Here is a 123,952-nt window from a genome sequence, read left to right on the forward strand (position 1 = left end):
TTATTCCTTTCCACACAAAGCATCTGTAACAAAGCAAAAGGAGGATTTCAAATGACAGTTTCACCGTGGGGAGTGGCGGGTCTTTCCAGAACATTTAGCTTTTATGGACAAAACCCACTGAAGGTAAAACACATAAGGGCTTAGATACATAAAGTTGCCAGCATGAAGAAAAAGGCGCAGGCTCATATTATCTGTGCTCATTTGCGGTATTACGTAATTTATTGTACTTTTCATAAATATGCCGGCCTTGTGAACTGTCTTCATTTCACTATAGAAACTATATTGAGTCATCTGCTATCTTGGTGCAGGATTTTCTTTTCTCTTTTCATATTTATAAATTTGTCCTCCTGGAAAATATCAAGGTCAATTTCTGCCATTTGTTGCAAAATGTAGAAGATTTAACTGAAGGTGATGTTGACTATGCATGCATTCAAAGGTAGATCTGGGTCTTAAATATTTATTTAAAAACTGAAAACACTTAGATGGGAACACATACAAAGGGACAAAGTAAACAAAACAAAAAAATGGAAAATGAAATCTGAAATATGTTTTCTTAACCCTCAGTGCCATGCTGTCTCAGGCGGAAGGATCTAATCTCTGCAAACACAGGTTTTTGGTTAATAATAACAGTCTAGGGCTTCTCTGGTGGCGCAATGGTTGAGAGTCCACCTGCCGATGCAGGGGACACGGGTTCGTGTCCCGGTCAGGGAAGATCCCACATGCCGCGGAGCGGCTGGGCCCATGAGCCATGGCCGCTGAGTCTGCACATCCGGAGCCTGTGCTCCGCAACGGAAGAGGCCACAACAGTGAGAGGCCCACGTACCGCAAATAATAATAATAATAATAACAGTCTAAGATGAAAATTATGAAGGTAGCATAATAGCTAACAAGTTAAGTTTTCAAACAAATAGAGGTTTTTATTTAGTTGCTGTTTTGTTCTTCTGGGGATCTACGTTTTAAAAAAATTCTAAAGACCAGAAATAGCAAATCCAACTCCAAGGCTATTCTGAAATGAAACAAAAAGTCAGGGAAAGTTAAGACTATGGACAATTTACAAAGCCGCTTTTTATACAGTTGGGTTATAGCTCTGGAGTCCCAACGATTTCCTGGGCACAGCAGGGAGCAAAGGATTGAACCCAGGAGGTAAACATGGGAAGAAAACATCAGTGAACAGTATTCACCAATTGTCTTGTTCATTTTACAAAAACATGTAGCGGGACACAGTCTTCAAGTCAGAAATCAGATTCACTAAAACCTACAAGATAGAGATGATGGACAGAGGTTGAGGCATAAGGACAAAGGGGTGATGGAACAACTAAGAAAGAACTGCCTTGAAGGCTAGAAGTAAATGGAGAAGTTCTGAGGAAAACCGAACCACAATTTAGCTAAGGGCAAAAATAAAGACATTCTGGAACACACGAGGATCCAGAAGATTAAATACCCATGCATCCTTTCATAGAGAATATTATCCACCTAAACAAGGGAATAAATCAAGAAATAGATTAAGGAAGCAGTGGCCCCAACAATAGAGCTGGGCAGGGAAATCCCTGGATGACCACTGAGTCTCCGGAGATCATTAATGCATCCACATTAGAGAAAAGAAAGGAGGCCCCCAGGAGCAAGTTTTCCAGGAAAAAAATCAAATTTGATGGGTCATCTGATCTAATAAAGCTATTTCTTTTTAAGATTTGACTCTTTTCTGGCATTATTAATTTTTGTGGTAAAATATACATAACAAATTGTACCATTTTAGCCATTTTTAAGTGTACACTTCTGTTGCAATAAGTACATTCACATTATTGTGCAACCATCAATCACCGTCCATCTCCAAAACTTCATCTTCTCCAACTGAAACTTTCTACCCATTAATCACTAACTCACCATTGACTCTTCCCTCAGACCAGAGTAACCACCATTCTACTTTCTGTCCCTAAGAGTTTGACTACTCTAGGTACCACACAAAAGTGGAATCATATACAAATTCGTCCTTTTGTGTCTGGCTTATTTCACGTAGCAAAATGTCTTCAAGATTCATCCATGTTGTAGCATGCGTCAAAATTTCCTTCCTTTTTAAGGCTGAAAAATATTCCATTGCATGCATATACCACATTTTGTTCATCCATTCATCCATTGAAAGACACGTGTTGTTTCCACTTTTTGGTTATTGTGAATAGTGCTGCTATGAACATCTGTTCGAGTCCCTGATTTCATTTCTTTTTCATATATATCAGAAATGGAATTACTGGACCATATGGTAATTCTATGTTTAATTTTTTGAGGAATCACCATACTGTTTTCCATGACAGATCCACTCTTAACATTCCCACCAGCAATGCACAAGGGTTCCAACTACTCCAAAAGCTTGTCAACACTTGTTATTTTCTGTTTTCTCAATAACAGCCAACCTAATGGGTATTAAGTGGTATCTCATTGTGGTTCTGATTTGCATTTGCCTAATGATTAGTGATGCTGACCATCTTTTCATGTGCTTATTGGCCATTTGCATATATCTTCTTTGGAGTGATGTCTATTTAAGTCCTGTGCCCATTTTTTAATTGGGTTGTTTTTTGTTGTTATTGTTGAGTTGTAAGAATTCTTTGTATATTCTCTGTAAAAATCCTTTATCAGATATTTGATTTGCAAATATTTTCTCCCATTCTGTGGGTTACCTTTCATTCTGTTGGTGTACAAAAGTTTTAATTTTGAAGTCCACTTAATTATTTTTTCTTTTATTCTCTGTTTCTTTAGTGTGATATCCAAGAACTCATTGCCAAATCAAAAGACACAAAGATTTTCCTCCATGTTTTCTTCTAAGAGTTTTATATCTTATGTTTAGGTTCTAACCTATTTTGAGTTCATTTTCATATAAGGTAAGGGTCTAATTTCTTTCTTCTGTATGGGGGTATACGGTTTTCCTAACACCATATGTTGAAAAGACTGTCTTTTCTGTTTTTCTATTCCTTATTTTATTTATCTCTGATTTAATCTTTATGATTTCCTTCCTTCTACTAGCTTTGGAATTAGTTTGGTTTTTTCTAGTTCCTTAAGGTATAGTGTTAGGTTACTGATTTGAGGCTTTTCTTCTTTTCATGTATTTATAACTATAGATTTCCCTCTTAGAACTGCTTTTGCTGCATCCATTAAGTTGGTATGCTGTTTTTCTCATTTTCATTTGTCTCAAGATATTTTCTTTGTAATTTCTTCCTTAATCCATTGGTTGCTTAAGAGTATTTTATTTCCACGTTTGTCAATTTTCTAGTTTTCCTTCTGCTGTTAAATTCTAGTTTCATTCTACTGTGATCAGAAAAGACACTTTGTATGATTTCAATCTTGTAAAATTTATTAAGACTTGTTTTTTGGCCTAAAATATTGTCTATCCTGGTTAATGATCTATGTGCAATTGAGAAAAATGTCTATTCTGTTGTCACTGGATACAGTATTCTGTAACATTTTTATTAGGTCCAGTTGGTCTATAGTGTTGTTCAAGTTCCTGTATTTCCTTTATAGATCTTCTGTCTGGTTGTTGTATGCATTATTGCAAGTGTGATATTGAAGATTCCTACTATTATTGTAGAGTTGTCTGTTTCTCTCTTCAATTCTATCAATTTTGCTTCATATAGTTTGAAACTCCAATGTTTGGTATATAAATGTTTATTAATATATTCTGGTGAATTGACCTGTTTGTCATTATATAATGTCCTTCTTTGTGTCATAAGTTTTTTATTTAGTGTGTTTTATCTAATATTTGTATAGCCACCCTGCTCTCTTTTCATTACTATCTGCATGGAATATCTTTCTCCGTGCTTTCACTTTAAACTTATGCATGCCCTTACATCTACAGTGTAGACAGCATAGAGTTGAATCTCATTTTTTTATTCCAATCTATGTCTTTTGATTGGGAAATCTAATTTCTTTACATTTAAAGTGATTATTGATAATGAAGGACTTACTTTTGCCATTTTGGTTTTTGTTGTTGTATTTTCTTTTTTTTTATTTTCTTTTTAATACAGCAGGTTCTTGTTATCTAATTTACACATATTAGTGTATATATGTCAATCCCAATCTCCCAATTCATCCCACCATTTTGTTATTTGTTTTCTGCACATATTATAGCATTTTCCCCACATTTCCTCCATTTCTGCATTTCTCTGTGTTTAATTTTTTGTAGTGACACACTTTAATTCCCTTCTCATTTCCTTCTGTGTGTATTCTACAGATATTTTCTTTGTGGTTACCATCAGGATTACATACAACATCCTAAATTTATAATAATCAACTTTAAGTTGATACCAACTTAACTTCAATCACATACAAAAACTATTCATTTATAGCTCCACTCTCACTTTATGTTATTGATGTCACAATTACATCTTTATAATAATATTATATACTCATTAACATAGATTTATAATTATTTATTATGCATTTGTCTTTTAAATTCTGTAAAAAAATTAAAAGTGGAGTTATAAGCCAAAATTACAATAATACTGTATTTTTGATATTTATTCATGTATTTACTTTTACTGGAAAACTTTATATTTTTGTATAGCTTCAAGTTTCTGTCTAGTGGCCTTTTATTTCAGCTTAAAGGACTGCCTTTAGCATCTCCTGTTGGGCAGGTCTAGTGGTAATGAACTCTCTTACTTTTTGTTTGTCTGGGAATCTCTTAATTTTCCCTCATTTTTTAAAAGACAGTTTGCCATATATGGAATTCTTGGTTGACAGGCTTTGTTTTTCACCACTTTAACTATATCATCTCACTGCCTCTGGCCTTCAAGGTTTCTGCTGAGAAATCTGCTAGAAATCTTACTGAGGCTCCCTTGTGCATGATGTCACTTTTCTCCTGCTACTTCCAAGACTCTATGTCCTTGGTTTTTGACAGTTTAACTATAATGTGTCTGCATGTGGATCTCTTTGGATTTATCCTACTTAGATTTCAATGAGCTTCTTGAATTAGTATAACCATGTCTTTCCTCTAATTTTGGAAGTTATCATCCATTAATTCTTCAAATAATCTCTCTGTTCTCTTCTCTCTCTTCTTCTTCTTCTGGAGTTCTCATAATGCATATATTGCTTTTTTATGGTATCCCATAAGTCCCTTAGGGTCTATTCAATTTTTTTATTCTTTTTTCTTTTTGCTTCTCAGACTCAGTAATTTCAAATGACCTATCTTCATATTTGCTGACTCATTTTTCTGCCTGTTTGAGTTTGTCTTTGAATCTCTCTAGTACATTTTCCAATTCAGTTATTGTATCTTTCAGCTCCAGAATTTGTTTTTTAAATAATTCCTATCTTCTTGTAGATGCTCTCACTTCATTCAAATATTGTTTTCCTCATTTCCCTTAGTTCTTTGAGCATACTTGAGATAGTTTTTTTTTTTTTTTCTTTTGCGTTATGCGGGCCTCTCACTGTCGCGGCCTCTCCTGTTGCGGAGCACAGGCTCCGGACGTGCCGGCCCAGTGGCCATGGCCCACGGGCCCAGCCGCTCTGCGGCATGTGGGATCCTCCCGGACCGGGGCACGAACCCGCGTCCCCTGCATCGGCAGGCAGACTCTCAACCACTGCGCCACCAGGGAAGCCCGAGATAGTTGTTTTAAAGTAAGTCTGAAGCATATGCTTTTTCAGGGACTGTTTCCAGATATCTATTTTGTCTTTTTGAATGAGTCAGATTTCCTTGTTTCTTTGCATGCCTGTGATCTTTTGTTGAAATTGGCATTTGAAAAAACAGTTACCTTCTCCAGTCTTTGCAGACTGGCATGGAAGATCTTCACCAATTTGCAGGCCCCTGAGCCTTGAGATCAGTCTAGAATGAGAGCTTAAGGTCTGCCACGTAAGGACACAGTGAAAAGGAGGCCATGGCCAAGCCAGGAAGGGAATCCTCACCAGAAGGTGACCATGCCGGTACCCCGACCTTGGACTTCCAGCTTCCAGAAACCATGAGAAAATAAATTTCTGTTGTCTAAGCCACTAAGTCTATGGTATTTTGTTATGGTAGCTTGAGCCAACTAAGATAGTGTTTACTGAGCACTTTCTATGTGCCCAGTACTGGGTTAAACCATGAGCGTGAAAGAAAAATAAAACATAGTCCTTGATCTTAGAAACCGTGGAGTCCAGCTTGGGAAACAGACATATAAACCAATCATTTCAACATAAAATGATCAATACTTCTGTAGGCACAAAACATAGAGCACCATGGGAGCACTGAGGAGGAAAGCTTTAAATCTGCTTATCATTGAATGGATCTATTTCATGTTTGGAGAGGTTCTTTTTTTTTTAAAGAATTGTGTCTTATTCTTTTTTTTTAATTTATTTATTTAATTTATTTATTTTTGGCTGCGTTGGGTTTTCGTTGCTGCACATGAGCTTTCTCTAGTTGCAGTGAGCGGGGGCTACTCTTCGTTGTGGTGCGTGGGCTTCTTGTTGCAGTGGCTTCTCTTGTTGCAGAGCACGGGCTCTAGGCGCATGGGCTACAGTAGTTGTGGCACTTGGGCTCTAGAGCGCAGACTCAGTAGTTGTGGTGCACGGGCTTAGTTGATCTGCAGCATGTGGGATCTTCCTGGACCAGGGCTCAAACCTGAGTCCCCTGCATTGGCAGGCGGATTCTTAACCACTGCGCCACCAGGGAAGCCCTGGAGATGTTCTTAAGCCCTTTACATTTATAAAATCCCAAGGTCCTATGTAACAGTGAGTTTCCATGTTGTGAGTTTGGGGCTGTCTTCCTGTCCTTTAATGGGAGGCGCATCAGTGCATGAGTCAGCTGCTCTGCATTTTCCTGTCACTTTGGCATTTGATTTAACTCTGGGACACAGTCAAACCTCTCCAACTTTTTGTTTCTCAGTTTCTCCATCTATAAATTGAGATGCTGATACTTGTCATGAACGTCTATATACGAGTAAATTCAATAAAGGCATAATGCTAGAAGTGAAAGGGAAAAACAAATGTGTGTTCTATGACAGATGAGAAAAATGATGTGGGACTGTTACTAACAAGTATAATCAATAAGGCTAATTCTCTAAGTCAGCGCTTCTTGGATTATAATGGTCACAAAAATTATATGGGGATCTTGTCAAAATGAAGGTTTTGATTCAGAAAGACCCCAAGATTCTGCATTTCAAACAAGCTCCTGGAAATGTTATTGCTCCTGCTACATGGATTACACTTTGAGGAGCAAGAACTTTAATGATTTTAGGCCCTGCTGTGAGTGCAGATGTAAGTTTCACAATTTCTAAACATGTATTTACTAACCAAAGCCACCAAAGCATCACTTAAGGTAGCAGTTCTCAAACTTTTGGTCTCAGAACCTCTTTTATCATCTTAAAAATTATTGTGAAACCAAAAAATCATACCCATCTGTATTCACAATATTTGAAACGAAATCTGAGAACATTTTAAAACACAAGAATACATCAGCATATATTCTATTATCTGTCAGAATGATAATGTCATTTTACAATCTCGAAGTCTCAGGAAAACTCCACTATCCATTCATGAGAGAATGGGAATAAAAAATCAAATGTCTTTTTACTTGACAAGAACTGCTCATTTAAGACACTGATTTTTTTTTTTTTTTTTTTTTTTGGCGTACACAGCTGTACTACAAACCCTACTAAATAAATCAGATAATAATTTAGTCTCTAATTCATTTAAAGATGTACTTATTGGGGACCTAATATACGTAAATCAGCATGTTAGGTGCCAAGGTTGTGTTTCTCAACCTTGGGAACTTTTAAAAAATACCAGTCGGAGCTGCATTCAAACAGATTAAATTAGTATCTTCGGAAATTAATACTGTTTAAAAAGTTCAACAGGTCATTCTAACGTGCAGCCAGGATTGAAAACCATTGGGTTTGGAAGGCAGGGTATAAATAACAGAAGCCCAAAGTAGAGGAAGTGTGCACACAGGGTAGGCATTGCTTAGTGGGGTCACACGGGCCAGGTTAGACTGTTGGTACTCACGCTAACTAGCTTACAATGTGCTTATCCTCCCTCATCATCAATTTCCTTAAATCGGAGATCTAATTTCCATAAATTGGGTTGGTAATGGTTCCATCTTAATAGAGTTGTTCTGAGGATCAAATGAGGTAAGGCATGGAAAGCACAGCTCCTGGCACACGGTAAATGCTCATTAAATGTAAGCATTAGTAACTGCCCTGCAGAATCTTACCAGATAAGATGTGAATTAAGCCAGTCTTGCAGGGTGGCAACATTTCATAAGAGCACTGGAGGAAGATAGAATCAATCTGAATGCAATCAGAACTCTCATTCTCGCCTCAAAGAAATGGGCTTAACACAGCTCAGGGGTGTGATTCAGTAGGGTGTTTTTGTTTTTGTTTCTTTAATCCTTGATGGAGGAAAGGACCCAAACTAGTACATGTGGCTGGATGGAAAGGGTTTTTGGCTACTGTTGATGGGTTCTGAAAGAGTTTATTAATCTCTAACACTAGAGCTTTCATGTCCTGAGAAAAGGGCTCCCCTGAAACCATGACAGGCCAGTCTGGCTATACTGCATAAACAGCCCAGTTTACTGTTAGTATATAAACAGTGCTTTGGCATTAACAGAGAAAATCTGAATCAGAGTGTCCTATTCATAGATAAAATATCTGGATAAGAAGTGAAGCCACCACAGAGTTAATTTTTCTGTAAAGTAAAGAAGAAACAAGAGGAAGAAATAGAAGAGCTGGTGTCGGCATCAGGTAATACTTTGCATATACGGCAATTACTTGGTTAATGTAGTCAGTGCAGAAAAATTGAAGAACGCCTCCAAACTGGCTATCCACACAGACTGAAGTATTCAAACAATGAACAAATCTCTACTTTGTGTTCAGTAGATGGGTAATGTTCAAAATATGTAACAAAATAGTATGGTACAGAAACTAAAAATCAGAACAGATACTTGCCCAACCTGATTCAATGTCATCTGTAAATATGTGGTTCATCTGTACCTATGTGTACTCACTGACTATCAGCTCTGCGGTAATTACCCTCTCTTGTCTCTTTTTCCTTACCACTCCTCCATGAAAATTGACTCTTCAAGATGTTTCACCTAAAATTTTGATGATCCCAGCTGCCTCTCCACACCCATCAGTTTAACCACTTCACATCAACAAAAATTTCTCCATTTTTTTGTTGCAGAGATATCTGAGAGAGGAAGAAAGGATTTTTAAAATTATTAATGTTAATGCTCTGGGCCCTTTCAAAATAGGCCACTTAGAATAACACTGGAATTATAGAAAAAGTGCAGAGGAAAACAACAAGGAGCAGAAATAGAAATGCACACTCCATTGATGGCAAACAAGGAGGTATAGTAATCCTGAAATACAGTATGTAAGATAAGCTGGCGTAAGATACGCTGACAAATACAGTACGTAAGATAAGCTGACAAAAGCAATAAAGATCAAGTACCGAGCTGGAAGGTTCACAGCTGCAGTTGTCAGAGAATCAACAGAGTACAATTCTAGGAGGTTTGTCCCTTAGAGGTACAAAACCAGCCATCTCTTGTTTGAAACAAGAAGCACAGATACTCTTGGTAGCTTCAGGAAGCATGGAAGGTAAGATTAAATGAGGAATCGCAGAGACAAGCCACCTTCCAGGAAACAGTCTATGAGACAAGGAGGCAGAGTACTGAGTTTCTGAGTAGTTAGAGAGACACAAGGTTTCAACCTTTATTCACTCACATACACACACAACCCTGAGGATTAGGAAGACTTTCCGCTAGCCTGAAACACAGAAGTCACGCATCTTCCACATAAAACGATTACAAATAGCTGGCCCAGAAAGAATTCATCTCCTTCAAAGATATCACAGAGGGGGGCAGATGGATTAAACATAAACTTAAAATATACAGAAAGCACTTACACCAGAAAAAAAAAGTTGCATTTAACAAATGAAAATGTAAACCAAAGATATCGCTGAAACAATTTTAACTCATGAAGAAGAAAACACATCTCTAAATCAAAGGCATAAAGCAGAAATGTAAGAGCTCAGAGAAGTCATGGTTGGACAACAGAAGGAGGTGACACATGAGCTGACATAACTCATAAAAAAGGGAAATCAGGAAAAAGAGAAATTAAAAACTAAAATTCTCCCATAAACAAAGCCTAAATTGAAGCAAACAAATGAGAAATACAGCAAGGATTATAGAGAGGAGAATTGAGAAAAGCAACTTTATATCCATAGAGATATAAAATTGAGGAGGGTCAAAAGGTATAACTGATGTCCTTAAAGAAGGGAAAACCTAATGGAAGTGGAGAATATTTATTGAATGTTAAATTTTTTTAACGTTCAGGAATTACGTAAAGATTTGATTCTACAATTAAGGTGACATAGAATGCCCCAGGGAAAACTGACATAGCAGAATTGATTTTGAGACAGTAAAGTTACTGATTTTAAAGATAAAATATCAAATCACTTATAGTGGAGGAAAAACACACCGTTCTCAAACTATTTTATTGTTATGTTCACAGCTAAAGGTCAGCAAGGCCTACAAAGTCTTCAATGAATGAAAGTGACCTAAGAATTCTATTCTTAAGTAAGGTGACCAACCTGCCCTAGTTTATTCAGGGCAGTCCCAGCTTTTGCACTGTTAAGTCTTACGTCCCGGGTACTCTTTCGGTCCCAGGCAAACTCTGGTCTCAAGTGTCCATGCAACACTCACTACAATGTCATGTATTAGGCCACAATGAGAAAATCCATTAATTCTAACATGTAGAAATAATACAAATAACATTCTCTGATTACATGAAAAAATAAATCTAGAAATTAATATAAAAACTAAAAAGTAGGAAAAAACCTCTACCACCTGCCAATCTAAAAAAGAGAAATTTAAAATGTGAATTGCAGAATATTTCAGAACATAAGGATATAAAAACACCATATAGGGAACTTCTTACTAACAGGTAAAGTAATGCTTGGTAAAAAAGATTTGTGACCTTAAATACAAATAACAAAAAAGGAGAAGATTAAAAATAATCATTTAACATTCCTCAAACACAGATCCAAAAAGTTTTAATAAAATATTAGCAAATAGAGCTCAGTAACATATACAAGAATGATACATCAAAACTAAGTAGAGTTTACCTCAGGATTGTAAAATTGGTTTAAGATTTAAAAATCAATCAATATATGATCATTTTTAAAATGCAAAGAAAAGCACTGAACAAAACTCAACACCCATTCAGCATTAAACAAACAAAACAAAAACAAACAAAATACCTCTCAGCAAACTAAGACCTCAGAAGATAACTCCCTGAATCCCTCATTTTGACAAAGGACATATGCCAAAAGCCAATAGTTAACATCACACCTAATGGGAAATTTCAAAACTTTTTCTCCCCATAATATTGAGAACAAGGCAAGGATGCCTACTCTCACCATTCTGATTCAACTTTGTATTAGGGGTCCGAAACTTTACAATACAACAAATAAACAAGCAGAGGCATAGTGTCAGAAAGGAAGAAGGAAACCTGACTGCATTTTCAGGTAGCACTGTTTGTATAGAAAATGCTTTAAAATCTATAAAACTGTTACTAAAAAGTAACAAGATTAAAAATTATTTTACCAGAAAATAAGAAGAAATAAAATTCTATTTATCTTAACACCAAAAACAAAACCCCATAAAATACTTAGAAATAAATTTAACAAAAGTCATGCAAGGTCTCAATAATATAAACTACAAAAAATCGCTAACAAAGTAAAAATGCACAAAAGACTTGAGCATACACTTTACCAAAAAAGATACATAACTAATCATTAAGCACATGAAAAAGTCATTAACATCATTAGTCACCAGGGGGTGCAAATTAAAACAATGAGATAACATTACTCTTCACCAGAACGACCAAAATTAGAGATTAAAAATACCACAGCAAACATTGGTAAGGATGTAGAACTGGAATTCTCATATACTGTTGATGGGAATATGGTAAAACCACTTTGGAAAAAGTTCTGGCGGTGTCTTGTAAAACCTCAACTCCTAAGTTTTGACCTAAGAAAAATGAAAAATATATTCACAGACAACATTGTTCACTGTAGCTTTATTCATAAGAGTCACACTCAGGGAAAAGCTCGGTGTCTGTTAATAATAGGATACCAGGGAATACTACTAAGCAATAACAAGAAACAACTACTGATACGGGCACCAACATGGATAAATCTCAAAAACAGGTTGAGTAAAAGAAACTTACGCAACAGAGTACATTCTGTATGAGTACATTTTATGAGTTTCCGAAACAGGCAAAACTAATCTATCTTGAGAAAAGATCAAAATAATGATAGTCTCTGGAAGGGATGTGAGGCAGTGATTGAGTTGGAGGGGCAGGAGGAAAATTCGGGGGTTATGTTCATATTCTATATCTTGATAGGGTCTTAGGGTCTTAGCTACACATATGTATATATCTGTCAAAACCCAGCAAATGTATATTTAAGATTTGTGTTTTTCATTGTATGTAACTCTTACACCAAAAGGAAAAATTGTAGCAAATGTTTAACCATTTTATGATATGTATGTGAAACGGAGGAAGTGAACTGATTTCTGTAATTTACTTTGAAATGAGTCAACAAAGTAAGATGGATTGCTGGATGGATAGACAGATATGGCATAAAATGAGCATAGAAAAATGTTCTTGGTAGACTCTATGAGGTGAGGAAATCTGTGCATTCCCTGTAAAATTATTTCAACTGTGTTCTATGTTTAAAGTTTACCACAGTAAAATTTTGGAGAAAAATTTATCTCAAGAAGCTAGAAAGTAAATGACAAAAGTAGAGCAATAGGAAAGATTTGATAAGCATGAAAATTGAAATTAATCAATTCAAAAAATAACAGTTAATAAATTCAAGGATTACATATTTAAAAGAAATAAAGTGAATAAACAATTACCTAATTTAATAAAGAAAATAAGTATTAAGTAGAACTAATAAAAAATGATCACAGATACAAAGACTTCAACGGAATCATAGGAAAGTACTTCAACTCTCCGCAAATAAATTTGGGAACCAAAATGTAATGCGTGATTGTTTATTAAAATAAAACTTTCCAAAACTGACACCAGAAGAGATTTTAAAAAGCCTAATTAATTAAAAAAATATGTTTCCATTATTTTAGTCAACATTTTTACGTGCTCTGTAATGAGAAGTTATTTTCAGATATGTAACACACCATTTTTCTTTTTTTAAGTTTTTTGGCCACTCTACACAGCACACAGGATCTTAGTTCCTGGAGCAGGGATCGAACCCGTGCCCCCTACAGTGGAAGCGTGGAGTCTTAACCACTGGACTGCCAGGGAAGTCCCACACCATATTTTCATAAGTAGAAGTCTGTAAAAATTTCTTGCAAAGCTAAATTACAAAAATTCCACAAAGATGACATACAAAAAAAGGAAACCTACAGACCATGCTCACTTATGAATACTGATGCAAAACCCTAAATAAAAGGTCAGCAAACAGACTCCTCCAGTAATGCCCAGATCATTAAATATTAGGAGATCTATTACTATATTAATATAGATCATCATATTAATTGGTTAAAAGAGAAAACTCATACTATCATCTCCATAGATGCTTAAAGACCTTTAATATAATATCCATTTTATTTATTTTTTTTTATTTTTATTTTTTTTAATATCCATTTTAGATAAAAAATGTTAAATACTAAAAATAGCTACTTAACATGAATTACACACACATAGACATATCTATATCTAATGTCTATTTAGATATAGATATAGTATGTATCTAGATGCAGAGATAGAGAAAAAGGGAGAGGAAGGATGTGTGTATGAATGTATTTATGTACGTATGTATGTATGTATACCAGCCTCTTGCTAAAGCATTATCTTTAAACTCTGCAACAAGAAAACATGTCCTTTGTCTGCAATATCGTTTATTTTGTTCCATAGCTACCAGTCACTGCAATTAGACCATAGGAAAAAAAAGAGGTATAAAATTTAAGGAGGCAGAATCATTCTTGCAGGTGATGTGATTGTATTTTGGGAAACAACTGTTTTCTCTGGAAAACCTAAGGGAATCAGCTAAAAAGATATACCATAAAAAGTAAGAGAATTCTTCTGGGGGAGAGACTTTGATGACTAAGGTTCTGGGTGAGGGGGAGACTACATTTTCACTCTATATCCTTGCATACCTTGGGAATTTTTTGCAGTATACATGTTATTACCTACTAATAAATAATAAAATTTAAAACAACAACTACAAGTGAGGATATTTTAATCATCCCCTGCATAATACTATCTCTGCCAACTGAAGTAAGTAACTTTTGTGACAACACAAAAGGGAATTGTGATGTTTAAGAGAAAAAGGAAGGAGTGATAGGGAAAAAAGGTTGTTCAATAAATGGATCTCTAGGGCTTAATTTTCTTCAGTTCATTCTATCTTTTAATAATCTATGAAAATTAAAATCATTTAGAGAACATACATTTAAGACAAGAATATCAATAATAATAATAACTAATGTTTAATTAGTGCTAACAGTTTGTCAGACACTATGTTCAGTGCTTTTCGTATGTTTATTTGTTTAATGCTCGCAGCAATCCTACATGCTATATCCTACGTGCTGTATGTGCATATTATTGTCTGTCTCAGTAAATCTGAGTTTCCATTTGGTTCATTCCCATCCAATGGAGTACAGTGTAGACAAAGGCTGATGACAAAACCATCTGGCCACGTTTCTACAAGCCAGGCCACCAAGCAGAGTTTTCCAAGACCTCATCACCTCCCACACCTGGAACGGTTCCAGAGGCATAAGGTCCTGCACAGGTCACAAGATGACGATGATGGTCCCTGGGGTGGCCTGACCTTGAGCAAGTGTCAACATTCAAAGACAATGTTGCTGACAGTGCAATTTCCTTCATGGAATGCTCCACATTCCTGAGCACTCACAGTGATGGCTGATGGAACGACTCACCCAGGACCATGTACTGAGTGCCATGTGAGGGTGGACCTCACATGTGGACCTCACATGTGAGGACCATGTGAGGGTGGTGAAGATGGAGAGGGCAACCGGGCGCTCTGCTTACAGTAGTTATTGCGTCGCGGTGACAGCTGTCACGCAGGGGAAGCTGTAAGCATGGCACTTTGAGAAAATCCCACTCCATAATATCTTTTCTCCACACCTCTGTCCTGAGTGCCTGAAATTCCAGAAGGAAGCATTGTTGTCTGCCAACTCCACTATTTAAGTAAAAATAAAATTATATACGTGTGGCTAATGCTAAATAAAATAGTGAATTATTTTAAAAGTGCAAAAGCATAGAAGTCTGTGTCAGATGTTTGTTCTAGATCTTACTATGCCTTTCATAACTCTGTGCCACCAGGCAAGTTCACTTAATCTGAGTTTGTCTCCTCATCTGTAAAATCAGACTACTAGTTCTCATTTCATAGGGTTGTTGTGAGAATTAAATATAGACTCACACACTCCATCTGATACAGAATCCAGTTAAATGCTAAAGCATCCAGTTAAATGTTCCACTAACATCAGTTTCCTCCTCCGTTTTCCTACCTAATTAGCCCCATCTTCTTGGCAGGCAGTGCAAAAGCCCTTTGTTGAAACCAAACTTGACCCCCTTGCCAGGAGCTGGTCCTTTGTGCAGGGACCACCACGCCCTTTTGTTCACTCCACTCCCCTGACCCTTGACCCAGTCTACTCACTTCAGTTCATAGAGTGGTGAGCCAATCTCACAGTGAAAAGAGACATTTCCTACCTTTGAAAAAAAAAATGGGCAGAGAACCAGCAGACTTGTGGTGCCTTCCATTTCCCATCTGTAAATTTCTCAAAATACTTTCCAGTAAGCAATCTCCAGGGGCTCATAATGTGATTAATAATATTGTGTCTCAGTTGCTTCTAGTATTTCAGATGAAACAGTGTCTTAAGAAGGTACAGTTGCTGAATTGTGAGCGGGAGGCTATGTGATCTGTCTTCTTTCTATTCACATCTATGCTAGACTCTCAGAGGGGTGAGTGGGAATCGACTGGTCATTCAACACGTTAAAAGTTTGCTTGAATCTACCAATGAATTAAGAGTGCTGCTGTGGGTAAAACCCGATGTCACCTCCGGAATCTGCAGACCTCAACTCAGCGGGGCTAAAGAGAACGGGCATCACAGAGCGGCTCTTCCTGGGGGCGCTTTAACACATGATTCTCAGTTTCACGTTTGTCTGAAATTCTATTGCCGGAAAGTTGAGTCTCGCAAGTGCAAGCATGAGTACGGTTTTCTCTCTGCAAAGCCTGTTTCAGTATCACTGACGGCAGAGGGATGGTCGTTTTCCGGAGATGTGATTCCTAAACCTTCCAGTCCGAACACCCGCGCCTCTCGCCTCCCCTCCCCCCCCTCCCCCCGCGTCGTCAGAGCCACATGCCCTTTTCCGGGCTTCCACTATTCTTCACTCCGTGTCAGATGAACGGGAACAGGCAGAGCCAGCGTTCCAGCCACCCTCTTTATCTGCCTTCACACTTCTTCCTCTGCCTATTCATGCCGCTGCGGAGGTCTGGACCAGCTTCCTGTAATCTTGGAGGGGAAAACTTCTCCCTTTAGCACAGTCTGTGAGCCTAGTTGTTTTGGGTAGCAGGTTTCCTCCTCTCTTCTCCCGTGAGTTCATATAGCTTCCTCTGCTCAGCCTGCTAGCCCTCCTCCAAGGGTGAGGACTCTCCTCTAAGCCCTAGGGTTTCAGCGAAGAGCGCAGGATTTCCTGAGCCGGGGATGTATACACAGAGGCGGCACTGCTGGGCTCTACCGTGACCGCACCTCGCAGGGCTCATCCCACTCTCTGTACAACACGTCGTATTTATATCCCAGGGCACTGAGGCCGGTCCTGGCTTTGATATACCATTTCCTTCATTCCCCAAAGCTGAGCAAAGCAGAAAATCCTTCATCCTCCAAGTACGCTAGCCCCCTACTCTCTTCCCGCTTTGCCTTGCTACTTCTGCTTCAATCCCTAAGCTGGAGGAATTCGTTAAAATTATAGTCGAGTTAATAGCTAGAAAATCAAAATGTTGCATGAGATATAATCTTCCAGCTGAAATCTCTTCTGAGTACCCTAAATATTTAAAACATCAAATAATTTGAAAATAAAAGGGTTGGTAGATATACTTGAATTAGGGTAAGTTCTCTGATCCTTTTTGATTCAGATGGTGAAGTTTAGGTAGACACACCAATTTAAAATATGGATGGCATATATGCAAAAAAACTCCTGAATAGTAACTAGAAAATGATCATAGAGATAAGTCCACTTTAAATCTGGAAAGATAACATTTACCAGTGGAGACCCATAATAAAATACTGCATTTCTCACATGGTCCTATAGCAGGAAGTCCAGTCTCATTACTTCCAGCCATCCTACATCCTGTCCCCTCATCTCCCTACCATATACCCTGATACAGCCCAGAGTTCCCAGGTGTTACTACTAGCAGTTCCTGGCTTTCCAGCCTCACGACTAGAGCAGGGACTCAGATGCATCCCTCAAGGTCACCTTCAGTGCCATTGCAAGATAACCACGCTGCCACTGGACAGTCCAAAGAGGTCTTCTGTTGGCCATGCAGTGGCCATGAGGCTGAAACATACTGCAGTTGGTCCTGACCAAAGCTGTGGGCCTGAAACGGGGCCTCTGCTCCAATTCCTGCCCAATCCACGGCAGGTCATGAAGCTCGACTCTGAAGCACCACCTCCTCCTGCAACAGCCAGCTCAGAAATGACTCTCTTTCTACCCTCTTGGGGAATTTATCTGGAAGGACTCACTGTTCTCTCCTGGCCCTGGGCCTTGGTTAAGACGTCGTCTTTATCCACATAGGTTTCCTTAACTTTGAATCTAAGAAAAAAGGAGTTGGAAGTCTTACAGGCATATGGACAACTGCTATATCAATCATCCACTTTCTCACAGTAAACTTAAAACTCTGGTAATTTACAGTTTCAACTGATTCCAACTCTGTGGAGAGCCTGCTGTGTTCTAGATTGTGAACTCCCTGAAGGCAGTCTTCTTGACTTCCGGATCCAGTGCTTATAGCCCCTAGAGCAGAATGTATGTTCAGCCAATACTGGATGCTTAGATCTGGTGCCCAGGGGCTACCTGCTCCTTCCGGGTGGCTGTGGTCTCCTCCAACTCTCTGCTGGAGTCTCCCAACTAATCTAAGCCTCTACTTCTCCTGGATTTGACCACTCACTTCTCACAGCTATTATCAGCTGCACCATTGCCTTTGAGGTATGCTTGCCTGAAAGGTCCTGCATCTGAGCCCTTCTTTGCTGGTGAGGTCAGATGGGCTGTACTCTGACCTAGGCAGACTGGTGCTTACAGGTATCTCCTAAGAGCTCCATGAATATAAGCTCCCAGCTCACCACGAAGGTAATGGCAACTCTTCCAGGCACAGCCTTCTCATTACCCTTCCTTGACGCTAGATGTCCTGCCTGGAACGGACCAGACTGCGCCAGCTCTAAGTCAAGCCACATGGCAACCACCTTGCTTCTCTGTCGACCACACTTCCAGTCCCCAGGCTCCATGCTGTTTGGGAACACCTCCAGCCCAGCTTCTGCTTTTTCTAGGCTAGTATGAAAAATAATCTCACCTGGCTTGGGGTTACTTTTATTTCCAAAGATCTTCAACAATATAAGCATGAAAAATTCCTCTCTCTAAACTCAGAAGTTGCACTTGTATGTGAAAATTGTATTACTCTGTGTATGGCTACTCCTAACTTGAGGGGGATCCAGGTCAACAGATAAACCATGTCCAGATGTCCTGGGATTTAACTGAGATAGATTCTAGGTAATTTGCTGGTGTGGAGTCAGAATCCAAACTGGAGACTGTATTGCATAATACGGAATATCTGGTTACTTTGGATTGGTCTCTAGTCTAAGAAGCCCTCTAGGAAGTATCGTCCTTTTCAATCTCACAAGCACATGAGTAACCCTGCTAACTGTAGCATCATTTTGAAACAGAAAAGACACAGTTCCTGACTTTAAGAATTTAACATGAAACACAGAAGAGAGTAAAACAATTCTAAAATACGATATTGTGTTCACTTGTAACATTAGGAATGAAAAAAAGAAAACTAAAGAAAAAAACCCAAACGAATATTAAATAAATAAATATTAGTCATGCAGTAATTGAAAAAGCCAGGCTTTTGTGTTGCCGATCATCAGTAAATTTCTAAATAATCCCATCCCACTAGCCCCATGGCCACCATGCTCTTGTTAGTGAGACTATTTATTTCTGTTTGAGAAGTAAAAGTTTCCTAACAAAGAGCACAGGATAGAATAATATAGCTTTGTCTCCACCTGCAGGAATGAAGAGACTGAATTCTTTTGTTGCTGTCCTTATCTGAAAATATGTAAGGCCTTTAGGATCGCCATTAAAAATATGAGGTAGAATCAGTACTCAGGCTTTACTTCACATTCTTCTATAATAAAGTAATAATTGGATCAAAACAGGGTCAGTTAAAAGACGTACATAATTAACGTGAACGACTGTGCTTATTTCTATAACTTCTTTTTTTTTTAACAAATTTTATTTATTTGGCCATGCCACTCAGCTTTCAGGATCTCAGTTCCCCGACCAGGGATTGAACTCGGGCCGTGACAGTGAAAGTACCAAATTCTAACCACTAGACCACCAGGGAACTCCCTCTATAACTTCTTAATGAACTTAAACACAGAGAAAAATTCACCATGACCAGTGTACACCTTGATGAACTATTTCAAAGTGAACACACTGGTCACTATCAATCAGAACAAAAAACAGGTCATCGCCAGCACCCCAGAAGCCCCCTTACAAACTGCACTTTTTTTTTTAATAATTCTTTTTTTTTTTGAAGTATAGTTTATTTACAATGCTGTGCCAATCTCTGCTGTACAGCAAAGTGACTCAGTTATACATGTAGAGACATTCTCTTTTTATATTATTTTCCATTATGGTTTATCACAGGATATTGAATATAGTTCCTTGTGCTATAGATAATGTAATAATTCTTGAATTCATCTTATTTTTTTAAATCTTTTTCTTTAACTCATATTTTTTAATTTATTTTTAACATCTTTATTGGAGTATAATTGCTTTACAATGGTGCGTTAGCTTCTGCTGTATAACAAACTGAATCAGCTATACATATACATACATCCCCATATCCCCTCCCTCTTGCTTCTCCCTCCCACCCTTCCTATCCCACCCCTCTAGGTGGTCACAAAGCACCGAGCTGATCTCCCTGACTGCACTTATTTTTAAAGCCAGATTTGAAAACCTTAGCCTTTAAGCTAGTCATCCTAAGAAAGAGAGGAAGCCACAAGCCACAGACAGACTCCTGCTTCCCAAGCAGCCTGGTCCAGGAGCTGCCCCTGAGAGGCCCATCGCCAGCCCTGCTGTGACGGTGAGAAGGCAGCAGCTCCTGTCTTTCACCGGGGCTCCAAACCCGATCAGCTCATGGTCATGTCCAAGGATAGGTCTGCCCTCATCTTCATTAAGCTAAGGCCCTATGAAAATGAAGCAGATCGAGGTTTGTCCTCAGAAAACCCCTTCCATGTATACTCCTTGCAGAATATTGGTGTGTAGTACTTGGGGAAGACTCCTCTCTGATTTGGACAAGAGTGGAGGTGCCCACTGGTCACTACAATCAGCATGGGCAGCATTCTACACCCATGCCAAGTAAGAAATTAAACTCTTTTATTTATGACCCAAACTACAACTTCTAACTAAGATAAATCTCCTGTGATTTAAATTACTCTAAGATGTCCATGGCCCAGTGTCTCGAAACTATTATTTCCTATAGTTGTTTTGGATTTGGAGTTGTTTCAGACAGGAGGGTACATCCAGTCCCTATTACTCCATCTTGGCTGGAAGCAGAAATCTGAAACGTTACTCTCTGACAGTCCTCCAGCCTTTTGAGAAGAATAGGTTTTTAGAAATACAAGGCATGTGATTATTCTTATGCTTTGCTATATAATAGGTACTGAGTTTTTTTCCCTTTACCACATATGTGTGGTTGCTCGTTTTGTGACCACAAAGTCTGTAGATATTGTCAGGATTAGATTTAAAAGCAATGAACCATCCCACCGATTCAGCCGGGGAAGAACAAATTCACATCTTCGTGTTAAGGACCTAAGGGAAAGGGACACCAGAGCCAGGCACAGTGGAAGGGAAATTATAAAACTGAACAAACCATGACAGGATCGATTTTCTTTTTAGGTTTTCATGGGTTTGTTAGTCTGTTTCTAATATTTGTTAAAATCATTGTAACATATATTTGGACATCTGTCACTCAAAGAGTTAAGCCAGACTCCACCGCGGGGCTCTGGAGGCTGGTGACCCCGCCAGGTGCTTTTAGTAAAAGGGAGGTAACAATGTGTCTAGTACATACATATTGTGGGCACACTTCGACTATTCAAACCCAGACAGAGGAAACGGGGGAATGGAGGTGGGGAAGGGGGAGGGCTCAGAAAAGGAATAAAAAGAGAAAATGGCCCAAAACTCTCTGCTGTGGCTCTTCATGTGATGAAAGCCTGCATTGTGTGAAGCTGTGAGTCAAAAGAAGAAGGTTATTCAGCTATTGCAGACTGCATCTAAAATATGAAATAGTTCTCTTCCAGCCTCTTTGCTTCTCATGCTACAAAAAAAGTCCTTCTCATTAGCTACCACTTTTCTTCTACGGCACAAAGTCATTTCACATTTTCAGGGAAAAGAATTTAACTTTTTAAAACCTCTCTTCTCTAACCTGTCAACCAAATTTGCACGTTCCAGTGAACTGGGGTGAAGGCTTGGTCCTAATTTGATGTTTGCCAAAAGCGTCCTCCGACCCTAATAAGCAACCATGGATTCTGTGGGGAGCGGTCCTCACGGCCCCCTCTTCTCTAAAGCAGCTCCCCTCAGCGTCCCCGGCCCCCAGGTCCTTCACCACCATCTATTTCCCTTGGATGAGAGCCTCCCAGTGAATAGGAGACATTTTTAAGGGGGGGGTGGGGTGTTGTGAAAGAGATTTAGAGGCCAAATGGGGCCTTCGGAGGAAAAAGAATTCGGCATCGCTGGTATAACTCAATGGCATTCACTGTTGCAGAAAGTAACGAACTTTTTACTTAGTTAGCAGCAGTTCACCTCGCGTGCTCGTCTAATTGGAGAACATTTTCCGAGAAGAAAAGAGGGGTCGTGGTTCACAGCCACGCATCTGTGCGTGGTGCTGAGGGGCCCCCCGCCTTTTCTTGGGTAGACTTTTGTGCAGGGAAAAGACTCTTCTCTTTGTGTCTCTGCCTGGTTCCTTGTGTGGCATCCTTTCATGGGAATAAACACCAGGGGAAATTATGTCATGTATAATCCATTTTCAAGAAGGTCAATTTTGCCTGAAAATTCTGTGCTAGCACTTGATCATAATATTCTATGTCCAAATAGCTTCAGAACTCCCTAAGTAATATCTGAGTGTATGTAAATTTTCCAAATATTCATCCTGAAGCTGAGTTTTCTATTAAATTAGCTGAAAGCGTAATACCTTGAGAAACTACATTAATATGAATACCCGACCAGAAATAGCAATGTTCATTTGTTGTATTAAAATATATAAATTACTTCACCCTGATACCACGTTGAATAGAAGGGACATTTCTTTCAGGAGAGGGTCAGCCCCAGGGCATGCATGCCTGAGGGTGACTTTTCTGCTTCCTGGGGGTCTCACCTTCCATGGAAACAAGTCATTATGTTGCTTTATATATTAAAAGTTCTGAACTTTTAACTTTAATTTGGTTAGTTAGCAGACTTGGGAGGCTTGTACACCCTATCAAATTTCTTCTTCTCTCTTTTTGAAGGCAAGCTTGCTGGTGTGAGGGCTGCTCCCGTGACGAGTAGGTAGTGATTTGGGTTTCTAGTTTGAACAGTGTGTTTGTAAGTAAAAAATTCAAAACTCTCTCCTTATTTAACTTCCTGACACATGGTCTTGGAATATCACTGTGAATTTGACTGTGGCAGACAGCAAATTAATCTTTCTAAGATCCGACATGGGTTAAAATGCTAATCATTCTTTGGCCTTCAGAAAGTTTCTTCCAGTTTAGGCAACACTGTGACTTACTCATGCTAGATACCTAATAAATACTTATTAATTTGATTTAATCTAGGATAATACCTCTAAGGACTATTTGGAAGCCGGATTATTGAACAAACCCGCAATGTTTTTTCCTGATAGCTCAGTTCTCAGGAACCGAGGTGGGTAATTTTGAAGTGATTTCTGGCCCTGGATCCATTTCCTGTGATGTCAGAGACACAGCTTTCTGAGGTGACTTCAGGACAGAGCTCTGGAGAGGCTTTTCCTCAGGGAAGCCACCCTAAGAATCTGACAGGATCTATTTAAGGGTTCTTGGGTGGCTCCTGATGGCTCAGCTGAGATTTATACCTCTGGTTTCAGCAGGACCCCTGGATGCCATTTGGTTTTCCTCACCACCATGCCATTGAACCTGAGAAATCACCCAGTCTGGCTGACACCTTTCCAGACCACTTCCTCTGGTGAGAAAATAATAAGTCGTCTTCATAACAAAGAAGTAAACATACTGCCTGTCCTGAATCCCCAGCATAGGCAAGAACAGTGTTGAGGCTCATCAAAGCCCAACAGCAGGGTGTGGAGATAACTCTGTTGCTAGTAAGAAGGATCAGTTTAAGGGGAACCCATGACTGGCGCCAGCATACATTCCTCTTGCTTCCAGATTAGCTCCATCCCAGGCTAGAGGGTCTGGAATAGAGTTAGTCATCAGTGTAACAGTTGCTAATACTTACTGAGCACTTATCATATATCCTGCATTGTTTCAAGGTCTTTCCACTAATTCGTTTTATTCATACAACTCTATAAGGCAGATACTAATATCATTTCTATTTTACTGATGAAGAAACTGGAGCACAGAGATTTTAGATAAATTGCCCAAGGTTACACAGTGTGATGGTGTAAAATTGTGTGCACAGTTCTTGGAAGGTCCTCTTTTCAAAAAGCGGAACATAATTCTCCCCCTCGCTTGGTTTGAACCAGACTTAGAGACTCAATTCGAATGAGTAGAATGTGGTGTAAGTGATGGAATATACTTCCTACGTTAGGATGAAAGACACTGCCCCTTCTTCCCAGCTCTCTCTTGGATTGCTCACCCTGGGGAAACCCCGTCATCACATCTTCAGAACTCTCCCCACGTGGGAAGACCAACAACCAGCACCGTGGAAGTGAGCCACCCTGGAAGTAGGTCCTTCTGCCTCAGTCAAGCCTTCAGATGACAGCAACCACACGACAGACCTTGAGCCAAAACTGCCCAGCTTAGCCACTCGTAAATCTCTGACCTCTAGAAACTGTGAGCTGTTTATTGTTCGGAACTGCTAGGTCAGGGTAATTTGTTATGCATCAATGGATAACTAATACACATAGCTTCTGAGGGTCAGAGCCAAGATACCAGCCCAGGGGGTCTGAATGCAGAGGCCACAGTTTACCACTGTCCCATTCCATCTCTGCTCATACAAAGGAGATTATCTGATGAGCTCAGATTCCAGAAAACGTGTTCAATAATTGGGAGGACAATTTAACCCAAGCTCCTGAACATCCTGTGTTTCTAGACCCTTAGAAACCCAATGATGGCAATGCACACATCAGCTACCTGCAGTCACTCCTTTCCTTGGATGTTCTGAATGAATCCTGATAGAGACCTTTTGCCTTATCCCGCTTTTTCTAAACTTCAGACAGACATTATCTCTCTACTACTTCAGACAAGCCTGTTACAGTATAATTTATCAGATTGAAGCTTCCTTTAGTGCCATTTCTATCCTGAGGCTATACCATAATCACCTTAACCAAGTTGGATACTGACCTCAAGTATTAGGCTTCTTTTATCATCTATTACTTTTAGGCTGTGGGGAAAATAGAAACAACTCATCTCTTAGATCCTATCTAAGTGATCTTAGATAGGATCACTGCTGCAAGTGGTTGTTTCCCATTATGTGTTGATTAGGACTGCTTAACTTCCAGAAGGTTGACCTTCTGCTGCCACCTTGCTGACACAATAAACGTTCATGCCCGTAGCACTGGGCTTTGCACAGAGTGGATGCTTAGGAAGCGGTAGTTTGTATCTCTCTCCCATCACACCTCACATGTGCCATCAAGAGAAAGTTAGTCTTCCTCAGAACTTGTTAGATAATTGTCAACAAATCACCAGCACTTGACATAAGCCCACTGGCTGCAGCAAATATGTGTTCTCCATTACCAGCTTTTCAGTATCAAGGTATCTGGAGCAGAGATTCAGAAGGGACTTGATTACTTAGAGTCAAAGGTGACAGGTGGCCTTAAATATATTCCAGCCAAGAACAGCTAACCTGACCCTGGGATCTCAACACTCACTGCACCTCACCAGGACAGAATCCACAGTCACCATCTCCTGCCCCCACTCCTGGATGTTTTCGGCAGTCACGTCACTTCCCTGCTTAAAATCCAAAGCAAAGTCCGAGGTTTTCACACCAGGTAATACAGAGTTTTCTACAAGCGGATGCTGGACTAGCTTACCTCCCAACAATCCTCGTGATTTTCAACTTAAAAACATTGAACTCTATGTAATTTCTCTCCAACTTCACACGCCCTTTCTAACTCTTTAAGGATTCGGTGTAGAGTTCGTCTCCTCTGGGATATCATCCTCCCACCCCACCTGACCTCTGCCTTTGTCCCCTTCTCTTCACTGCTGGACTGGACATCCTCCATGTCCCAACAATACTCTGAAGACAGCCCCATGTACTGGGTACGCTATGCTGACGTTACCTGTTTGAATGCTTGTCCCCTCCAGTACATTATAAGCTTTGTCAAAAATGTAGGATCGTATTTAACTTTGCATTCCTGGTATCTGGCGAATAGTAGGTACTTAATAAATGAGATAACGTATACAAAGTATTTAACACGACACCTGACATGGTAAGTGATCACTTCACGTTGTGGTTGCTGTTGTGAATTTGCTGAATGATGGTTACTGCTCACCTATCCACAAGCAAAAAATAAAAATCTTTGCTCCCTTCCGGGCAAAAAGTGAAGAGAGAAAGGCTAAATGAAAAGAAAAGAAACGAAAAACACACTGTTTCATAGGAAACAATGAAGACTCTAAAGACACTAAAGATGAGCAACTAAACGGGCCAAATCAGATGAGACTAATGAGAAAATCGAACAAAGCAGGGGGATTTGTCAGACTTTCCTAGCAGGCCAGATAGTCTCCACTTGGAAAGCAGCTTTGAGGGAAGTGGTAAATTCCCTACCACCTGAGTCACTAAAAACTAGACCAGACAAACCACTTAGAAGTATACAGCAGTAGACTTCAGGGTACCGGCAAGAGTCAGTGGGCTTTTCATCTTTAATTTCTCTGATTCACTCATAAAATATTTATAATAAGGCTGCAAAACATTTGTTACATCTTTTCCCATTGTTTGTCTTCATTTTTCCAAGGGGAAAATGAACAGTGTTAATGTTTACTCAGCTAAGACTACCAGGCAAGGGGGCTGTGCGACTCCACAGTGGCTAGTATTTAACAATAACACTGGAAAAGATAGAGACAACCATTTTACTGGAAACTTTTTTGACATAACCTGATTATTCTGATTAGGTCTATACTGGGGAAAAAAACGTCTTGGGGCAGACTGCTACTTGGTATTCGTTGATTTATTCTTTGAATAAAATTGGTCAGAATACATTTTCTTAAAATAACAACCATACATGACACACAAGTTGTACTTTATTTCTCTTGTTCCCTCCTCCTCCTTCCTCTGCTTGTTTGTTTCATCTAATGGTTCCTAGAAACAAAGCCAGACACTAGAATAAAAGAGCTGATATTACTATTCTCTTGCAGTTGTTTTCTTTAGCTTTTTAAAAACAGTCATATTTTCCCAACTCTTTGTTGATCAGAATTTTGCCTAAAAAGTGTCTTTCAGAGTATCTCTGAAAACTCTGTTTCAGAATATTTCCAGCTCTCACTTCAGCTGGCATCTGGAGGCTTTGTTTTGATGTATTAAGATGTGATACTACATGAAAAAAATAACTAAATTCTTAGGGGTTTTTTGACCCACTAGAGCACTACCTTAGATGCTAGAGGTGAAGGGAATGGATCTCCACTCCAATCCTCTCATTTTAGTGCTGAGGAAACCAAGCCCCTGGATGCGCAGTAGGGTCACAAAGCTAGAGTGAGTCAAAGCCAGGACCAGAACCCAGATGTCTTCACTCTTTGTCTAGACCTTTGTCTGTTATACCAAGGATTAAATGGGTAGAGATCACTGAGTTGTGTGGTTTTCTTTCTTTTTCTCCAATCCAAATTTCAGCAATATAACTGTAATGAAACTAAGAACAGCTAACATCCCATAAATGCTTATTATGTGCACTGCATTATTCCACACTTTTTATGTGTTTTAGCTTGAGTCGCAAAACCATTATCCCCATCTTACCAATGAGGAAAATGAGGCACAAGAAGGCAATGTTACTTTGCCAGGGTAACCTGCCTGAGTAACAGATAACAGAGAGAGGATGGGACTCTAAGGCCTGGGCTCCAGAGGCTGTGTACCCACCACTACACCTGATGGCTTCTCAGTAAAAGCAGACCTTCCCTGGGGGCTGGGAAAGCAATGGAAATGCTGTTCCCTGTCGAAGTGTTGATATTTCATTGATGCTTCAGTGTCACTGTTGTGGCTCTGCATTTTCATAACCCCTATTTTACACAATCATTACCAATGAATTTGCAGTCTCACTTCTTCGGAATTTCCCGAATAAAACCATGGTGATTTCTCAATAATGTGAAAACACAAACTGCAAATTTTGCATCTTTGTAAACTTTCTAGGTGTAAACTATTAAAAAGTTTGCCCCAAACTGCTGATAAAAATAATTATAAACAAGAAGACTGACAAAAGAACCAGTATAAAAATCTATAGGAAAGAAATTTAACATCCAAATCCACAGATCAAAGAGAAGAGCTTTTGAGAAGAATGTAAGTTGTACCAAACACTAAACATAGTTCTCAGAGTGTTTCAAAACCGTATTTAAGGGCTTCCCTGGTGGTGCAGCGGTTAAGAATCCACCTGCCAATGCAGGGGACATGGGTTCAAGCCCTGGTCCAGGAAGATCCCACATGCCACGGAGCAACTAAGCCTGTGCTCCACAACGACTGAGCCTGCGCTCTAGAGCCCGCGAGCCACAACTACTGAAGCCTGCGTGCCTAGAGCCCGTGCTCCACAACAAGAGAAACCACTGCAATGAGAAGCCCCCGCACCGCAATGAAGAGTAGCCCCTGCTGGCCGCAACTAGAGAAAGCCCGCGCGCATCAATGGAGACGCAACGCAGTCAAAAATAAATAAAATAAAATTTTTAAAAGATCTTTAAAAAAAACCCATATTTAATGTGTACGTCACATTCTGTTCTAAGCACCAGAAATTACTGGTAATAACTTATAAAAAATAACTTTCTATTAGAAGAAAGGAGTCTTCAAAATGTACACTGCATTTATAAAGTTTTTAAATTATATGAAGTTTGGGGAAAAATAGAGAATATGGAAGACTCTGAAAGTCGAGACTAAGGTCTCCTTTGGCAGATATGAACTGGGGGCTTACTGGTGAGCATTCTATAAACAGCACGCTCTGGTTTGCCCTATTAATACAGTTAGGGAAGCAGTTGGCTGGGCCCTTTCCTGCAATTAGACAGTCCCGCTCTGGGAACCGAGGGACCACTTTGGGGTTTGTCCACTCAGCACACACCACACACACGTGGGTGTTCACCTAACCACTTTACACTAATCTACCCAAACTCCTTACCACCTTCGTGTTCCGTTTCGTGATTCATTTTTAGGTACATTTCAGCCAATAGTTAGATATCGTGGAGCAAACAACAATGTCGGTAGATTCATAACTTCCATTTCCACCTGAACTGAGACAGTACAGCATGATAGGTTTTGCACAAGCTATCACAGCATTTCTTATTCTAAGGAATGCATTTACTTTTAAATAATAAGCAGCTGATTATTAGGTGGATGGTGCTCAAGTCATAGGAAAGAATTAACCTAGTTCTACAAAACTACCAGCATTAAAAGTATCCTGATTGAAATTAGGCTGGGGCAGAATTTCTATAGTCCAGTGACTACTATTCCCCAGATAACGGACCAAAGATAGTGGCCCGGCTCCTTAATGACTGGGCACTGCCCATCTAAAATCAGACAATCTTCAGTTCAGAGTTTGTATTTTGTTTTCTTTTCCTCCTGTTCTAATCAAAGCAGACGTAGAAACAGATAATCAGCTTCTAATTATGGAAAATCATTGTGTCCCGGCCTCTTTGGTGGTTAGTGGAAAAATATATAAATGGCATAAAATCTTTTTTTCTTTGTCAGAAGAAAAAGAAAGAGCCGCTGCTCAAGACTCTCACTGTTAGGGGAATCCAGACCACACGAAGCTCTCTCCCCTCCAACAGCCAGGGAAGTCCATTTGGAAAGTGCTCGTGGCTGCCTCAACCCCAGCCCAAGCCTCTTCCCAAGACACAAGGGTACATAAATATCCCAAATGAGCTGCACTCTCGGAAGGCCCCCCTCCTTCCTCTGGTTGCCTTGGAGACAGATTTGCTATTTCTCCCTTCCTGTAGCTAGGATGGAAGAAGAGTGGAGAGGGGACAGAATTGGCTTTGATCCATGCTCTGCCACCGGGGAACGAGCCTCAACCTCTCAGACCCTCCTGATTCTCACTGGACAACAGCAATACTGATGTCTGCCTTGTGGGGCTTAGGTGACGGTGAGACCTGAAATATACAAAGGGCCCGGCCCCAAACGGGTGATTTAAAATGGCAAGTGTATAGAAGGAATTCGGTCCCTGGGAAATTGGCAGGAGTATAGGTCTTTACTAGCTGGTCGCTGGTCTGAGACTAGGACCTCTGGCTAGAGTATTTGGTTGCTTTGGAAAACCCTTCAGGTCCTCAGCAGGGGCAAGAGAGCCCAGGGTAATTGGAAGAGGGATGTTTTTCTGTTTTCTAAAGAGACTGTAAGTGGAGTCAACTACTTGTTTACTGGAACCATCCATAAGAGGTCAAGAACTGAGTTCTCAGGCCAGGAAGGGGAGTCTGAGAAGGGTCTCAGAGCCAGGAAGTAGATGGTAAATTATGTGACACCACAGTGCCAGGGATTAACTTTAGCAAAGTCCATTTCAGGTGTTTATGAGGCACAAGAAGGCAATGTTACTTTGCCAGGGTAACCTGCCTTAGGTAACAGATGACAGAGAGAGGATGGGACTCTAAGGCCTGGGCTCCAGAGGCTGTGTACCACCACTACACCTGATGGCTTCTCTGAGATTCGAAGACCAAGTCAGTTCAACTAATATTCAGGGGCTGGTGTCCCTGCAAAGAACACAAAGTAAGACCCAGCTCTTGCCCTCAAGCAATGAAGAGCTGAGGAAATAAAGACGATAAGCTCCCTGAGGGCAGGAAACATGTCTCTAAGAAAAGAAAGGGCCAGTAAAGTCACATTTACTCAAATCAGGGCTTAAATCAGGACTCTCCTGCAGAGACAAAACCTGGGCCAATGCACGTCCTCAACTCCCTGCTCCAGGGTCCAGTCACCGCTCTCTGTGATGACCGTGTGACAGGATTCACAGCAGGGCAGGGTCTGACTGGGGAGACCGGGGGGAAGGCTGAGGCTCACCGCACACTCTACCTCCATCTGGACGCCTCCGGGACAATCACACCCGGCTGATCTCGCGCGACATCAAGACGGTGCACAAAGAAGTGCTTGGAAATCTTGCAGCGTGACCTGAGCGGGGCGAGTGCCTTTCAGCATCTGTGGGAAATAAGCCAGAAAGACTGTTGGATCTGTGACCTGCCGAGTGAGACTCCGGAGGGCAGGCTGGGCCCTGAGTCATCGGGAATCGGGGTGGTTCTCATCCCTCAGTCTTGAGTGGAATGACCCAAGCGGCGGCACTGTGTCCTCTTGCTGGCCTGTGCAGGTGGTGGAGCGGGGCAGAGCCACAGCTGGGCCCTCACCATCTGAGCCCTCACCATCTGAGCGGCAGCCAGACAGACGTGAAGCCCGGTCACCAAGGACAGCTGATGCCTGAGCCCAGAGAGGTTTTTTTTAGTGAAAGTGAACACTAAAAAGACGATTAAGATTATCAAGTGAGGTCTTGTAGAAACGAGAGGAGAAGATGATGAGGCGGTGATGAAAATGCCTGGTGAAAAAGCTCCTCGTGAAAAAGCATCCCAGCAATAAAGATGCAGGAACTACTCGCTTCAGCTGTCACCAAACCTTTCAGTCATTAAAACTTGGAGAAATTAAAGCCCGTGATCTGAAGCCTTTTTCATTATGAATGAGCCTTTCACAATTTAATTCTTGAACTGTTCTTAAAGCACATTTGACAGTGGACTTTGTTCGGTATCCTGGCTATTGGCTACAGCCACCTCCGCAGACACAAATGGATTTCTTTTTGTTTTTCTATAATCGAGTGGATTATATTACTAACATAGAAAGGAAAAATGAATGAACACGTACTAGGAGTATGACACAGTAAGACATAGTGAGGAGGTGGGGAAAGCACTGGATCCAGGGACAGAAGACTTGGGCCTCAGTCAAGCTTCTGCAATTTACATGACACAAGTCACTTAATTGCCTCTAACGCTCAGTTTCTTTATCTGTAAGACATGGGAATAGAAATAACATTTAACTATGAGGACCTCAGTGGGGAGACAATGATAGGCCTTACAGAAATGTGCTTTGTGAAAGCCCGGTCCTAACGTTACTGCTTGTAGCATCATCACTGGCTGTCTCTGAGGGCAGCTCCAGTGAGAGGGAGTCTTGGTGTAGCTCGCGCTGTCTATGGGGCTCTGAGGGCACAGGTGTTCCACTGACAGCCCAGAGAGAAAACCCAACTGATATGTACGAGATACCAGCAGTAGTGGTGGGTGTTAATTAGGTAAATCACCAAATTACCACCTCTGATACAAACCAGAAAATGTTTATACCTTCTGATATCTTACTGATCTCTCATTTTCTTTGCAGGACAGATTTAAATTGTGAATGGTACTAAGCAGCTGAACAACAGCACAGGGGACTTTGGTTTGCTCCACTTGGCACTGGGCTGCTGGGGGATGCTGCATTTTCATTAAGGCAAGGAGTTTGCCAAGGTGAACTGTACTCAAGTATTTCCCCACACTTTACAGATGAAAAAACTGAGGCTTAGAGAGAACAACTAATTTTTGCAAAGGTCCCAGAGTCAACATCTGGAGTTCATATTCCAAATAATACTCTTAACCGTCGTGTCACATTGGACATAGAACACTTAGGAATCTGAAAAAGCCAAAAGATACTGCCTGGCTGGAAGGGCTACGAGTCGGTTGAACCACTTTAGAAAACAATTTGGCACTCTTTTATAATCTTGAACATTTTCATGCTCTACAACCCAGAAATTCCAGTCCAAGATAGAGGAATTCTCACGCATGTGCACTGGTATATGTACACAGGAATGTATGGAAGCATTGTTCATAATGAAAACCAAAAAAACAAAACAAAAAATATCAAGAAAAGCCAGAACTTCCTTTGATGGGAGGATGGACAAATAACTTGGGATATTATACAGCAGTGAGTATAAATGAACTGCAACTCAACACAGCTGCAAAGATGAATCTTTAACATTACACTACGTGGAGAAGAGTAAGTTACTGAAGGCTACCTATAGAAGGACACCGTTTCAATCAAACTCAAAGCAAGCAAAACTAACAGATAACGAATGCAGATACATACATATGGGCTAAAAGTTTGAAGAAAACCAAGTGAAAAGTAGGGACAAAATTCAAGCAAATGGCTCCCTCTAAGCATAGGCAAGGATGGACTAAATGGCCACAGGTAGATGCAAAAGTATCGGAAATATTCTAGTTATTAAGCTGGGTGGTTAAGTCCATGGGTGACCGCTTTGTTATGCATTGTGCTACCACATAAATTAGATATATTACTCTGCATGAAGCAGATATAATTAAAACCTTCTTTTTTAAAGTTACTACTGGGACTTTCCTGCAAAGGTAGGATGGGCATATAGCAGCCCCCGTCTCCCACCCTCACTCCTAGGTACCTAAAGCCTAGATGACTATAGGAAAAAAACCCAGACCAAGGTGCATGGCTCCGATTACCCAAGTCTGTTTTTCTGGTCCCTCCAAGCTTGAAGGCTACCTGGGGCTCTGGGGCCTGGATAAACAACCCAGCCAGCACAGCAGAGCAGATGGGAAAGATCTAGGCCACCCACACAGCAATCAAGAGCTTCACTGGGTGGGCCAGAAACTGCAGTTGTCCCTGCCCTGTGGTAGCACTGAGCCACCTGTGGAGAGCGGGGGGCGGGGGGGGGGGCAGCGGGAGTGTCCGCGTTCCAGCATTCAGAGGCCCAGCCACCCGGCTGCCCCCGGGGCCAGCAAGCGAGTGCCAGCGGGACCTCAACACCAGGCTCTCCAGCTGAGGCAATTGAAGTGAGTGGATAATTGCACATAATAGAGTTAAAATATAATTGCCTCATTAAAATGGGTTACTAAATCTCACTGTGCCTGGGTGTGAAAGAGAGAGACGGAGATGCGTGTGTTAAACTGCAAGAAAAACAAAATTGCATAAACGAATGTGAGTGGGAGCGATCTGAGAATGCCTGACTGTGCCACGAGGTCGGAGGAGACCCCGGTGACCATGGGGTCCTCCGAAGGACTGGTGAAGCCCACAGCTGGTAGCTGCTTCAGGCAGTGATGACTCAGAGCGGGACCAACTAATGGTAAGCAGGTCTCACCTCCTGCTGGGGCGTCTCCACTTTGGAAGATAAAGCTCTAGTCTTGCAGAGGAGAGATCCCTGTCCCTCCACCGTCTCCAGAGTTCCTCCTGGTGTGGCTACCCAAGCAAGCTGGACAACTGGCACCTCTCCTGCTATCCCGGCAGAATTCAGAGCTGGAATGGGAGTCGTCTGCCTGTGTGAGAGGGAAATCTAAGCATCAGAGAATGACTCCAGGGGAAACACCCCCAGGTAGCAGCACAGTCCTTGCCAACCTGTAAGGAAACCCCTACAAGTGACATCTTCCCCTCCTGCCCTGGAAGTGTGCACACGACTCTGGTGAGATCCGTAAACGATCCCTCCATGAACACACAGAGAAATAACACTCTTCTTCCGTCACAGGTGGGCACTGACCGCAGTGCTTCCTGCTGTTGCCCCCTCCAAATCACCAATGCCCCACTGAAGAGCTCCTCTAGGGAGAAGACCCCAACTCCTCGGCACTTTTAGAACATTTTAAAGAAAAACACAGATATTTGTGAAAATAACTCCAAGTTCTTATTACGCCAAGAGCCGTAAGTGGTCATGCCTCACTTTGTTCTTAAGTTTCTAACATGCATTCAATCTGACAACGAGCACAACTTAGTCCAAAGGAGCAAGTTTAAGTTTTTTCTCAGAACGCTCACACATTAAAATGTCGAGACTAATGACTTTTTTTTTTTTTTTTTGGTGGCACGCGGGCCTCTCACTGCTGTGGCCTCTCCCGTTGCGAAGCACAGGCTGCGGACGCGCAGGCTCAGCGGCCATGGCTCACGGGCCCAGCCGCTCCGCGGCATGTGGGATCCTCCCGGACCGGGGCACAAACCCGTGTCCCCTGCATCGGCAGGCGGACTCTCAACCACTGCGCCACCAGGGAAGCCCGACTTATTTTCTTTTGAGTATTAGAAAGCAGATAAACATTAACAATCTGGTGTCAGTGTCACTAACAAGACCCAAAACCCGCTTCAGAATCCTGCAGTCAAGGGGTGTTTAGTGTAGGCGCAGCTTAGGTGAGGGACTAGAGATGCAAACAGAGGGGAAGGGGGGTTGCACACCCCAGCCCTAACCGTGCAGAGAACACTGGGTGTGCCCCATCGCCCTAACCAGCCTGCGTGACTCATCTCTGCTGGTAAGCCCTTGACTTCAAATGCAGATCTGCACTTATATGGACAGATTTGTCTTTATGCATGATTGAACACTCTCTTGATTCCTCAGATAAGTTGAGAAGTGCAAAAGAGGAAGAGGAGAAGCTTTTTAATTACAAGCCAGTCAGTCTGGCAGATAGAACTCTCAACCTGTCCAAGTCCTGGACTTCCGAACCTCGCCAAGATCCCCATCTGCTTCTTCTATGGGGCCTGGGGTGGCGGGTGCTGATTCAAGTTCCCACAGAAAGAATCAGACAGTCTTGGACCAAATGCTTAGCTCTAACAAACAAAGAGCCTCAGTTCTGGATAAAAGTCAAATTGTTAAGAAATTGCACCGCTCTTTTTTTGGGGGGGGGTGATGGTTGTGGGACAGGGCAGGATGGGGAAGTGACAGAACCAGACTTCAGCTCATCTTGATACAATTTTGGAGTTACAAATGCTACTCTCGTTCCCTGTCTCCCCAGGTTTTGTTGGGTGCAGGCCAGGGCTTGCCTGGATGTCCATAATTTCCCGTGTGGCTCTCCCTCTCCCGCCCCCGTGCTCGGTTTCCTTGAGTGCCAGGATACTCCAGAGACTCAGAATGGAGCCCTTGAAATGTTATGAAACAGGAATTGGCAATCCTTTCCTTTCAAGCTGCCAAGCTGTAGAAGGGGCTTGCGGGGTATGGAGGCACTGGAAAGGTGAATGCAATGTGTCAGCTGGTGTCATGACTCAACTTGTAAGGTGCCTCCAACTGTGCGCCCACCACTCAAGTGGCAGCCACATGGAGGGCAGATGGGCAAGAAGAGGGGGGACAGAGGCAGCGATGGGGAGAGCGTGTAGAAGCCAGCAGCAGCCGGGTGACAGCTGCTGAGTCTCAGCCAGGCTGGCACGGCGATCAGGAAGCCTGGAGTGCCCCCCTCTGGTAAGTGAGCCAGGGGTTGGTTGCTAAATCCAGTAACAGAACCCTCTCTACAGGCACTTGGCATTTGAGCCTTAATGGTTTTGGCACTTGGCCTAATTGCTCAGAATATGTGCTCAGTTAGATAGAGAATGATTCCTTCATCACACTCAGTAAGCATCTGCACACAGCACAGAAGCTGTGATACTTCTATTCCAATAAGTCCTTTGCCGACCACCAAAAGTCCATGGAAAACTCTCAGAAGCTATTGGATATAAACCAAACTGAATTTTACATTACGTGTATGCTTCAGGTTATGGAAGATTTTATAAATAGCAGAATGTCCACCAAACAAGAAAACTGCCTCCTTATTTTGTTCAAGAAAAACCATCTACAATGAATATTGCAACGTTCAGTGATAAAAAGGATTCACATTTTATTATCTCAAAAAACTGGGAGCTGGAAACCAGTGTGATATATTTGCTTATACTTGTTAACGTTTTTATTTACCATAACTCACTTTGAGATGAGGTCGTTTTGGTCAATTAAATCAGATTAGTATATAAGACATCAAGATCTCTTAGAGATTAAAGTCATAGGCTAGTATTCAAACACCAGTAAAAGCCAACAGAATCCACATCACCCAACCCAGGGTCTGAGAGAGAAGGACAGGAGTGAACAATACAAACGTGAGGATTTAGCTGAATTTATCATGGGAGCATAGTGACTGGTGCTGCCACTAGTTCATACATCAGCTTAATTGGTGAGTCCGTAGTTTACGTTTATAACTGTGGAGTAGGACACAGCCAGTGGATGCCCAAGGGGCATGGCAGAAGGAAATCGACATCATCATCAATATTTCTTTTTAAGAAATAAATTTTATTGCCTCATTCCCTTGCTAAAAACTTTAATAGCAAAAATGCAAATAATGTACTTCTAAGTAACTAATGGTTCAAAGAAAAAATTATAATGAATAAAATTTAAATATTGAGAAATAGCTTCAAAGCATATAAAACATAAACTGACAAAACTAAAAAGAAATATAAGCCAATCCACGATCACAGTTAAAAATTTTGTTTTTAAATCTCTCTCAGTAGCTGAGACAACATGCAGATCAAACATCATGACTACAGATGATCTGCACAAGATGAACAATGTTTATCCTCTTAACACATGTGGAACGCTGCACCCAGTAACTACAGAACACATCATTTTCAAGTGTAAGGGGGATATCGTTCACTGAAATAGGTCATATGCTGGACCCTAAAGCAAGTATGAACAAATATAGAAGGACTGATATACAGTATATATTTCCTGGCTACGGTAGAATTAAGCTCAAAATCAATAATAAAAAGATAACTAGGAAGTCTTCATATATTTGTAAATACATTTCTAAATAATTCATGAGTCAAAAAAGAAATCACAATGGAAACGAGAGAATACTCTGAAGTGAAAGATAATAAAAATATGACATAAAAGTTATGGATATAGCTAAGTCTGTGTTAGAAGGAAATACAGATGAACATATTTAAGTGAATATATTACAAAAGAAGAAAATTTGAAAACTGATGATACAACTTCCACTTCAAGAAGGTAGAAAAAGGGAATTCCCCGGTGGCCCAGTGGTTAGGACTCCACGCTTCCACTGTAGGGGGCACGGGTTGGATCCCAGTCAGGGAACTAAGATCCTGCAAACTGAGCAGCATGGCCAAAAAAACAGAAGGTAGAAGAAGAAGAGCAAATAAAATACCAATAAAGTAGTAGGAAGGATATAATACAGATAAGGAAAAAAACCAACAAAATAGAAAACAAACATAATCAATCACATCAAAAACAGATTCTCTGACAAGACTAGCAAAGTCCATAACTCTTAGCAAGACTAAGAAGGAAACAAAAAAAGAAATAAAGAAAACACAAATTACTATTACCAGGTCCACAGACATTACAAAAGATAAGAGGATGACAATACATTTAGATGAAATGGACATATACCTTGAAAAACAGAATTCATCAAAACTAACACAAGAAGAAATAGACCATATGCATAGTCCCGTATCTATTTTTAAAACTAATCCTGCAATTTAAACCCTTTCCACAAAGACAACACCAGGTAAGCTGGTTTCACCTGGAATTCTTCTAAACATTTAAGGAAGAAGTAATAACAATTTTACACAAACTATTCCAGACAAGAGAAAAAGGGAAAACACGTCCCACTTAGTTTTATGAGGTTTGGTTACCAAAACCTGACAAGGACATTGAAAAAAAAGGAAAATTACAGAGCAATCTCTCATGAACATGATGCAAAAATTCTAAATAGAATATTAATAAAACAAATCAAGAGATATATAGAAAGAGATTGTACATTATGCCCACTGGATTTATTCCAGGAAGGCAAGGTTATTTTGACATTTGAAATTCTCCACATTAAGCAAATAATGGGGAGGGGTACCATATGGTTATCTAAATAGAGAAAAAAAATTTTTTGATAATATTCAATACTCATTCATAATTTAAAGTAATTAGAACAGAAGTGAACTTTATTAATTTGATAAAGCTTATCTACAAAATATCTACTAGTGAAAGCTTTCCCTCCTTCCCCACATTTTAGAAGGGTGACTATCCTCTAAAGGGTAGTCAAGGGTGACAAGGGTGACTACCCTCACCGCTTCTATTCAACACTGTAACATCATACTGGTTAAACATTATACAGTACCATAGAGCTAGAAAAATTAAAAGAAGAATCAAAACTCCCATTAATCACCGACTATGTGATGGAATGCATGGATAAAGTTTACAAAAGAATCTACAGATAAAATTTAGAATTAATTGGTAAATTTAGCAAGGTCACTAGTCAACATACAAAAATAAACAAAACTAAATCCAGTGGTTTATACAAAAAGAGAAAATAATATGATCAATTTAGGATTATCCCAGGAATGCAAGAGTTCTTTATCATCAGAAAAAATATAAATGTCATTTACCAGATTTAAAAGTAAAAGAAAAAAGCCACATGCACATCTCAATAGATTCTGAAAGTCACTTAATAAAATTCAACACTTATTCATAATTAATAACTAAGAGCATGTAAGAATACAAAGAACTTCCTCTCTGATTAATCAACTAAAAACCTAATTCTTAGTGGTGAGATACTGCAAGCATTACCTTTAAAATCAGAATTAAGTGTCTATTATCATTGCTATTAGTTACATCGTGCTAGAGGTTGTAGTCAGCACATTAAGGCAAGGAAAAGAAATAAAGGGCTTATAGATTGCAAAGAAAGAAACAAAAGTGTCATCTAGTCTCAAATAATATAAATGTCTATACAGAAAACCCAAAGTAAAATCATCAGAAATAAAAAGTTAGTTAATGCTTGGATCTAATGTAATCAACACACAAAAATCAATTCCATTTCTATATACAGCAACCAATAATTTAAAAATGTAACTTAAAAATAGATACCACTTACACTATAAACAAGAATTGTTAAGTTTCTTAGGAAAAAAATATAACAAAATTTTCTTAGATTTATATGGAGAAAATTATAAAAGTTTTTCTAAGGGACACTAACCCTACCCTGAATAAACAGGGAAAATTCAACAGGTTCACAAATTGAATTATTTAAGATCATAGAGATATTCATTCTATCCAAATTTATATATAGATTCAAAGTAATCACAACCATATTCCCAACTGCTGTTTGAGAAATATAAAGTTGATTCTAAAATCTAAGTGAAATAGCTAAAAGCCAAGAACGCCCAAAGCACTCTAGATGAAGAAAATAAAATGGAACACCCTACCTGATATCAAGATTTATTATAAAGCTCTGACAATTCAAGTAGCAGTTATTGGTGCAGGAATAAATACACCCATGAGAAGAATGCAACAAAGATCCAGAAATGTATCCACATATGTGGAAATTAGATATATGACAGAGATGGCACTAGCCTCACCCCACCATGATGACATACAGAAAGTAGGAAGCAATACTAATTCTGCACCATCCCTTAGGACCTGCGGTTACCAAGAGCAACACCACTGCTAATGATTTACCACTTGCAAAAAGAGAGTCTTTCGGGAAATCATAAGAGTGAATTTCCACATTTTTGGTTTCTGCAAATTCCATCATGGTTTAATATTGTATGATTCATTACCTTAACCTGTTACTACTCAGTGGATAAGTGATTTTCTTCTTTGTAAGATTCAGAATAAAAGCAGGGTAACTTGATGTTTTTCTTCTTGTTGTTGACTTTTGTTTTTAACGACAGCCTTTTGGCTTTCGAATGCTTTGCTTACATCTTTGTTTATGAAAAGGAACTAATACAGTTGTTAAGCAAGAAAGATTCCTGATCTGCTATTAAATACATATTACAAGTCTGTGGAATATTAATCAAATCTTTGGTTTCCTTTTTGAGACGCGGCTTCTAAGGCAAGTGCATTTTTCTACCTCAGCTCAATCCCCATTACCATTTTATGTTCCATCAGAGGTCTGGCTAGCAACAGTAGCCAGCTCTTGTCTGAATCCTGCAGACTAGGCTCATACATATGACACCCGTAGAAAGGCTGGGCTCTACACAGGAGACCCAACTTTTGATGATGGCTTGCATAAGGAAAATCACTCTTGCTCCTTGTCATTTTGCAGTTAGTGGGCAAAAAACTAATGCTTGTTCCAGGGGAATTTCAGATCTTGACATTAATGGAAATAAAGAGCATACTCAAGTACATTAATTTCCTGGTGGCCAAGCTATAAACTTTGAAAACTCTAGATTGGCTTGGACTTTCCCTGTTTAAAATACACAATGACAAAACACTTTGTCAAAAAATGATATATCCCCTCAGAGCAAGCAAATATTTCATATGGATATTTTTGGCCCTATCAAAATTTTCCCTCAATTCATCTCATTTTTATAAACTTAGTACAATTTATTTTTACTTATTACATTATCAGTGCTAGGAAAGTTTTTATTTTTTAATATTCACTGGCATTAATGTTAGTTGAATTTGATAGGCTGGCATGCCGTTATTAATATGATTATTACATTCATTTCATAGCCAATTTATGGTAGTTTTATATTTGGATCCATAAAAATACATAATTATATTATCCATTTCCAAAAGCACATTCTCTCTGAGGAGGAATAAGTATGCATTTTCCAAATAGTTGTGCTTAAATACAACTATAGACCAAAAGTAACCATATGTAGGCCTATCTATTTATAATTGTTAACAGCATATTTAACTAATAGGAAAAATAAACTGACCTACTGCAAGTATTCAACATTATGTGACTCTACATTTTACTCATATTTTTATTTAAAAATCCATTATTGTATAAAAGACGAAAACTTGTTGCTTAATACAAGGCCACAAAGATTTACACCTATGTTTCCTTCTCAGAGTTTTAGTTTTTAGCTTTTACATTTAGATCTTTGATTTTGAGTTGATTTTTGGATATGGTATGAGATATAGGTCCAGCTTCAATCTTTTCCATGTGGTTTTCCAGTTGTTCCAGTGCCATTTGTTAAAAAGACTGTTCTTTCCCCATTGAATGGTCTTGGCAGCCTTGTAAAAAAATCAGTTGATGATGGATGCATGGATTTATTTCTGAACTCTAAATTGTTCCACTGAACTGTATGTCTATCCTTATGCTACTATCACACTGTTTCGATTACTGTGGCATTGTAACAAGTTTTGAAACTGGGAAGATTCAAGATTGTTTTGGCTATTCAAGGTCCCCCGTATGGCCATATGAATTTTAGAATCAGCCTGTCTATTTCTGGAACACAAAAAGGCAGATGGAATTTTGATAGAGGTTGCATTGAATCTATAGATCAATTTGGGGAATACTGCCATCTTAACAATCTTTAGTCTTCCAATCCATGAACATGAAATGTCTTTCCATTTATTTAGGGCACCTTTAATTTCTTTCAATAGGGTATTGTAGTTTTCAGTGGAAAAGTATTTCACTTCCTTGGTTAAATCTACTAAGTATTTTATTCTTTGTGGTGCTACCATAAATGGAATTGTTTTTTTAATTTTCAGATTGTTCACTGCTAATGTTTAGAAATACAACAGACTTTTGCATACTGATCTTGTATACTGCAATGTTGCTACATTGTTTATTCTTATAGTTTTGGGTTTTTTTGTTCTTTAGTATTATATATATATAAATATATATAGACCATAATCATCAGCAAATAAACATAGGGTTTCTTCTTCCTTTTCAATGTGTGTGTCTTTAATTAATTTTTTCTTACCTAATTGCTCTGCTAGAATTTCTGGTATAATGTGGAATAGAAGTGGCAAGAGTGTACATCTTTATCTTGTTCATAATCTTGGCAGGGGGCAGTCTTCAGTTTTTCATCACTAAGTACAATGTTAGCAGTGTGTTTTTCATAAATGTCCTTTCAGTTGAAGAAATTCTCTTCTATTCCTGGTTTGTTGAGTGTTTCTTTATTTTAGCATGAAAGGGTGTTAGATTTTCCTGCATCTGTTGAGGTGATCATGCATTTTTTTCTTCATTTATTCTATTTATATGGTATAGAACATTGACTAACTTTCATGTTAAACTGACCTTGCATCTGGAATAAATCCACTTAATCATAGTATATAACCCTTTAATATGTTGCTAGATTCTGTTCGCTAGTATTTTGTTAAGGATTTTGTGTCAATATTCACAAAGGATATTGGTCTGTAGTTTTCTTGTGGTGCCTTTTCTGGCTTCGTCATACCAATAACAAATACTGGGCTCATAGAATATGTTAGGATGTGCTCCCTGCTCTTCTATTTTTTGGAAGAATTTGATAAGAATTAGTGTTAATCCTTCAAACATTTGGTAGAATTCACCAGTGAAGACATCTAGTCCTGGGCTTTTTTAAAAATTAGAAGTGTTTTTATTATTGACTCAGTCTCTTTGCTATAGGTCTATTCAGATTTTCTATTTCTTTCTGAGTCAGTTTAGTTTGTTTTTTTAGTATTTGTCCATTTCATCTATATTATCTGTTGACATGTATTTATTTGTAGTATTGTTATCATTTTTATTTTTGTGAGGTAGTAACGTCCCTTCTTTTCATATCTGGTTTTAGTAATTTTGTCTTTTTTTTCTTTGTCCAGCTAAAGGGTAGTCAATTTTTAAAAAATTTTTTTCAAAAAACCAACTTTTCTGTTCTGTATTTTCCTATTTTATATTTTTAAATATATAAACAGCTCTCTACATGCAATACTGAATGGTCAGCACATCCAGTAACTGAAATAACATTATTCTTAACACAATGAGCAGGGAGCACTCCTAGAAACTTCTTCTTACATGTCTTTAAACACCTGTCTGCATGCATTACACAATGGTCAGCCCATACATTCTCAGAAATAACACTCTTTTCAACATGCTGTGTAAGAAACAATTTTTGAAACATCTTTTTTACATGTGTACTCAAACACATCTGTACATGCATTACAGAATGGTTAGCACATCCATTTGCTGAAATAAGTTACTTCTCTATTCTATATTTTTTCTGTCTGCTATAATCTTTACTATTTCCTTCTTCTTGCTTTCAGTTGTTTGCTTTTCTTTTCCTAGTTTTTTAAGGTATAAAGGTAGGTTTTAAATTTATTTTTCTTTAATGTAGTCTATAAATTTCCCTCTGAGCAGTTTTTGCTGTATCCCATAAGAATTGATATGCTGTTTAATACGAAACTTTTATCTCGAAGTTTTCTCTAATTTCCTTATTTCTTCTTTGACCCATTGGTTATTTAAGAGTATGCTATTTAATTTCCACATATTCATTTTCAAAATTTCCTTTTGTTATTGATTTCTAATTTCATGTCATTGTGGCTGGAGAACACACTTTAATCTTTTTAAATTTACTGAGACTTGTATTGTGGTCTAACATGTGGTCTTAGATAATTCAGCATGTGCCCATGAGAGGGCTGTATACTCTGTTGCTGGATGGGGTGTTCTGTAGATGTCTATTAAATCTAGTTGGTTTATAGGGTTGCCCATATATTGTATTTCCTTGCTCTTCTTTATTTCTTTGCTAATTTGAGTTACTGTCTAGTACCCTTTCATTTCAGCCTCAAGAACCCTTAAACATTCATGTATGGTATGATTGTTTTTTATCTTAGACTGTCTTACTTTCTCCTATATTTTCACAGTTTTGCTGGATATAGAATTCTAACAGCTGTTCTTCCACCATTTTGAATATGTCATCCAGTGCTTTCTGGCCTCTGTGGTTTCTGATGAGAAATCAGGTGTTATTGGGGATCACTTGCAAATGATGAGTTCTCTTGCTTTCAAGATTCCTTCTTGGTCTTTGCCTTTTGATAGTTTGATTGTGATGTGTCTTGGTGTATTTCTTTGAATTTATCCTACAATAGAGCTTGGTGAATTTGAGTGTGTATGTTAAGGTTTTCATCAAATTTGTAAAGTTTCCTGCCAATATTTCTTCAAATATTCTTTTGGTCCTTTTTTCCCTATTTTTTCTTTCTGAGACTCCCATTGTGTGAATATTGTTGATAATATCCCAAAGGTCTCTGAGGTTCTGTTCATTCTCTTTCATTCTTTTCTTTCTATTCCTCAGACTGGATAATCTCAATTGACCTATCTTCAAGTTTGCTGATACTTTTTTCTGCCTGCTCAAATCTGATGAACTCCTATAGTGAATTTTTCATTTCAGTTAATAAACTTTTCAACTGCAGAAGTTTCTTTTCTGTAATTTTTATAAAATTAGGACTAAATTATTTTTATGATTATACATTTATAACTATACAAACATCCTTTTTGAAATTTCCACCTCTTTACTGATATTCTGTGTGTGGTAAGATACTGTTCTCATACTTACTTTCAGCCTTGAACATATTTAGAAGAGATGTTTTAAGGTCTTTTGCCTAGTAAGTCCAACATCTGGGCTTACTCAGGGACAGCTTCTATTGACTGTTCTTTTTTTCCTTCTGTGTATTGGCCATACTTTGAGCACCTTGCTTTTTTCTTCTTGAAGCATGAGCATTTTTAATATTATGATGTGCCCATTCTGTTGGGAAATCAGATTTTCTCACCCCATCCCTCAGAGTCTGCTGTTGGTGCCTTTCGTGGTTGTTATTGCATGTTTCAGTGACCTTCCTGAACTAATTTTGTAAAATCTATATTCTTTGTTGTGCGTGACCAGTTAAAGTGGTCCATTAGCTTAGTTGTCAGCTAATAACTGGACAGAGATTTCAATGTCTGGAACCAAAAAAACTCCCAGTCTTTGCTGAGATGTTGTGTGTGAGAGTTGGGGCACTCCTTCAACATTCAGCCAGGTAGCTCCTAACGTTGCTTCAGCCTTCACTTTCTGCTTCCACGAAGCCTCAAGGTTACCCAGAGGTGAGTGCTTAGGGTCTTTCTGGTCCTTCTTGAGCATGCACAGTGCTGGACATGTGCACTAGATTTCTAGATTGCCAAGAATATGTCAGAGTGTTTCAAAACCCTTATTATTTCATTTCTAACTTTTCTTCCCAAGCTTTTACCTTAGTCTACCATTTGTCCTAACTTCAGGCAGCAGAGAAGTGTCCTCCCCTCAACGGGCCCCTCCCCTCAACTGGCCCCTCCCCCTGGGTAGTGGCTTTAGCCCTGGGCAAGTTCCAAGTTAGGCAAGAGAAAAATAAGCTTTTCAAATGGGTCTCCCAGGGAGGCATGAGACATGTCAAGTAAGGACAATCTTTGCAAACCTGGTCCATTCTGCTTTCTCCAGTACTAGGAAGCGTGGGATGCTATTTTCAAGGCTATTGCGGAGTTTGGGAGCAAAGCATAGGACTAGCCTAAGTTAAAATACCACAAAGCATGCCGAGACTCAGCTTGTTTTGCTTAGTTTTTTAATAAGCACAATCTAACTGCTATTAGCTTTTAGTTGGTTTCTAGCGTTCTGAAAAAGTTGATCTTGACAGTTTTTGAAGGCCAGTTTTATTGTTTCTTTTAGGGAGAGGCAGAATTTTGGAATTCCTTAATCCAATGTTTTTGTTGATGTCCCCAACCTATAAGACAATTTTGCATCTTAATCAAATAGCTAATTAATGTAACCCAGTCATTATGATCATCAAAGAATTTAAAATGTATGGTTGTGTTTTAAAACTTTCTTTTCTATGCTCTCAGCCTCTTCAACTCCAAGTACATACATGTGGCTTTCATAAAAAATGATGTTAGTTCATTTTTTCCTCTTACCTACATGCACAAACGCCGTATCAAACTGCATTGTGTCTACTTATAATACATGTGATATCTGTGCAAGACAGGGAATTCAATGACAGAAGCACATTTTAGTGGTCTTTTAAAACCTTGTTGCTTATCACAGAGCCTGCCCCAGTTGGCACTTAATAAATGTGTTTAATAACAAGCACAATGAAAAATATTAGCTAACACATACTGAGTTCTAACTTTATCCCAGGCCGTGTTAAACAATTTTTTAAAACTCTTTTTAAAATTGTGGAATATATAGACAAGAGTTCACGTCACATATATGTAAATTTTAGAAACTAACAAAATGAATATACATATACCAACACTCCATTGTAAGAATAGAACATTAGTAACTTCTAAAGATCCTGTGAGATAATCTTGAATTCCACATCATTTCCTATATTTCCTTATAGCTTTACCACATGTGTATCCATGAATGTATAAATTTGTTTTATCTTTTTTTTTAATTCTATAAATGGACTCATACTATATTATTCTGTAATTTTTTTTTTTTGTTCAACATTATGTATTTGGAAATTACTTCATTTTTCACTACTGTAGAGTATTCCACTATATGGATAGACCTAAGGATGTGAGCTAATAGCAGTCAGAAAAGGCCAGGCTATAGTGAGACAATAAAAAACTCCTAAGGCAAGGAAAAAAATTTGAGGATCAAGCCCTAGAGTATGCGAACTTTTAAAGGTCACAAAGAGGCAAAAGAACCAGGGAAGGAGGTTGAGAGGGGTTTGGCTAATGAACTGGAAGGAAAACTAGCAGAAAGTTGTGCTGTGAAAGCCTAGGAAGTATAGTATTTCAGACATAAGTGTGTGGAATGCTATTGAAAGTTTAATAAAATAAGGAATGAGAAGAATCCATTGGACTTGACAACATATAATACTATGGCGATCTCATCAGGGTTAGTTGTGTTGTAGTGGTGATGCTGAAGCCATATGGGGCTAATTTAAGACATAACGGCAGCAGAAATATAAGACAGCATGCATAGACGATCATTAAAAAAAGCAGCAGAGAAATGGAGGTGTGAGGATCTGGGAGGTGGAAAGTTTTAAAAAATACTATCAACACTAGAGCACTGTGTATGCTGTCGAGAATAATCCTACAGAGAAGTCACAAGTTGCTGAAGCAAAAGAGACGGATAACTCAGAAACGTCTCTGAGAAGGTGACAGAATGGAATCCAGAGTCCAGAGGAAGGGAACAGCCTGTCACAGGAGGAGGGACACTGTCTCCAGCACAAAAGGAGGAAAGATGAAGATGAGTGCAATATATGAGGGTAGAAAAATGCAGGAGATTAGCCTACCAGCTGTTTTCTCAATGAATTACGAAGGTCATTCACTAAGTGAGGGTGGAAAAGTCATCTTGAAAAGTGGGGAGGTGAGTTTACCAGAGACGGAGTAGAACTACAAAGCAATATTGAGTGCCATTTGAAGACTGTGATCATGAATTTAAAAAGTCAGTCTATTTGTGTGATTTTTCTCAGATAACATTCACCTGTTCCAAGTACAAGCACAAAGAAAGAAATGGAAACGTCCAACCAGAGAGGGTTTTGGTCAGGCAAATACCTTTTCTCTCTGAAGGAAAGGCTGACACGCATTACCTAAGGTTATACTTACGCCATCTCAAAACAGTTCAAGATGCAAACTACGAAGTAAATAGCAAATGCAGTGTTAAGCTAATGAATTAACACTTACAATCATTTATTTTAATTAAGTTTTCAAGATCACACTGATACCACATTCTGCTCATCAATCTTCCATTGGTTATCTCAATTTGGCCCTATATTGTACTTTCTTTCCTATTAGCATATTTTCTAAAAACACACTGATACAATGTATAAAAATACTGCAATGATTGCTACTCTAAAAACAGTTTAATATTTTATTTGAAAAAATTAAGTAAAAAGCTAAATATACCTTTTTCCTAGAAATCAAAGGAAATCACTAATGGTAAGTAAGCAATCTTTTCTCACAGTAGATATAAATTATATAAAATTTAAGCTCTTGATTTATATCATACTTTATTTTCTATCTTTTATATATCACATATACTCATTGAAGGAAAAAGACTAAAAATACAGATTAAATACCAAAAGAGATGATATATAATCAATCACTCTTGCTCCAAAAAAATCATATTTCAGACAGATGAACACACCATGTTCTGTAAATACTGATTTGTTATATATTCTGTATTTGCTATATAAATAGTAATTTTATCTTACTACTTTTCAAAATATTTTAACCTAGTCAATTTTTTCCTTATGCCTCATTTTCTCACATATAATTTAGAGACTTAGCTCTTTTTATGGATTTACCAGAAATTAAGATTTTTTTTTTTCTTTTGCGGTACGCAGGCCTCTCACTGTCGTGGCCTCCCCCATTGTGGAGCACAGGCTCCGGACGCACAGGCTCAGCGGCCATGGTTCACGGGCTCAGCCGCTCCGCGGCATGTGGGATCTTCCCGGACCGGGGCACGAACCCGTGTCCCCTGCATCGGCAGGCGGACTCTCAAACACTGTGCCACCAGGGAAGCCCAGAAATTAAGATATTTTGCTAATAAAAATCTGTCCTCAAAGTCTTACCAACAAAGTCAAAGTCAAGTCACATCAAACACATTTAGATTTTTTGTTTTTTAAAAAACAAAAACAAAAACAGTGATTCTGAATCTTACTCTTGGTACGGTTCTAAAGTCAGAGCCCAAACAAGGGGCCACCATAAGGCTAGACATAACGTCAATTAGCAATCGCTACTCTGGCCTTTTTCCTGCAGGGTTAGAGTATACCTTGTTTCTTTGGTTTGAACACCAAAGTGTGTTGAAGTTAGAGTCCACATTGTACCACAAGTATTCTTTTTTAAACACTAGATTTACACGAAGCACAGGATGCCTACATCCCATATGAAGTGCCGAACTTCGCCTTGAATTCAGTCTAGGGCAGACACAGAGTAGAAGCCACCTTTAAATTACTTCTCTCTTTTCCTATTTTTGCTGAATGTACATTTCTGCTCCTCAGTTTAAGTATACCTACTCACAGTATCTAGCAAAAAAGCAAATGAATCTTTAAGTAAAGAGATATTTATTAGGTCCTATCTTCGAACTAATTCCTAAGTTTAGATAATTTTTTAATGTACAGTTAATTTAGAACTAATCTTGTAAAAAAGAAAAATCCCTCAAACCTCTCACACTACTCTTTCCCCACATATTTATATTCCAGAATTGAGGGGAACTGCAGGGCTGGAGAGACGTGGAGTGCAGACACAGAGCAATGCCAACTCAGGTCAACACGTGTTACTTACTTTCACTTTACTGTGACCAAAGCAAAGCAATTATTGGGAGCTGCATTCTTATGATACAAAGAAAACTGTAACCATCAAATTTCAAAGTAAAGATTAACAGACTAAAAACCAAGAAAACCTTCAGTGTTTTAGGAATGCAATGTTTTGCTAACACATTCTAAGACAATCAGGAGAGAAGTGTCTGCACTTGCTGCGGCGATCGGTGTAGAATGCTCTCTGGATCTTTGTATTCATTGACTGGATTCATCACAGCTGCATACACTTCACCATAGGCTCTGCAGACTAATTCTGTAGACTGTTTTATGATCTGCTCTCTATTGACAAACAAACAGAATGTGAACACATAATCTGAGAATGAAACACCAAGCACTGTAAGAAGGCTCCATGCCTGAACCGACGAATTTCGTTTTCGTAATTATCACACATATATTATTACAACCACTGTACAGCTACATGAGTTAGTCATTTTGGTTTGGGGATAAAAGGTTTCTTTATATTTATTATTTCTTTATTAAATCTTCTCCATTAGTACGCAGGTTGCAGGAGGGCAGGAGCTGTGTTTTGTTCACTGCCTTATCTTTAGGGCTAGAACAGCGCCTGATATACCGTGGATTACTAAACAAGAAACAGAAACCGTGACCCACCATGAATGTGCTGATTTTGAAAACATGACTGATAACACATCAACCTTAAAGAGACTTATAATTATTCAAATTTCTCAATACTTCAAATCTCAGAATAACTTACAATATACTGTCCTTTCACCTACAGCTCCTACACTAACAACCATATCTCCTAGATTTCTTCTCTCTCGCAAAAACGTGACACTTGCCTACAACAAATCACAGCATTTTCAAATACGCATTTCTACATAAGTACATAAAAGAATAGAAATAGTTTTAAATAAACTGAAGCAAATGTTTTTAGAAAAAAATAACACTGGGCTCATTAAATCTGCATTAACCCCTTATGTTTTCATGACATTTACTTCGGCATCCCCAGCTACTTCTATTTCTATATACCTACTGATGAAAACATCTTTTTCTGATTTTTATAACTAAATTAAAAATGTGTCTTTAAAGCTTTACTCCCAAACCTACTTCTCTTATGTCTCCTGCTTCTGTCAATGGCATAACTATGTCTCATCACCTCAGTTCAGGCCCTAACAAACTTTTCTTGCCTGGAGTATCTAAGAAAAACTCCTACCCGGTCTTCCCCCATCCAGTCTGTCCCCCATTTAATGTATCATGAGCACTGCTCGTAGATTAATCTTTCTAAAGCAAACCTTTTATCGTGTCTCTCCCCTACCCAGGGCCTTTCTTCAAGGAGGTTCCATGGCTTCTTCTGGCTTCAGAGAAGTCAAAATTCCTTACCCTATCACTCAGAACCCTTTATAACACCTTCTGCATCACTACTCTAATGCTGCAATCCAGCACGGCTCCTGACTGACTGTTCTATCTGCCCTGCTCTTCCTGACCTCAATTCCCTTGCTTACTCACATACCTCCATTTGCATAGAATGTCCGTCTCACCCACTTTAAACGCCCTTAATTCTCAGTAAAAATGTACTCTCTCATCCAAGAAGCCTCTCTGATCTTCTGAGCTAGAAATAATCCGTTTTTAGAACATCCATGAGCAAACTAATACATTTGTAAAATTATCTGCAGAAATAAGTGGATCTGTGGTCCAAAAAAGAACAAAACTAGTTAGATGGAAAGAGAAGGGGAGTCCACTTGGATCTCGAGTCATCAGCACACTGTTCCCATGGGGTCTCAGACTCTTGATTTAAGCAACTTTGATTTGCTGGAGCAACCTAACATTGTCCCCAAATTGCTAAAGCTCCCAAAATGAGACTGGGTAGAAGGAAGATACACTGAGTCAATTTTCTGAGCAGAGTGGAGTAATGCTATTGGCTGTACTACCTTTTTGTTGGAAGGGAGGACGGTAGAAACTGGTTTGGAAAACTACTTATCCAGATGAGGCTTTGAGATATTTTTTTAATCTGTTGATTAGTGATCATTCCTGTAATTAACTGAGCCTAACAATAAATGCATCAAAATGACATAAAAATTATTTTCCATAAATGATACAGCTGAAAATACTCTAACTAGCATTTGGAAAACTTGTTAACTATACATTTGATACCCATTTTGCAAGAAGGTAAATAATGGATTTATCTTTTTTATACCAGTTTTACTGAGATATAATTGACATACAGCACTGTATAAGGTGTACAACATAATGATTTGATTTACATCCATCATTCATGATTATCACAATAACTTTAGTGAACATCCATCATCTCATATAGGTTGAAAATTAAAGAAATAAAAATTTTTTTCTTGTGATGACAACTTTTAGGATTTACTCTTAACAACTTTCATATATAATCAGCAGTGTTAATTATATTTATCATGTTGTACATTACATCCCTGGTACTTTAAATAATGGATTTTTAGCTACAGCACTTTTAGTTCTTTACTAAAAGCAGTAAGATGTTTTATTTGAATTGTTGTATTTTATTTTTTATTGAAGTGTAGCGGATTTAAAAGGCTGTCGCAATCTCTGCTATACAGCACAGTGACATTTACACATAGATTCTTTTTTTAATATTCTTCTCCATTATGGTTTATCCCAGGAGACTGGATATAATTTTCTGTGCTATAAACTTGGACTTTGTTGTTTACCCATTCTAAATGTAATCGTTTGCATCTACCAGCCCCAAATTCCCAGCCCATCCCTCTACCTCCCCCTCAAAAAGCAGTAAGATTTCTGGAGGTGTATAAGGCATTCATTACTCACACCTCATACTCTAAGATCTATACTCAGTCTGAACACAGTGTATACTTATACTACATAAGGAATACAAAAACAGGGCTACTCCTCCTCACAAGAAGTTTAAAATCAGAATAAGGTACAATAATGAATATTAAACACATTTTTTAAAATCCAGAGGCGAGAGCAGAGGCAAGAAGAACTACAATCCTGCAGCCTGTGGAACAAAAACCACATTCACAGAAAGACAAGATGAAAAGGCAGAGGGCTATGTACCAGATGAAGGAACAAGATAAAACCCCAGAAAAAAAACTAAATGAAGTGGAGACAGGCAACCTTCCAGAAAAAGAATTCAGAATAATGATAGTGAAGATGATCCAGGACCTCGGAAAAAGAATGGAGACAAAGATCGAGAAGATGTAAGAAATGTTTAACAAAGACCTAGAAGAATTAAAGAACAAACAAACAGAGATGAACAATAATTGAAATGAAAACTACACTAGAAGGAATCAACAGCATATTAACTGAGGCAGAAGAACGGATAAGTGACCTGGAAGACAGAATGGTGGAATTCACTGCTGTGGAAAAAAATAAAGAAAAAAGAATGAAAAGAAATGAAGACAGCCTAAGAGACCTCTGGGACAACATTAAATGCAACAACATATGCATTATAGGGGTCCCAGAAGGAGAAGAGAGAGAGAAAGGACCAGAGAAAGTATTTGAAGAGATTATAATAGAAAACTTCCCTAACACTGGAAAGGAAATAGCCACCCAAGTCCAGGAAGCGCAGAGAGTCCCATAGAGGATAAACCCAAGGAAAAGCATGCCAAGAAACACAGTAATCACACTGGCAAAAATTAAAGATAAAGAAAAATTATTGAAAGCAGCAAGGGAAAAATGACAAATAACATACAAGGGAACTCCCATAAGGTTAACAGCTGATTTCTCAGCAGAAACTCTATAAGCCAGAAGGAAGTGGCATGATATACTTAAAGTGATGAAAGGGAAGAACCTACAAGCAAGATTACTCTACCCAGCAAGGATCTCACTCAGATTCTATGGAGAAATCAAAAGCTTTACAGAGAAGCAAAAGCTAAGAGAATTCAGCACCACCAAACGAGCTCTACAACAAATGCTAGAGGAACTTCTCTAAGTGGGAAACACAAGAAAAGAAAGGACCTACAAAAACAAACCCAAAGCAATTAAGAAAATGGTCATAGGAACATACATATCGATAATTACCTTAAACATGAATGGATTAAATGCTACAACCAAAAGACACAGGCTTGCTGACTGGATACAAAAGCAAGACCCATATATATGCTGTCTACAAGAGACCCACTTCAGACCTACGGACACATACAGACTCAAAGTGAGGGGATAGAAAAAGATATTCCATGCAAATGGAAATCAAAAGAAAGCTGAAGTAGCAATACTCGTATCAGATAAAATAGACTTTAAAATAAAGAATGTTACAAGAGACAAGGAAGGACACTACATAATGATCAACGGATCAATCCAAGAAGAAGATATAACAATTATAAATATATATGCACCCAACACAGGAGCACCTCAATATATAAGGCAACTGCTAACAGCTATAAAAGAGGAAATCGACAGTAACACAATAATAGTGGGGGACATTAACACCTCACTTACACAAATGGACAGATCATCCAAAATGAAAATAAATAAGGAAACATAAGCTTTAAATGACACAACAGACCAGATAAATTTAATTGATATTTATACGACATTCCATCCAAAAACAGCAGATTACACTTTCTTCTCAAGTGCGCACAGAACATTCTCCAGGATAGATCACATTTTGGGTCACAAATCAAGCCTCAATAAATTTAAGAAAACTGAAATCATACCAAGCATCTTTTCCGACCACAACGCTATGAGATTAGAAAAGAATTACAGGGAAAAAAAACATAAAAAGCACAAACACATGGAGGCTAAACAATACATTACCAAATAACCAAGAGATCACTGAAGAAATCAAAGAAGAAATCAAAAAATACCTAGAGACAAATGACAATGAAAACACAACGATCCAAAACCTATGGGATGCAGCAAAAGCAGTTCTAAGAGGGAAGTTTATAGCTATACAAGCCTACCTCAAGAAACAAGAAAAATCTCAAATAAACAATCTAACCTTACACTAAAGGAACGGGAGAAAGAAGAACAAACAAAACCCAAAGCTAGCAGAAGGAAAGAAATCATAAAGATCAGAGCAGAAATAAATGAAATAGAAACAAAGAAAGCAATAGCAAAGATCAATAAAACTAAAAGCTGGTTCTTTGAGAAGGTAAACAAAATTGACAAACCATTAGCCAGACTCATCAAGAAAAAGGGGGAGAGGACTCAAATCAATAAAATTAGAAATGAAAAGGAAAAGGTTACAACAGACACCACAGAAATACAAAGCATCCTAAGAGACTACTACAAGCAACTGTGTGCCAATAAAATGGACAACCTGGAAGAAATGGCCAAATTCATAGAAAGGTATAACCTTCCAAGACTGAACCAGGAAGAAATACAAAATATGAACAGACAAATCACACGTAATGAAAGTGAAACTGTGATTTAAAAATCTTCCAACAAACAAAAGTCCAGGACCAGATGGCTTCACAGGTGAATTCTGTCAAACATTTAGAGAAGAGCTAACACCCATCCTTCTCAAACTCTTCCAAAAATTGCAGAGGAAGGAACACTCCCAAACTCATTCTACGGGGCCACCATCACCCTGCTACCAAAACCAGACAAAGATACTAGAAAACAAGAATATTACAGACTAATATCAATGATGAATATAGATGCAAAAATCCTCAACAAAATACTAGCAAACAGAATCCAACAACACATTAAAAGGATCATACACCATGATCAAGTGGGATTTATCCCAGGGATGCAAGGATTCTTCAATATATGCAAACCAATCAATGGGATAACCCTATTAACGAATTGAAGAATAAAAGCCATATGATCATCTCAATAGATGCAGAAAAAGCTTTTGACAAAATTCAACACCTGTTTATGATAAAACTCTCAAGAAAGTGGGCATAGAGGGAAACTACCTCAACATAATACAGGCCATATATGACAAACTCACAGCAAACATCATTCTCAATGGTGAAAAACTGAAAGCATTTCCTCTAAGATCAGGAACAAGACATGGATTTCCACTCTCACCACTATTATTCAACACAGTTTTGGAAGTCCTAGCCACGGCAACCAGAGAAGAAAAAGAAATACAAATTGAAAAATAACTAAAACTGTCACTGCAGATGACATGATACTATACATAGAGAATCCTAAAGATGCCACCAGAAAAATACTAGAGCTAATCAATGAATTTGGTAATGTTGCAGGATACAAAATTAATGCACAGAAATCTCTTGCATTCCTATACACTAATGATGAAAAATCTGAAAGAGAAATTAAGGAAACACTCCCATTTACCATTGCAACAGAAAGAATAAAATACCTAGGAATAAACCTACCTAGGGAGACAAAAGACCTGTATGCAGAAAACTATAAGATACTGATGAAAGAAATTAAAGATGACAGCAACAGATGGAGAGATATAACATGTTCTTGGATTGGAAGAATCAATATTGTGAAAATGACTACACTACCCAAAGCAATCTACAGATTCAATGCAATCCCTATCAAATCACCAAAGGCATTTTTTACAGAACCAGAACGAAAAATCTTAAAATTTTTATGGAGACACAAAAGACCCCAAATAGCCAAAGCAGTCTTGAGGGAAAAAAACAAAGCTGGAGGAATCAGACTCCCTGACTTCAGACTATACTACAAAACTACAGTAATCAAGACAATATGGTACTGGCACACAAAAAAAACATAGATCAATGGAACAAGATAGAAAGCCCAGAGATAAACCCACGCACCTATGGTCAACTAATCTATGACAAAGGAGGCAAGGATATACAATGGAGAAAAGACAGTCTCTTCAATAACTGGTGCTGGGAAAACTGGACAGCTACATGTAAAAGAATGAAATTTGAACACTCCCTAACGCCACAGACACAAATAAACTCAAAATGGATTAGAGACCTAAATGTAAGACCAGACACTATAAAACTCTTAGAGGAAAACACAGGAAGAACACTCTTTGACATAAATCACAGCAAGATCTTTTTTGATCCACCTCCTAGAGTAATGGAAATAAAAACAGAAATAAACAAATGGGACCTAATGAAATGTCAAAGCTTTTGCACAGCAAAGGAAACCATTAACAAGATGAAAAGACAACCCTCAAAATGGGAGAAAATATTTGCAAACGAGTCAACGGACAAAGGATTAATCTCCAAAATATATAAACAGCTCATGCAGCTCAATATTAAAAAAACAAACAACCCAATCCAAAAATGGGCAGAAGACCTAAATAGACATTTCTCCAAAGAAGACATACAGATGGCCAAGAAGCACATGAAAGGCTGCTCAACATCACTAATTCTTAGAGAAATGCAAATCAAAACTGCAATGAGGTATCACCTCACACCAGTTAGAATGGGCATCATCAGAAAATCTACAAACAACAAATGCTGGAGAGGGTGTGGAGAAAAGGGAACCCTCCTGCACTGTTGGGAACGTAAATTGATACAGACACTATGGAGAACAGTATGGAGGTTCCTTAAAGAACTAAAAATAGAATTACCATATGACACAGCAATCCCACTACTGGGCATATACCCAGATAACACCATAATTCAAAAAGACACATGCACCCCAATGTTCATTGCAGCACTATTTACAATAGCCAGGTCATGGAAGCAACCTAAATGCCCATCGACAAACGAATGGATAAAGAAGATGTGGTACATATATACAATGGATTATTACTCAGCCATAAAAAGGAACATAACTGGGTCATTTGTTGAGACATGAATGGATCTAGAGACTGTCATACAGAGTGAAGTAAGTCAGAAAGAGAAAAATAAATATCGTATATTAACGCATATATGTGGAACCTAGAAAAATGGTACAGATGAACCGGTTTGCAGGGCTGAAATAATAGAGACACAGATGTAGAGAACAAACGTATGGACACCAAGGGGGGAAAGCAGCGGGGTGGGGGTGGGGGGTGATGAACTGGGCGATTGGGATTGACATGTATACACTGATGTGTATTAAATGGATGATTAATAAGAAAAAAATGCTCATAACTTAGTAAGAAAAAAAATCCAGAGGATAGAAATGCAATGGAAATAGACATTCTCCAAGTGAATCTGAGTCAAATCCAAACTGTAAAGAGCAAGAACTGTGCCTGATAGTGAGTCCATATTTCTGGACAAATGTTAAGAGTTCATTTATCACTACCAAAGCCAGGTACATGTCCATACACTCATGTTCATTGATGTTTTCCTAATGAATTATATATGGTAGAGATAAAATGGTATAGTGAAGGACATTACTGTCAGGAGATCTCGACTCTAGTTGAAGTTCTGCTACTTACTGCTGCCTCGAACAAGTAATTTAACCGTTCCAGGACTTAATTTCACTATTGTAAAACAAAATACTGACCTCGATAATCTTTACAAGACACTTCCAGCTTTAAAATTATATCATTTCATTGAGAGTTAAGAGCATTTTAATGAACTGTGGTTAAAACATCTCTATGTGTTTATTTACACCCATACATACACATATACATACAGACACACACATTACTTTGGAGAATTGGGTTCCCTAAATAATGAACTGTAGTAAGCATATCAGTTACTTGTATAAAAATGGGTGGTGTTTCTAAAGTGCTAAAGCAATTTTCTTGCCATTTTACTATCTCCTCCTCCTTATTTATAATGCTAATTACTATGTAAGTTCATCCTTTATGTGAAAAAGTATACACATGTATCTGTATATCTGCCTGCCTGCCTGGTGTCGTGGCCCAAATTATTCACTAATACCATGTATGAAATACAGAGTTCAAATAATGATAAATTATAGTGACAAATAAAATCAATATTCAAAATAGAAAAATTCAGGAATTCTATAAATACAAAATGACCAGCAAATCATCTCAGTCTAGTCATGTGCTTCTGAAAACGTGGAATGTCCTTATCTACTGATCACTTCGTCTACAGGTAAAGAAAAGCAGTACCTTTTTTTTCCTTTAAGTCATGTATGCTATTTTCCAGCATGGGTACCCACCTCAGATTTTACTTTCTATATTTTGATCAATCACAGCCAATCACATAGCTGATGGACAGTACATTCAGAACTGTTTCTCTATGTCAAAATTCTAAAGGTAAGTTCTGCTTTTCACACGACCAACAGATATGCAAAAGGCCAGCTAAAATGGAAAAGCAAAATCTGAATGTAAGCCAAGATTCATCTATAAAGTTAGACCATTAACTTTCTTGGTTTCTTTACTACCATAAAATTCTCACGGTAATTTCAAAAAATTTAAAAACATGACTCATACAAATAAAGAATGTCAAAAATTTAATAACTCAATGAGGAAATTACTAAGATGGTAAAGCTGGTTAAAACATTCTGAGGAACTGGTCATTTACAGGTATTTAAAAAGGAAGGTTAGAATAAATTAAGTTACAAATAAAATGAGTTAACATCCCATGGAGCAAGAAAAAACACAGGACATGGAAAACCATGGAACCTTTAATCAACAGTAAACAGAGAATCAAACAAGGGTGCATTCCTCTTAAATAATTAAATAATTTTTGATGGGCCTGTTAACAATGTTTCAGTATGACACTGAAAAGACATGATGGGGCTTCCCTGGTGGTGCAGTGGTTAAGAATCCACCTGCCAATGCAGGGGACACAGGTTCGAGCCCTGGTCCGGGAAGATCCCACATGCCGCGGAGCAACTAAGCCCATGCACCACAACTCCTGAGCCTGTGCTCTAGAGCCCGCGAGCCACAACTACTGAGTCCGCATGCCACAACTACTGAAGTCCATGCACCTAGGGCCCGTGCCCGGCAACAAGAGAAGCCACCGCAACGAGAAGCCCGCACACCGCAACGAAGAGCAGCCCCCTCTCGCCGCAACTAGAGAAAGCCCACACACAACAACGAAGGCCCAACAAAGCCAAAAATAAATAACTTAATTAATTTAAAAAAAAAAAAAAAAGACATGCTGTTCTCCCAGACCCTATGTGCCTTATTTTCATGTTTTGGAAAGTCTTTCTTACTTTTCCAAAGTACAGTTTTTCTTTTCCCATATAGTTTGCTATACCAGTATATATCAAAGATATAGTTAACGTGCTATGAGAAAAAAGAAGAAGAAATAAATGAGGAGAAGATGAGTTTGTTACATAATTTCACATAAAGGCAACATATTTTAGTTACCTATGCACGGGAATTCCATACCTTAAGAAATTTAACTTGCCCAGTTATAAATGTCATAATGCCATAAAAATATGGTATTATAAATTTTAAAAATACTAACAAAGATAATTGTATAACTAAACGGAGATACCGTTCTCACTTTAAAATATGTTCACTGAAATTATGTATATTTTAAATAATTATTTAAAGTACTGAGCCGTGATAAGAAATGAACTGCTTACTTCCAGAATCAGTGAGCTTGTCATTAATCAGTACTTTAGGATTTTGGTTGCCATAACAACGTAATACAACTTTCATCATTACCATAAACCCAGCACTTCTAAAAATAACTTATTTCAACATTCAGGTTCTGTGATCACTAAAATTGAGCTTTATTACAGTGCCACAGTTAAGAGTGCAATCAAACACGCCACAGGAGAAAAGAAGGTGTTAACAGTTTAAACCTGGAAAACTAAGAAAAAAATACACTTACAATAGACTGGTTTAAAAATGTACATTTTTGTTTTCTCTTTATCACAATATACACACCAAAGATGCCATAGTGGGTCAGCTTTCTGTCATTCGGAGTAAAATTAAAGCATATTTTAGATGAGACCAAGGCACATATCTCACATAAGCCTTATCTATTACACATGCCTAACATTTCTGAGCTTCCTCTAAAAATAATAAAACAATGTAATCTCAACATAGAAGGAGTTAATAAAAATACAGTAAAAGCTAGTGTTAAAGAGAATAGGCTCTGGAATACTGGATTCGAATCTTGGCTCTGCTTCTTGCTAATTGTTTCACCTTGTTTCAATTATTTAACCTTTCTAAAAATGTCCTCTTCTGTAAAATGGAGGGTTAAGTGAAGGCGACCCTTTCAAGGATCACTCTAGTTGAGATGCTAAGATTAGATCGTAGAGGTTGGTGTGGCAATGATAGAGAGAGCAAGGGCGAAAACAGAATAGATCCAAGGCTAACATGATAACCCAGGCACAGATGATACCACCTTGGACCAGAGTGGCAACTGTGGAGATGGTCAAAAGTGACCAGAGTCTCCTCTCATATATTTCTTTCTAGATAAATATTTAATAAAATGGTTCCACGGCAATTTTGACTGCAGTTATGCTGAATTTACAGATTACTACACTACACACCCAGTTAGAGATGAATACCATGTGTCCATGTTGGAACACTGGAAATCTACAACAAACATCACACTTGATGATGAAACATCAGAAACATTAAAGTTCAAAATGAAATATGCACACTCACCATTACCTCTACTGTTTACTTTGGAGCACCTAGCCAATACAGTGAGTTTAGTCATAAAACTGAAAAAAATTAATGAAACTCATTAACTTTAGATGTCTGTACCAAAAACAAAAAATCAAGGCAAACAACTGATAAACTAATAGAACTAAGAGTTTAGTTAACTGGCCAGATTCAAAATTAACAAAAAATTTAGTACTTTCCCTGTACATCAGCAGTATCTAATCAGAACATGTAATGGAAAATAAAAGACCTTATAAAAGCCACAGAATTGTTTCCTAGGAATAAACCCAGTTACATACATGGAAAATTATATGAAGAAACTGTAAATCTTTACTGAAAATTCTAAAAGAAGATCTGGATAAACAGGCACACCATGTTCATAGATGGGAATACTCACTAGTGGCTTTCTTATTTTCTTTTTGTTCATTTTTACATTAGCTTGGTGAATGTTTTATATGCACTTTAAAAGAATGTTATTTTCCATAGTTGTGTGTGGGCTTCTCTTTCTATTGGGCTGAGCTGATTAGCAACATTGTTCAGTTCTTTTACACTGAGCTAGTTTTCTAATTTTCCTATCAATTATTGACAGAGGAGGGTTGAAATGTCAAAATAAATGTCAATTTATCTATTCTTCCTCAATTCTATAAACTTATACTTCATGTTTTATGAAGTTCTGCTACTAGTTGCCCATATTTACTATTATATCTTCTTCATGAATTGATCCTATAATTATGAAATATCCCTCTTTATCTTTGGTATTATCTATCAGTCTAATTTTTCTGATATTAATATCAGAATATAGCTACTTCAACTTTATTATAATTTTTATTTGCATGGTATATATTATACCATATTTTTAAACTGTGTCCTTATATTTAAAGTGGATTTGTTATAGACAGCAGACAGTTTGGTCACGTGCATTTTCGCCCAATCTAAGACCACTGCTTTTTAACTGGAGTGTGTAGTTCTTTTACATTTAATATAGTTACTTATAAGGATGAATTTAAGTCTATCATCTTGTTACTTGTTTTATATTTGTCCCATCTGTTCTTTTCTTTTCTGCCTTCTTTTGATATAACAGTTTTTTTAACATTCTATTTTATCTGTTGGCATGTTAGATAATTTATTTTAGTGCTTGCTGTAAGGTTTACAATCTACCTTTAAACAATATTATACACTTCATGAGTAAACTTACAACATCACAACACTATACTTCTACTTCCCTCCCACTCCATCTTTTGTGCTTTTGTAGTCATAAACTTTATTTCTCTGTGTTAAGAACTCCGCAATTCAGTTATTATTTTTATTTCAAATGGTCTACTATCTTTTATATTTAGCATTTCCTGCACTTGTCATTCCTCTGTGTAAATAGGAGTTTTCTTCTGGTATCACTTTCCTTCAGCCTGAAGAACTTCCTTTATCATTTCTTGCAGTATACTGATGATAAATCCTCTCTACTTTTTTTTTTTTCTTTTGTGGTACGCGGGCCTCTCACTGTTGTGGTCTCTCCCGTTGCGGAGCACAGGGTCCAGATGCACAGGCTCAGCGGCCATGGCTCACGGGCCCAGCTGCTCCGCGGCACGTGGGATCTTCCCGGACCGGGGCACGAACCCGTGTCCCCTGCATCGGCAGGTGGACTCTCAACCACTGCGCCACCAGGGAAGCCCAATCCTCTCTACTTTTGTTTATCTTATCTCAAAATGTATTTATTTCACTTTCAGTTTGAAAAATACTTCTGATGAATACACAAAGTTGAAAGTGTTTTAACATCCACCTTTTTAAAGATGCTATTCTATTGTTTTCTGGTTTGAACTGTTTCTAACAAGAAGTCAGTAGTATACTTATCATTGTTCCCACATATAATACATCTTTTTTTCCTCTGGCTACTTTTTAAGTTTTTCTCTCTTTATCACTGGTTTTCAATAATTTAATTACAGTGTACCTTGGTACAGCTTTCCTTGTTGTGATTTATTTAGCTTCTTCAGTCTGTGGGTTCATGTTTTCCATCAGATTTGAAAAAAATTCTTTTATGCCTTCAAATTTTTTATGCCTCAATCTCACTATGACACTTCACTTACACCTGTATTAGAATGTTTATTATTATCTCACAATTCACCTAGACTCTCTTCATCTTTTTTCCAGCTTTTAATTTTTTCCTATCTGTGCTTCCATTTGGACAATTTCTATTGTCCTTTTTTCAAGTTGACTTATCTTTCGCTCTAGAATGTCCAACTGACAGTTAAGCCTATCCAGTGAGATTTTCATTTTAGATACTGTACTTTTCAGGCCTAGAATTCCCATTTTGTAAAATTCCTAACTTTTCCTCTCAATATAATTTTCCTTTAAGTTGTTGAACACACTTTTTAAAGACCTTACCTGCTAATTCTGTAAACTCTGTCAGTAAGTCTGTTTCTGTTGACAGATTTTGCTTCTAGTTTTGGTTCATATTTTCCTACTACTTAAAACCTAAGTGGTTTTTTTTTATTGCATGCTCAGCATTATAAATGCTACACTGTTGATTGTCTGTATTCTGTCATACTTACGAGTGCTAAGTTTTGTTCTGGAAGGCAGTTAATTTAGTAAAGATCCACGTGATCTTCTAGAGGTTTGTTTTTAAGCTTTATTAGTGTGAGTCAAAAGTAGCCTTTAGGGCTTCCCTGGTGGCGCAGTGGTTGAGAGTCCGCCTGCCGATGCAGGGGACACGGGTTCGTGCTCCGGTCTGGGAAGATCCCACATGCCGCGGAGCGGCTGGGCCCGTGAGCCATGGCCACTGAGCCTCCGCGTCCGGAGCCTGTGCTCCGCAACGGGAGAGGCCACAACAGTGAGAGGCCCGTGTACCGCAAAAAAAAAAAAAAAAAGTAGCCTTTACTGTAGAACAGACTAGCCTTACTTTTAAGGCTTGGACTTTCCGAGGTCTCTAAAGCACTGTTTGAGACTGTTTCCAATTAGTCGTTATTTCTCTGGTAGGCTAACCCCACCCCCACTCCCAAACTTGCGTTATTTTTGTTTACACAGGTATTCCTGAGAGTTAAAGACAGGTGGCTTAAAAGGAGGCAGTTAAAGAGAAGAAAACTATTCTCTCACTGTTGTGGCCTCTCCCGTTGCGGAGCACAGGCTCCGGACGCGCAGGCTCAGCGGCCATGGCTCACGGGCCTAGCCGCTCCGCGGCATGTGGGATCTTCCCAGACTGGGGCACGAACCCATGTCCCCTGCATCGGCAGGCGGACTCTCAACCACTGTGCCACCAGGGAAGCCCCTACCTCTTTTAAAAAACCAAAGTAATTCTTTTTAAAGATACCTGCTTTGTTTCTAGCATATATAATAGAGGAAGATTCCTGAAAGAATCCTCAAAATCATATCCACTTTTCCACAAGCTCACTTTAGGAAGTATCTATGGTCTCTTTATTTCTTAAATTACTCATATAAACAATTCTGACTCAGTAAGAAAAGACACTGAGAATATTTTATAAATATGCATAGCTGTGGTTTCTGTAGTCAAACCTCTATTTTTATACCATTAAAAGGTAAATGTTGGAGTCTGGCGTTGAAAAAAGAACAACGCCCTTCTAATTCATTACAAGGAAGGAAGAATTCTTTAAGGGTATTTTAATTTTCTATTCTTTTCTTTATTATCTATACAACCTCACTTTCTGGCTACCTAAATGTATTCAATAGTTTATGCCAAGGATGAAGTGCTCAGTCAAAATCTCCTTTGAAAGGCAGTCAAACTACAAGACGAGAAAAAGGGAGACAATGACAGGTGTCCCAAAGGTACTGCAACCGCAGAGACAAGCAAAGTTCAGGAGAACAGAATATTAACAAAACAAAATGAGACGGAATGAAAAAAAGAAAGTTTTACATTTCAAAGCTCTATTTCAAAGAAACAATTGACATTTTAAATACAATATGAATAGAAAGAAATTGAGAACATAAAGACGTGAAAATATTTTTGCTTAAAAATGAATTATCATTTTGAAAAGGTTCAAAATTTAACTAAATGAAAGTTATCTCCTATTATTTCAAATGCTTTATAAATAAGATCAAATATAATACTATGCCTATACAGTAGGAGAAATAAGAACAGAACGTATTTTTGAGGGTAGGACCTGCCATCAATCAAAAAAGGGGGAAAAAGCAGTTAGAAAATCTGCTTTAATGTTGAATCTTAAATGTGTTAAATGACTTACATTTTCATAGCAACCTGATTTTTAAAATAAGTAGCCAAACTGATACCATAATTTTTCTTCTTAAAGAAACCTGAAAATACATTCATAGGTTACATTTAATTTTAGAATATTTTGCAAAAAACATTTTAGAAATTTTCTGAATGAAAAAAGGGGTAAATAGGTACTGACCAATTCTTAGTTGCACTATTATTTACATAAACCATATGTATATCTCAATTTTTTAATGTCATTATAATTAGTATGAATTTATAACAGGATGCTAGGTCCATACTATACAATCAAAATACGTTGAAAGTAATTTTTTTTCTTATAAATGTTCTTGGCATTTAAAAATATGTGACTCTTTACCAGCTAATTGGGACCAAAAAATACTTACTTCACTGTGGCACTTAGAAGAAAGTTCAGCTGTGGCATTAACAGGTTGTCTGGGGCTGACAGATAGCGATCAAACTGAACCTAAACAAAACAGAGACATCCAAAACACAAAGTGCATATATCTGCTAACAGACATCCCAAATAAGCATCTCTTTTAAGGATTAAATCTTAGTAAAAATCCCATATACCAAATAACGAGTTCTTCATGATCAAAATGAGCTATTCCTTACACATTTTAACTAAAAACTCACTGAAAGTGTCAACTCTTTAATGCAGTCAGTATCAGCAATACCTACTTTCAAAATTCTGATCCAAGCCATTTATCCTGATCTCCCTCACCAAACTTCTTGGGTAATAATATTAGCAAGAAGTAAAGTCTTCAGATCTCAAGTCTACCTTACTTTCTTAAATGCAATGTATCTCTTAATTATTCACTCCTCTATTCATTAAATTAATATTTATGGAGTGCCTGTTATTGGTAAGGTGCCATATAACATAATGTAAATAGAACGGTGAGCAAAAGAGGGCAGTCCCTAGCTTCACAGAGCTTATGGCCTAGTGAGAGAGGTAGTGAACAAATAATAATGTAAATAAAGGAAAAACCAAGATACTACAAAAGCATCAATCAGGAGGACACAGACCTAACCTGTACGTTTGGCAAAAGCATTTCTGAGGAAAGGTCGTTTTACGTGAAATCTTAATGATGAATAGATGTTAGGTTAAGTGTGTAGTGGGGCTGGTGTGGAGGAAGGCTTAGGTGAGAAAGAGGATGCCTACCAGAGATCACTCCATGCAGGACTTGCATGGTTTCTAGGAGATTTTAATTCTTACTGTAAAAGCATTAGGAAACCACCAAAGAAGGGAAATCATCTGATTTAAATTTTAAGAAGCTAAATCTGGCTACAGCAAGAAGAATGGAAGGGGAGGTTGTAATAGCAGATGAAAGGACACCACATAGGTAGTTCTTGCGGCATCTTAGACGCCAAGGGCAATCGGAGTGAAGAGAAGATTAGATATCTGAGAGAATTAGAGAGCAAAATCATCAAGATTTGGTTAGTGACAGACAGGATAAAGGGGCTGACGCCCAGGTTTTGGATCTGTGTAATTCACAGCATTATCACAATTCACAACTGTACTCTTTATATATTTATTTAGTTGTGTGATAACTGCATCTCTTACTAGATCATTCCAGTTCTCAGCATGATACCTAGATAATAGCAGATACTTGGTTAATAAATGCTGAAATAATTAGTGGACAGATGCTCTTATACTTTCTGAGTTAAGAACACTTGGAAAAGGACCTGGGGTTGGGGCTGGTGGGGAAGAGTTAGAAGAGCTCAGTTTGGGATATGGTGAACTGACGTGCCTTTGAAGCATCCAAGTTGGGGCACCAAACAGTTATAGATAAAACAATGGATCACACATAAAACTCAATCAAGAGTTTGTTTCTTTAGAGACACCTAAGATATTCAACTCAATTGTTTTTAAAGTTAAGATCAGGCATATACGAACCTGTAATAGGGCTTAAATATATTGTGTGAGTTTATATTATGAACTGGATATGCGTCACTGGAGAAGGAGAAATAGGCGGGACGCACACATTTACTGAGTACTAAGGTTACTGATCTCTGCGTAGACCTATATCCTCATTTTGCTGGAGCGGGGGTGCGGGGGAGGGCAGTAAATACCTTAAAGTGGAATTACTGGGCGGTATGGTGAGTGTACATTTAACTTTCTAAGAAACTTATCTTTTTTAATGAATGTAAAATGTATTCATTTATTTTTGCACTTTTCAGAATCAAATCTTTGCATTTCTACAGTTTTTACTGTTATGTTGGATATACACAAGTTATGACTTACTTTTTATATGCTGTCTTTTATCATGACATAATGTTCCTTATTTATGATATTTAGTGTTTTTAAAATCTACCTTGTCTAATGTTAACTCTGTCAGCTCTGTATTCTTTGCATTTGTTGGGTATCTTGTGGGTCTACCCTTTATTTTCAGTTAAATTTAGCTCTGTCAGATGATGGATAGGAAAGCCCTGGCATCAGAGAAGTCACCCAAGAGAACTGTTTATCGAAGTCAAACCACTGTGGCAGTGAGTATTGAAACACATAGGACAGGCAGTACATATAGCAGGTAAGAGCGTAAGTACTGGGTTGAATGGGGTTGTTAGGAGGATTAAAGAGTTAGTACATTAAAAATGTGTGTCATGCTCAATATATGTTAATGGACGTTGTCATTACTTACTGTTTATTATTACTACCACTAGAATTCGTATCATAAAGCTTCCAAAGGGGATCATTCCTATGAGGACTAAATGAGTGTCATCCAACTGATGGCTGTGTGTGGGTGTGTGTATACACACACACATATATAGGCAAAGTATGTACTTAAGATGTGGAAACATGCTACAAGAAGTGGTGCTCATGCAGAAAGGGATGTGCAAGCAAGCTCATCACTTGAAAAGAAGGTAATAAAGTGGAGGTTCGGTGAGCGTCACAGTCAAGAGTATATTTTAAGATTGGAATCCAATTTCAGTTATCAACTCAGGAAGAAGTCAAGAACTATAAGCCCAGGATCACTGACAGATGGACGTCTATGATGATATATAGCTAACTCCTTCGTGTCTCTCATTCCTTTCTCCATTAGGTTAGGAGTAAAACTCTGAAACTGAAGAAAACCTAAACAGGAATAATGACACTATTAGGGTATGGTGCAATATTACTACAAATGTTATGCCTTGGTCAGATCTCCTTAGTTAAAGGAATACATGTGCAACATTATGACTGGACCCAACGTGAATACTGCATATGAAGAGATAAAATTATCACCCGAGACAATAAATATCACACAGGAAAAAATAAGAATAATGTTCCATAAGGAAACGTATGTTGAAATGCTTTATTATGTACTTACCATTGCAGCCTTCAGTGCCACAGAATCTAGGTTGGGAAAATTAGCTAACGGGCCCTTAAAAAAAAAAAGGGACAAAACCAAGATGAAAACAGGTACTATATGTTACACTTCACTTCTCAAATACAATCCATTAGTAGATTGCCCGAATTTGAAAATTTAGCTTATTTCCAAAGAACTCAAGTGTCCTATCTCCAACCTCAATTAAAAGAGGGACTGTGATTTGTTCATTTTGTATAACTAGCGTGAAGGCACTCAATAATATTTGTTGGAGAAGCACATAAGTTTATTAACAATGGAAATAAAAGGATACTTCAGATTTAATCATAAGCAAGAAAAAAAGGGCAATAAAGCACTGAGGAATGGCAGTAAGACATGGGGGCTTTAAGAGTTGCCTTGATAATTTTAGATAATATAAAAAGGCAGCAGAATTTGCTCCTACTGGTAGAAATTTGCTTATTACCTTATCAAAAGAAAAAATTCAAACCTTGTCCCTGGGCTATAAAATATTCATGTTAATGTTATTTAAAAGTATTTTGCTTTTTAAAGAAAGAGGCTTACATGGTTTTCTAGGGTTCCCACCACTCCATTTTCTAATTCTACTGGAGTTCTATAACTTAAGATCAGATGTTAGCCCCAGAAGTATTTACCTTTCCGAAGTAATAGACCATGATTTGCTAAATTAAAAGGGGGGATGACTGCTATTTATATAGTAATCTATGCACTTAATAAATCAATGGTGATAAAGGACTAAAAAATTTACCAATATGAGTATTCTTTATATATTTTTCAATACTAATTTTTGTATATTTTCATTACTTGTAACCCAAACTATCTATAGTAAAAAAGATAGTATTTTGGGACACCCTACTATATCTCAGATAGTCCTCCAAGAACTACACAGGTATTATCTCAATCTTAGAACAATTCTATGTTACAGATATTATTACCCTCAATCTACAGATGATGAGGAATCAGAGAGAGAAGTCACCTTCCCAGTGAAAAATTACTACTAAGTGTCTAGCTCTAGAAGCCGTACTCTAAATTGGTGTATCTCTCTAGTTAGGAAGATCCATGTGCTTACCTGTTCGGGTTTATGTTGCTGTATGGTGTTATAGATATAACTCACGCCTGCTCTAGTTAAAACATAAGAAGCTTGCTCATTTATAAGTGTGTCCAAATGTGCTTCAATCTAAAATAAAACACAGTTAAAAGAAAATATTTTAAAAGAAGAATAAGACTGATTGAGAGTAGAAGTAGACTAGCCTGGAGTCTTAGCTCTTCATCATGGACGTGTTCCTTGCAGCGGCTATGAGGCCAAAATATGAAGGATAGGGACTGCTCCTGTACAAAGACTTTTCCTTCCCCAAAGAGGAAGTCCTCTTACGAAAGGGAGGGAAAGTCTTACTTGAGGATTCCAGGACTAGCCACTAGTCGAAAAATTTGGGTTGCTTCTTGGCTCTTTTAAAAGCTGGTATTAAGCAAGACACAAACAAAAACTACTCATGAACAACAGTGTAAAATAAAATACTTAGAAAGAATTCTGGGAAGATGAGGACCTGATGTCCCTCACATCCACACTGCCTCATGCTCCCAACTTGCTGGACTAACTCAACCAATCAAATACATCATCTGGAGAAGTCTGAAGGAAATCCCACGGGGGCTGAGGCAGTAAGTCCTCCAGAGGAAGGCGGATTTGCGACAACTAGGGGACTGTTGAGGAACCAGCAGAAGGCTGGGCAAAGATGTCAAGTTCAGGAGCTGCCAGCTAGCAGGTGGGACTTGTACGTGGTCACCTGTTTGGTGCTATTCTTGGGGAAGCCACCTAATGCTCATGGGGGCAGAAGCCGCAGAAGGAGACTACCTGATGGGATGAAGTATTCCCAGGTGGGGAGAAGTGGCTGCTCCTTCCTTTAACCAGTACAGGCCTGTAAGTCTACAGATCTTCCTGTTACCCCTCACTGGACACTCCCCTCAGTTTTACCAGCTTGTTTACCAGTGGCACAGTATGCTATTAAGAGATGCTATCTGCTACCATCTGAATGTTTGCCACCGTGCAAGTCACTCCAGCCCGTAAAAAACTGAGCTGAGCCCCTCCCCGTAAAAAACTTACAACTGATTTAAAAGAGGTGAGTAGGTTCTATGAGAAAACCCACCTGAATAATGAGAACAAGTATCTTTTCCTGAGGCAACACTACTGAAAGACGCAGGGTACCTTAGTTTTTTTTTAAGTGAATGCCCAAGAAAGTACAATTAGAACCTTAGAACCCTTACTTACTAGTCTTACTGGAAAATCCAAGAAAAACAAGATTGCAAATGGAAATATTTAATGAAAGAGTTACTGCCAAGAACCAAATTAGTATCTGAAAGAAAAGTGGAAGAATAGTAATACAGAGTAAATATCAAAGAAATATATTAAAGGGAAGAGATTTAAACAGAAATTAGAAGGCAAATTTAGGAGATAAAGCCAACTAAGGACAAGAGCTTCAGAATATAAAAAGTAACAGATGGAGAAGTGAACAGATAACAGAAAACTTTACTGAGCAAAAAACAAAAGGGTGGAATCTTCAGACTGAAAAGGCTTTGCAAAATCCAAGATGGAAATAATAGAAAAAGAGACATACCAAAAAATATCCTGAGGAAATATGTGAACTCAAAGGAAAATCCTCGCAAGCTTCCACATGAATAAAATAGGTTATCACAAACAACAGAGAATCAGACTAGCCTAGATTTCTCACTTGAAACACTGGAAGAAGAAAGAATGGAAGAAAATTAATGGACTAGTGATAGAAAAGATCTGAAAATAAGAATCTTTTACTCGACAAGGAAAACTATCACTGTGGGGCCCGCGCCTTCCAGCATCCACACCCTTGCCCAGTCCTCTCCACACTGACTCTGGCTGGTCCACGTGACCAGTGCCAGCCACCAGCCCATCAGCAAGAATGATGCAGGCTCAAAAAGCACTTACATGGTGGGGCTTGTCCTCTTGGAATGCAAAAAACAACTTTGGAATATTTGAGAAACAAAGATAACTGGTGATAAAACAGATTGCTGGACCAACTGATATAGGTGCACATCTTGAGAAGAGATTTAGACAAATGGCAGAGTTTCGGGTTGAATTAGTGATAAATACATTAAAAACCAATGACTATTTTTAAAAAAGATTTTACTAATTATACTTAAACAATTATGCAAAAAAGAAAAATTAATCATACTTCATTATATTTCTTTTGAAAGAAAGAATTAGAAAGTAGAAAACATCACAAACTTGGAGGTCCCAAACTCAGTCCTTAGAAAAACCCCAAATGACAAATTTTTACTGTAGCCACTGCCAAACTGTTTATATACTTGTGATAACAAAGAAGACTCAGGGTTGTTATTGTTTTTTTTTTGAAACATTCTATCTACCAAAAATCACTCTTTCAAAACCAAAAGCCAAGTATCTGGTAAATTTTATAAATGGCCTTGTTGTGACTCTTAAGTGATACCATTTGGCTTATAGGACCAGAGCGATTGGCATAACAAACTGTAATGTTGTGCCTAACACTGATTTACACATAGATAAAAATATATCTGTCCTCTGCAACACCTTCTGCACTAGCTACACAGCTTGAAAAATATAGCACGTTATTCACAGTATGGAAACTGAAATCTGCATACAGAATAACAGTTCAAATCAGTCAGAAAAGCTCCATTCTAACACCACATACTATGGCTTGAATAAAATATCTTACCTGTTACATATTCTGGCTTCTCCAAAACGAAACTGAAATACTGAATATGCATGGGGGCAGGGAGGGGTTCTATCAGACTATAACAAGGGATTCATATAAATCAGGTCACTGAAATTATCTTAAAGCCAGTAACTGAGATCATGTATAGCAAAAAGATTTCATCACAGTGAGCAGTCACTTTATGGCAAAATTAACCTGGAACTGTAGCATTTCCAGACGTCTGTCGGTGAATTCAAATAGAGCTAATGTTGTCTTCATCATATACAGTGAATTGACCATGAAGGTGGCCATGTCAGCTGTGCCTAAATTGCTGGCTGATACAGTACACATCTGGAGGAGAGGATCCAAGACACATGATAAAACCTATAAATGAAAAATAAAATCAAATGTATTCCTTATTTCCCAACCAGTGATACGGGTCTGTGTTAACGGCACTTCAGAATGAATGTCAAACTAATGGGGAGCGGGCCAACTTACAGAAGCACGTAAGAACAAGATTAAATGGTACCGCAACTGTAATAGTTTTTAAAACAAGCATCACTGAATATATACTTTTTAAATTAAAGGGAACTGGTTTAATATCTGAAGGAAAAAGCAATGAGAAGGATTGTCAAGATACATGGGCTATAAAGTGCCAGAATTTCAAAAGAACGTACAATAGAGGAGCAGTAAGAATCATTAAACGTGAATTTACAACCTACCTGCACAAAGTCGGCCTGACGGGCATCTAACGGTACAACTGAAGAATCGTGAGATGCCAAAACTTCACGCAACAACATGAGTGTCTGATTTAATGCAGAACTTGGTCCAAGATCAGGTGGTGGGAGTTCAACCTAAAATGAAGGATGACTTATCCACTGCTTGTATTTTTCTACTAAATTTTAGTGTCTACATAAATGCCAGTTCATGGTAAAATAGTTCATATGAAAGATTTTAGTACATACTTTAATTTTTCTAATTAATTATTTTTTTTAAAAAAATTTTTGGCTGTGCTGGGTCTTCACTGCTGCACCCTGGCTTTCCCTAGTTGTGGCGAGCGGGGGCTACTCTTCATTGCGGTACGCAGGCTTCTCAATGTAGTGGCTTCTCTTGTTGCGGAGCATGGGCTCTAGGCATGCAGGCTTCAGTAGTTGTGGCACACGGGCTTAGTTGTTCCGCGGCATGTGGGATCTTCCCAGACGAGGGCTCGAACCCATGTCCCCTGCACCGGAAGGTGTATTCCCAACCACTACGCCACCAGGGAAGCCCAAAAACCCTCATATTTTTAAATTAACTGCTTCATTTTATATATAGACTCCTTTCACTCTAAATACATATATGTTCCAGTAATTAACAGTAAATGGAACTAAAGTGCTTTTTTTAAAACCACTTTATTGAGGTATGATTGACATACAAAAAGCTGTAAATATTTAATGTATACAACTTGATGAATTTAGAAGTAAGTATATACCTGAAACCAAGTCCCCCTAAAACCAAGTTCCCTTACAGAGTTTATGAACAACCTCTTTATCCAAAGCTTTACTCTCTTTCTTGTCCCGCCCCTGTTCCCCTCAGGATTGAGAAGTATCAAAGAAAAGGGGAGACTGAAACCAAGCAGGACCCTGTGAGGCCTTCCCAGGTACAAAATCCCCTCCATGTCCCCCATTTCTTGTTTGTGGAACAAAAGGCTTTAGTCTCCTAGGCCTTCTGTGAGTTCCAAAGAGCTGACCCAAGCAATTAATGATCAGGACAAGAGAGTCACAAGACTTCTAGTTCCTCCTGAAGGGATATAAATAACAATCTGATGCATACTTTGAGTTGTCCTGGGGAAACTAAGACCCCCATCCAGGTGGAGGATGGTGACTACCTGCTGACCACAAGGACTAGACTCCAGACTGATTGAAACCAGACGGTTAACATTCCCAAAACATCACCCTGTTACCTTACCACCAACCAACCAGAAGGCCTACAAGCTGATCACGCATCCTAGGACCCTCTCCCCTAACACTGTCTTTAAAAACCCTTGCCTGAAAGCCATCAAGGAATTCCAATCTTTTGAGCATGAGGTGCCCATTCTCCTTGCTTGGTACCCTGCAAATAAACCCTTACTTTGCTGCAAACACCCACTGTCAGAGTTTGGCTTTCTGGAACTGCGGGCACATGAGCACCTACTTGGTAACGTAACCATTAAACCATCACCACATTCCATAAACCATATCCATTACCTCCAGAAGTTTCCTCTTACCTTATTTACGGAATTAAATTTTTTAAGTCAATAATATTATTCAAGATAAATTTAACAGTGCAAACTAACATTTGTTTGATATAACTTCAAATAATTACAACTTTTTATTTCACATACTTTTATTTAAAATTTAAAAAGCATTTTAGCTGAAAACACTGTTCTTATTTGCTTTTCCTAGCAGAATAATCTGCAAGGAATAATGTAAAACTCAAAATACTCATTTAAAAAAAAGCACTTTTCAGGGGCTTCCCTGGTGGCGCAGTGGTTGGGAGTCCGCCTGCCGATGCAGGGGACACAGGTTCGTGCCCCGGTCCGGGAGGATCCCACATGCCGCGGAGCGGCTGGGCCCGTGAGCCATGGCCGCTGAGGCTGCGCGTCCGGAGCCGGTGCTCCGCAACGGGAGAGGCCACAACAGCGAGAGGCCCGCGTACCACCAAAATAAAAAAAAAAAAAAGCACTTTTCAAACTTTAACATGCATATGAGTGACCAGGGAAATCTGCTTAAAATGCACATTCTGATTCAGTAGGTCTGGGGTGGGGCCTGAGATTTTTAATCTCAGATAAACTAATAAACTCCTAGGTGATGTCCAAGCTGCTGGTCCAAGTACTACAATTTGAACAGTAAAAAGAGATTCTAAACAGTAATGATATCCTAGAATTTAAATCAAAATTTAGAGGACCACTTAGGTTTTATTTTCACAGAGCTGGTCAATCCTGCCTACTATTAATTTGATATGGGTTTCATTTATGACACACCATCCCTTTTAAATTAGAATTGTACTATTACTATAGTGAAAAGAATTTTAGAAAATGTCTCTCTAGCTAAAATGGATATGACATTGTATCTTTTGTAGTACAGACACATATTCCCTTTAGACTTTGCCAGATTCACAGTTATGAATGTTTCAGAAGAGCCTGATAAGAAAGGGAGTACACATACTTGAATACTTAAGTGCTTCAAATGCTTTGTTAGGGAAAAGGTACATCTTTCAATAAAATAATGTCCTTGCATTTTCTTTTTTCATACTAAAGAATTAGCTCCTAAATATGTCTTTCTAAAAGCACAGAAGGAATCATGAAAAGAGTTCATATCTGGCTTTATTCATTTTAAAAGCTGTTCTTAACAATTCTGCTATCCACTTAAAATTCTATTAGCAAAAATTTCCACTTGGGTGCTTTGCTAATGAAGACCATTCTGCAGTAAGTGTTGTTTTCCTCATAAGGCTAGAATCTTCTTAGAAGAGATGAATGGTTTACAAGAGGCAGAATAAGATGAAGATATAATTAATATAAAATATGGAACATTAAAAATTTGGTGAAGGAACGATAATTCCTGAAAGAAACCTGAAATGGTTGTATATATAAGCAACACATAAACTGTAAACAGTATCATATTCCAATCTCAATTTAATGTTAAAATAGCCCTAAATATGACCAATTCATATCTAAGAAAAACATTTCAGGGCACAGTTATTGATGATAATGACAACAATAAATAACAATAATAGCCAACACCCGTCACTGCTATAAACTCACATAGGCTGCAGTATTAATTGGTACTTAATATATTCAAATTACAATTCTTTCTTTTCCTGTTTTTATCCTATTCTATTCTGGGTTTTAACAGGAAGATACCATGCTTAAAACTTGCCTTTTATTAGCCATTTTATGTTCCTGCAACTTTCATTTTAACTTTATAAGAGAAATAAAGTATTTAAGAACTTCGTGGGGTTTTCTGAGTGAAAATAAAATAAAATAAATGGATAACCATTTGGGAAAAATGAGTATGATCCTTCCTTCCCAGCATGGACAAAAATAAACTTCAGGTAGATTAAAAATTTGATATAAAAGTGAAACTACAGGAAGACCTAAGAACAAACATTTAAATGAATTTATTAAATAATCGAACACTTTCCTACTGATAGATGCTAACTTTAGCATATAATAAATTCTACATGTATTTTCTTGTTGTGGGGAAGTTTTTGAAGTATGTTTTATGGCATGTTCCCAAAGAAGAAACAATAAGGAAAAAAAATGTTACAGATTTTACTATGTAAACATTGAAAGTGATGTATCAGAAATTACTACAAGCAAAATTAAATGGTATATGATGACATGGAGAAAAGATTTATAATATATATGACAGATAATACTCTTAATGTATAAAAAATATCAGAAAATAACAAGATACAGCCTAGTAGGAAAATGGCAAAGGACATGAGAAAACAATTCACAAACAGCCAATAAACATACTTTAAAATGTTCATTCTCACTAGAAAAACTGAAATCTAAATTTAAAAAAAAAAGATAGCACTTTTGCTCATATTGGCAAAGATATTTTAAAACGGCTATTATCCAATTTTGCAAAATTTGGCACTTCTGGTAGGAGACAGTATGGTAGATTTGAGAAAATAAGTGAAAGGAAGTTAAATATGTGGGGCTGCCTGAGGACATGCAGGATTGCTGGACATCATGGAGGGCTTCGCTGAGGTTGGAGACCAAAGTTTTTGGTTTCCCAGTGCACATAAAATGTTTAAACTATACTTTAGTCTTTTAAGAGTGCAATGGCATTATGTCTAAAAAACAATGTATATAACTTAAAACTACAAAGCAAAAAAAACAATTACAATAATGTTAAAGATCACTGATCACACAGAACACCGTAACAAATAATAATGAAAAGTTGGAAATATTGTGAGAATTAACTAAAATGTGACACAAAGACATGAAATGAGCAAATGCTCTTGGAAAATGGCACCAATGGACTTGCTAAACACAGAGTTGCCACAAAACTTCGATTTGTTAAAAAAACGCAATTGGGCTTCCCTGGTGGCGCAGTGGTTGAGAGTCCACCTGCCGATGCAAGGGACACGGGTTCGTGCCCCGGTCCGGGAGGATCCCACATGCCATGGAGCGGCTGGGCTCGTGAACCATGGCCACTGAGCCTGTGCGTCTGGAGCCTGTGCTCCACAACGGGAGAGGCCACAACAGTGAGAGGCCCGTGTACCGCAAAAACAAAACAAAACAAAACAAAAAACGCAATTATCTGCAAAGTGCAATAAAGAGAAGCACGATAAAATGAGGTAATGCCTGCACTATGTTGAACAGAAGTGGCAAAAGTGGGCATCCTTGACTTGTTCCTGATCTTAAACGAAAAGCTTTAAGTCTTACACTATTGAGTACAATGTTAGCTGTGGGTTTTTCATGTATGGCATTTATTATGTTGCAGTAGTTTCCCTCTATTCCTAGTTTGTTGAGTATTTTTATGATAAAAGTGTTGAATTTTGTCAAATGCTTTTTCTGCATCAATTGAGATGATCATGTGACTTTTTTCCCCCTTTGTTCTGTTACTGTGGTAATTATACTGACTGACTTTCATAGGCTGAACTATCCTTGCATTCCAGGGATAAATCCCAGTTGATCATGCTGTAGAGTCTTTTTTAAAGGCTTCCTCATTTGGTTTGCTAGTTGTTATACTTTTCAACTCCAGAATTTCTTTTTGATTTCCCTTGAGATTTTTCTAACTCTAATAGATATTTCCATTTTGTTCATATGCTGTTCTCTTGACGCATCTTTAACATGACTGTTTTAAAGTCTCTGTCTAGTAGATATGCCATCAGGTCTTTTTCAGGAATGGTTTCTGTTGATTTTTTTCTCCTTTGAATGGGCCATATTTTCCTGTTCCTTTGTGTGCCTTGTGATTTTTTTGTTGAAAACAACATTTGAATGTAATAATTTAACCCTGGAAATCAGATTCTCCCCCTCCTCCAGGGATGCCATTTTCTGTTACTACTTTGGGTTTTTAAAAAAAAACTGTTGTAGCCTCTCTCTGAGCCAAGGATCAGGTTAAGGTATAAACTGAAGTTCTTCTCAGGTCTTTCTGAGCCTGCTCCTTTCCCTGAACATGTGGTCACTTTCCAATTTTCCTCATATATACAGTTGCTTTTGAATGTCCTAGACTTTAATGTCTGACTCCCAAAATGGGAAAAAGAAAAAAATTAAGGGGGTGGAAAAATGCACTAGTCTTTGAAATCCCCAGGAAGTCACTTTAGCCACAGGAGGAGGTGTCTGACACAATGGGGAGGTGCAAAAACAATGGCCACCCTCCTCTTCACAACTCTGGGATGAGAGCACAGATCCCAGAAGTTTAGAGGACAGTGCCCTCCTTTTTGTTCACCCTGGCTCTACAAGCTGTGTGCAAGGTGCTCAAGGAACAAGTGTACAGCTGCCTGACACAGCACTGGGGGTGGAAGATGGGTAGTCGCAACTATGCTAAGAGTTGAAGTTGACCAAAATTGACTGCAATTTATTACTATTCAAGCCTTCCCCTAGAAATTGCAATTCTTCAATAGACTCCAGAGTTCCAAAACAGTTACATTAGACAAATACTGCTAGTCCAACTGTCATCTAGGTGGGGTGACAGATTCCTGGTGCTTCCTACTTTGCCATCTTCCCTGAAAATTACTGATCTTTGTATATTGATCTTGTCACCAATTACCTTTCTAAATCCATTTACTAGTTCTACAACTTTTCAAATAATTCTCTTGGGTTTTGAAGTACAGTCAGAGCATCCACAAACAATCTAATATTTCCTCCTTTAAAATATTTATATGTGTCATTTCTTTATCTGGATTTTCTATTATTTAAATGTGTTATTGGCAAATATTCTTTTCTTGTTCTTTCTTGACTTAAATAGAATATATTACTAGTGCTTCTATGTTAATCATGAGGTTGGCTGTTAGTTTTATTAATCTTTATATGGTTAAGTATTTTTACTTTTTTATTTACTAATATTTTCCCCTCAACAATTTAATTAAATATCATGAGAATATAATTTAACACTGAAACATTTAATATATTTCCTAACACTGAAATATTCTTATATTCCTGGGAATAACCAATACTTGGTTTTAATATAATACTGGATTTATTTTTATAATTATTTACCTTTTAAAAAAACTTAAAAAGTGACTGATTTGAGGTTTTCACTTTTGTACTGTCTTTAAAAGGTCTTTATGTCAGTGTTACACCACCTAAAAGGAACTTGGACGCTTTCCATATTTTTCTGTGTTCTGGAGAATTCTGTTCTTTGTAGGTGTAAAGCTATCTATATAAACTGAATTAAGTCTAGCAGCATGTTCATTAATAATTTTTCTTTCCTCTCTAGGTGTATTCAAGTTTCCTACCTCATTTTGAATCATTTTTTGTCAATTTTATTTTCTTAAAATCATCCTTTTTATATATTTTAGAATAAAATTTATATATTTTAATATGGTATTCTCTAGTAAGTTTAATCCTCATCTCTGGTTATTATCTCTAATTCTGATACTATAATTTTAAATTTTATTTTTTCCTTGGTTAAAGAATTGCTAGAAGGTTGTCAATTTTGTCAACCTTTTCAACAAATAATCAATTTTGTTTTCCTGTTTCCTAATTTATCATAGAAATGTACTTCCATCTTTCCTTTTACCATTTTGCTTTATTATTCTCTTTCAAATTTCATAATAAGAATGCCTACTACATTTTACTTCCAGTTTTTAGCCCAGATGTTTTCCAATTGGTAAAGCTTTGGGTAACGCGTTCATGTGTGTTTCCCATATTGCAATTTGGCTCTTGTCCCCACCACATGAATAAAACTGCCCTCAGTAAGTCATGGATCATCTATATATTGACAAAGATAACAAACCTGTCACCCTTGTTTTACTAGAACTCTTCATATAGTATCTGTCATCAACTATGCCCTCCTTTTTGAAACTATTCTCTTGGCTTTTCTGATAAAACCCTCTTCTCATTTCTCTCCTGACTCTCCAATCATCTTTCCTCAGCATTCTACCATGGTAGCGCTTATTTTCTTCTCTTAAATGTCACTGTTTCTCAAGACTGTGTGTCCTGGAAGCTCTACTCTTATTAAACATGATTCCTAGTGACCTCAGACAAACACATGGACTCAACTATCTTTTACATGCAAAGCTCCATAAATCCAAATGTACAGCTCCCCATTAGATCAGACTGATTGCAGGAGGACATCCCACATGGATCTTGTCTAACTTAGACAATATCATCACCTTTATCCCCCCAGTTTTACACTTTCTCTCTATTCCAGATACTTGTGATTAGTATCAATATTCCCAGATTGGTAACTTAGGAATTATTTTAGAACTCTTCCCTCTCATTTAACCACATTCAAGCAGTCACCAACTTCTGAAGGTTTACCTTTAGCCCCCAAGAATCTGTCCCCTTATGGCTCTTCCTTAGAGTATGTATTTTCATTAAAACTACTTCGACAATCCCTTAACTATCCTGTCTGCAACCTGGCTCTCTCCTATCTACATGCCACACCAGTTTCCAACTGATTTTTAATAAATGAAAATTTGTGTATTGATGACTCTTAGCTTGCATATTCTATTTGTTTCCTCTACCCACTCCTTTTTTACCTATCTAATCCCCCATGTCCTTCAAGTTCAATTCTTATTAACTCCCTCTCTGGAAAGCTCCCTCTCTGAATATGAATATTATTATACATACTCTTCTTATTGTGCTAGCATAGCACCTTGGGCACGTCTTTCATAAAACATGTATTCTATAGTAATCACCGATTTATTAGTCTATTTTCTGTGAAAGGAAAAGTAACCTGAGACCAACAGACCTTGACTGTTTGCTTTGTACTCATTAGGAAGCACATGTTTGTTCACATTCAAAGTCTATATCATGTATGAATGATTTTAGAAAAATTCTGTCTAAATAAGAACTCATGTAAACATATCTATAATGAGAACTGATTGACTGTTAGTAAACTTCCTGTGATACAGGAAAATATATAAGGGAAATACTCCAGCTCCACAAATTCATGCTGCCGGGGGTCAGAAAGCAGACCCTTATTAAGGCTTCTCTGAGCTTAGGAATGTAAAAATAGACCAGGTACTTTGGACTGGATTGCTACTGATTGTTCCACACTATACTACAAACCTGTGTCTAATATAACCAGGCTGTTAGATAGACCAGTATAATTTAAAAAAAAAAAAAAAAAGCCAGAATGGTGATTGTGATGCATCCTTGAAAAACGTGAGTCTTTAATAATGAAATGAAAACAAAGAAGGATTTGATCATTATAAACCCATTCCTTAAGGTCTTTCCAATTTACTGCTGCACAACACAATGCTCAATTTAAAATATCAGCTCTCACAGAACTCTTTCAGGTTTTTGTTGTTTGTTTTTGTGGGACTTTTTGTTATCTTGTTTGTTTTTGTGGGAGTTTTTTGTTACCTTGTTTCCATAATTAATTACAGTATATAACTCAAAGGAACATAAATTTCATAAGGACAAAGCTGGACCAAGAATGTAAAACTTAAGTAAGCTGTTTAGAAAAAACATTTAGTAAAAGTTCAAGTTTTCCAATCTGTATGTCATTTTAGCCCTGACCTATTAAATACAGTAAGTTTGCTTTAATTACAAATTTTTGGTTATTGAAAAATGGTAGTGAAACTAGGGCTTGAGATTCTACCACTAATTATATGACTCAAAATTACACTGTTCCAGGAACAGATTATAAGCCTACATCCTGTAAGCCACCTCAAAATGAATTTTGTTGTTCACAGGAAGAACTCAAAAGAAGGCTGAATGGAATGGGAAAAAATTGTCACCAATATGGAAACAGTAAAACAATATTTTTAAATGTGAAAAACTCACATTCACATAGTTCAAGAATTGCATTTTTCAAACGTACCTTGTCCATTAATTTGCTGGCATGAAGACTCAAGCTACTGAAGAATATTTTTTTGCTCAGCAAATGCATTTCTTCAATGGTAGTCAACAATGTAGTTGCACTATTTCCAACAATGCCACTAAAAGCAAAGAATATTTCAGGTTGCAAAACAGGTCAAAACAACCCAGCTCTTTAACTGAGTAGAATTCTTTAAAAAGACCTAGATTTAAATAAAAGTTTTTATATAGAATATAACCTGTGAATTAAAAACAATTACTCTAGTTTCATATAAAAATGAGGGTTTTTTTCCTTTTAAGTTAGGTGATGAACAAATGAAAACAAACTACAGGGTTTTAAATATTTCACAATCTCTTAGAAAAGCAGTGGGTTAGAATAAACACTTGTAATATGCAAACCCATGTTTCTATTTTTCCTCTATTATAGTAAATGCATGTTTTGATTATCCAAGAAGATCTGATTTTAAGGAAGCCATTCCATCAATAGCTCTATTGAGAAAATATTTTTTATTAATACTGAGCTTTTTAAATTAAAACTGTTACACTGTATCAATAACACACCTGTAAATTATAAAGCTTCTCAATTTTTATACAGTTACCTAAATAGCATATATTTAGACTAATTACGAAAAATCTGATAACATTTTGAAATAATTATTCTACATTCCATAATTCTCAATTTTATATTACAAGGATATTTCTTAGACTTATCCAATGGGGTTTCTTATTTTTGGCAGAATGTAAGACAAGCATGTATATAAAACAACTCCCTATTTTATTCTCCTATTCATGTACTGAAAGTGACTCTTCTGTTCCTGACACTGGCATGCTTGATAAAAAGTAATTTAAACTTGTTTTTTAATAGGCTAATATGAAAACTATCAAATACATAGCTTGGAAGAACACTTTTAACACAACTACACATATAACATGGTCTTATAGTGACATCTACAATAAGGCTCAAGTCTATTTATACCACCAAAAGATATTTGCAAGGTGAAAATGAATGCAAAGTTTGGAGTTGAAGATCATATTTTATCTGATTAAGAACCACTTGTCTTATCTATAAAGTCACTTTTATTTAGAGAAGATAAGACAGCTATTACTTAGAGGAGATAAAGCTATCGTTCTGTTCTATCACTAATGGAAAACGAAATGTTAAAGAAGAATTTATGTAAACACCCAGAATAGGACATGTTACTAATTATGCCCTACTCTGAGTATAACATATAGTTGCTTTAGGTGCCATGGATCTCTTTTACTAATATAGGAGGACTCAAAAAATACTTATATTATAGACTTACACTGCTATGTGTATGTGTGTGTACTTATGCTTGGAGAAGAAAGGGAAAAGGAAACGATGGACCTCAAAAGTACAGAATGTATAATAGGCATATAATGATTCATATGGTGTGGAGGTTCTACTAGTTACACTTAGTCATGCATAGAATACACACACAAAAAATATTACACTGTGTTCTAACTGAAATGAAGTGTCACATGGGATTTAAGAAGCACATTTAACCATTCCACTTACCTGATTGTATGGTGATAAAATTTGAGGAGGTTAGAAATTTTATATAATAAAACTGCCCCAGGTTCAGCAACTATTACTTGTTCAATTCGAACCTATTAAAAAACACGTGAGAAAAAAACTAAACATTTCCTAAAAGTGTAACTTTTCTTCATTAATCACATGTGGTATGAATAGCATTAAAAAGATTAAATTTTATTATTGCAGAAATCACAAAATTCCTTCTAAATAAAGAATTTCTGAATATTAAATCACAGAGGATGGTAAAACAACACAGAAACTTTAGCACAGATATGCTCTATAAAAAAAATGATCCATTACCTACAGAATGTGGTTCAAGGCAATTGCTATCAGAAATAATCAACACAATGAGGTCATCTCGAGGTTTTTCACCAGCGTATAATGGAATTTAGTTTAGCACTAAATTGCAAAGCAGCTGTTACATTCCTAAAAACAGATTATCAGTGAAAAGGTACTGCTCTATGAATGAATATTAAGGAAAAAAATGAAAAAAAAATCTTCTCTTTAAACGACTATACCAAGTTTCTTTCTATTAGAGAATCGGAAAGCAGATAAATCTTGAATTAGCACCAACCTCTTTGGCCAATTATAATACTGCCAGGGCAATACCTCAGATCTAGTTCAAGGTTAACTTGATATGCTCAAGTTTAACTACTAGGAATCTTTTCTAATTAAAATCCATCCCTCACTAATCTTTCCCTTACTTTATATTCCCTAATTAACAAATACAATCTAAACCACACTGAATGTGCTTACTTACATATTATATTACATCTATGCTTATTAAGCTGCTGATAACATATGTGTCTTCTTGTTTCCTAACTGGATTCTAAACACAGACATTGTGTTTTCTGGTTCACTTACATCTCTGCAGCATTTGGTAGAACAGTACATACACAAGAGATGTTCAATAAACAAATGCTTTTGAAAACATTTAGATTTTGGAGTATGTCATAATATCAACGAATGTGATCTGCTAAAATGGTATTTTATAAATACATGTATATGAGTACGCAAAAACCTCTTGCATAGAAAATTGGCAATGATTATTTTAAAATGTGTTTTATTACCCTACATTGTGTTAATCTGACAAAATTACGGCCTGAATTCAAGCTGCTGTTTCTTTAAAAATCAGAATAAGTCATTAATTTAACCAGCTACCATATAACGTATATAAAAACAAAATATTTTACCTTTAGGGGCCTGCACACACCCTCAGTAATATGTCCAACAACTTCCTGAATATTTTCTTCAACACCTACAATTAATTATAACATAACTAAAATTTTTTTTCCATATTACACTTTGCTTCACATAAGTTCAGAAAATTAACAAACACTAATACATATGATTAAAGGCATTAATAAACATTTAAAATAACAATTAATTACATTTTATTAAGTTTAATATCTTTAGGACATTACTAATTATATCAATATGAGTCTAAAGCCCTATCAATTGATTTGACTGTTGATTAATGAACATTATTTCTTTGTGAAAAAGAGTAAATGTATGAAAAACAGACTGTGAAATTTATTAACTGAAGGAGGTGATGTGAAGATGTATTAGCACTGGTTCCACAAACTCCTTACTCTAGGCAGTAGTGCTAAGCACACAAACTACGGGTATAAAGATGGAAAACACGCCTTGCAATCTAATGGAAAAACGGACATTTACTGATTACTGACTATTTATCAAGGTCTGTACAGGGTACTTGACATGTACTGCTTGTAACCACCTTCATTTTTACAGATGGAGAGACTCAGGTTTAGAAGAATTCATGCCATTCCCACAGAATAACTTATTTCTAACTCCAATTATTTTCTTCCCACTTCTTAATGTTACCTCTCATGTAAATTTTCCTACATCTTTTAACAAATACATTCTTTTAAACTGGGTAATTAGCATAACAGAAAACAACTTTAAAAAGTGCAGACTTTGTGACAACCTATCACATATGCTGAATCTCATCTCAATATCGAAGAGTTAAAAACGAAGAGGTTAAGTCCTGCACCCATTCGTATACTGGCCTCTCCTGCAGATGACGTGCTGAACCAGGATGACGTGGGGCTGAGCTATTCAAAATAGGTAAGTGATACCAGTCACAACATCTCTCTTCACTTCCTAGCAAAGCCAGAGCATCTTAATTATCTACTAACCCCTTCTACAACAGGCATCTTAAGGTAGTCACAACTAAGAAGATTTGAAATTCTGTAAACAGACGTTTGCAACTCAAAAATAATCATTTTTCTTCTTTGAAATCAAGACCAAAATTTTAGGTACATTTAGTACATAGCTAATTATTTATTATTTATTTATTTGGCTGCATCAGGTCTTAGTTGTGGCACGCTGGGTCTTCGTTGAGGCGTGCAGGATCTTTTGTTGCGACGCACAGGCTCTTCATTGCAGCGTGCAGGCTTCTCTCTAGTTGTGGCGCACAGGCTCCAGGGCGCATAGGCTCTGTAGTTTGCGGCATGCAGGCTCTCTAGTTGTGGTGCATGGGCTTAGTTGCCCCGCAGCATGTGGGATCTTAGTTCCCCGATCAGGGATCAAACCTGCGTCCCCTGCACTAGAAGGCAGATTCTTTACCACCGGAGCACCAGGGAAGTCCCAGTACATAGGTAATTATTCAAAAAACTTTAAAATAGTCACATGAGAATGACAAAAGGGGCTGGATAGTAGAAATGAAAGAAGTAGTAGCTTAACGACCTTAGGCCAGTCACTGACTGAGCCTGTGTACTCAAGATAAAATGAAGAGAACATCACCTTTTGCCTTTAAAGGATGGTGGCTGAGATAATGTAGGCCAGGCACTCCAGAGATGCCTTAAAAGTGAAGCAGAGGGGTCTAGGCTTACAAGAAAAGGTCCCAAGGGTCCAGTATAAAAATGTGATCAGTTGTGTGACAAAATAAAAGTGACGGAAAAGAAAGTCTATCAGCAGAAAAAGGGGGAAACTAGAGACAGGAAGATTAATTAGGATGCTTATTAAATCACCTAGTGTGAAGAGTTTATCTCCATGAAGAAAACAGAAACAGGGAAGTCCTGCGTGATTTACTAGATCTAGGCATGAGTGGTAACAATCAGAGGACCCACCTTGTGTAGTTACATGCTTTAAGAGAGCTTCAAGGTGTTCTTTTTCAGAAGCAGTAGCCTGATGGAGCCAAGCCAACATATCTCCTACATATCTAATGAAAAAACTAAATGTTAGTAAAGATTTCCTTCAGAAAACATCAAATACTCCAATACTGTCTGACTACTATACCTCAAAGGGTCATGGGAGTGCATTTCAATGGGTCTAGGTGTACCTCCTGGGCCCCCTCTTGTAAGAGCATCGATAAATCCACGAACAACTGTACTTCTTCTAGCTGTTCCAAACTCATCTAAGGTATACCTAGAAGAAACAAGTTATTAACAAACAGTTGCTTTTCTTCCTAATGGTTACATCAAAGTATTCATGCACTTTCTAAGATATCTAAAGCTTTTTTACACAATTCTCTCAAGCAATACTGTTTTAAACAACAAAAAATATTTATGAAATAACTTTATCATAATGATAATTCAACCTAAAGGTGCATCTTTTTATGCCTAAGAAAGAATGCTGGGATTTGGAATCAGTACCAGAGGCAGTGGCAATAAGGGATAGAGCAGGGGATTTGGTAAAAGTAAAAATCAAGACAAGGTGGAAATCCGGGACTCTTCAGGTTTCAGTGCCCCCCTTGCCCAAAACACAATGTTCCACTGCACACATAAGGCCTAATACCCAGTTCTCAGAGGCTAGTTACAGTTAGAACTCTGCCATCCAAAATATAAGACTTTTCCTTCTACACTAAAAAATTCTCATTTATATTTATTCAATATTATCAAAATTTACCATCAAAATTTGTCCAAAATATACTATTAATATTTAAAAGCTTATTTTGACTCCAATGTTAAACATACGTTCCTTAAATTTACTGACCAACTATGCATACAGAGCAAATACTTTTACATATATTTACAAGTTATCAATTATGGTTGGGGAAAAAAAAATGGACTTTTGAAGGTGAGGAATTTGTAGGCAAGAAAAGCTTTGAATGAAAGAATCAGACAATTTGGGATCAAATTATAGGATGGCTTAGAGTTACCAACAGTACCTGTTTCTTCGACTAGAATCAGCCTTTGTTTCCCATTATCCCCACCCGATGCCCAACTGAAAGTTCTATTTTAAAAGTACATAGGAAAACAAAGTATTTTTTTCATAGTCCGATGTCAGCGAATTCTAGACCAATTAACTTTTAAATCCCTAAACAGTACTCTACTAAATGTTGAGAATTATTTCATTACCTTACATATAAATAAAAGTTATCAAAATTCCCCAAAGGTTTCCAGAAGAATTTCTTAGGCTATACTTCTTTCTTTAATATGCTACTGATTTAATGAAAAACCCACATTTTTTTTTAACATAGGAAAGCTGGAAGACGGAATATTTTTAAATCAAAGTGTAGTGAAGTAATCAATAGCTGTGAATTTTTAGGACTCTGAACCTTTTTAGAGGACTGTTCACTAGTAATCAGATCATGGTTGTTTGTGGTTTTTTGGTTTTGGTTAAAAAGAAATGGTTTTGAAATTCCCTGCAGTGACATACCAGATATATACGTCAAGATGAAAACGCAGTATCAAGCTAAGTGTTGCTAAAGTACACAATTGCCTTGCATTCACTTTCTATTTTTTAAAATAAATTAGAACCAAAATGCTTATTTCTATTTTTTGCCTCATATTCTCAAATCATAAACGTTCAGGGTAAAGAATGCATTCCTTTAAATCAGCGGTCCCCAACCTTTTTGGCACCAGGGACCCGTTTCGTGGAAGACAATTCTTCCACAGAAGGGTGGGGGGGATGGCTCAGGCTGTAACGCAAGCGATGGGGGCGACGGGGAGCCGCAGATGAAGCTTCCCTGGCTCAGCGCTCACCTCCTGCTGTGCGGCCCGGTTCCTAACAGGCCGAGGACCCCTACTGGTCTGCGGCCCGGGGGTTGGGGACCCCTGCTTTAAATGATCATCAAGTCCATGAAATGACTTGTGATCAGACGACTCCTTATGACAGCACAAAATTCACAAACTTTTACCTTTTTAAATATGTAAAACTAATCTTCACCCTCTGGACCCAAATGGCTATGTAATAAACAGAAACAACGTAACTTCTGTTTCTAGGACTATTCACTGTGACCACAAGTTATATTAGAAACCAGTGAATCCACTGGCATTTTAAATGGGGGAGGGGCGATTTAAAAAGCCTAACAAACACTAGAATCTGTTTACTATAACATATAAACAATATTAATGCTTATTTTCCTGCAATAGATATAATTTGAAGAACAGCATGAGCTAAAAGGAACCTTCAATGATACCTGAAGACACGAAACATCTTTTCCCAGAGACAGAAGAAAATTTCTTTGACCAAAACGGATTCTCTTCCAACAAAGGTCAAAAACTGAAAATGTTGCTTTACAAAGGTGACTGTTAAAATTATGTAAATATTCTAAAATGCCTCTAGTTAAAATAAAAATTTAAATCTCCGTTTTTTTGTATCTAGCCATAGTAGAGAAAGAAAAATTCTGGTCAAACAGCAAATTAAAAGATGAAAAAATTTGTCCAAAAAAGAATTAAAAGATAAAATAGTGTAGAAACCTAAGAAATGCAATAAATAAAAAAATGAAGAAAGATCAGCATTGTACACATTACTATGTTCTTTAATAATTTATATGCTGAAGGTTTACGAATGGAAAGAAGACAACATCAATTTGTTCATTTCTACTTGTAATAAATTTTTTTTGAAGAAACTTCTGTACTCGCTTTATTAAAAGTCAATAATGCATTAGCATTCGGTTATATAATACCTAAGAAAAACTGAGTATGGCAACTTTCCCCAAAGACTTCAATAACTGACATTTTCTCGTACGTGATACTTACACACGTGAGACACAATAATGAACAGTGAAGCCTTTACACATCACTTAAATCAAGTTCATATAGTGCCATCTGGTGGTTAACATGATACACTATTAAGTTCTCCCTAAATTTAAAGAAACCACCACTTTTGGAAACAGGTGATTACTTAAGATGAAAGGACCATTTTCTCTTTCTTAACATTCATGTTATGGTACTTAACTGTCACTAAAATGCTCCCTCTTCCCCATTCAACCCGCAAATGCTTCTTACAACCTTCCATGCTGCACTACTGCCCCCATCCCGTGTGTCCTTCAGAGATAAATCTTTGCCTATTTTAGTTCTATTCTTTGTCTTTCAAGCATTTTGCCTTACTGTCGCGCAGGCCTTAAATACACTTCTCTTTAGCTGAAAACTTTCCAGTTTACCTCCTTTCAAAATAGAAATAATAGCTAATATTTTGTGATGAGCAAAGCATTATGGTAAACACCTTATGGGAACATTCTAATTTAATCTTCCCAACAACCCAGCAAGACAGGCACTATTTTTATCCTCATTTTACAGCTCAAGGAAACTGAAGCTTATAAAGGTGCATGGGTTCATCAAAAAATCTAACTCAGAGCCCACCTTTTAAACCATTATGCAATATTGCTCCTTTCCAAGTGCTGATCAAGAATCAAAATTTAGAAAAAATATGTTTATACAGTAGAAGTCAGCTGACCTTCTCAGATGCCCAAAACAGACAAAGGCATTTTTTAAAAAAGATTAACCTTGTGAACAATTATGAATCTGTGGTCAATGTTACACATTATTAAACAAACATCAAATGTTTTAAGTACCAAAAGACTCTCAGAATCAAACACCAATACCTTACAGTGAAAAAGCTGGGAAAGAAATTTCGAAGTCGATAAGATCTGCTGCGCTGGTGGTCAAGAGTGGAAACATCAGCTTATCACAGGCACCGGCACAACACGCAGGGCTATTATGATCCAGCTCTTGCTACTAACCCAACCGCCAGGGCAAGCTGTCGCAGTTTCCTAAAGGTACATATGCCTCCTCAATCCACACCTCTGCACCTGCTGTTCCCTCAACCTGGGATCTTCTCTCCTCCCTTTTCGTCCTGGGAAATGCTTATCACCTTAAGAAGTCATTTCATACCTACTTCCTGAGGGGAATTTCCTCTAATATTCACCCCCTTCCTCACCACAGACTACTTGAGACTTGAGCACTTGAGACTTGACTTTTAGAAAAGCAATTAATGTATTCATTGAAGTGGATTTGTCTATTTGTTCAATAAAACAAAGCAATTTGAAGGCAATGTTTTATTGATGTTAAGTCTGCTGCACTTAGAACTGTGCTTAACACATAGTGAGTACTCAGTAAGTAGCACTGGGATGTTATTATTTTATGTAGCTGTCCAGCATTTGTGTTCTGGAACCTTATTACAGGACAAGCAATGTTCCAGTCAGAAAACAGAGTAAGAAGGAAATCCTCTAAAAATACGTAAGCATATGAAAGGCACGGCTCAGGGCAGGACTGATGCCTATGCAGGAGTCCCCTGGCTTTCTGTTTCCTGAATTTTAACTCCCCACTTGGTCTTCCTATTTCCATACTATTCCAGGCATTAAAAGTAAAAAAGGTATTTACTTCTATTTTATATGAAAAGTAAAAGAAAAAATACAGAATAATAAATTTATAAGTTAATAATGCATAAAGTTCTTATCCAAAGCATTATCACATAGCGCTTGGCTGACATAACTTACAGGATCAAATACCTGAACTCCTTCTTTCTTAAGTCCTACTGATGGAATTCTAATTTTAAATTTTCTTTTTTCATCTCTGGGCAATTATTATTTGTCAGTCTATTCGACCTTCTCTCCAGGGCAGGGTTGATACAGGAGTTTTAGTTACATACAATTCCTAGGTCGTTAACGAGATGACAGATTGGGGAAAAGCCCTTAGCCTGTACACAAATAAGAGGTAGTCTAGATACAGGGACACCTTGGTTTTCATCTCCATGTTGCATTCTACAGCAAGTAATAATATGCAAATAAGCTGATGCCCCAATGGTACCGAGATGAGATAAAAACATCACTGTAAATTATTATATTGCTCACACTATTGTATGTGAATTTGATAATACTGAAAGTCAATGTAAATTATCGAAGAAAAAGTAAGTTGTTTTTTTTAATTAGGAAAAAGTCACTCACTTATATAAGACAGGTCTATCCTGCAGGGCTTCCATTGCCTGAGTCAGTACTGGAGATATGTCACATGATTCTTGTGTCAGTGCTCTGCATTCACCTGAAAAATCATTATAACACTTATTGTGTTATTTAATCATTATAACATTATAACACTTGTTAAAGTACAATTAATAAGTACCTTATTATGTCTGTTGTAAAGCCAGAGTCTAAATACTGTATTAAAAAAATGCTTGGGGGGCTTCCCTGGTGGCGCAGTGGTTGAGAGTCCACCTGCTGATGCAGGGGACACGGGTTCGTGCCCTGGTCCGGGAAGATCCCACATGCCACAGAGCGGCTGGGCCCGTGAGCCATGGCCGCTGAGCCTGTGCGTCCGGAGCCTGTACTCCGCAACGGGAGAGGCCACCGCAATGAGAGGCCCGCATACCGCAAAAAAAAAAAAAAAAAGCTTGGAAAAGCCTAGAGAACATGCCAATCAAAAACTAGTTCATGCTGTCAAACTAAAAATGTAAGGTTAAATACCTACATAACTTCAAATGACCACATCTGCTATCTGGTATACCATATATATATATATATATATATATATATATATATATATATATATATATATATATATATATATATATATATATATATATATATATATATATATATTTTTTTTTTTTTTTGGAGGGGTGTGTTGGGCTTTTGTTGCTGCGCGCGGGCTTTCTCTAGTTGCAGCGAGCGGGGACTACTCTTTGTTGCGGTGCGCGGGCTTCTCGTTGCGGTGGCTTCTCTTGTTGCGGAGCACGGGCTCTAGGCGCGCGGGCCCCAGCAGTTGCAGCACGCGGGCTCAGTGGTTGTGGCGCACGGGCTCAGTAATTGTGCCTTCCGGGCTCTTGAGCACTGGCTCAGTAGTTGTGGCTCACGGGTTTAGTTGCTCCACGGCATGTGGGATCTTCCCGGACCAGGGCTCAGACCCGTGTCCCCTGCATTGGCAGGCAGATTCTTAACCACTGCGCCACCAGGGAAGTCCCCACATATTTTATTATTATAAAAAACTACAGTTCTGAAGAAACCAGTCAATGAACAACGTGCACTAAATAACTGCTATACACATGGCAATGTCAAGGAGGGGAGGGAGTACTAAACATATATTACCAGTTCCTTACCTTGGGAGCAATCTTCAAGGAGTTTGCTAAAATGTTTATATGGGTAACTAATATATAGTATTAAGATTATAATTTCAAAATTGTTTAGATTTTAAACTGTTTAAAAAATCTGTACACCAATATGTCCTTTATTTTACTATCCTATCTATAAAATACTTATTAAATGTCTACTCTGCTCAAAAAACTCAGAGCATGTTCAGAAGCTCCCAACCTTTGGGAGTATGAGGACCTCACGCTAGCAGTATATTTTTCTGGCACACACTGACTGAGAAAAACATACACGTGTATGGGACTGGAGCTATCTTACGATGACTCCAGTGTCCCTAGGAGTCAGAATGTCAGTTTGGAACTTCCATGTTAGACGTCATGGGAGCACAAAGAAATATGAGGCAATGTCCTTGCCTTTATGAAAACAGAACTCTAACTGGAGAGCTAAGACATACATATATGAAAAGTTAAGTTATGTTAGAGTAGTAAATTATTGAATACCAAATAAATATATTCAGTAGTTAGTGTTCAGAGATGGGAAAAGCCACTATGATTTCATGTAGCTGTGGAGAGTTCCAGGAAGATGTAGAACCTAAGCCTGACTTTGAAGACTGAGGTAGGATTTGGATATAAAGAGGGAAAGCCAGACCATACTCCAAATAGGAGTAAACAGTGCAAACAAGAGAAGCAGAAAAAGAAACAAGTTTTGGGGCTTCCCTGGTAGCGCAGTGGATAAGAATCTGCCTGCCAATGCAGGGGACGCAGGTTCGATCCCTGGTCCGGGAAAAGCCCACATGCCGCGGAGCAACTGAGCCCGTGCACCACAACTACTAAGCCTACGCTCTAGAGCCCGCAAGCCACAACTACTGAAGCCCGCGCACCTAGAGCCCGTGCTCTGCAACAAGAGAAGCCCATGCACCGCAATGAAGAGTAGCTCCCGCTCGCCGCAACTAGGGAAAGCCCGCGTGCAGCAACGAAGACTCAACACAGCCATACATACGTACGTAAATAAACGTTAAAAAAAAAAAAAGAAAGAAGTTTTGGAGATAAAGAGTAAATCATCTGAAACACATAAGGTTTTTTACAGTCAAGTACAAGCATACTGGTTAACTGGATTTAATCCCAACTCGTTCCAACAGTCAGCTGGTAACAACTATTAAAATATCCTGTGCACATGTTCCATTCTTGAAGTCTTAACTACTTTGTTTTTAACAGGCAATTCTATGAACAGACTACTGAAACATTTTAAAGCAAATCTAAAGCAAATAAACCATTTGTGATAGGCAAAATAATGGTCCTCCAAAGATCCCTAATCCCTGAAACCTGTGAATATGCCATCTTATGTGGCAAAAGGGACTTTGCAGATGGAATTAAGGTGACAGACCTTAAAATATGGATATTTTCCCAGATAACCCAAGTGGGTCCAAGATAATCATATAGGTCTTAAAAGTAAAAAAGGCTAGCAGAAGAGTTAGAGATATGAGATGGAAGAAGAGGCAGAAGAGATTCAAAGTGAGAAAGTGACTCCATCTACCCATTACTGGCTTCGAAGATGGAGGAAGGGGCCACAAGCCAAAGAATGCAGACAGCCTCTAGAAGCTGGGAAAGACCCTCAGTGACAGCCAGCAAGGCAACTCAGAGCTCAGTCCTCAGACTCAAAGAACTAAGTTATGCCAACAAACTGAATGAGCAAGGAAACAGACTACTCCTTAGAGCCTCCAGAAATGAATGCAGCCCTGCCCACATTTTAATTTTAGCATGGTGATTTCTGACTACAGAACTATAAAATAATAAATTTGTGTTATTTTAAGCCATTAAGATTGTGTTAAATTTGTTACAGCAGTAATAGAAAAACTCACCATTTATTATAATAGTAACTACTATAAGTAAATAACATGTCATGTAAATAACAAGAGATGTCTAATCAACTTTAAGATAATCTGGGGCAGAAATACTGACTTTATATTTTTATTCCCATCCTTAATCATAGACAGTGCTTGAATGATAGTAGATGTTTATGAGACACAATACAAAGACGATATGTTCAAATATAAAGTTTTTCTTTTTAAAAATAGTTTTTGATTACTAAGATCAAAATGATATCAAATAAAGACTAAGTGAAATAACAAAATCAAACACTAATATTCATGAATCTAGACTGCATAAAAGAAATCACTTACTTTGAGCCCACCGGTAAAGTCTTTCATAAGATGTTTCTTGAAGCAAGGCCATCTGTTCCATAATTTCTAAACTAAAAACATTAAACGTTTATTATAATTTATTAAAAAGTTTTAGCCAATAGCTATTGAATACATCTAAGGACCTAATCACTTTATTTAATTACAGAGTGATTTGGTTATAGCCTATTAACTTTTTATCATCTTGTGGAATAATTTTTCAGTAAATGTTTATAATTAAATGTCGCCAAGTTTAACACCATCACTTAGATACCCAACTGCTGTTTTACTCTAAACGTATCAGGGTATAACTTTCTCCTTATCCAAAGATATATAAAGATTAAACTTCTATTTCACAAAATGTCATAATGTCATATACTTTAAGAAGAACCTACAAAATCGTTAAATTTTGGAAATATAAAAGGTAACACAATCATGAACTGAAAAGACTACTCACCCTGCTGTTTGTTGGTTTGTACGCAAGAGAACTTTGACATCATTATGAATCTGTTTTACTCTTCCCAATGCCTTGAAAAAATCCTTTAAAAGTAAAGCATATTCTTTTTAACTATAGATCTAGAATCCAGAATTTACAAAAGAAGCAATTAACAAGATTGAAAATGGTTGCCAAAGGACTCAGAGATGGGAAGGAGTGGGATAGGTGATGTAGGTTTTCTTTATAAGCCATGTTGTACTCTTTGACTTCTAAAAACAACCAAAAAAAAGTATATGTATTGCTTTGAAAAATAAGGTAATTTAAAATATGCACCTTAATTGCTAAATTTAAAAACATTTTTAAATCAAAAAAAAATTTTAGGTGGTAAAATAAACCCTTAAAAAAAGAGTGATTTCTCTATAACATCTGTAACTGCTATGCTTTAAGTGATTTTTACAGAAAGCAAAATACCTCAGTGATAGGTCCTTCTCTTGTACCTCGGAGAAGACTCATTTCGTCAGAAGTCAACTGGAACTTGGATAAGAAGGCATCTGCAACTTGCGCTCTTATTTCTAATGTTTGACTGTAATATTTTAAAAAAGGCAACAAAAAATCAAGCACACTATGCATCTGCATAGCTTTAAAACAAGTTACATCTGACATAACTTTTAAAACAGAGGTGTGGAAGAGTCTCAATATCTTCAAAAGCCTTATTTCTGCCTCAAATATTAGAAGCCCATCAGGCACGCAGGTGATAAAACTGGCTGATATTGTTCAGTAGAAGCCACAGTAAAATGATTAATCATTAAGCAGAAGAAGAAATACGTTCATGAATGGTCCGGGTATTACAATCCTTAGCCACTTAGGTGTACTTGCACAGTTTGCCTCTTGAAAACAAAGTTATCTTACAGAAGAGAACTATGCCAGTTAATTTCCTCTCAGTCACTAAAAAAATCCTAAGCCTTTGAAGCTTGCACATGAAGTACACAACAACCAAAAATCAGGTCCATTGTTTTTTTATTTTAGGTTAGAAATAGTAGTCAAGAATTCATTTAGTAATCCCTCATTAAATCAAAAAAATCACTCTTCCACTCTCCCTTCCCCACTTTTTCTGCATACGATCATAATAAAAAAAAAAGTCTTTTCAATTATACTATCCGAACGCAACCTATCTAGACTAGCTGACAATTAGCAAAAGGCACACTCTAGTCTGCAGGGACCTGGAGGACTGAGCAGGGTCCCATCTAAGGGCAAGTCAGGAATACAAACTACAAGAGCAGAAATTCAACATCCCTGCCTTCTAGATCTTAGATGTGAAGATATATAAATAAAATTATAAGTGTTTCACTAGTAGTATTCACAGGGCAGTGATATTCTACAATCTAACAATATTCAAATGAAACTGAACAAAGATAAACATTAACCCTATCTGAACAGACAGTACAACGCATGCCATCTTTGTTTGCACTCGAGTTGTGAGGTTTTAAATTCAGTCAAATGCCCTGCTGAATGACATAGAAGGTTAGAAAGGAAAGGTCCTCCAGGTGGCAGTAATGTTCTGTTTTTCTCAAATAATGTAAATCACCTAATTAAATTTATAGATTTAAATAGCTTATGTCCTTAATCATCATATTAATACTGATACTGATATCTAAAAGTTACCTAAACAGGTTTTGTTTTATATTTTTAGATAAAGCTCAGATTGTTATCATACAGGATTTAAAGCAATTTTAACACTTCATAAAATTCCTTGAGACTATACAAATTAACCATTTCAATGAAAATGTTTTGAGAGTTTCTTTTGGATCTTTATAGTCAATTTATCACGCACAACGGAAAATTCATCGCTTTATTGGTTCATTTTAACTAAATCTAGTACAGTTGACCCTTGAACAACATGGGGGTCAGGGACGCCGACCCCAGCCCCCAACCCCCTGCCCTGTGCAATGGAAAATCTGCACCAGCCAGATTCAACTTTACAGCCAGCCCTCTGCACCAGAGGAGTGAACCCACCATGGACTGTGTAGGACTGCAGTACGTATTAACTGAAAAAACAACCCACATATAAGTGGACCTGTGCAGTTCAAACCCGTATTGCTCAAGGATCAACTGTAAATTCAAGATATTATTTAAATCACATTACTCTTTAGTTTTACCATATATAGTCTTCCCAGGTAAAATTTCACAACCATTCTTGACGAAGTTGAGGAGTATTTGTACAATCAAGTAGCATGAACAGGGATCTCCAAGGTGTAAAGGCCCTGAGCTAGGGTCTGAGGTGACAAATGGTACACATGAGGCAGACCCTGCCCTACTGTACAATACAAATGAAATATGGTAACTTTTGGAGGGCTTTTAGTATCTAAATTAAAAGTATATGAAATTAATGCTAAAATAAAACATAAATGTTTATTGTAAATTAAAACTTCTAAGAGTATTTGATGTGTATTCATGTAATCGCTGTATATGATGTAAGTTATATAAAACATAAGTGAATATGGCAAATGCATACTGTGGAATAATATGCAGCAAATAAAAAATGAGGTCGAGCTATATGTTTTCACACAAAATTATAAGGCACTTATAGGTACAAAAAACAAGTCACAGAAAAATACGTACAGCAACCCCCATGTACTTTTAGAAAGAAACTTTACACATACACAGGAATTTTCAGGACATGTATTCACATACTGCCTGAGTATATAAAATAAACAGATTATTTCATTTTTATAATGATTCTTTTAAACCATCCCAGAACATGATTTATGAATCTTATGGTATTTTTTTTCCTGAAAATATACCCCTGTCATATTTTAACTCTAACTTCTAAACTCATCTCCACCAAATAATTTCAAAATAATTGAAAAAAGCTAGCAAAAAAAAAGGGGTGGGTGGGGAGGCATAAGATATAGATCAAAACAAAAAAAAGCAAAGAAATATACATGGCAAAACAAAATGAAAACAAGGTTGATCTACCAATATTCGATTAAATGTAAATTAAAATAGTGTGATACCATTTTTCATCTATAAAATTGCTGTATTTAATGACAACATCTAGTGTCTACAGGGTTTAATAAAATAGACATTCTCATATATTGCTGATGAAGCTGGAAATTGGCATAGCCTTTCCGGAGAGAAATTTAGGCAATATATATGAAGATACTTTTTAAAATTTTTACCATTTGATTCTTTAATTACAATTAAATTCTAGGAATTTATCCTAAGAAAATAATCTGAAATGCACAAAATGATTTAAAAACACTTACCAAACCATTATGTTTAATAATGGAAACAATATCTGATAATTTAAAAATGCTTGTTCATTCACAAGAAAAAATACAATGCCACATTAAAAAACATGTTTTTTAAAAATAAAAGATACAGGAAAATGAACATGAAATTTTACATGAATGAAGTAAAATGTAACTATGCACACACACTAACTCTGGGAGAAGAAACACCGAACTGTTAACAGTGGCTATGTCTGGGTGGTGAAACTATACCTGATTGTAATTTTCTTCTTTAAGTCTTACATACATAAAGGAGAAGAAAGAAGAAAGATGTGATGCTCCCCTGCCTTCTCCTAACTTTTTACCAGGCAATGAAAGAATATGTATCACATATGCTCTATATTTTTACATGTATATTTGTGCAAAATAAATCCTTTTTATATTTTTATGTGTTACCAACTTCAAAACCTAAATTAAAATAGTTTATAACAAATAATTAAAATTACAAAACCATTAAAAAATAAAATAGTAAGAGAGAGAGAGGGACTTCCCTGGTGGCGCAGTGGTTAAGAATCCACCTGCCAATGCAGGGGACACAGGTTCGAGCCCTGGTCCGGGAAGATCCCACGTGCCGCGGAGCAACTAAGCCCATGCGCCACAACTACTGAGCCTGTGCTCTAGAGCCCGCAAGCCACATTACTGAAGCCCACATGCCCTGGGCCCACACGCTGCAACTACTGAAGCCCACATGCTCTAGGGCCCGTGTGCCGCAACTACTGAGCTCGTGTGCTGCAACTACTGAAGCCTGTGTGCCTACAGCCTGTGCTCCACAACAAGAGAAGCCACTGCAACGAGAAGCCCGTGCACTGCAACTAAGAGGAGCTCCTGCTTGCCCCAACTAGAGAAAGCCTGCGCCCAGGAACGAAGACCCAACGCAGCCAAAAATAAATAAAATTAAAAAATAAAAAAAAGAAAAAGAAAGAGAAAGAATGAGAACTTAAATAACATAGCTGAGGAAAGCTATCACAATTAAGTGCAGAACAGTCTAAACTTCCAGCCACCAAAGCCAATGTAGAAACAAGATGTGCTACACAACTTTGTCTAATAAGGGGGGAGAAATACGGAGGGTAACGCTCCTTGAGGTATGTCAGACAGTGTGTTCAGCAGACTATACCCTGTGACATAGTTTATTATTCCTTTTTTCAGATGTGATAACTGAGACTGAGGGAGGTTAAGAAATAACTCATTAAAGATTAAAAATCTAATGACCTCTCACCCAAGATTTGTATTAGAATTCAGGTTTTCAAGGTCTACATTCTTTCCACTAACATACTACACCTCAAAAATAAACAAACATAAGCCAGAGGCTATGTTTTTCTGAGTCCAGACAGAAATTTGGCTGGTAGGCCTTTCCATGAGACAAAAAAATACATAATAAATAGTGATTTCGGTGGTATTCAAAAATATGGAGGTATGTTCATCTGGACATAGCCTTTCCTAATCATCAATGAAACCCATCTTCTGACTGTCAATTAAACATTAAGGGCAAATGTTAAACTGCAGTTCTGTGGAGACAATTCTACACCAAACTTTACCTATAGAGCAACAGCTGTCAAAATGACCTCATTCTAACTCAGTTGGAAAAAATATTCATATCATTTATAAATTTGTCTGAATAAGAATATCATGTTATCCAAATAAGCCCATAGAATTTCTATTTCTAAAGCCAAATGCTTGTCTAAGTTTCTCGTTAAAAAGGAAAAGGTAATCTTTTAAAATGGAAAAACAACTCTGCCAGCACCCAGGAATCTGTTATGATTTCTGCTATGTAATTTTCTTAAAATACATTCACACAAATGTTCATTTGGCACATCAAATCCATAGCTCTTGGGATACTAGAATGTCATAAATGTTTGCTTCCCAGAAACATGCCAGGCCAAAACACTTTTTTCATAGGCTTACTAAAATAATAAACATAAACAACCTTGCTTAAATAGTTTTGACAACATATGAACAGAAGGACAATATTCTAATATTGCCTCCTGCAGACATTAACCAGTCCCACACATGTTACAAGCTCCAATAAAATGCTTATTTTTCATTTTTTATTTTATGTTCCTTTCCTGACACTGGAATAGCTATATTTCATATTCATTCACTCAAAATTATTTATTGAATCTACAATGTGTTACGCATTGGAGACACAAAAAGAGACTAAGAAACTGTCATCGTTCTCAAGGAGCTCACAGTTCAGTAGGAAAGAGAGTCAATCAAACCAATCATTAGTTACGAGACTGTACTACACACTACAGTAAAGATGGCAAGAGAAAGATTTAACTCAGACCAGAAACTCAGACCACAAACTTTGTATACAGGATTGGTGATCTGTTACTCTTAGTTTTATTTTTTAGTCACAATTTTCAGTTGAATCCATATATGTTTTTATAGTCAGCCAACAATAACGTAACAGAAAAATTTATGTGTGGGTCTCTAACTGCAAATTTCTTTTCTAGGAAACTTTTCTTTCAAAAGATTAGTTTTGATACTAAAAACATTCTCATTCGATGCTCAAGGTGCATGCTTCGTTCTGAGTACAGAAATCCAGCACCTGCCTTTCCTTAGAGTTGGCTGCTCTGTAGAGCCAACCACCTCTTCACATCAGCTGAGGCTGCAACTTTTCTCATTGTGGTCCATGCACCAATGGGAGAGACCTGTGTGGTGATGGAACGGTTCTGTAACTTGACTGTAGCAAGATGCATAATCAGAAGTAAAAAATAAAAGACAATTGTGAGAAAAAGATAATAAAATTACTAAAAATTTGAAAAATCCACATTTTAAAAAGCAGTCATTTTTTAATTCTATGGCAAACAAACAATGCATCATCACTTCCAAAGAGGGATAATCTCTCAATCATCCCAATTATCAATGTTCCTAAACTATTGTTTTATGTTTATTTTACTCTTGGATAACAGCTTAGAACCTCATACTTTGTATCATTTTTGAGTCACGTTTTTGATTATTGTTTTAACTTTGAAGTTATCTATAATTTTCTTTCCCAGTTATCTCCAAATTAATGAAGAGTTGATTATGTAAAGAAAAACTTACCTTTCAGCTTGAAGCTTAGTGGTTTTTATTATTAAATCTTGAGTCTGTTCCTTTGCTGCCTAAAATTATAAACATACCTATTATCAGTACATTTCAACTTTTTTCAACTTCAGAAAACTAATACTGCCACTTACTGGAGTTCAGACTATAGGAAACGAGATCACACTCCAGAACTCAAAAGTTTAAAAAAGGCCCAAGTACCTGAAATAGATGTTTCAAGGCTCATACACTATGTTTAATAAGAAGAACTCACTCAGAATTCTCAATACACACAGAATGCTAAGGCTTACAAGAAAGAAAAAGGTATCACAACGATGTTTATTAAGGAATTTAATAGTTCCTGATGCTTCTTAGTGGAACAGAAGCACTGCCAGAGCCAGGTAAGGATGAAGAAGAGGACTTCGGCTATAGACTTGCTGAGTTGAGGTACCAGGAAACCTCCGAATGAAGCTGTAAGTTAAGTCACTGATACGCTGCTGTGGAACTCAACAGAAATACCCAAGATGGAGATAAAAATTTGAGAGTTGGGATATACAAAAAAAGAAAACCCTCATATAGGATTTTGGAGAACATTAAAGATAGCCCCATCTAAAGGACAGAGGGCTGTTCCTGGCCAAGTCATACTAAACAATCCTCTCTCTCCCAAACCAGCGCTGAAAGGATCAGGAGTGAAAACTTGATGAAAAGGTATTTCAAGGATTAGGAAAATATTTATAAAGTGAATTGAAACAAATCACAAGTGTAACCAGTGAGATTCTCTCTCAAAGACCTGAACTGGGGAACACTACAAAACTAAGGCAGTTACTAACGAGAAGAGAAACAAGTCAGTGGTTGTGAGGCAGGTAGAAACACAGGGCATTAAATGAGTCAGAAGTATGTAGGTCAATGTTAACTCTACAGCCAAACTAGAGGTTGGGAACTGCTTTAATAAACAGACCTAAACTTACATACATTTTCCTGAGATATTTTTAGGCTGAACATAAATCATAATTAAGCTGGGTCTTTACTGGGCATAGCATTAGTTTGAAATCATTCCTAAGGCTTTCCACTAAGGAATTTATTTCTGCTGCATTTGCTGAACATTATGGGATTGAAAAGTTTATCAAAATTCCACAGTTATCTCTATACTGGCAAGATCAAAATATAAAGGCTTCTGGAGTTAACTGTGCAATATTAGTAAACCATCACCAAAGAGGCACAAAGACATTTATAGTTAAAAAAATAAGCATAATATTTATATTCAAACATCCTACAGGGCATGATGTATCAGATATCCACACATTTTGTAGACCTATCTAGCAATTTCTGAAAGCTTATCAGGAACTAGGCTAAAATCCAGACATTATACTGTACCTGTAGGCGACATGTCATATCTTGACAACAGCTGTTCATTGCCTGAACATCTTCATGTATGCTTTCAAGTTCCTGAAAAGAAAAAAAGTAACATCAAGCAGTATATATAGTTAAAGAAATTTCTCCTCTTAGCCAAATCCTTATTTTTGTCCCTTTCTTGCCAAAGCATGACAAAAGATCCCATATTTAAGACTGAAAACGATTAAAAAGAATAATATCTAGTATAAGAAAAGATGTTAAAAAAAACCAAGTATATTCTTTTTAGAGGGTCTGACAATAGGAAAATGGCAAATGCTTTAAGAATATGAATACCTGTTTATTCAGAAATTCTCACACTAAGAATTTATCCTAAGAAATTAATCAGATAAGTGTGCAATATATGTAAGAGATGATCAACAGAGTTGCCTAAAACAAATGGATAATGTGAAATGTTTCCAACCATACAATGGAAACCCGTGCATACATTAACAACGATAATATCTGTGTGTGTGTGTATGTAAATTAGCATGGAAAGATGTCTATATAAAGCTAAAAAAAGGCTTATAAAGCAATACATATATATGTGTGCAGAAGAACACAGGGAAGACTCTATGAAGGGCTATACAATAAAATACTGACGGGTTATTTCTGTGCAGTAGAATCATAAGTAATATCGCTAGTTCCTTCTATTTTTGAATTTATTACTTATCTTTTCTATAATGAATTATTTATAACTTTTAATTAATAAAAAACAAGAAAATTTGAAAACCCAATAAACTAACAACAGTGCCTCCTCCTATATGGTTGAAAGTAATCACATATTAGATCATGCCAAAAATCTGGTAAGTCTCCCAGTAACATTCTTTCCCTATATACTCCCACCTCCAGCCCCCTCCACATATGCAAGAATTTAGCTGGTCACTAAGGTCTATCATTTATAGCCCTTATTATGTACATCTTATCCATTTCTTTTTTTTACAACCCAAACAACTACTACTTGAGTTCAGTTCAATTGCTTTCTCCTGTACGGACTGATAAAAAACGGTCTTCCAACAGGCCTCCCAGGCTCCAAACTCTTTACTAAATCATTCTCTACAATCTTTACTGAACCAATCTCTTAATATGAAAAAATGATATCACAGAATTATATTTAACTTCATACTGCACTATTATCTTCTTTTTCCCAATTCAATTCAGTGTAACACAACAGAAAGATATGCAAGGAAAGAAAGTTTCAGTGGTAGACAGGGTCTTATTATGGTCTCTTTCAACACAATGCCCAAACCTTCAAATAAAAACATGACAGTTTTATGAAGGGATGGGCCAATCATAGGGCAAGAGCTAAGAAAGCAACCAAGCAGGACTACGAACAAAATGTAAGGATGAACCAGAGTTAGGAAATCACTTACAAGAATATGAGCATACATCCTAGTTCCAGAATTAAATTTTTTCCTTTCTCTATATAAAGTACTTTGAATTATAAAAATCATAGCACCAGACATTTTCAAATGTTACTCTCTGTATCTTACCATTAATAGGATGTAAATCAAATTATTTAAGTGCTAAACTGCTTTAAACAAAAGAATGATTTCAAAATAGCAATTAATGTCAGCAATAGCAAATAGGTACTAATAGGCAAATTAATCTATTTCCTTAAATCTCACTGTATAAGACTAGCACTATGACATTATCAGCCAACAAGGTCAAGAATAACTACTCCTAATATTTACTTTAGCCACTATAGTACACTGAATGAATCTGATTTGTAAAATAATAGAAATTACATCTCTTAATATATGACTTAAATGCAGAGATTTGCTAAATTGTAATTCAAGAACCTTTACATTGCTTGTATGTAAAGTCTTCATTTGAACTCAAACTGCCTTTTATTCCCGATTAAATAAAATTACAGGTTGTTAAATACAATTGCAGTATGATAACCTTTAAAGAAACCTTTTATTATGGAAAAATTTCAAAATTATCTAAAAGTTGAGATAATGTGAATGCCTATGTACACAACACACGGCTTTAACAATTAGCAACTCATGACCACTCTTGTGTGATCTATCTCTGTACCCACTTTCTAACTCTCTTCCCATCCACTTTCTCCCTCCCCAAGCTGAATTATTTTGAATTCTAGATAGCATATCATTTCATCCATAAACATATCGGTATGCACTTCTAAGAGAACTAAAAAAAAAATGCCATTTACCCATCTAAACATTCAACAATAATCCCTTAATATGAAATTTCTATTCAGTGTTCAAATTTTCCCAGTTGTTTCAGATTTTTTAATAATTTGTTCAAGTCAGGAACCAAATGAGATTCACAAACATCAACTGGTTGATATTTCCTTTATTTCTTTAAATAAATTGTCTTTCTCTTACAATTTATTTGTTGAAGAAACCAGTTCATTTGCCTGCACAGTTCCCAGCACACCAGACTTGCTGACTGCTTCTTCATACTGTTAACATACTCCTCTGTCCCCAATATTTCCTATAAACTTGCAATTAGATCTAGAAGCTTGATTATATTCTGGTCCAATTTTCTTGCAAGAATTCTTCACAGGTGATGTTGTATACCTTTGTTAGGAGTCACATATATGACTGTTTCTTTTTGTGAGATAAGCAGTTACTGATGATCAGTGGTTTCAACTTGGGCAAATTTGTCCCCCAAGGAGGCATCTGGCAATGTTTGGAAACATTTTTGGCTGGAACAACTTGAGGAAAGGTGGTGCTCCTGGTATATAGTGGACAGAGGCCAGGGATGCTGCCAAACATCCTACAAAGCAGAAGACAACCCTCAACAACTATCTGGCCCCAAATGTCAATAGTGCCAAGACTCAGAAACCCTGAGCTAGATCCTTTAAACAGTGGTTACAAACTCTTCTATCATTTCTTCATTTAGTAAGTGGAATATTACTATAAAGGGAAGCCTTGCCTCAACAATTGTATATAGTTGGTACCAAAGACAGGATAAATGCTTGACTCTTTCCTTTTATTTAGTTGTTTTCAAAACGGTAAGTTGGTTCCCTCATATCCACCTAAGATAAGCAGTGAGGGTTCTGTTGGTTTTTAGTATCATTATGAACTCATGGATTTAAATATGCTTGCTGTGTTTCAGTCCACTGCAGTCATTCCTACTGATGCTCAAATCATCCTATATTTGGCCAGTGGAAACCTCTTAAGTTATAGCTCCAGAGTCCTTTTGACACTTCCCAGTAGTCTTATACAGCCTCCTCACTTGGTACCTCCTTCCAGAGGGAAATGGTGTTTAGAGAGTACAGTTTAGATGTGCTCATCACTACTATCGCTCCCTGTTTTTATGAACACTACCAAACTTCCCTTTTAATCTTCCAGATTATTAGCCTTCAGCCAATGAAATCCTACTACACTGTTAAAAATAATCTGTCTCACTAGAACCATGTATGACACTTTCATACAACTCACACAGAACTATTAACTATGTAATATCACTCAGTAATATTAACATAATTAACGAATTAATATGTATTATATAATACATAAATAAAATATAACATAATAAATAAAATTCATTTTCACCCTATGATGAGTAGACTGCTCACTCAAGTGTAATGAAACATTATTTATTAACTGAAGTCATTGATCTTAATTAATCTGAAAATTTCATAATTTAGGATGCAGTAAAGTAACTCAATCCTAATTCATCTCCAGCGGAGAAGTGGTTATCTAAGGGAGGTTTATTCAGTGAGGGACTATTTCTACTGGAAAATCACTCAGACAAGTGCTATTTTTTGTTTGTTTGTTTGTCTGTTTGTTTCAAAAGCAAAGATTCCTAAAAGAACATCCTGGAACATATGTTACAACTTTCCAAAAAGCAGCACTAGTGGAGGTTAGAGATTTAGAAATCACACTAATCCAGAGAAAGACCTAGAAGCTGCTGGAGTAAGTAGCTAAATTTCTATTTGAGCATGGTACACGAGTTGCAAACATATCAACTCTATCCATAGAGAAGCTCAGCACAGAGCCAGGCATATAGTAAGCTCTCAATAAATGGTAAGTGAAAAGTTTACGTACTTCCTTCACTTCCTTGAAAATGCTTACAAACTCTTCATTGATGGCTAAACTTCTGCGTTCAATATCTCCACGTAAATTTCTTCGAGTGCGCAAACTATTTTCAACAAAAAAGGTTGAGAGTGCCTTGAGAGCTTCCAACATCTCCTACATAATTGATAATAAAAGAACATTATTGGGACCGAGTTTCAAATGTTTTTCTAATCTCAAGCAAAAATTTAATGAAATCATTTCCAAATAATTTGTTTCCATTACACAATCCAAAATATATTGGATGACCTTCACATTACTGAACAGTAAACTTATTTCTGAGACACAATAAGGACATACTTACTTGTGTATTGTGACATATATACGTTATTCAATGCAGAATTGTTTGGAACTGCAAAGATTAGAAAAAACCGTAATGTCCATCTAAAAAGGATTGGTTTAAAGACATTATGATATAGCCATTGAAAAAAAGTGGAAATTCTTGGGACTTCCCTGGCAGCGCAGTGGTTAAGAATCTGCCTGCCAATGCAGGGGACATGGGTTTGAACCCTGGTCCAGGAAGATCCCACATGCCGCGGAGCAATTGAGTCTGTGCGCCACAACTACTAATAAGTCTGTACTCTAGAGCCCGCGAGCCACAACTACTGAGCCCGTGCGCCACAACTACTGAAGCCCGCACGCCTAGAGCACGTGCTCCGCAACAAGAGAAGCCACCGCAATGAGAAGCCCGCGCACAAGAGTAGCCCCCGTCGCCGAAACTAGAGAAAGCCAGCACGCAGCAACGAAGACCCAATGCAGCCAAAAATAAATAAATTTTTAAAAAATGAATTAACATTTAACAAGAAATAACTGCTGCGGCACTGTGCTAAGCATTTCACCTGGATTCTCTCATTGAACCTGCACAACAACCCTGAGGAGGTTACTGGCAGTATTCCCAATTTAGAAACTTAACATAAGCTCACAGAAGTTAAGGGACTTATTGAAACCATAATGCACCAATTTGGTGGTTATAGCTAATAAGTGGTGGTCCCAGAGCCAATCTTTCTTACTCATTATAGTATAACGCTATTTTTTACACACCAATTCTTATTGACAGCTTACTGTCAGTTACCTAAAAATTTATCTATAAAAATAAAATTTATAGATAAAAATTCTGTATCTATAGATTAAAAATTCTATTTTTATCTATAAAAATGTATCTGTAAAACTCTCACTTAAACAGTCTAAAATATGTATAAAAAATAAAAATTTATCTATGAAACTTATCTAAAAATTTTAGATAGAAACTTATCTATAAAACTCTCACTTATACACATTCTTTTTTCTTTATGCCACCATGGCATGACCAATATACCTAGCGACTCAGTGATACAGAAGAGATAATCTGCTACCACGGAAGGTGGAAAGTCCAATCTAAGTTTCAGGAGGTACTTGGGAGAGGATAAACTATCCTGTAAAGAAATACAAGATAGTTTACAAGATAAACTATCTTGTAAAGAAATACAGCATGAGCCCATACATCATAGACAGTGCTTAGCTCACAACAAAAACTAGTAGCCATGAGCAGGTGGTAGCCCTTTCACGCTGCAAATTATTTTAATTGTTTTCACCTGTCAATGGAAAGGCTCAAGGATGCTTAGCCCTGATCTCCTGTTCCCCCTAAGCTCACCATTCGCGCTGTCTTATTTTGTAGTTTGCTCTTTTGCATTTTTCTTCTCCTGCCTGGGGCTCTCCTCTCCCCTCCCTGCTCAGACCCCCGACACCTGCGGGGGCAGGGGACTTCACCGTTTGCCTTCCCTATCCAGAGTCTTCGAAAAACAGTTTTAATTAAATATGGGGCAACACCCAGGAAACCTCTTTGCTCTTCCAGGGGCTCCTCGGCCTCCCCTTTCTCACCTGCCCCACACGGCAGCGCAGCGGGTCCCGCGGGCCTGGGGTCCCCTCCGCGGCGGGAACAGGGACGAGCCCGAGGGCGCCGGACAGATACCGCCCCCAGCCCGGGTCCGACCCGCGGACGACGCAGCACCCTCGACCCCGCCAGTCCCGCTCACCTTGTCGTTGTCCAGCCGTGTGTCCAGGATCTTACGCAGTTTCCGCGATAGCGGGTTGTTAGTCTGCGCCGAGGGCCCGCCGGCCCCATTGTTGAGGCCGTTGGCAGCCCCGGTGGCGGGCACTGCTACTACTTCCCCGCTGCCCTCGGCCATAGCGCCGCACGTCCCGCCCCCCAACTCGGCCCCAGCTACCTTAGCCCAGAGCACTGACGCGCCGGCAGCCCCGTAGCGCGCCGGCAGCCCCGTAGCGCGCAGACGCGCGTCTGCCGCGCAGGCGCGCGTCTGCCGCGCATGCGCCCTCGGAAGGCTCTGCTTCGCCCACTCCTGTGCCGCCAGGCTGCTAGGAGTGGTAACAGCTGCTGGGAGGGTAGAGAAGTTGGGGGAGGCGGAGCAAGACCCGCCGGGTGAGAGGAGAGTAACGCGAGATTTTGCAAAGTGGACTGAAATTCAAATCAGGTTTGGAGTTTGGGAATTACGGTTTATGGGATTAAAGGCACTTCGGGGTCCTGAATCTGTGAAAGTCTGAGCTAGACTTAAGTAAAATACACTGAGGCCTGTGCCTGGGCAACTGTGTTCAGTAGAAACTAACTCTAGTTAAATTCGCTTTAGAATACTTTGTAACTGTTTCCTGCTATGAAGGAGATTTAAATGCAGATGTGGAAAGAATTCCAAAATATAGTATGTGAAAAAGCAAGGTGAGTTACAGTGTGTATAGTGTGATCACTTGTGTGGTGTGTGTGTGGTGTGTGTGTGAAATAGAGGTACGTGTAAATTTAGGCTTTTTTTTTTTCAGGATGACATTCCTTTGGAAGAGAGGCTTCCAATTTTCATTTTGCACCTTTCCAAACGGACTGAATTTTCTAATCTTCCCCGTGGGTTACTTAGTATGTCAACAGCGGTTATTAAGGTAAGGTAATTATGGCCTACTTTTCTGTGTTTATTTGTACTTCTCTGAATTTGCAGTAAAAAAAAAAGGAAACAAAATAATTTGAAAATTAGGATGATATAGTAGGATGAAGACAGGGAAATTATTGCAAAATTTAAATATATTTAAAGCAATTTATATATTTTTTAATGTTCATCTATCATTCTTTTATAAGGCTAATTATAAATACTAAGTTAAGGGCTTGAAATCAATACTTTTCAATAGTTCAAATCAGTATTTTCCAACAGTTAAAATAAATATTCAGGTAAGCCTCATTAGAGACCTAGGTTTTATATATATATGTGTATATGTAATATTTATATATAACAATTTTTATTGAAGATAAAGGTTTTCTTTTATTGAAAATGTAAAAGATATTTATGTATATTGAACTTCCTTAATATAGTAGACACTGAAAGTATTAGAGACAGGCTCCGACCTAAATATTTTAATTTAATGGGAGAGCAAATACATGCATGTAAAAGAGTAAAGCATTTTTATATAACAAAGCATTTTTTTAATAAATTTATTTATTTGTTTTTGGCTGCGTTGGGTCTTCGTTTCTTCACGTGGCTTTCTCTAGTTGTGGCAAGTGGGGGCTACTCTTCGTTGCGGTGCGTGGGCTTCTCATTGTGGTGGCTTCTCTTTGCTGTGGAGCATGGGCTCTAGGTGCGTGGGCTTCAGTAGTTGTAGCACGTGGGCTCAGTAGTTGTGGCTCGAAGGCTCTAGAGCGCAGGCTCAGTAGTTGCGGCGCACAGGCTTAGTTGCTCCGCAGCATGTGGGAAAGCATTTTTATATAACCACAGAAGAACCATGCTGAAGTGTAAAACGTGGACATACTTACCTTCCAAGTATCAGTTGAAAGGAAGGCCACTTCAATTTCCCCCTCTTCCCCTTTGGTTAGTTATTAAAGCTTTCCTGCTCTTTGGCTTCTGAAATAAGTGGAAGTCACATCATTTTGGTCACTGTGACTTCATCAAAGTATAATATGGCATTTATTAAAGCCACATCTGGTGAATCACAGAATAAAATAGAATGCTCAGTCCTCTACATTCTTCTCTGTATTAAAAACAATAGTTTCTATTATTTAGTGTCCAAATTTATTGAGAATCAGGCTCAATGCTGGATCCTTTTAATACACTATTGTTATCTGCATAACTACCCTGCAACATAGGGATCATTACCATTTTATCATGTCATTAGTATTCTGTTTATGATGAGTAATCCAAGGCTACAGAAGTCTTTCCGAGGACATAAGGCTACCTCACATCTCATCGTTAGTTACCAGCTAAGTTGACAGTAATTTTCAAATTCTACTACTGCTTCCTCAGTTTTCATTTTGAGTTGTGTACACCTCTCACTTGGAATGTAGGCAAAAACTTTTGCAGCCAAACTTTCAAATGTATTCTGTGTCAGTGTTGCCTTGACACTGTTCTTACTACCTTTGCACTGACACCAGCACTATTTCTCGAAAACAGATTTGGTCCTATCACTTTTTCGCTTTAAAAACCATAATGGCAGTTACTGAAGTAAATAACGTTTTAGTATAGTGTACACACACCCTTCATAATCGGATCTCAGAGTACCACTGTAGTTTTATTTCTAGGTACTTGTTTGTGATTACAACACTCAAGCCACCTGTATTTTTGGGGCCACAAACACATCCCAAACTTTTAAGTCCCCATACATTGGCTCATACAACTCACTCTTCCAGGAATGTGTGCTCCTGTGAAACTGGTGAAATCCTATTTGTCCTTCTGGCTCCACTCAAATATCACTTCTTCTCTGTACCTTCACATAGCTCCCCATCTGGCCTTGGGCAGAATGAATTGATATGTCATGCAAATTCCATAGCACTTAATATAATACAACACCTCTAATAACTTGTGTCATACAATTATTTTTAAATTTACTTAAGTTTTGTGTTCCTCCACTAGACTCTAAGTACCTGGATGATGGGGACTTTGCCCTCCTGGTTTCCAGCACAATATCGTACACAATATATGTGCTGATTAAAGGCTTACTGAATGAAAAGTATTGAAATGAAGTGTTTGTGTTTTTTTAATTTTATTAATTTTGGCTGTGTTGGGTCTTCATTGCTGCGCACGGGCTTTTCTCTAGTTGCGGCGACTGTGGGCTACTCTTCGTTGTGGTGTGTGGGCTTCTCGTTGTGGTGGCTTCTCTTGTTGCAGAGCACGGGCTCTAGAGCACAGGCTCAGTAGTTATGGCTCACGGGCTCTAGAGGACCGGCTCAGTAGTTGTGGCACACGGGTTTAGCTGCTCCGCAGCATGTGGGATCTTCCCGGACCAGGGATTGAACCTGTGTCCCCTGCATTGGCAGGCAGACTCCCAACCACTGCACCACCAGGGAAGTCCCGAAATAAAGTTTTACAGCTTTATAAGTTAGAGTTTTTTTCTTTTGAAGTGTAGTTGATTTACAATGTTGTGTTAGTTTCTGCTGTACAGCAAAGTGATTCAGTTATATATATGTATATATATAAATTATTTTTCAGATTCTTTTCTATTATAGGTTATTTCAAGGTATTGAATATAGTTCCCTGTGCTATACAGTAGGACCTTGTCGTTTATCTATTTTGCATATAGTAGTATCTGTTATCCCAAGCTCCTCATTTATTCCTCCCCTTCTTCCCCTTTGATAACCGTAAGTTTGTTTTCTATGTCTGTGAGTCCATTTCTGGTTTATAAATAAATCCATTTGTATCTTTTTTCAGATTCCACATATAAGTGACATTATATGATATTTGTCTTTCTCTGTCTGACTTACTTCACTTAGTATGATAATCTCTAGGTCCATCCATGTTGCTGCAAATGACATTATTTCATTCCTTTTTATGGCTGAGTTATATTCCATTGTATAAATCTTCTCTATCCATTCATCTGTTGATGGACACTTAGGTTGCTTCCATGTCTTGGCTATTGTAAATAGTGCTGCTATGAACATTGAGGTGCGTGCATCTTTTCAAATTAGAGTTTTCGTCTTTTCCAGATCTATGACCAGGAGTGAGATTGCTGTATCATACAAAAATGAACTCAAAATGACTGAAAGACTTAAATATAAGACATTAAACTATAAAGCTTCTAGAAGAGAACATAGGCAAAAAATGCTCTGACATAATCATAACGTTTTCTTAGATCAGTCTCTCAAGACAAAAGAAATAAAAGCAAAAATAAACAAATGGGGCTTACTCGAACTTATAAGCTCTTGCACAGCAAAGGAAACCATGAACAAAACGAAAAGGCAACCTACGGAATGGGAGAAAATATTTGCAAATGATGCAACCTACAAGGGCTTAATATCCAAAATATACAAACAGCTCATACAGCTAAATATCAAAACAAACAAACAAACAATCAAAATATGGGCAGAAGACCTAAACAGACATTTCTCCAAAGACATACAGGTGGCCAACAGGCACATGAAAAGATGCTCAACTTCCCTAATTATTAGAGAAATGCAAATCAAAACCACAATGAGGTTTCACCTCACACTGGTCAGGATGGCCATCATCAAAAAGCCTACAAACAGTAAATGCTGGAGAGGGTGTGGAGAAAAGGGAACCTTCCTGCACTGTTGGTGGGATGTAAACTGGTGCAGCCACTATGGAGAAGAGTATGGAGTTTCCTTGAAAAACTAAAAATGGAATTAGAGTTCTTCATTGCAATGAATAGGAACTGACTGGGGCTGACTTCAATAGAAATTTATTTGACAAGAGGATTTGGGGTAAGTGTCAAAATTAATAGCAAGGATGAAGGACCACACTTGGAAGAGAACATGGGGAAACAAAAGGAAGCTGGGGACACATTGCTGTCATCAAAATCACTCCAGAGAACAGCTCATCGTGGACCCCAATGTCATTACTGCTGAAGCCTGGACCGAAAGGTCACTTCACCCACTGACCCTGAACTTTAGTATGCCTCCACCGCACAACTGCCGGCGCTGTCTCTGGAGACTGTTGTTTAAAATTATACCACCTCCTGAGGAGTTGTCCCCATCTATGCTTTTTGTGTCAGTTTCTCTTGATTCCCTGCAGTGCCAATTTCTTTGTGTCCTCAGGTTTTGTTTCTACATTTGTGTGTCTGCTTAGTTGAACCTAAAGCACATGTCCATGCTCTGTTTTCTACAAAGGCTGAGAAATCGAGTATGAAATTTTTACCTTTCATTGTTAGTTATGTCAATTTCTCCATGAAAGTCCTAGTAACATGTACTGTCTCTCCTGTGTATTTCTCTCAGGGACTTTGAAGCATTGGTCCCACATTTCCTATCTCTTTTTAATCACGACTCCCTGCGCCTTTTCTTTGCATCTTCTGTTACCTGCTTTACTGCCTAGTCCTTGATTTTTAGGCATTGAGGCTTCTCACGTGGAGATAGTTCCTGATTTCTCTCTTTTCTCTGAAACCTCATGAATTTTGAAAGCTGCTTCAAATTTTTCGTTTTCTTTTTTTGATTCAGGCGTATTTTCTGCCGCAGTTCTCATCCTTCAGTTTGTCCTTAAAATTCTCCAATTTTAAAGTTTCATAACTGAAACCTTAGCAGTCATGAATGTAATGATTTCATACCTCTTTAGCAATAAAATGATTTCAAACCTGCACATGAAATCTGCAGAATGAATAACTGCAGCTGGTCTGACTGGAGCCTGGGTAAGGGCCGGCTTTCTTTGCTAAGTACACCTTTTTTTCTCATCTGTGCAGCCTCCCCTTGGCTGCCTGTACCAGTTGGAGTTTGGGGTTGCAAAGTAACAGACAGTGTAATTTACTGGAAGGAGGTGAAGGCAGCTCAAAGAACTGAAGGCTGAAGGTCCAGCTGGGAACCAGCAGCAACTCAGGATCTCAGTAAGTGGAACCACTTGTTGGTTTTTAGGGCACTGCTGCTAATTCTTTTTTCTGCTTTTGCTCAACATTCGAAGTCCTAAAGTGAGTAAACTTTGACCACACGCCCATCCATTGGTCAGGACACCATGTTTTATGGTTCCAACCTGTTCGCAAACCAAACTTGAGTGCGCTCAGGCAAAGCACAGCAAAGCCAATCTACCAACACCAGGTTGTAGTGAAGAAAAGTGCAGCATTTCTTGCAAAGTGCCAAGCGTGGGACAAAGCAAGGGAAACGTGAAGCTCACGCTCAAAAGACCAGAACTCCCCAGTGGCTTTCAGGGCGGGGTTTTTAAAGACTGTGAGGGACAGAGTCCCAGGATGCACGATCGGCTTGTGCAGAATTCTCTGATTGGTTGATGGTAAGGTAACAGGGTGATGTTTCAGGAATCTCCGTCGTCAACCTTCTGGTTCCAACCAGTTTGGGCTCTACGTGCTGGTGGTCAGCATGCAGTTAACTTCTTCCATCTGGTTGGGGTTTTAGTATCTATCAAACGACTCAAGGATATGACTAAGGATTTTATCTATAGCCATTGAGGAAGAATTAAAGGTTCTTGATTTTGTTTTATGAGTGAACTACTGTGATATTGTCTTGTTTGACTGTTTTCCTTTGTTTCTGCATTTTTTTCACTTCTCTGATTAAATTTGCTCTTTGGAACTCTGGAAAGGCCTAGGAGGCTAAAGCTTTTTACAAACAAGAGGCAGGGGACATGAGGATGTCTGTGCCTGGGAAGGCCCTACAGGGTCCTGCTTGGTTTCAAACCCAACAGCACACAGTACTGGAGAGGTAATTCTGGTCAACATAATAACTATAAATTTGTGGTCTGTGAGACAGATTAGGAAATAATCTATATTTAAAAGGTGCAAAATCCAACTAGATAAAGAGTTTAGTTACAGCCCCAGCACTGGGGGTAGATGGGACTGTCATGCAGATTTTAATTAGCTTCCAGCAAACAGAGATTAGTTGCAACTCAGTGGGGTGGGAGATAGTGTGAGTATGAGATGTTGTGCACCCAAATTAGACAATTATATTTATGACAGGGGTTATAGTAAGAGTTGTGTCAGAAGTTAGTGTAAAAATAAAATGGCTAAGAAGTAGCCAGATGAAACCATTTCTAGATAAACAGGATTGGCATATTAACAGGCAGCTCAGGTAGATTATTCTGGAAATTGCCACTAGGTTCCAGGTCTCTGTCCAGAATCTCTAACCACAGCCTGAAATTTTTTGAGTAAAGAGATGATAAAATGACTTAGCAACTCCAAGAATATGTAAAAATAAGCATGGAGAAAATAATGATAAAATCCTTGGAATCAATATTTTTGTACCAGTTTGGAATGTTAAGGGCAAATCTAGGTGACCACAACTGCAGAAAATAAATGAAAAAGAAAATGGGAAATTTGAGCAGTGTATATAATCATCTGAAAAATATAGGTTGTCTTGTTTTTAAATCTGACATATTAAACTTGTAATTTCAACTTGAAAATTTTTTGTGTGTGATTTTAATTTTAAAAGGTATAATAGTATTTGATAAGTTTTAACAGCATTTATAAGTTTAAATAAATCTGAATCATCAAATCTTTATTATTAGGTTTTCAAGTATCATTTATGTACTTAAGAATATTTTGTGTGTTAGGTTTGTAATTCCACCTGCTTATCTGTTTGAAGTACTTTAGAAAACCAGATATATGAAATATTTAAGTTGAAAGTTTTAGATAATTAAGTCAATCACAAAAAAATTCTTAAATATTTAGGGGAACATAACTTGCATGACTTTAATATGAAATATTTAAAATAATACATGAATTAAATTTATGAGTTGTACTTAAATGCTGGAGGAAATTTAATATCTTAATTTTAGAAACAAGTTGAGTATTAATTAACAATCACTAAGTTTGTAAGTAGATTTACTTAATATTTAAGTTGTATCTTCAACTTACAATCAAAATTGTAAGGTATGAACTATTAGTGAAAATGAATGCAGATGTAAGAATTCGTTTCTACACACAAAAGCTATCTTTATACATTTTTAAAAACCCCAAAAACCTTAATTATCAAGTGATAATTCTCCAGAAAGCTACTGATATGTTGAAACCACTGGTAAAATGGTTGGTACCCTGGTTCCAGAGTCAGAAAGCCTGGTTTGAATCTCAACTCTGCCACTATATGCCCCCGGGCAAGTCATATTTTGCCTCCAATTCTCAATCTCCTCCTGTACAAAATGCTATAACACTACCTGGGTTATTGAGTAATGAGGACTAGATGAAGTAAGATGGGTGTAAGAGGTATTATATAATCAAGAAAGTAACACGTAGTTGCCACATTTATCTGAGCTATTTCACACACTCTCAGTGGAACTATGCAATAATCCATTCCTGCCCAAGTTTCATACAACAGTCCCACATTATCAGATAAATAAAGCATATATATTTTTTCACACACTTCCTATCTCCTTTCAGCCTCAAGTTTCATCTGGCACTCACGTGTACGCATACATGTAAATACATAGTTTAATACTAAGGTGTAAACATCCGTGCACTTCCCAGAGTTTCTTCTGGCCATTCCCTCTTTCCTTATACATATGCATGTATTCTCCAATAACAAGCCTCATTGTGTCTACTTGTTCATTCTTGTGGTCCGAATCTACAGGGTTGCCAGCTGGCCTCTCTTACTTAACACATACTACACGTAATCACCAGATAGTAATGTCTCCAGTTTAAATAGCCACAGGTACTATTTTCATTGTCCAATTTCTGTGCTGCAGCTTTAACATAGAAACCATCTATTTCCCCTTCTTTTGATTTGGTCTCCACCTGTCACTGTTCTGCATAGGTCTGACAGCTTTTGGCTTTTAATTGATTGTTACTGATTTTGTTTTCAGAATAGATGAGTCCATGGCCTCTTATCAGAATTAAGCAGTCCACCAGTCACAGGGAACCTGATGTCTGTTGAACTCTTTTTCTGCTTGAGTTTCCCACCTACGCTGCGCTGTGCTTTGGCCGTCACATCCATCCCTTTGCCTGGAACGCATTTCCTTTCTTCCTCCCTTGACTATCACTTACTCATTCTTTTAGAGTCTCAGGAGCCTCCTCTTCCAAAAATGTACCGAGTCAGGCCACCTGTCCCTTCCATGTGCTCTTGAATCACCCTCCAGGTGGTTCTCTCACTGCACTTTCACACTCTGTGTCATTATCGACACATTTTTATGATATTATTCGCGCTAATCTGTGAGCTCCCTGAGTCCAGAAACCATCTCATTCATCTTTGAATACTTGGCACTTCATGCAGTTTCTGTAATGTTGTTGGAATTTGATAAGTATTTGTTGAATAAATGAAAAATTAATATGAATAAATGAATAGACTGATGTATTTGAATAAACGATGACCCAAATTGTAGAAAATATATTCTGTTCTAAACCAAGCTGAAAACACAGCATTTCTGTTAATATTAATGTCCTCACCCTTCATTCATTTACCCAGAGGAGAAACTCAGGGTTATCTCTGCTTCATCTCCACTACGCCCCTCACTTTCCCTGGTAATGAATCGTTTATTGAAATCCTTCACAGAACTCTCGTATCTATGCCTCTAGCTCCCCCTTCCTAGTCCCATCGGTACCTCCCTATTCAAGACCAGAATTTTCTCAACAATTTATTAACCACTTCCCTTCTTTCTGTTTCACAGTTCATTATAAAATAGTCTTTTATGGTCCGTGAAATAGTCTCATAGTACATTGGTACCAGATTTTTTTCTTAAATACAGTTCTTGATATGTCTTCATGTATTGATATATCACTTCCTGGATCAAAACCTTCAATGCATCCCTATTCCAAATGTAAAGCAGCGATCCCCAAACTTTTCAAAAGTATCACCCCCCTTCAGCTAAAACATGTTGAGAGTGTGCAGTGTACAGATACATACATATTTATAACTATATATTTAAGTTATGACTGTAATAACATGCTAGAGACATAAACGGGCATACGTTGCATTATTTAACAGGCACAAAAACATAAAAGGTTGAGATAAAGAGAAAATATATTTTGAATAATTTTTATTTTATTAAGGTTCAAAGAACTTTTTAAATCTAAATTTTTATTATTCATATACATGTTTACTTACATATGCATACAATTTATAGATATGTCTGCTTAATTATTTTAGTTTAAAAGATTTTATATGTATTTATTCATATTTATGGTATGTATATATATATATATATGCTTCATTATTTTTTTAAACTTTGGTTAATACTTTGTGATACAGCAACTGAAGTGGCTGCTCTCATTCCAAGTTCAGTTTATTTTAATACCTCGTTCAAGGGCTGTCATGGAAAAAAAACTCAGGATTTCGCAAAGGCACAATACTATTATACCATTGATAAGAAGTTTCCTCATAAATAACATGGGGTCTATACCTATATTTCAAATGTCACTTTTTCTAATACTATTTCTTATCACCTCTCATTAGATTATCCTTGGTTTTGTCTTGTAATGTAGGTGATGGACATCTTATACTTGGAGGATAAGGAATGCCCGCTCTGCCACATTTTAATTTATTTGTGATTGTATTATTAGTACTATCTTCAATCTGTGGGTTCTCTGAAGGCATCTTTTTAGGCTGTTTGCCATTTTGGAGGATGTTTAGTTAAACTTAAATGACATAATCTATAATCCACCAAACTGGACCCTCACGTCTGCAAACTCATTGCAAGGTAGCCTGTTGCAGTGAGCAACACACTGAAAACTAGCAAAAAACGATGACTCCCTCCCAATCCTGGCATTATGGAGCACCCACCCTTCCCTCAGGATGCCTCCCCGACTGTACATGACATGAGATCTATGACCTTGAAATGTGGAGGGTGAGGGAACTAGAGTCAACCCATAGAGTGCATTTCAGTAATGCATCATTTCTTTCATTTCTAACATTAAAAATTAAAACTAAATAAAAGTTTTGACATCATCTTGCACCCCATTGCGCTCTCCACTCTCTGACATCCATCCTGGGGTTATGTCCCTTGTTGGAGCACACCAGTGTAGAGAATCAAGTCCATAGTGCTGTCTCTGGCTTCCAGCTGCTTTGTAATTTGACCCCAACCCATCTGAGAAATATATCCTTATATTTTACTCTCATTGCTTCCCTATACCTATCTTATGCTGCACTGCGAGCATTTAATCCCCTTCTTCTAAACGTGCCCAGTGCCTTTCATCCCCACCGTGCACATGCCCACTCTTCTGCCTTATATGCTCTCCCCACTTTACTTCTGTATCCCCACCTACCATTTGTCTCCTTCATGAAACCTTCCATTTGGGTATCATCCCTTTTACCTCATCTGAACAAAGTTTCATAGAAGTTAAAGGTTCTCTTTGGCACTTGAATTAGAAAGAATTATGTGCATGTATTATCTGTTCTATGGTCAGGTTAAACACCTTTAAGAAGAGGTGCTGGGTCTCATTAATTTTTCTATTCCTAAATTATCTTGCAAATGTCTTGGCACATAATAGGTATTCATTCGGAGGCAGTGCGATACTGTAAAGCAATATGGGCTTTGGAATCAAAGAGACCTGACTCATGGGAGAAGGATTAGCATTTTGGTGAAAATTTTAGAAAGGAAGAACCCTCTATCATTTCAAAATAACCGACAAGGGAATGGTCACACATTTACTGTCAGTAGACGCCAGCCGACAATCCCTTGAGAGGTGCAGAAGAGACTTCTCCACGTGGTGTGACATCAAATTGAAGTTCCTTTCAATGGCATGCGTCTATGATTTGGAGCAGAAAGAAAACACCAAATCTCTAAAGGCCACTCCCAAGGAAGATGCTGTTATATTTTAAAGTCATCTGCCATATCTCAATTGTATTAACCATTTCTGGTCTTATTTATTGACTAACACATATATAAGATACCATTTTAAGAACAGGAAGTGATTTCAGGTTTTGATAGGTTTGCTTATCCTTTTACAAGTTAACTAGCTCAGTAATTGATTATGTCCCAGCTTATTCTGGAGGACTGGCTGTCCTGCTGCTAACAAGAATTATTCAATCTGTTAATTCAGTCTGATATCATCCAGCCATGTTCCATAGGCACAGATAATGAAGGCAATTTATGTAATGGAAGTTACATAATTTATTGCAGGGCTAGTTTTTCTATCTTCCACACCCAGTTTTGACCATTCAGCGATCAGAAGAAATAGTTGCAAGTATTGTTGATGACCAGAAGAACTGTTACTCTCCTCCCAGCACAAAAGTATAAAGTACACACACACACATGCACACCCATGCATTCACACGCATACTTCCATGGTGCTTGAAATAGCATTAGAGTTTCTTCTGGGAGATAACGTGGCAGTGCCCTTTTTCATTGAAACTGATGCTCCTGGAAGGTACCCCGTACCTATTTGTGGTGTTCTTATTTTCCAGTTTGGGAAACAGAAAGATGTGTTACTGGATTAAGGATAGTGCGAGTGAAAAATGACATGGGACCTTGAAGTAGCTTAAAAATAGGGAAACATCCATGTGTGGAGCAAGCGGAGGAAAGGTCCCAGTAATCCAGTCATTCCTCATGACTGCCCCGATGCAGCGCCACCCTCGGCTCCTAATACGCCCCAGGCCTGGAAGTGCACAGCCTGTCAGCAATCAGAACTGACTTTTTCTTTTTTCTGGCCACACCGTGTGGCACGTGGGATCTTAGTTCCCCAACCAGGGATCCAGCCCGAGCCCCCTGCACTGGAAGTGCGGAGTCTTAACCACTAGACCGCCAGGGAAGTCCAGAACTGACCTTTTAGAATGTTTTAAATTCTGCCACCTTTGAATATCTGAGGATGCCCACTGGGTGTTTATATGGAGGGAAGTTTTAGTGTCTGTATGTGAATCAAATCGAAGAGTGCAAATTCTCCACTTTATTTAACCAGTCCCTTTATACTGTGCTTACCTACCATGTTCACGCAATCCTCTCCCCTATTTAACTTTCCCCAGTACAGTGGAAAGGAAAATTAACTCACCTGGAATTCAGAAAATTATAGTGAAGCTTTTAAAAAGTGTTGACTATTTTTTAATAAATTTATTTGTATTATTTATTTTCTTTTGGCTGTTTTGGGTCTTCATTGCTGCGTGCGGGCTTTGTCTAGTTGCGGTAGCGAGCGGGGGCTACTCTTCGTTGCAGTGCACGGGCTTCTCATTGCAGTGGCTTCTCTTGTTTCGGAGCACGGGCTCTAGGCGCGCGAGCTTCAGTAGTTGTGGCGCACAGGCTCAGTAGTTGTGCACACAGGCTTAGTTGCTCCTCGGCATGTGGCATCTTCCCGGACCAGGGATCAAACCTGCGTCCCCTGCATTGGCTGGCGGATTCTTAACCACTGCGCCACCAGGGAAGTCCGTAAAAAGTGTTGACTTTTTATCCTCGTCACAGACCCACTGAGTCTCTTAAGATTGAGGAAGAGGAAGATTTATATTAAAAAGGAAAGAAAGGGGCTTCCCTGGTGGTGCAGTGGTTGAGAGTCCGCCTGCCGATGCAGGGGACACGGGTTCGTGCCCCAGTCTGGGAAGATCCCACATGCCGCGGAGCGGCTGGGCCCGTGAGCCATGGCCGATGAGCCTGCATGTCCGGAGCCTGTGCTCCACGATGGGAGAGGCCACAGCGGTGAGAGGCCCATGTACCGCAAAAAATAAAATAAAATAAAAAATAAAATAAAAAGGAAAGAAAGAAACGAGGAAGGAAGGGTGGGAGGGAAGAAAGGAAAGGAAAGGTTTTAAAAGGAAGAAAGAAAATGCTCCCTGCATATTTTCTTTTACTACTAAACAATTTTGGGAGTCTCTAATCCAGTGGTTATTCAAAGTGATTCCTCAATGCAGAACTTCATCATCACCTGGAAACTTGTTAGAAATATAGATTCTCAGGCCCTGCCATAGGCCCACTGAATTGGAAATTCTGAAGGTGAGGTCCAGCAAACTGTTTTAACAAGTCCTCCAGAAGCTTCTGATACGTGTTGACTTTTGTGTTCTGCTGCTCTGTGTTTTTCAGTAAAAGCACATCCATAGGTGATAGGCCCCAAGGAGAAGCTTCATTTCTACAATAATTTTGTTATTCTTTCTCTCTGGTTCTCACAAACCCAAGGAGGTTGTAATAAAATAAATGTATAAAAAATGGAATTTGTATTATGGTTACTGCATACATGCTTCACTAATCTCCTAGCTTATGGTACAATACATGTGTTATTTACCCATATACCTCACAGCAAAACTTAGTATAACGCCTCATACCGTCAATAAATATTTATTAATGAACAAATAAACTTTTCTCTTATAAAAAGCAAGTTTTCTGTTTGGAATTTACAAATGCATCCAGTTAGGATGGGGGATCTTTAATTACTGTTTGGTGGGCACATGTTCATCTGATGTTGCAAACATGATACATGTGTTTATAGCTAAGTGGAAGTTAATTACCACGATCAAGAAGAACAATTCAAAAAAGCATCCTACTAATTTTGGATCAACAGCATCCTCTTTTCATACTAAGGAAAATCAGTCTTCATTCAGTCCCAGGTCCTTAAAATATACTCAATAAATCAGATTGATGATGACAATATTGATACCAGGGTTATCACACCTTTAGATACAAATCTCATTTGGGAAATTTTCTGTCATTCCTGGCAACCTAAAACAAATTTATGCTGGTCAGAAATTGGAAAATAATCAAACACAGACAGTTATGAGCAATTTCTCTCACGATTACAGACTTATGGCTCAGTTCATCAATATTTGAATTACATGTGTGTAGCGCAATGGTTGTTAAACCGTTTCTCTACAAACTACAAATTAATATTAATGAGAAATTCAATGGCACTCAGCAGCAGCATTCTGTCACTGTACTAGAGTAATCATTGATTTTTATTTTAAATATTAATGCAATGCAATTTTTGTCAGCTTAAAGCAGTAATCTCACAGAAACCGCAAGACCTAAGTCAGGTGAGACTCTATTACAGGAGGTTTGAAAGCAAAGCTGCCCACAGGGACTGGTTAGTAAAACTGGAATTGCTCTCCAGCAATTGGCATATGATTATGAACAACTGTCTCCTAATTAATAGCTGACCCCTGGGGTTATTTGGTTTGCAGTTTGGGGCCTATCTGTTTCAAGAG

At 37.8% G+C, this 123,952-nt stretch overlaps 1 protein-coding gene and 1 long non-coding RNA gene across 2 annotated transcripts; one reads left to right on the forward strand and one right to left on the reverse strand.

Moving 5' to 3' along the window:
• Positions 1–47,223: 47,223 nt before the first annotated feature.
• COG6 (component of oligomeric golgi complex 6) lies at positions 47,224–109,257 on the reverse strand. Its single transcript, XM_082675894.1, has 19 exons — positions 109,014–109,257; positions 106,975–107,118; positions 102,938–103,009; positions 101,585–101,643; positions 95,721–95,832; positions 95,271–95,353; positions 94,817–94,887; positions 91,501–91,594; positions 86,628–86,756; positions 86,459–86,550; positions 84,560–84,624; positions 83,349–83,440; positions 81,816–81,933; positions 72,570–72,701; positions 72,064–72,231; positions 69,219–69,326; positions 68,138–68,191; positions 65,216–65,295; positions 47,224–49,593 (listed from the first exon to the last, which is right to left on the reverse strand). Exons 1-19 carry the CDS (start codon positions 109,164–109,166, stop codon positions 49,446–49,448), a joined length of 1,974 nt encoding a protein of 657 aa, XP_082532020.1. The 5' UTR covers positions 109,167–109,257; the 3' UTR covers positions 47,224–49,445.
• Positions 109,258–109,345: 88 nt separating this feature from the next.
• Positions 109,346–114,082, forward strand: LOC309836113. Its single transcript, XR_014298098.1, has 3 exons — positions 109,346–109,469; positions 109,807–109,920; positions 112,946–114,082. It is a non-coding gene; the product is annotated as an uncharacterized lncRNA (long non-coding RNA).
• The last annotated feature ends 9,870 nt before the right edge of the window (positions 114,083–123,952 follow it).

The sequence above is a fragment of the Grampus griseus genome (assembly GCF_964374135.1).
Source record: "Grampus griseus genome assembly, chromosome: 18".
Taxonomy (NCBI): Eukaryota; Metazoa; Chordata; class Mammalia; order Artiodactyla; family Delphinidae; genus Grampus; species Grampus griseus.

Coding starts and splice junctions, on each gene's coding strand:
- COG6 (XM_082675894.1), bottom strand. CDS start 109,166: ATGGCCGAGGGCAGCGGGGAAGTAGTAGCAGTGCCCGCCACCGGGGCT. Junction 91,595..94,816: donor ACTTTACCGGTGGGCTCAAA/GTAAGTGATTTC, acceptor ATGATTTTTCAG/GTGAATGCAGAGCACTGACA. Junction 86,551..86,627: donor CACTCCCATGACCCTTTGAG/GTATAGTAGTCA, acceptor TTTTTTCATTAG/ATATGTAGGAGATATGTTGG.